Below are 121896 nucleotides of genomic sequence, written 5' to 3' on the forward strand. Positions count from 1 at the left end.
CCTCACCAAACACAAAAGCCGCGCCTCTTTATGGTGAGGAAAGGATATTTTTGTTTTATATTATATGTAATACCTACTCTGTGACATTTAAATAGTGTAAATTTATTGTAAGAAATACAAATATTAAATAATATAAACGTTAAATTTTGTATTTGTTATTTTTATTTAAAAATTGAAACACTAGCGCAAAAATCACCGGATATTAAAAAATAGAATTTTTAAGAGGAGGATTTATTCCGGAAGGTTTATACATAAACTATAAACATATTATATTTACAAAAAGTAGAAAAAAGTTGATGTTTTGTAATCGAGTTAAAAAAAATTTTTTGGGCGCTTACATGGCTAACGCTGGCTAAATCTTATGAGATACATCAAAATAATGTACAACGGAATTGTGTATCATAAAAAGGCCTACAGAAAAGCCCGTTGTTTTGTATGTCTATCTCCTAAAGATAACCCCCAGAAATTAGTTAACTAGTATTATAAATATATTAGCCGACATAGACCAGGCGTTGCTCGCTTTTCTCTAGTTTTTATAAATATTATATGCATGTATAATATATGTAAGCCTTTCGCAAGAAATTCTCTAAATGCTAGTGAAAACCATACCAAAATCGGTTGCGTAGTTTAGAAGAACTAAGCACTTTAAATTTTTTTAAAACGCCCGGATTTAACCGTTCGATCACGGAAATCGCCTAAGTAAGAACTTTTTCAATTTTAAAACATATTTAGAAATAACCGAGTACTGGCAACATTATGATCTGACAGATGACAGATCACAGATAAACCAGATGCCATAGTTTTAAGAAAGCAATATCACCTATCACCGATTTGGTTTTGACACAATATTTCACGGGGAAAACGATAATTGAAGTAGGCTGCAATATATTAAAGAAATATAAATTATTGACACATTCAATCATATATTGATGAAGAAATTTCACACTTCCGCAGTGAGCTTTCTCAAAATTACACGATTTTGTTTAAAATAAGGTCAGTTTTAATGTAAGATCTGTACTTATGTATTTCATTAATTTGATGTTTTATATTTATTATGGTATATTATAATATACAGAAAATGGTGGTTAAGTTGTCGAATCCCGCATAATGCAAATGCTCTAAAAAAATAACACTTGATTTCAATTTAAACATCTAATGGAGACAACTATTTAGGTCGGGGGTTTAATTAAACATTCACAAAACAGCTTTTTAGATTGCTAGTTTGGGTTATTTTAATAATTATTGCTCATTTCCTAACCTTTAGACTTAGATTTGATTGAGAAAAAATTGAACTTTAACCCTTAGGATACGACCAACTACAATAGCAGTTCAGGAAATCCTGACTACCTTCGGTAAATTTTGGATAGGGCCTGACACGCTTATTACGAATAATTTTTAGAAAAAAACTTTATATTCGCCTTAATTACAATAAAAGGAAACTTTTTGCATTTCGGGTGGCGGAAAATTATGCATTTTGATTTTCAATTGCGTAAAACCAAAATTCACTCCGCGAATCGATGTGGCGACATTAGGAACGCACTGTTATGTTGGTATCACTGATGCATTAACAAGAGCTAAATACGACCGTTGCTATCTTCGTGGGATACCTAGGTTTGTGTAACATGGTTTGTGATACAAAGGAAAGTGCCCCTTAATAACGCCTGCTCGCGTCAAGGCAAGAAAAACATCCCAGTTTTCAACTAGTTTACCGGCTACGCTAGGTTTGTGTAACATGGTTTGTGATACAAATCCATTTGTCTTCCACGAAGTTAGCCATAGTCGTATCTACGCAATGTATCAGGGATACCAACAATAACAGTGACGTACCTAATGGCAGCTGATTGCCGCCGCATCGATTCGCGAAGTGAATTTTGGTTAACGCAATTGAAAATTTAAATTCATAATTTTCCGCCGCCCGAAATGCAAAAAGTTTTCTTTTATAGTAATTAAGGCGAATATAAAGTTTTTTTCTAAAAAATATTCGTAATAAGCGTGTCAGGCCCTATCCAAAAATTACCCTACCTTCAGGTGCACTGCAATGTGCATTGTATAGAGCTAGGATTTAGAAGTTTTGAACGCTTTTCAATATTGTCCATGAAAATTCCTAAGTAAACGTTGATATTGTAGATGCCTATCAATTATTTCTAATATAATTGTCAATATTATATAGGGTTTTCCAATAAGAGGTGTTATTTTGATATTCAAAGAAAAATGCCTTTTTTTAATATAAATGATCGAATGTTTATTTCATTATAAAGAGGAAGGTAAGCCGTTAATAGTGAAAAATAACATCAGTCAAATGACCACCACGACCACGCCTACAGGACCATATCCTTTTCATGAAATTTTCCATAACCAAATCGCTGCTGTGGCTGCCTTATGTCCTCGATAGCCTCATGAATTCCATCTTTGAGGTCTTGAATCGACGCTGGGCTGTTGGCGTAGACCTTCTCTTTCACGTGGCCCCAAAGGAAGAAGTCGCAAGGTGTTAATCTCGGTGGCCAATTGTGATCACCTCTTCGTGAGATAACACGGTCCGGAAACTTTTCCCGTAAAAGATCAATGGTTTCGTTGCTTGTGTGGCACGTAGCGCTGTCTTGTTGAAAGTAAACGTTGTCCAGATCAATACCATCCAATTCCGGCCATAAAAAGTCATTTTATGGCCGGAATTAAATACACATAACACCTCTTATTGGAAAACCCTATATTTGGCTTTGAGATATTTACAAAATATAAGCCCTCTTCTAAGGGTAGATGAATTTTTTACCATCTCCCCCGATATAAATAGTTATTTTTTGTAGTAATTGAGTTGAAACCAAGTGTTATTTATAATTTATTGCGTATTACGCATGCAGCAAAATGCAACAAGTTTATTCCAACGTCATGTTTTGACAAAATAATGTTAACACACTTCTGTCCGGGAGGGTAGTTATACCCTTTACGCCAGTCCTACTTCAATGGCGGAAAAGGCGTTGTTGTCCGATAATTTTATATAAATATTTTATACCAATCTCTTTGTGCGGGTTCCAACTATATATATATGTATTTTATAAAGTTAACCAAATCTTTCCCATCTTTAAATTCTTGTCTTTTGTGGAGAAGAATATTTAATCAATATGAAACTATATTTAAACCAGTAGAACGGGTAATACATCCTTACACTTATTAATCACGTAGAATGGGTAATACAACCTTACACTTATTAAACACGTAGAATGGGTAATACAACCTTACACTTATTAAACACGTAGAACGGGTAATACAACCTTACACTTATTAAACCCGTAGAACGGGTAGTGCTAACATCACCAAATGGGTCAACACTGACCTCAACTTCAGTTGATGGAGTCGCATTACAAAACTAGGATTTAACTTATTTAATAGTTGGGGTGTGTAAAAATGTTCATTAAAATATATGTATTATTTTCAAAGATGTAGTAGCGATTTAAAACAAAAATTCTAACGGGACCCATGTTTTCGCCCACATGATATCCTATTTTAGAAACATAGGTTCATACTTTGGGTTAACCCTTTCAGCACTGCATTTTTATTTCCATATATAGACCACATTTTAAGCATGTTAAATCACTAATTTAGATTTTTTTCTTATTTGTAGTTTATTATTTTTAGATCTCAAAGGGTTATTTTGGATTAGTAATGAAAACAACCTATCACACAAACAATTGTTTTATTTAAAAAAAATTTAATCAGTATGCAATAATATATAGATAATATAAAAACATAAAAATAATAATGTATCCCAGTCCAAGCAAAACAGTCAAAACGAGATCTGTCGTTATATTTACAGTATTTGTTGCTGGAATAAACGTTTCAGCCTAGCATAAAAAAATACGCTATGAGGAATATCTTTCACAAGTGATACGCAAAAAATTTGGTACTGCGTATTTTTTCACAAAATCAAGATATATTATTTTTTTTGTTCATGTTCCTCGGGCGGAACTCCGGTATTGAAATGGTTAAATAAGTTGAAACCAAGTGTAATTTCTGTATTCTGTGCCTATTAAGTGCGTCAGGTAATATTTACCCAAAGCGCGTAGTGAACAAAGCGACGCTTAGATGGTTTGGGCATATATACAGAACGGTCGACGGCAACAGTAGGTAGGCGAGATCGTAAGTAAAACGGAGACACTCGCTCATTCTGGGTCCTACTGGAACTTTCGTTGGCGCTGCTATTATTTCTAGGCAACAGGCTAGAACCTTCTACTGAGTTGGCGTAATGTGCCAAACCAACTCGCAACGTATTGTCGTAGGTAGCTCTAGACGTCGCGAGTAGGTAGTTCACTAGCAAGTAGATAAGTAGGTCGTGTTGTTTACAATTAGCGAGACAATCTAGATTAATCTCTCGCCACAGAGGTAATATACAGGGTGCCGGGGAGGGGAGGGGGTAAAGTGCACTAAATTATTTTAAAATAATATGTTCTTCTTCCTTTTTAGGTTAAAAAGTCTCCAAAATGCGTACACGAAAGCAAGCCCGCCTCATCGCCAAAGTGGTGGCAGAGAGTTCAACACCCAACGGCATTCGAAAAACCGCCGCTTCCCGCCGAAACATAGATGAAATTGTCGATCTTACGTATCCAAAATCCATTCCTTGCGACGCCATGGTGAAAATTGAACCTGATGACGAAATTGGCAATACGGGCGAAAACGAAGTCACGATTCAGGAAGAGATTGAATATTCTGAGATTAATTTGAAAGAGGAGGTAATGACGCATTTGACTTCGGACAATTTGGAAGCTTTTGTCGTGGTTAAGAAGCAAACTATAAAGACACCAGAAAGGAAATCGTCAAATAAAGACAAATCTTATCCCAAGAATAAGAAGCAGAAATTTATCCTTTTCGTCGGGTCGGGAGATTTGGACGGCTTCATCGTTGTGGAGAAGGTGCCCGGAGTCAAAGATCGACCCAAAAGAAAGAAAACCAGAGGTGCAAAGACACGGAAGTGTAAAAATAATAAAGTTTATTACTTTGATCCTGATGTGATGTCCAAGTTGGAAAATAATGGCAATAGATCTGTGGAAGCTGGAGTTAGTAATGTGACGTCTAAGGATTGCAATAATACTAAAACAGCGTCTGTGGATTCAGGAGTTGGTCACACTGCGTCTGTAGCTTCCAATGTTACTAATACAGCATCTAAGAATTTAGTAATTGCTTATACGGCATCTACGGATTCAAATTTAACTAAAATGGATTGTATAGATTCAGAAGTTGCTAATGCGGAATATAAAGATCCAGGAGTTGCTCACATGGAATCGAAGGATCCAGGAGTTGCTCACACAGAATCAATTGATCCAATTGTTACTAATACGGAATCTAAAGATCGAGAAGATAATATGGAATATAAGGATCCAGCAGTTGGTCATACAGAATCAATTGATTCAGTCGTCAATAATACAAAATATAAAGATTCAGAAGTTGCAAATGCGAAATATAAGAATCCAGGAATTTCCAATCTGGAATCAGTAGGAACAACTGATACGGAATATAAAGATTCGTTAGTTGCTAATGCGGAATCTAAAGTTTCAGTAGTTGCCAGTACGGCGTGTGAAGATTTTGAATTTACTATTATAGCCCCCGAAGATATCAAGAGAATCGAAAAGAGGGGTCCTCCGAAATTAAAACGCAAACCGCATGAATGTTCGCAGTGCAGCTTCGTAACATCCATCCGAAAACTACTAAAAAAGCACGTACTGGTGAAGCACAAACTCTATAACTGCGATACTTGCGGATACGGTACCAATCTAGACTATCTCTTTAAGCATCATATGATCAAACACACTGGACTGAAGATAAAATGCGAAATTTGTTCCGCTACCTTTAAATCTCACGGTAAATTAAACCGGCATAGAATCATTCACATGGCGACAGAACAGTATACTTGCAATCAATGCGGCTTCACGACAATCCACGGCGGAAACATGAAACAACATCAGATGATCCACGACAACGAACGTCCGTTCAAATGCAACGTGTGTGACTTTACGACAAGGTACATAACTTCCTTGCGTTACCATAAAATGCGACACACGGGAAATAAACCTCTAAAATGTGACAAATGCGATTACTGCTCGCAATATCCGGCTGGTTTACGCGCACACAAAGCGTCACACTCAGAAGTAAGACCGTACGCATGCGATATATGCGGATACAGCGCAAAAATCAAACATAAACTATTGGAACATATACGTAGACACAACATCGCCATGTTATATAAGTGTTCTAAATGCGAATACACAACGAATGTCAAGAACGAACTTAATGCCCACGTTCGTACGCATTTCTCTTTTAATAAACCGTGTTCTTGCGGGGTTTGCGGATTCGTCGCGAGTTCGAAAGTGGATCTAGTGGCGCACGAAAAGATTCATAAACCGAATAGGATCAGATGCCTTACGAGCACGCCGTTATACGAGTGCGATGTGTGCGGATTTCGTTGCAAGATTATACAGATGTTATATATACATAAGTTGTCGCACACTAACGCGGACATCAAGACCAAAGTAGATATTGTTCAGAATAAGTTTATTTGCGGCATTTGTTCGGCCAGCTATAAATCGTGGGCGTTTTTCGCCAAACATAGATTGGCGCATAAAAATGATAAAGAATAAATAGTTTTAATTAATGGTAAACGTAACATACGTTATAATCCATGCGTTCGTAGATGGCGTTAATTTAATTCATTTATGAAAATACACTTCTTGCAAGTTATGCTTTAATACAGGGTGGGGCAAAAGTAATCACCCGATGTTCTTTTGCTGTAATTTTTTTTTTTTATGATAAACTTTGGTACTGCTTGTGAAATTTGTTTATTTAATCCATTAGAATTTATTCCATCAAGTCGAGAAAATGATATCGATAGCCAGAGTTGATAACTATTCGGGTCCGTTTTATGGCATTTTCCATCACTCTTGCCAGAACTTTGGGCGACAGGTTCTCGCATTCCTGGCGAATATTCTCCTTAAGGGCTTCAAGAGTCCGAGGCTTGTTGACGTAAACCCGCGACTTCAAAAAACTGGTGATCTGGCCGGCCAGTGCAAATCACCATAACGAGAGATTAAGCGAGACGGAAATGCTTCCTTCAGAATATCAGTTGTGGCTCGAGCACTGTGCGCCGTTGCACCGTCCTGTTGGAACTACATATTCTCCAGTCCCAATTCATCCAATTGAGGAAGAAAAAATTCGGTAATCATGGCTCTGTAGCGCGCGCCGTCCACAGTTGTTTTTTTAAATTTTAACGCCAATCGTGATGCTTAGATTATAATGTACGGTATGTTTAATCTTAAAAATCGAGGTTCGGGTGTTTCGTGGTAATGTTAATAATGGCCGATAGTGGAAAAATGAATAGTTAATCGCCGGTTCTCATTCGGCTTAGCTCCATACAGGAGGTTCTGAGTGGAATTATTTTCCTATTTTATCTTTGAGGATATTTGGAGGGTCTTTTAAGGAAGTGAAGTTGAACATGTTCAGGAATGACGGACGTGTGAAGCCATCCCTCACACTGCCGTGCAAGGATCGAGAGAATCCGGCTGGAGAGGTGAATGAGCCTCTCTCGATCAGCATCAAGACCTGGACAAACCTCACCGCGTCAACCGAGGCACCCCTGTTCAACAAGTCACCAAATGAATCAAACCACTTGAAGTGTTGGTTATCCATGTGGTAATATCGAACGCAAAAGCATAACCGTTGTGCTTGACAGCTGATTGCGACTTGATCAAAAGCTAAAACCATAAAATGCAAGCAATCTGAAAAAAGTGTTTACAAATCGTTACAGTGTATTTATTTTATTTATTCCTCGTGAGCATCACACTTTGATGTTTCACACAAACAGATTTTCTTCATAATATGCATAATTAAGGAAGTATTTCACTCTCAAGATAGCTTATCCACAGGATTATGTTATATTATATTTTCGATTTATTTATTTATAAAGTTCGAGTTTACTATTTTTTTTTTTTTTTAATGCGGAGACGGTTTACACGTAGTTCCCGTGAGCACTTAGGCTATAGGCCCATTGTCCTATCTCCCATTTTACCTCAATCCTTTAACAACAACCCAGTCCCTTTAATAAAGTTCCCCAGGGTTGTCATTGGGTATGTGGCTATGTCTTCTGGTTCTACTGTATGTCTCCCCAGGTATCTGAGCCTAGTTCCCACCAGGGCAGGGCATTGGCACCATCGGTGAATTGGAGTCTCTTCATCCTCTTCACATTTCCTGCATCTATTGGTGTTTTCCACTCCCAATATCTGCATGTGTCTCCTGAGATGGCAGTGTCCCGTTAGTAGTCCTACCAGTTCCCTCAGTGAGTTTCTGTCCATATCGAGTAGTTTCTTGGTTCATCTAGGGTCTGGTCCTTTTATGAGTACTCCCATTCTTTGCGGAGCTGGGATTTGACCCACTAATATTACAGTTCCATGCCTCACTTCCATACATCAGGGTAGGTACCAGCACTCCGTTGTGGACTGCTAACTTTGCTTCTTTGGACAATTTTTTGTTAGCGCCAACTGCGTTCAGTCCTCCATTAACGGAATTACCTGCATTATAAGTTATAATTTCATATTCATAGTACAAATTATAGAAAAAATTCTCTCACTTCCAGATATTTTCTTACCCAGCTTTTAACATTTATTTTATACGAGTTTTGGTTTTGGCACATCTTGATGGAACTCGGCAAGGAATTAAACAATTTTGGACCAATACACAGGGTTTTCCAATAAGAGGTGTTATTTTGAATAGCCCGCTATTTCGGTAGATGTTACTTTTGAAGCTGTCATTTTTTTACATTTGACAAGTAGAAACTACGCCATTTATAAAAATGGAACGATACACGCTTCAACAACGCATTGAAATTATTAAAATTCACTTGAGTGAATCAAATGCAAATCATCTTGAGTGATGAGGCCCATTTCCACCTCGGTGGCTTCGTCAACAAGCAAAATTGTCGCATCTGGGGCTCGGAAAACCCAAGAATTATTGTTGAAAAGCCTCTCTTTTCTCAACGTGTGACTGTTTGGTTCGGTTTATGGTCCGGCGGAGTCATTGGACCTTACTTTTTCGAAAATGAGGCTGGAGTATCAGTTACGTTGAATGGATTGCGCTATCGAGAGATGATTAATGATTTTTTTATGGCCAGAATTGGATGGTATTGATCTGGACAACGTTTACTTTCAACAAGACGGCGCTACGTGCCACACAAGCAACGAAACCATTGATCTTTTACGATTGAATATCAAAATAACACCTCTTATTGGAAAACCCTATAGTTAATGTGTCTTTTTGCTAGCCTAGTTTTGCGGTGAGGCATTGTGTACACGCATATGTTGTGTCTCTTGCTAGAACGATTTGGGTTTTTACAGAAATTATAAGTGGACGAGTGTATATAAATTTAAGACATTGGACACAGTAGATCCATTTACCGTTAACCGAGTTTTCTACCTATTGAAAGTATTTATTTGTTTACTAGCTGTACCTGGCCACTCGTTGCTGTGGCACAGTCTGTCTGTGCAGATAGAGAAACAAAAGCGCGTGTTGCTTTTACGTCCAACAGAAAGTGCTGTTTTTTTCAAAAAAGTAATCTATATAATATAGGGCAACGATGTGTCAAAATTTCAAAGCAATCTGTGAAGAACTTTTGTAGATTTAAAATTTTGAACAAACGAACTTTTACATTTTTATTTATATACATTTAATATACAATCCTATGGATGAGATATCAAGAACATTGTGAAATAACTCTGTGTTGTTATTTTCAACCAAAGATGGTGATAGGTTGTACTTTTATGTTAATAATGCTAATATCTGCAAAGTTGGGCGTGAAGTTAAAAAAATTATTTAAAAAAATATTACAAGTAGGTAATTTTTTATTTTTTTTTACATTTAATATCGATGTCCTGTGACTTTGTAGATCTTTAATGTAACTTTTTCACTATGGTTCTTGTTCTTTTATTATTATTATTAGAACCATATACGTCCAAATTAATAGACACGAACCAATCAGAGAAATGGGGAACAAACTAACTTTGTCAATTAACGAATCTGACGGCATACAGACTCACATTTTAATATTCCTAAATAAAATCTGCTTGCGAATTACTTGTCTTTTTTGCAATGGCGCCCAAATTGCTAGCTGCGTAAAAAGCTTAACTATAATTAACTTATAATTTACCCACCTCGCGTAATTTTTTAATGTGTGTTCTTCGGTGGTTAATGTACGACTGATGACGTAGTTTATTCAAAGCGTTCTCTAACCCTCGTGGTACCAAAAATATGGCCACGTGGTTTGCCTTCAGCTCGTCGAAACGATGCCCAGATTTCACATTAGGGCGAGTCTATTAATTTGAGTGTCTATGGTTAGAACAAATTTGTTGTTTATTTTGTAGTTGGGTAACACTGCAATTATTATTATTTACAAATTTAATGTATTATTTTTTAATGCCGTGTCTAATTGTGGATGCCGTTGACTAAATGGCTGCCGAAAATTGGGAATCTTATGCGGCACACATCACATTATATTTAGTGTTAAGTTTTTTTTGTAATTTTAATTTTTAAATTAAATTAATATATTGTGTGTTATTGTCTTAATATAATATATTATGAAGTACCTATATAAGATTTTTAATCCGTTCGGGCCCAGACAAAATAATATTCTATTGTCATAAAAATAATCCCCTTTGACATTCAATTTCAAATACATTTGCTATTTTTCAATGAATCCTAAAATGTTATACTGTTTTTGAAAGCAGATAAAATAATATTTTGATTTTGCAAATGGAAATACGCAAATAAAAATATTAAAATTTAAATATGCAAACATAGTTTTTAAAATTGCTTACCGATGGTTTTTTTTCAAATAAACCAAAAACAAATTTAATTAGATAAATGTACTATAAAGGATATTGTCACTTTCACTTTTTTCCGTTTTATGTAAAAACCAATATTTAAAAAAATCTGTTTTTTATCAATTTCAGACGAATGCATTGAATGAATGTGACCGGATAAATCATCATATCTTTAAAAAGTGATATAAAGTCATGGAAAATGATGTAGCAAAAACTTTATTAACTGGGTTAAGTAGGTTAGGTTAGGTTAAAAAAAATAATATTTTCATCGTTTATAATGACTTTATATCACTTTTTAAAAGTGTGTTGAATTGTCACTGTGTTGAGTTATCATGGAACCATGCATTTATGTCCTGTGTGTGTATGCGTGATTGCCACCAAAAGTTGATACAATGTATTGTCATCGACAACGAGTCTATCTATCGAGTTTCAGCTCGATCGGATGTCGGGAAGTGGCTTAATTTCCACTTCATTCAAGAAAACAAAAGTGAAATTCAAATACATGCATTGGAAAATTTCCAAAGCATCCATGGTAAACTTTTAAATGCAAAGACAAAGCTTGGCGTTTTCTCTTTCTAAATCTGTTTATATTATATGTCTACCATCTATGGCCCGATTGGTTAAAGTTATTGTGTGTTTGACATTTGGCTCTCTCTTTTTTCTATCGTTTCCGGGAAGCGTTAACGATACCCGCCTCCAGATTTGAAAAATTGTATCTATTATTTTCAATATTATATTTGGCTTTGAGATAACTGCCTTTGAGGGTAGTCTTGGCAAGCTGTACAACATAACCAACTATATAACGGTTAATTAGAAATACCCGCAACTATGCCAACGGCAGATCGGTTATTTGGTTATAATGTTATGACGTTTGTGATGAGGTATGGATATTTGATTACCTAATCGAACTAGACAACTACATAGCCGCTAAAGCGCTGCTACTCGCATCTCACGTCACTGATAAAACCATAACCTACGATAACTGCATAACCAATAATGGCCAATGCGCGAAGTTACTATACAGGGTGTATCGGCACGTACCCGACAAACTTTAACCAGCTATTCCTTAGCACATTTGGAGTAAAAAATGTTATGGGCACTTTGCTGTCCGGTAACATTTTTTTTTAATAAAAAATTTATTATTCATATTTTCACCACATGTCACCAATGTTTTATCCTTTGTCAAAGTTTGAAAACCCATCTGGCAATATTTTGTTCGAGTTTCGTTGAATAATATACGTATGTACCTACGTTGGCGCGCTTTTACAATCACAACGAAATGGCACGGCATCATTCATCTCATTTTTAACTATTATTATTTAGTGTGTACGAAAGAGCGAGGACACTTTTTGACACACTTGCTAATAACAGCTGTTGAACACGAGAAACAATTCCAATGACAGTGACGGAGTGTGGATTTTTTTATTTATTTTTTGTTTTTAATGGAAAAAAAATGTTACCGGACAGCAAAGTGCCCGTAACATTTTTTACTCCAAATGTGCTGAGGAATAGCTGGTTAAAGTTTGTCGGGTACTTGCCGATACACCCTGTATAGCGAAATAACTAAAATAACCATTATATAACTAATCATTTAGATACCAATTGGTTATGTTATTGAAATTATAGCCAGTTACCCAAGACTATAACTTTTTTCGAAATTTCAAAATTTTAAGGTAGTTTTCAGGTACAAAAGTTGAATTGTTTGTGTAGAGGAAATAATATTCTCCTGTGAAAAAAAAAATAAATTTCGAAAAAAGTTATTTTTTTTTTTACTTTTACCATTGTGTTGAATCAGCTCCCGAAGTTAGCGCACTTTACCCCTGGACAAAAAGAGAGCTTAGATATAACCAGTTAAAAGCGTTTGATCAAATTTGATGAGGTAAAAACTAGCATAAAATTACAAAGATGTTAAGTATGATAAATTGTGTTCTTAAATATTAATAAATTATTTTGGTGGAGAAAAAAACCTTTTATTTATTTTAACCCTTGATAACTAAACTGTTTTCATTGTTTCATTGTAACTACACTTTCGTCAAGTGTACTACGCAATAAAACACTAGAAATAAATCATTTAATTAAGATAGGAACTTGTTACATGGCACAAAAGTAAGGTTTATAATGAAAAAATTAATATCAGTCTACACAGTGACCACACATGTCAACATTATGTGGACCACAAATAGCATTTCTACATCTGGTGCAACGGTGTTTGGTCATCCTCTGGGCCTTGGATGGACACAGGGAGCTAATTTTATGCACGTTTGACGTAGATGGAACCAGAGCTTCTATTGTAGAAGATTCGCCAACATTAACAATAAATATAAGAATATATGACTGTACGTACCTTAACTCTTTGCACGCAGCCGTATCAACTGTTGATACGGAAACTTTGAATGCCGATATTCCAGCGGTCTTTCGACATAAATTTATTTCCCGCTCGCTTAAACATTCGTAGAACTATCACGATGCTGACATCTACAAGAATTTCTCGAAAATAAAATTGTATTTCATTAAAAAAACATCGATAATCAAGTGAGCCTCTTTGCGCCTTCGAGTGCTATAGTTTACAATTTTGTCAACGGATGGCGCTAGTCCAATTTTGTTATTATATTACGTGACATAAAATTTAAGTGTTCAGTTTTAGAAAAAGTTTTCATAACTAAAAATGATAAGTGCTCATGGTGACCCACTTGTGTCTATCACCTAAGTACACACACGCCGAGTGAATGGCCACATGTGACCACATTCAAAAGATACGGTACGTCTTTGTATGAAATTTTATGTTTTTGTTTTTATAAACATCTAAGAGTGTTGACACACGAGGATTTGTTTTCATATTGTGGAGAATAATCTGTTCTGTCTATATAGTCCAATAAATCATGCCAGAATGCTATAATTTGACATTTAATTGCGTGCATAGGTATTTGAAAATATGTACCGCGTACGGGTATAGATAAAAACGGAGCAAATTAACCTCTCAGACAAAGACATTTATATACTATGTGTTCCTTTGAGAACTGTCAAAACGTGATAATTTTTGTGTTATTTACGAGTTTTGCCAAAAGCATCATAACTCACGTCTTGGGAAACGTAGCCTCATTCTAAAAAATGTTTTGGAAAGATTATGAAATCCACTATCGCATTGTGTTGTTATAAGTAAATATTTGCGTTTCTAAATATATATTTTTTGAAAACGTCAAAAATATGTAAGAATCGATAACCATTATTTCAAAGCCGTGAAAAATGTACTTTTTTCTGAGTATCATAAAGAAATAACACTTTATATATTGAAGAAATATAATTAAAAACTATTAGTCACCTCAAAATATTAACCGTCCAAACTAAAATATTTTTAATAAATTATTTAGAAACGCAATAAATTATGAACGAACACGATGACAGATTCAATCGGCTTAGATAATGCAGTTCTACGTTCCATAGATATTGTTGAATACAGATGCGTAGCGTTATTCATTATCGACACTCTGTTTTTTAAATCATGGCAAATAAAGTTTCGTCCAGCGGATGACGAGATGGTCATAGGGCACGTCCTAGTATGCGTGTGGCCGCAATCGCGTCACGTGCTGCACTGTTTACTCAAATTAGGAAGGTAATGAAAGAGTCAAGGTCGGGGAGCGGGGGGAAGTAGGTGATTACGAATTTGGCCGAGTAGCCCGTCGTCGCCTCGACGAGCCATTAATATTAATTTAAGTAAAAAATACTCCCAGTGAAGGACCACCATCCAGAATTGAAAAGTTGTTCCAAATGGATATAACCGTGTTTGGTGACCAGATCTGAACCCAGCCTTAATCCTTGGTCTTCCTCTCCCGTGGGTGCCATAGTCTCACTGGCTCCAGGATGTTGGGGCCAGTCGGGACTCTTGTGCGGTATTCACAATTAAATAAAACGAATCAATAGCCACATTTAAATTATGTATGTATATTTTAATTGATTCATTTTCACTTACAAGAACAAAAAACATTCCTTATTAGCTAAAAATCACATTTTTCTAATTACTATTATTTTAAAATAAAGTTTTTCGTAGTTCAAAAACACCGATACAAAATAAAGTCTAAATTACATTATTTTTATGCCACAATAAAGTTATTGTGCCTCTGAGAAAAAAATTCGCAAAAAATATTTTGTATCCGTAATAGAACAAGTTTTTTTTTTTTTTTTTTAATTTAAAAATAATAATACAAAACAATATTGATACAAATACTACTAAATAATTTACAGCATAACTTTGTTTATCAGAACAAAAATTGATTTACAGTTTAAGCCACAAATAAGGTTTTTACGCTTAATTTTTTGATAGCCGTTGCAAAATTTTCACAGCGCTCCGCCAGCTGATTCTATTTTCGTAATAACTTACTTGTTTTTTGCAAAATGATGTTTTTGTAAACTGTACCGTATTACTGGATAATATGTTAATATATTTATAAAAACAGTATATAGTCTATCATTTGTATTTTCCCCAGAAAAGCCAGTTGTATTCAGAGAAATGATATTTTTATTAAAATTATATTTTTAAGGGCTGGCGAACAAGAGATTAAGTTTCACATTCAAGAAATTCAACTCACCTTTAAAAAGCGATATAAAGTTATTACAAGCGATGAAATAAAACTAACGTATTTAAACTAGTTTTTGTTTTATAGTGATTTATTTTGTTGGCATAATTGCCAAAGTTTGGGACACTGTAATAATGCTGTGTTGCGTTCACTCCTATCGCCAACGTTTCGGACAGCATTATAGTGACAGGACACATCTGGCCTGATGATGCTGTCCAAAACATTGGCTGAAGGAGGTAGCGCCAACATGGCCTAGAACCTCAAAAATAAACCACAATAAATTACTTTTGGCAGTAAAAATCTCACATCATATCTGGTTTTTGTTAAAACACTTTTTAACCCATAGGAACCGGCAAGAATATTCAATAAATAAAAATAAGTTCTCATCAAAGCCAACGTGTAGACCAGAGGTTCCCAAAGTGGTCTATATGGACCCCCAGGGGTCGATATCGGCTTGCTGGGGGTCTATTTCAGTCATGTTCATGTTCCGTAAATGACACAATAGACCTAACACAAATATAATAGACTGAGAAATTATTTATTTAATATTTGCATTTTTATATTTCGTAAAGTTGTTTATTGAGGTATATAAATAGAGTCTACGTTCCTTTTCTCGTCAGAATTAATATATTCAAGCAAAACATTGCACATTGGAAGCCGCGAATTTTCCTAGTTCCCCAACTTGTTTTTGAAAAACGTCCAGGGTAATAATGACGCTCAACATTTAAATGCACTTCACACAGACTTCAAAACTAAGTTTGAGGACATTTTGACTATGGAAATGGAACGTTGAAGAATCGGATATCACGTGACAAGAAGAACTGACTGGAATAAGCACTGACAAAGAACTTAAGGGGAATTTCAGCTACAGAAAGAAATTCCCGTTGCTTATCCTGCTTGATTTTCATTTGGTGTAATACCTCACAAGGGTGCCCCTGTCTGCACAATGTAAAGACAGAGCAACTATACCGCCATCCGGTTGTAGGGCAGGCAAGGGAAGGGAATCTTCTTACGAAAAAGAAAAATGATTATCACATGGGACGTTCATAGTTTTCGAAAAATTCAATATTCGGCAGGTAGTGGTCTACAGGGCAAAAAGTTTGGGAACCTCTGGTGTAGACAATATCATATTTGTGTTAAAGAAACCCAGCAGAAGTAATATCCAAAGGCAAAATGAAGTCTTATAAGGTCGACACTGCAATTGCAGTGTTTCGTTACGTGCGTCGGCACAATTCTTCAACACTGCAATTGCAGGACTCCGTTTCCTAAGGGTTAAACCAGTTTTTTTCAATCCATTGAAGACCGAATCAGAAAATATCTTGAAAAAAATTTATCACACATTTTGAGATTATTTTTCGGTAACTTTGATAAACTTTCAAATTATTTGCACTGCATTAAATAGTCCAAAGAATAGGTGCGAAGCCAGTTTTGTAAGATACATCAAAGGTATGTAAATTGCAGTATACCTTTATCACTAGAACTAGAGTGAAATGATTACAATTTTAGGTTGACTAAAAAATAAACAACCCAAAATTACATCAGATTCATTTTTTTTTTGTTAACTTAATCTTATACTTAATGAGATATCGAATATTGCATAATGTGCGGGTCGCTTGGTATTCCAAGCACAAATTAGAATGTAGCGTGATTTACCAGACGACCCGCACACGCAGATTGAATTGCACAATTTTAAATACATAATATTTATTACATTATTTGACTAATTAATATTATAGTTATATCACGTTGTATAATACGCGTCACACATACCGACTCAACGTGTTTCTCCAAAAGGGATAGGCAGAAAAGAACAAGCGCCACACGTTGCCGTCGCAAACAACTAATCTTTGCTTCATCTTCATTCATACATTTATCTCATTGTACAGCATTTGTAATAAGCCTAGATTTTTAAATTTTGCTTGTGTTGTGATGGAGGACTTAGCCAGACGACGAATTGAACACACTACTCCTGGGTGGGACCCAAACGCGATGTCAACTCGGCCACTGACCGGTCAAGAACCTTCTACTATAGAACCTTCCTCTTTTCCATCTCCTTCCCCACTCCAGTCAGCCTTTGCTTGAAATGGTTTTAGCCGTGTTTAGTGACCATATCTTCAAATTATCCGGAGAAAAATGACACAAAAACTTTGCAGGAGATTGCTGTCTTTGCTTCAATAGCCGTCAACACTGATTACAAGTGCGCTGTTGGCGTATCCTTATTCCCAAAGTAAGTCCAATCTTACCTCACTTCTACTGAAATCGGTCAAACATTTTCAATTATCGAAATTTTTTCTTTAAAAGAAAAACAATTAAATTAATTTGACAGGGTTCTATACGTCGAAGTCTTATGCACGAAAAATTTTATTATAAAATACATTTGGTGAAAGAATTATTAATTTTTTTTTCAAATAAGTGGTTTATGATGCGTTTGTTAAATGCGATAAAAATAATTTCGTCCTTAAATGTGCAGTGGAGAAAAAAAAAATTATTATATTTTGTGCAAATTAGAGATCATTAAAAAAATACATAAGTAATGATTTAATAAATATAGACACATTAATATTTAATATAGAAAAAAATGTTTAAAAAAAAAATTAAATATATATATTGGTAGGTACTGCAGAAATCATTGATGCAAACACAGTACTCAGACAGATGCATTGCTTGCGTACAGTATGTTACAAACTCGTTATTATTTGACTTAAGCCAATTTCAAAGAAAACCCACATTTATTTTGTAAATTTTTAAATATGTCATCCAATTGCGATTTGTGCGCGAGTGTGTGCGCATGAATGCCATCAAAAGTTGATAGAACGCATTGTCATAGCATAACGAGTCTATCTGCAGAGTTTCAGCTCAATCGGATGTCACAACTAATTAATTCCCGCTTACAAGATTCCATTTCAATTATTTATTTGTTTGATTGAATAATCAAGCAAACAAAATCAAAATTCAAAAAGATGTGTTTTAAAAAAACACTCTGTAAAAACTTTTCTAATATTCAAATTACGTCAACTCTTTGTTTTTTTTCCGCTGAAAATAAAGCTGATTCTCAGTGACTTTTCGCAAGGACATCGCTGCGAGAAGTATATACATATGCACCAATACACAATTGTTTGTTATTTGAGCCAAATCTGATTACCTATGTAGTTAAGCCATTAATTGCGTAACATATTTTCTGACGTTAACAAATGAACGAATTGCGCTGATTCTCGACGGTCCTATGACTAATCATTTTATGTTTTACAAGAGAATAAACCTTCGAATGTCAGTTATAGATAATGAGAAAAATAAATAAATTAATAATTTCGTTAAAAGGAACGGCTGCGCAGGATTCTTCATGCAAAACTTGAATTTCGATCTAAGGCCAAAATACTTGATTAACCTTTCCTTATCTGCGGTGTGTATTTACTACATTGCTTCTAATAACTTTAATAACTCTATAAATATAATAAATTCTGGGTTCAGATTTTAGGTATTCCTCTGTTATACATTTATGCACTGAATCAAAAAATAATATTTTACATAGTTTTCAAATTCAATTAAAAATCAGAGATTTTTGTTAAAAATCGGAGACAAATACACCAATACAATCAACCGTGTGACACTGCTACGCGAAGAGTGTGCGAGGAAATGACACGCTATTGATGTCCCGCTTTAGTTCGCTATGCGAGAACATGAGAAATCCACACTTCCGCAGTTGTATTTTGATTTAGATCATCGATACCTACGACCACATAGCTGTGTGTGAGCGGACCATCATTAGATGTGGACCCCTCGCATGTTTTTTTAGCATCTGCCGATGGTTTTTTCATGTTTTCAGCAATTAAATTACAATTATTATCACTTTTGATGTAAAATATAATAAAAATAAGCGATTAGCTATGAATATTCTTTTTTTTTTCATATGTGTATTGACTACACGGCACCGGAACGCGTGGATTTTTTTAGCACAGTAAGAGAAAGGTTAAACTAAATAACTATTTTTTTTATCTAAAAGTTTTAGAGGCAACTTTGTCAATTTTTTGCAAGTTAACGGTAATTATTAAAAAAATAATCTTTCCCAGCCTACTATGTAAATATAATGAAAAATAAATAAAAACATAAAACGTTGTAGAAAAAGCGTTTTTTTGTGTCAAAAATCAATTTTAAACCCATCAGAAGAGTTTTTTTTAATAATTAATATTTTTTTATTTTATAAATCAATAGCTGATGTGTACCCGGCGTTGCTGCGGGTTAACCTTATGTGATAGATCTACATAACCGCAAACTTTTCTGTAGGCCTTTTAAAGATATACAATTCCGTAGTACATTATTTTGATGTATCTCATAAGGTTTAGCCAGCATAAGTGCTCGAAAAAATATTTTTACGACTTGATTATAAAAAATCGACTTTTCTCTACTTTCTATAAATATAATATGCATGTATTATATATGTAAACCTTCCGGAAGAAATTCTCTAAATGATAGTGAAAACCCTATCAAAATCCGTTGAGTAGTTTAGAAGAACTAAGCGCACAAACAGACAGACGCGGATATCGACTTTATTTTATACTATCTAGAGATTATATTTGCATAGTAAAAAAGATGAGATTATTTTTTTAATAATCACCAAATTTGCATCTAAAATCATGAAAAAACGACTTTCATTTCATTTGCCCATATTTTATAATTTGGAACACAAATAAATTTTTGGTACACCCTTTGATTAAAAAAATTATTTTTCAGTTTTGTAGGGTATTTTGTTCAAATCCCAATTTAAGGCGATGCACTACGTAGTAATTTAAAATCATGTGTTTTTGGTTTGAAAATTTGGTCGCCTAGAAATGTTTCAGATGCTTTAATTAAATACTGCGAGTAGAATACATCTTGGCCTTTGAAATAATCGAGTATTTTTTTAGATAAGTCTTTTTATAAGCCCAGAAAAAAAATAATTTATAAGGCCTATGAAAACTGCTTTAAAGTTCAAAATCTCCTACTTACGAATCCATTTTCTGTTATGGTTTTATTGTATAATGTGGCAAATTAAGTTATTTATAAAATGAACGAAAAAAAATTAAATATTTATGGCTGAACATCCACAAAATAAAATAAATGGCACTTTTTGGCCATGTTTTTTTCTTGCATAAATCAAAACAGTTTGGTGTAAAGCGGGAATTTAAGCCTTATCGCCATCTAAGTAAGGGGTGTTATTGATAGCGGCTCGATTCAAAATATTACACGACGTAGTGCATCGCCTTGAGGTTAACTTTGAGATAATTTTGTTGTAATATTGTTTTTTTCCATAAATAAATACTATAATGTACAAACAAGTTGTTTTATAAAATAACACGCGTTTGAAAACTTCGTAAACAAAAGATGTATTTTGAGAGGGTTGACGAAATGTCAGTCAAATCGACAAATAATTAATCTTTACAAAACGCAAAGGGTTAAAAAAAATATGATCAAGTTTCTAAGGGTTAAAAAAAAATTCTAACCATTTGAGATAAATTCCACAAATATTTTAAAAGAAATAAACGCGTTTTTTTTAAAGGTTGCTTTTTATATAAAAGTTTGCCTTCCGGGAGATCACATGATTTGCAAATTATAAAAATTTTAGTCAATTTTTGAAAAAGTATTTTTTTTTGTTACCTTATCTATGTGGATTTATAGTATATGTAATTATTAGTGCTATTTGACATTAAAAGGACAACTATAAGAGTGAACTGTTGTCCAATCTCTCTTCTTAATCACCTGTTACTCGAGATTGACTAAAATTGCGCCATCCCAATCATGGCAGGATTTTCAATCAACCAGTTTACGTTTAGTTTTGCACAGAAATAGCCTCTTCGCCATTTGCACGGCTCTATGTTTTCGTAAATCCGTCACTCGGTGATAATTTGAATTTTCCGGTAAAGGTAGCGATGCCGCCGAGTACGACTGCGTCGGAAGCATTTGAGAAGTAACCGAAATGGAATGACGCACATTCGCTATAGAATGAGGCATATTCGCCATCGAATGGGAGAAATTCCCACCCGAATACTGCACATTTGCCACGCAATGAGGTAAATTTCCCATAGAATGAGGCATTTTCGCTGCGGAATGATGCAGATTCGAACCCGAATGAGGCATGTTCGCTATAGAATGCGAGATATTCGGTATAGATTGAGGTGTATTAACATGACCGTGCCTCGAATGAGACGGCAACGAAACAGCATAAGCATCATTCAAGTTATTTATGGCGAGTTGCATATTCGATTGATTAGGATAGGATATCGAATGCGGCGTGTACGAAATAGAATGCGGCATAACCGAGATGGAACGATTAGGTTTATTCTGCGACGACATCGAATTGGACCGCAATTGATGCGTATGTCCGGTATTTGGCACGATAACATAAGAACGCGGTACAGGCGTGCGAGTTTCGAGATTCAATCTCGCACCGAGATGCAAATTCGCATTGGCGTTGCGTTCTTGCGGCGCAAACAACGAATACGGACAAGTGGATAACGACGTCGGCGTGTTTGGCATCGATCTACAAAGATCGCGATTGTGCGAGGTGACGTTTGTAGCCACTTTCGGCACAATCGCGATTGGTTTAACGATCGCGGGATGCGATTGCGATGATAACGGAAGTGAAATGTTATTATTTTGATTGATTAGTTGCGGATTCGCCGGGGCGGAATGTGGACGATGCGTGAGATACGATGGCGGTGCCAAAAACACGTTACTAGTTCCAAATTGAACCGGAATAAAGTGGTGGCTGGACATGGAAGGTGTTGCAGAGGTTTGAGATTGATGCGAAAAAATCGGAGTACTTGGTGCTGATTTAGCGAGGTGAGTTGGCTTTCGTGACAAGACAGATAAGCAATCGGATGTTTTCGGGGTGGACGGAGCTGATTTTGATGGTTTAGCTGGTTTCGATGGATTGTGGTGTTTGGTTGATTTGGACTGGTTCAAGTGTGCGGTGTTGGCTGTTGATTGATTGGCAGTTCTGGAAGAGTTTGATGCGTTGGATTGATTGGATGGAATAGGGAGGGGGTGGGGAGGACGCGCCGGGAGGGGCGGGGGCCGGTCTCAAGCGGGCAGTTCCGTGATCTGTCCATCTTCAGGGCGGACTATCTGGTAAGTGAGGAGATACTCCGGATACGCCTGGAAAAGAAAAATAGTTTAGGCCTAATCAAATTTTTTCAAATAGGTACAAACTCGCTTAACTTGAAAAATTTGACTGAATTTGAAAAACGGCCCCATTTATCCCAAGGTTTTTTTTCTGGTCCCTTCTTAAAAGAGTTTCACTGTATCTTTCTAGAACAGAAGATTAACTATCCCGCTGGCCTGTCGAGGACATATGAGTTGACAGGTACTCTATAATGATGTAAACGTATGGTACTGCAGTGAAGTTGTGCTTCAGTATGAGTTACCTGTTCCCCCCTGTAGACAACGTACTCTGGGAAGGAGAGGCCGCCCTGCGAGGGTCGCCCCGCCACCGAGTGGTGCCCGGGGGGGGCGTGCGCCATCTTCATGGCGCTCAGCAGCACGAAGGAGCGGCCGAGGCATACGCGGCACAGCAGCAGCTGGCGATGGCACGCGTAGCAGCTGCGCTCCTTGTGCGCCGGGCATCCCGTCCCGCCCCCGATCCCGTACACGTACTGGTTGCTCTTGGACGAGTGCTCCGCAAAGTAGATGCCCGCGCCGAACATTCCGCCTGCAACAATTATACACATTACTAATGCTACCAGACATTAACACAAAGCACAAGATTCATATAAGAGGTAGAGATTGAGAGGACAAATTTGGAACAACGTTCAGAAAAGGGAAACGGTCATAATGGAACTAGATTGACAAAAGAGGACAGGAATGGTTAGAAAGGAACAAAATTGACTAAAGAGGAAGAAGATTGACATATTGGCCAGAAAGGAACAACATTGACAAAAGAGGACAGAATTGACAAATGAGGACAGAATTGGCTAAAAAGGAACAAGATTGACAAAAGGGGACAGGATTGACAAATGAGGACAGAATTGGCTAAAAAGGAACAAGATTTACAAAAGGGGACAGGATTGACAAATGAGGACAGAATTGGCTAAAAAGGAACAATATTGACAAAAGGGGACAGAATTGACAAAAGGGGACAGAATTGACAAATGAGGACAGAATTGGCTAAAAAAGAACAAGATTGACAAAAGGGGACAGAATTGATAAATGAGGACAGAATTGGCTAAAAAGGAACAAGATTGACAAAAGAGGGCACAAATGGTTAGAAAGGGACAAGTATACAACAAAGAAGGGCAAGATTCGCTATAAAGAATAACTCGCTCTCTCTACATATTCTAAGGATGCTGTGGCTTCATATAGAATATAGGAACGCATTTTAAAAACTAAAATTACATGCACTTTTACTTTATTTTAAGAAAATCATTGATGAAATTACTGAACCCTCTTTTATAATTATAAACAGAATTGCAATATTTTACATTAAAATTTTGAAAAATAAAAAACCACATTACTTTTACGAATATGTAAATATTAGTGTTTATCGTCTCTTGTAAAATTATTATTTTGTGGCTTGAAGGGTTTTACTAAACCACAGGTCGATACGATGAAGACAAATATGATAATTAATTTAATTGCTTTTATCAATTAAACCCGCGGTCCGGTAAGGAGTCGCAATAAACCGAGTGCTGTAAGACACCCTGCAAAGAAATGTCTACGGTTCATGTGGATTTCTCACTCTAACCGACCCATGGGTCAGAAAGGGCTTAGAAACGTAATGTCAACACAACAGTTATCACATTTCTCACCTAAATAAGCATGCCGTTCATCGAATCCCTTCTGCACAATGGCATTTATAAACGGCGAGCCGTGAAACAGCATGCGCTCGTGTGCGGCGGCCAGATCCTGCTGCCCGTTAGCGGCGGTCGCCCCGCCGCTACCGCTGATGGCGGACAGCGTGCCGCCGGGGCTGCCCGCGGCCCCAGGGCTGCCGCCCGAGGCGAGGGCCGACTCCTGGTGAGCGGAGGCGAGGGCCTCCTCGGCAATCTCGCGGCGCCGGTGGCGGTAGCGCTCCCACAGCCGCCGGTTTTGCACCTTTTGTATCTGAAAGGAGAATATTGAAATCAAATGAAGAATTTTAAATATTATGTATCTGAGAGGAAAAACGGTGATTCTCTGCTCTGGTGAAACTGTGTTTTTTTTTAAGTGAACTCTCTAATGACAATATTGCAACACAATTTTGTGAGGATTTTGCAGGATAAAAATTACCTAGCACTGAAATTATCCGGTCACCATAAAGCTATTTCTTATATCAACAGACTATGCAATAATTACTATAGCGTATTATCCGAGGTTGATATTTTCAGTTGCGAACTTACCAAATACAAGAGTTCCATAAAAGAATATTTCTCTGATGGTTTGTGAATAATGTTTATGTCTCTATTGTTTATATCTCTATTATGATTTGATTTATATCTACAACCTATTTCCATGGCTATAAATGTATTGTTTTGTAAATTTTTCGTTTTATATAATCTTTTGTTTTGTATAAATTTTTTAATTCATATTCAAACATATATATATTCAAACATAAATATATTACAAAAATATGTAAGAATCAAGATGACAGATTCAATCGGCTTAGATAATGCACTTCTACGTTCCATAGATATTGTTGAATACAGACGCGTAGCGTTATTCATTATCGATACTCTGTTTTTTAAATCATGGCAATCCGTATACTAGTGATGGAAATAAATCGATTTTTGTAAAATCTCGCGCGTTTACGTGAAAAGACGTTCTAATGTCTTGACCGCTATTATCATATTTACGTCTTTTGACGTTCTAATGTTCCGAGTGGTTAATTTTTAATAAATATTTTTATAAAATCATAACATATTCTTTCTGTAAAAAAAACCCCCATCCGTTCATCCTAACACATCCACAATCTCGGAAATATTGTTAGGATGAAGAAGTGGGAAAGAGAAGTAAATGGGAAAGAGAAGATTGTGGTTGATCAATAAAAAAAATGTAAATCTCACCCTTATAACGCTATAGTGCGAGAAGATTCCTCCGGCGTGCCCAGAATCACGGTGGTTCCGCACGGACGCCTGCATCTCCGCCTCGACGGCCACAAATTCCGGATCATCGCGGCTTAGTTCCGCCACCATCGTGCCAGCGTACCAATCTAGAACCAGAAAGCAGAATAAAATTAATATTGTTATGTCAGAAGTTCAGAGTGTTTCCGCTTTGCAATAAAATACATATAAACGGATTATTTCTGAACGTATCCGAAAACTGTTTTAGAAAGGTGAGGAAATACGCTTTCAAATTATATCATTAGAAATGGACGTATATTTTTTGAAACATTAAAATTTTAACGATTTTTGTAACTAAACATACTGGTAATGAAAAAAAAAAAGATAAAAACACACATATTTCATTCAACAAATGTATTATAAACGTTTTCACCTCACTTTTCATCAAAACCTCAACAGACTATGTTTTTAATTACATACATATATTCAAAAGATATTTTAATATATCAATGCAAGTTATGTTATTTTTTTCCACTATACATTTTTCTTGTATAATGTTATGTTTTTCTTCAATTATTTCGCTTGATAATTTACCTCTTGTATATTTTGAATGTTTACAAAAATTAACGTACTAAAAAAAATTGACCAAATTTACAATTTATAATTTACACAAATTACCATGTACAATGATGTGACCTTAGAACGGGGTACCCCAGTAAGGTCACATATTTTCAACAAATGTAAAAAATTATTAAAAAAAATAAATAATAAAAAATTCAAATAAGTTATAAAAAGTCTCATAAGTTTTTTACAAATTGAGGTTGGAACCTTTGGTTTCATAAAAGTGCATATTTTAATTCAACTGTGGTTATCTTCTAGATTTGCATACAAAGCTTTTTCTTTCTAACACCGTCTAAATCATATTTATCATCACAACAGTAAGTGAAGATTTCTGTGAGATCATATGAGTAAAGTTGTTCCCTAATAATGTCAATATAATGATAATAATATTTGTTCATTTCGGGTGAGTGCCATACTCTGTCTAAACATATTTAGCACTTGTACTACGGTGGTTTGATGGAAATTCTCCATCTATGGTGTAGGGGCGCGCCGTGCCACTGGGCGACAGCCTGGACGAGAGTGTTTCCCGATCTCCGGTAGCGCTGGCTCGTCCCGGCTACCGTTGTAGCGGTAGGAACTGTCTGCTTACACAGTATGACTTCTAGACACGCATTGTCAGTGGTTTACGGCTGTCACTCGGAGGACACAAAATTTGTTCTGCGCGTTGAGTTCCAGAGAAGTCGGGAGTTGGTTTTTGAGGCCGGTGGAGAGGACACGTGAGGACGAGCTGCTTGATTGTCGAGAGATTATTCACACACGTGAGACATTTTAATAATCCTTATGAAATAGACAAATAATTTATAGATATCACCATGTTATGAATTTGTTTAGAATAGATTCTAGACTGGCGCTCATTTGATGATGTCTTATTTTAACCTCTCAGACAAAGACTTTTATCTACTATGTGTTCCTTTGAGAACTGTCAAAACGTGATAATTTTTGTGTTATTTACGAGTTTTGCTAAAAGCTTCATAACTCACGTTTTGGGAAACGTAGCCTCATTCTAAAAAATGTTTTGGAAAGATTATGAAATCCACTATTGCATTGTGATGTTATAAGTAAATATTTGCGTTTCCAAATATATATTTTATGAAAACGTCAAAAATATGTAAGAATCGATAACCATTATTTCAAAGCCGTGAAAAATGTACTTTTTTCTGAGTATCATAAAGAAATAACACTTTATATATTGAAGAAATATAATTAAAAACTATTGGTCACCTCAAAATATTAACCGTCCAAACTAAAATATTTTTAATAAATTATTTAGAATCACAATAAATTATGAACGAACAAGATGACAGATCCAATCGGCTTAGATAATGCACCTCTACGTTCCATAGATATTCTCGAATACAGACGCGTAGCGTTATTCATTATCGATACTCTGTTTTTTAAATCATGGCAATCCGTATACTAGTGATGGAAATAAATCGATTTTTGTAAAATCTCGCGCGTTTACGTGAAAAGACGTTCTAATGTCTTGACCGCTATTATCATATTTACGTCTTTTGACGTTCTAATGTTCTGAGTGGTTAAGATGTTTTAGTTAATAAAATTTTACAAGTAAATGTCGTTGCCAAGTTCATATTACGTTTGTGCTTTCAAGTAGCCAACCACCTCTGTTTTACTAAATGTGAGTACTTGCTCTTGTATTTAAAGTTTTGAATTAAATATACAACATATTATTATATCTCAATTGATATTCCGAGTGTTCATTTCAATTCCCATGATTGCTGCAAGCTATGGTGGATCACTTCACCGGAATACGGTAAGATTAATACATGCGGTGACAATCCACGTTACACCGTGTGGCGCTTCAAGGCAGCAAACCTGAGCCTCGATGAGCAGGCAGCTTTCTGCAGATGCACTTATATCTGATTTCACAATAAGTTTAACCGCTCAGGCCTCTGGCATTTTCTGACAAAATTCCGCTTTGCAATAGGTAAAGTAAAAACTGATTTTGAAATACACTTAGATATGACTGTATCTTTTTCTGTTTTCATTTAGGAATCGCTAATATTGTATTCAATAATTAAATAAATTAACACTTGTGTTGGTAGTGAAGATTTGTTGTATGCCAGAGCACCCATAATGTGTCCGGATAAAATTTACAAAGTCACAATCAATCCCTATCTCTTCTTTCTTTTAACGTCGCTAATTTTAGGTTCTTGAGTCCTGGAGTCTATGTGTTAATAAGGTAAGGTAAGGTTAGGTTAGGTTAGGTTAGATTAGGTACCCGGGGTGTTGGAGCGCTGCTGCAGGCCCCGCAGTAGACGGTGACGGTGTCCGTAGGCCGCCACCCCCACCTGCTTCAGGTCCTCGTGGCTCATCTCCGACAGGATGTCCAGGGTGATCTGCTCGCGCTCCAGGAGTTCGCCCAGCAGCTCCAGCCCGAGACTGCAAAGAGAAGTTTCATCAGCGACATTGGTGGATTTAATCCAACAAATTTAATGAAACAATAGCGCGGGTTGCTTATACGTCCAACGTAAAAGTAACATCAACATAATATAGGTATACAAAAAAACATGCGTATTCGAATGCAACATTGCGTCAAAATTTTAAAGCAATCGGTGAAGAAGTTTGGGAGATTAAAGATTTTGAACAAACGTAAATTTACATTTTTATTTACATAGATAACTGAGCCCTTATGAAGAAAACATTGTTTATATGAGAAAGTGGGTTTGGTGTTAATCACTCCAGCGATTTTTGGCATATTATGGCAAGTTTGCAAAAGGGTCGGAAGATCGGGGAACAATAAGGGAGAGGACGATTCCGCGGTGTGCGTTGCGTTTTGCGAGACAAAATTAATATTGAAAATAATGAAAAAGATCACGCGGATACCATGAACCGATCCTTCGTAGTCTTTCCGTGTAAATTAACCAAACATAAAAGAGACGTTTTGACTCCTGCTCGAGATCAGCCGGTTCTTAGTTCGAGTGTGGTTGTTCGGTGAGATTGAAATGTTGAAGGATACAGACTTTCCGTGTAGACTAACCAAACATAAAACAAACGTTTTGACTCCTGTGTGAGATCGGCCTGTTCTTTGTTCGAGTGTTGTTGTTTGGTGAGATTAAAATATACAATCAGTTATTTGGATTAAAAAATGGTTTTATTTGTATTTTGTGTTTTGAAGTGTAATTCCTTGGAGACTACACTGGATTACCAAGCATGCTGTCGGGGTGACGCAAAGATGAAGCATCATTGTCCCGTTAAACGTTCAATGGATGCTGATTAATTGAGGATGGCCTCGCGCACTCCACCCCACGAATCTCTACCCGGCGCAACCTGCTCACCGCTGGCGGACTCTCAAAACACCTTCAGACATGACAACATGATAAAGGTTCCTCAATGCTTTCACACATTCTGCCTCCTTGCCTTAGCCCCATCATAGCCCTGGTGATTGACAAAGGTCCTTGCTCCCTCAGACGTGACAACGTATTGAGCGATCACTTGCCATAGTGTGCCAAATTTATAGAACCTAAAAATATGGGATAAAATGTGAAAAATAGGTGGATTCTTTGTCTTTAAACTTTCAAGTTCTAGGAAGGTAAAAGGTATGAGGGTTTGGTAGGAATCTAGGGATCAGTGTTGTAATCGCAAGGCGAATCAAGAATGAACTGTAAAATTAATTGTGAACTGGAAGTTGACACAACGATGGTTAGAGATGGTGAACAGGGAGTAAGGAAGGAATCCGACTTACCCCTTTGATGTTCGTCAACGATGTTGATGGTTGGTTTCACTCACAGGAGAAGATTTATTTCACACGCAACTTCCACAACATCTGGGTTGGGTAAGAAACACACTGATGGGAAACAAATATATTCACTGCACAGTAGGTATTCTACCCTGAGTTGATATCAATAAAAGCACTGATCATAAAGAGATGTTCCTCAAACCGGCTTCATCAATAAACTGATTTGACAGTTACGTTTATTGTTGTAAATGTCACACAAACGTGGGTACGGTCGGATAATGACAGGTAGGTAATAGGATGGGAAAATTTCAAGGACAATGTTAAAGGAAGATAGTTGCGTCAACAAGTGTGTTTAGGATTGACATATGAATATATCTTTCCCACTGCGGCGAGAGACTAGTTGGAGAAGTCAAAGGTTCTCCCCAAACCAACCTCTCCCGATCTGGCACGCCACGCAGATGGTGGACAGGCACATCCTGAACACACCTCACCGATGAACCCGGGCACCCCTGCTAAACCACCAAAAGTAGCGAACTATTTGGGGTGACCTATGACTGAGGTGTTGAAATGGTTCCCGGGGCGACAGAACCCAAACCCGCCTCCCAAATGAATACAATAAAAATAATTAATGCTATTAGAATATTTACCCTTGCAGGAATGGTCTGAGGCCGTCTTCGTCACTAGCGGAGGCTGCACCGGCCGCCTGACCGCATTCTGACCGCGGTCCCAGCGAATAGCAGACAGACGGTGTGCTGCCGTGGGAATTTGAGGACAGCTGGACGACATGTACAACAACAAACAATTATTAACAGATTCATTTGTTAAAAATACAATAGATATAGATAATACAATAAAGGTTTCTACTTAAGGCGATGCCATACGTAGTAATGCAAAATCATGTGTTTTTGGTTTAAAAATTTGGTCGCCCAGAAATGTTTCAGATGCTTTAATTAAATACTGCGAGTAGAATACATCTTGGCCTTTGAAATAATCGAGTATTTTTTAGATAAGTCTTTTTATAAGCCCAGAAAATAATAATGTATAAGGCCTATGAAAACTGCTTTAAAGTTCAAAATCTCCTACTAACAAACCCATTTTCGGTTATGATTTTATTGTATAATGTGGCAAATTAAATTATTGATAAAATGATCGAAAAAAAATTAAATATTTATGCCTGAACATCCACTAAATAAAATAAAAGCACTTTTTGGCCATGTTTTTTTCTTGCATAAATCAAAACAGGCGGATGGTGTTAAGCGGGAATTTTAACCTTATCGCCGTTTTAACCTTATCTACGTAAGGGCTGTTATTGATAGCGGCTCAATTTAAAATATTACACGACTTAGTGCATCGCCTCAAGACGTCTTAGAAGACGTGTATTACAGTTTATCCGGGTTACGAATAACCTCCCACTGCCGTCATTGCGTTGGGAAAATTTGCTGGTGCAATGATGGAAAACTTAGCTAGCAGAAGGATTGATCTCGTGATGCCGCAGTGGGAACCAAACGCATTTGACCACTCTGTTACTAACTGGTCAAGTTGTTTGTTTCATTAGTATTTTTACTCAACCCCTCAGGTCTCTGACATATTCTGTCAGACAGTCGGAATATTTCCGCTTTACAATAAAATCCAAATAAACGGAATATTTCTGAACGTATCCGCAAACTAAAAACTGTTTTCAAAAACATATTTGTTTAAAATTTCTAATTTTGATTGCAAACTAAAAAATATTGCTCAATTTTTTGTTAACTAAAATTACTACTGATAACGATAAAAAAATTTATAAAAACTCACTTATTTTATCAGACAAACGTGTATCAAACAATCGCTATTACAGTTATCTCAATTTTTCGTCATTGCATAATAAATATTAAAAAATATAGTTTCATAAATTATAGATTTAACAAGCGTTATTTCGTTGTGAGTACCTACGCGGGACAGTCGACTGAACGTCCTGTATAATGTTCCAAAATCTGCTAACAATTATTTCGTAAACTCGCCTATTCAAAGATTACGCGACTTGGTAATAAGTATAGTTCAATCGATGTTTACCGCTGCCAATCAGTGTCAAAATTCAAACTCAATTTAACCTTTCCTTTTCTGTGGTAATGTATGGTAATGTATTTACTACACATTGCTTCTAATAACTTTAATAACTCTATAAATATAATAAATTCTGGTTTCAGATTTTAGGTATTCCTCCGTTATACATTTATGCACTGAATTAAAAAATAATATTTTACATTGTTTTCAAACACAATTTAAAATTAGAGATTTTTGTTAAAAATCGGAAACAAATACACCAATACAATCAACCGTGTGGCACTGCTACGCGAAGAGTGTGCGAGGAAATGACACGCTATTGATGTCCCGCTTTAGTTCGCTATGCGGGAACATGAGAAATCCACATGTCCGCAGTTGTATTTTGATTTAGACCATCGATACTTACGACCGCATAGCTGTGTGTGTGCTAGCCGCCAGCCAGTCGGTCGCGGACCGTCGTTAGATGTGGACCCCTCGCACGTTTTTTTAGCATCTGCCGATGGTTTTTTCATGTTTTCAGCAATTAAATTACAATTATTATCACTTTTGATATAAAATATAATAAACATAAGCGATTAGCTATGAATATTCATATTGTTCCCATATTAAATTGCTTATTTTGAGATGTGTATTGACTACACAGCACTATAACAGTAAGGAAGACAACGATTTCTATGAGCTGTTCCGAAAAGAGAACAAATCAATTCTATAGATAGCAAATTAGCCTGACGGTTTATTTAATGAAGTTTAATTTAAAATCTAATCTTTTTAATTTCTATTCTTACCGGTAAGGAAAGTGTGATAGTGCTGCCGCTGGGCATCGTGACCGTCTCCTGCGGAGCCCGGACGCCCGCCGTCCCTGCCAGTGCTACCGCCGTGCCGGCCTGCGACCCCGCCGGCGGCCCGGTCACCGCCGCCACCGTGGCAGCCTGTACGCCCGGAGCCGACGTGGCGCCCCCCACCATGGCGTCCTTCAGCAGGCAGCGGACGTCCTCGGCCAGAGACAGGTCCAGGGCGGTCTGGCCCTCTTGGTTCTTTAGGAAGGGATCCGCACCGTGGGCCAGCTGAAAGTAAACAGTATGTTATATACAGTACTCCGTAACCCATTGATTGTGTCATTATAAGGGGGTATTTCACTATCTCTGATTATGTTCTGACTAAGCACTAATCCGCGGATTAGTCATTTTTTCGTTTTCACTATATCTGAATAACGCTAACGCTCGGTTAAAGTTAGATTTGACTAATCAGTGTTCGAACCTCACGTTAGGCGCTATTCCTCGAATCTAAGATGGCATCAAAACATTCCGAGTTTGACAGCTGAGAAGTGAGTCGAATTTTGTTGAATGAATTTGAATGCTTGTATGATCCATCCTGAATTATTTGACTGTGTTCAAAATAAGAAACAATGTATTAATTCGACACGAATCTATCTAAAATGACCTGATAATCAACATAACATAACCAAAAAAATGCACACTTCGCGGTGTGCGGACTGTGACGCATGACAGCCGTGGCAGTAGATGGAGTAACTGCAAACATTTTGCGATGTTGCCAGACTATTTTGAGTGTTATCTATCCGGAAGCTCGAAACAATGGTGAAACGGTAGCCGTTGAATAACGAAGTTATTCTGATCTTTAAAGCCAGCCAACGGATAGCTAGTCAGATATTTAGCCCGACATAGTGAAATACCCCCTAAGTATTGCGACACAGGACTTATAATGACACAATCATTTTTTTTTTAAATTCATGTGTTCATGTGGATCAAAGTGATTGAATCATGTGAGTTGTTCCCAAAAGCGAACAAATTAGTCTAAAATAACCTACCAACAGCGCGCACAGTTGTGTGCGGCCCTTCTGAGCCGCCTCGTGCAGCGGCGTGAAGCCCCACTTGTCGGTGGCGTTGACGCTGGTGCCGCAGCGAATGAGCAGGGCGGCCACGTCCGCGTGGCCGTAGGACGAGGCGTTGTGCAGCGGGATGAGGCCGCCCTTGTCACGCGCGTCCACCTCCGCGCCGCGTTCCACCAGCCACTCGGCCACCTCCAGGTTGTTGTAGCCCGCTGGAACCAAAACAGATTCAATGTAACCACTTATATACACCGTGTCCACAGCGAATACTAATTTTAATCTATGAAAAGTGATTTATTTTCTTTATCCAACATTTCTAAACATTGACACGTCCGAAACGTTGGCTAAATAAAGAAGGAGGTAGCGCAGCAAGGCATAATACCCTAAAACCATAAACGAGATGATAAAGAGCCCCGCGTGCGACAGAATAAAACATGTACAAAATATGTGATTGGAAAAAGAAAAGAGAGATATCCTAGAAAACAACTCACCGGCTAAATGCAGAGGAGTGCTGTTCCTGCCGTGTGCGTCCCTGCAGTTGATGTTGTGCGGGGTCAGGACTCGCCGCAGGCGGGGCAGGTCGCCGCGCTTGGCCGCCTCCAGCAGCGCCGCGTCGCCGCGCAGAAGATCAGCTGTCTCAGCGTCCCCCTCGCGCGTTAGCTGTAGCGCGGTCAAGCCGTCGCGGTTGCGGCGAGACGGATCCGCACCGTGCTATACACAAAGAAAATGTTTAAATTTTGTAAACTCATCGGCGACGTCAGTCCCACAGGGCGATTTGTTACCAGCCATGTCGTCGAGACTTTAAACAAGAAGTCACTTGAACAATGAATGTATTTTAGATCAATGCTAGGAACAACAGTCAACAAAGAATAACAGGACATAAAAATGACAGTTACGGCGCAACCATTTGGTTTTGAATTCGATTTGATTAATTTCGGGAATTCATCAGTAATTGGTGGCTATGCGGTTCTCGTGATGTCGACCGACTTGTACGGACGGTGTGCGACAAGTTATTTGCGACTTGAGTGCCCATGATGAAAATCGTACCACCGTGAATTATATTTGAATTTATTCCTGTTGGATTAAATTCAATTCAGGGATAGAAATATGAACGCATGGATAAGAAGCAAACCTTAAGTAGTTCATCTAACCATCCAACAAGTAATATCATCAGATAAAAAATGACGAAAGTACAGTCCATTCACTCCTGCCAGGTCATTATTTGATCTATCTTCTAGTACAAGAGTCGTGCATATTCCGATGTGCACAAAACTTTGTTTTACCATATGGGTACTGCGTAGGGCAGTATAGAGAGAGCTTGGCTCGTCGAAACCGTGACATGAGCGAGACAGATTACGCTCAATCACGTGTAGGAGCAGTTCAGATATACAACTCATCCCGTGCACTATTGACGCATGCGCAAAGCGCCTCGCAAGTAAATTTCGAATGCGTCCGGAATGGATTCTTTAAGGAATACTAATTTACAATGTTAGCACTACAACATTCACACGTTGGCACTTGGTGAATTTAAACAGTTTTGCGAGATTTTTAGCAATGAATTGCGTGACCTTCATTCTCAAAATGATTTTATTGCAAATGCTAATGGAACAACATTATTAATTCAATTATTTTACAAATGCAACTTACCAGTACCAACAAGAATTTATTTGCTCTACCTATATTTAGATACAGGTACATTTTAAAAGTGAAATAAATGCAAGGAGCCGCCCCTGTGTGTGGGCGCTCCAGTTGAAGCGTACATTGCCTCAGAAGGATGGGAAGAACCGAGATGGAGCCAGTGAGCATTTGTAAATAGTGACGACGGACCTTCAGCAGCAGGCGCACAATGTCCGCCTTCCCCTTGGCGGCGGCCTCGTGCAGCGGCGTGAACTTCCACAGGTCGGCCACGTTGACGGAGGCGCCCGCACGCACCAGCAGCTCCGTCACCTCGTAGTGGCCGTACGAACACGCGTTGTGCAGCGGCACCAGACCCCTGGATAACAAAACATCACAACTTACATACATTAACGCATTGGTTCTTCTTTTGTTGTGAATACGTCTTTAAATTTGCTTAATACATAAGTTTTCACTTCTCATGCTAATTTGTTCGCTTTTGAGAAGAGGTCAAATGATCTCATAGAAAACATTTTGTCTCCCTTACTGTCACAGTGAGAAATATGATCTAAGCGGTGTTAGAAAGAGAAAACACACACTTTATAATCAAATACAGAAGAAGTTTTCATTTTCAGTTCAGAAATTTTCCGTTTATTTATATATATGTAAAGAAAAATATAATTTTCTTTAATTCAAGGCAATGCCAAGCTTGTCTCGTCATTGTGGCTGTGTGTGTCGTGGACTGTCACTGGCTGGATGTGCGCCACAGTACCTACACAGTCGAATCGATATTTCGTAATCTATGGTTTAAGACATAGTAAAAATAATCTATGGGTTGTACAAGGCAGATTGATGGGAATAATTTCAATAATTGGTAATTGCTATCGTGATTGTGATTAATAACATTAAATGTCGTTTCTTTCCTTACAGGTAATGTTTTGTTACTGAATGCTTTTCTTTATGTAAATCTTGTGAGATTAACAAAATAAACCTCTTCTTTCCTTACAGAGAAACTCAATTGTGTTTTAATTGACTGTGTCGTTCAAATCACAAGGAAAATATCATTATATATATTTTATTTAGTTAAAAGTTTTAACATTTTATATCCAGTGTACATCTATTCTAAAACTACTATAAAATATTCCATTACGCACGTACTAACATTTGGACTTCACAACATTGAGAAATAACCCCCAAAAACTGCAAAGACTTTTGGCTTCCTTAACATTTAAATGAAGTTCATTGAACATTTTAAAACCTTTATAATAAATATTGTTTTGTGTTGTAGATAAATTTGTCTTAGGAAGCCTAAAATCGTTGCAGTTTCTCGTAGGATAGCCATGGACTGTACTATTAATACTAACAATTGTTGCAAAGCAGAAATACTTGACCTCTGACAGGGAAAGATTGCATTTTTACCTCCATATCCTTGTGCCAAATCTAACCCAATCTTCCTCTGCTCTTCTCCTTCCCTTTCCCACTTCGTTCAGCCTCACAACATATCCCAAATGATGGTCTCCGTGATCGAGGGGTAAGGCTCTCTACTAACAACCCGGAAGTTTTTTTTTTTTTTTTTAACACACAGGAGGCCCTGAAGAAAATAATTTCCCTCAGGGCCTATGTCATCTTTGGGGATGCTGTGTGGAGGGTCTTTTTGTGGAGAGGAAGGAGTGAACATGGGTCTTGAAGAGTCCCATGTTGTAGGAGGGAGGAAACACAGAGGCCGGCAGTTCGTTCCACAGCCGAGCTGTTGAACTTAAGAACGAATCGTAGAAGCGACCCATTCTCATGTGACAAGTGTCAACCGTGTACAAATGTTGGGCGCGCGTTTGGCGTGTATCCCGACTACGCACCGGTGCCGAAGGGATCAATGACGCTAGTTCCTCAGAGCATCTTCCATTGTAATACTGATAGAACAAGGACAGCATACCTACCTGACGCCTGTGCTCTAAAGATTGCAGTCCGTTTGTTAAGATTGGGGAATCTATCAAACGGACCGCCCGTTTCTGCACAGAGTCAAGGGTTTTTTTCAGGTATTTAGGGGCTCCGGACCAGAGATGGCTGCCAAATTCGACAGTAGAGCGCACTTGCGATTTGTACAGGGTCAGCAGTTGTGTACTATTAAAGTATCTGCGGGCCCTGTACAGTACGCCCAGCTTCTGAGAGGCCAACTTTACTCTGGCTTCGATGGAGCCCCCGTACCTGAGCTGGTCACTTATAGTTACACCAAGCATATTAATGGAAGGCCTGTTCGGAAAATTGCTTCCGTTGAAGGAGACAAGATTATCATTTGGATCCCTTTTAGACGTAATCAGACAGGATTGGGTCTTTGAAACATTAAATTCGACGAGAGTTACTGGTACAAATGATTAATTTTTGTTTTTAATTAAAAATAATATATCAGTATATTTGCGGCACGTTCCAGAGTGGACGATAGTCTCACTGACGCCCTGGTGCAAGACCACTATTCAGAATTGAAAATTTGCTTAAAATCTTCCTCTTTCCCCTCCAATGTACCTTCAGCCTAACAACATACCCGAATCGGGAATTCACCGGACTCAAACGGTTAGGGGAGTAATTGGGACTCTGTTGCGGTATTCAAATAAAAAGTGCACTCATTACCCCTTATCCTTAGCGTGAACATCAGCTCCGTGCTGCAATAGCGCCTCCACCAGTCTCAGGCGATTGTACCCGGCCGCAAAGTGTAGCGGCGTGCTGTGACGCCCGTCCAGGTCGCGGCAGTTGACGAGCGTGGGGCGAGCACGCAGCAGAGCACGGGCCGCCTCTGCGTCGCCGCACCGCGCTGCCTCCAGCAGGCGGCGCTCCAGGTCACCGTTGGGCGAGGACGGTGGGTCATCCGCGATGCGCTCTGGAAAGAAGGAAAAATACAAAATTCTGGTCATTATTATTATTATTTAATGAGCAGGCAGCATTCTGCTGATTAATATAAATCAATTTAATTGAAAAGAAGTTATTGATTAAATGGTTAATACATATCAACAAACAAGTACTGCTAAGCCAATTGAATTGGCTTGTCAACAGGTGCTTAAAGTTTAGTTACATATACATTTTTGTAAGTTATAATTTACATCTTATATCTACAGAATCAACAATTTTTTCATACAATTTTTCATACATATTAAAGTAAATATTTTTTTTCCGATAGCCAATTTTTCACCATATATTTAACCTTATTCATAGATTTACATTGCTTTATAGTGTCAGGTAATAAATTAAATATCTTCAGTATGTTGTATTCAAACGTTCTCTGTCCGTATTTATTATTGAATTTCGGAACTATTAACCCGTCATTGCGCGTGAATCTAGTACTGTATTTATGTTCTAATTTATATTTATGCTGCGGGGTAAATATATACTGAATTATGATTTTTTGCCATAGAATAGCCTTAACAGGTAAAATTTTGGCACTCTGAAACAGCAACGGTGTATTTTGTCTCTGTTTAAAAATATTAGGGACGACTAGTAATTTTACAATTGCGTTTTGTACAACTTGGACTTGTTTCAGATTGGTTATACTAGTATTTCCCCCTATGGTTAATCCATATCTTATAATAGATTCTGCCATTGACATATAAATTATTTTAAGTGTTTCAATTGATAGGAAAAAATTTAATGTGTACATTCTGCCAGCAATTGATCCGAGTCTTTTACAGGTTTTTTTAATATGTTTGTCCCATTTGAAAAAGCAATCTACTGTAACACCAAGATAGACATATTCCGTAACTAATTCTAAGCTTTCACATTTACAATTAGTCGGGATATTATTATGGATGCAATTAAATTTATGAGAAATAATATTAGGAATAAATTGAAATCTGGCATTGATTATATGCATAACTTTGTTTTTTTTTAGCATTTATTAATAGTCCTGCATCATGTGACCATTTACAAAAAGTCAATTTGCATGAGTTCAATTGCAATTTTTAGATCTTTATGTGATATGACCAATGCCGTATCATCTGCGAATACAAAATGTTTAACAAAAGAGAAAAGTTTTTTCATTATAGTTACATAAATTATATATAGTGTAGGTCCCAATATGGAACCTTGTGGAGTTAATTTGTTTATATTAGTAGAATCGATAACTTGTTGTGGAAGTTTGTTCCGAAATATTTTGCAAGTGTTTCCTAGGATTGGATGCTATTGGCGTTGAGTAAAACCTCAAATTGTAATATTTATTTATTGAAGACAATATCAGCAATTCCTAAACAATTATTTGAAACAGAAAAAGGTACGTTCACATTGTTACCGTGGGATTAAGTGGCAACAAATAAAAGTAAAGATGGGTTTATTATCTAGAAATAAAAAATATTTAAGAATACTAAAAATGTATTACCACAAAAAAGACATAATAAAAAAGAAATCAATTAGCATCCTACCATATAATCTGTCTGGCGCAGGGCTTGCATAGGTAAAATGAAGGTGTGATACCAGTTCGTTCTTGATGCGAAGTAGTAAATTCAGGTTCTTCAAAGCAACTCCCAGTTTATAATTTATCCAAAAAAATTATCTTGTAGTCCAATGCAAAACAGCCTCACGCTGCTGGACTCCAAAAGGGTCCCTCTTAACCAATGAGGTTCGGCAGATGCCATCCGATTCCATCAATCCAATGGTCAATGCTCCATATGCAAAGCTGATGCTCACAAAAATTGGCGAATGTGTTCTTCGAACCTCAGCCAAGAGGAATGCCCGCTGCTCTGGGCTGGTGATCAAAGAATGGTGACTGCTTCCAATGCAAATCACAGATCCTTGCTCCCTCAGGTTTGGCAACCCTCCAAGTCAGAATTCCCAGGGCTGTCAATTTGACCAATAGCAAAATGACAATGTGTAGGTAGTTAAAGGTCCCACACACCAAGACCATAGATGCGATGTAAGTAAAGTGATGCACACACACCTTGTTACAAATCTTATATGTAACAACATCTAAGACCACGAATTACGGGAAAGGAACGAATCAACTGCAAGCGGAGTTTCACGCCGTTTGTGGTTGCTTAATTTGTTAAAATAAATAAATTAAACTACTCGTCAAATTATTTAATTTAAAATATTAAGATTTGTTCACGCCACTGACTCACTAACCCAAAAACCTCGCGGCCTCACATTACCCAGCCTGAGGACGATATTGTTCCCTACACAATAGTCTAGTAAAAAGCCTACACTATACAGACAGGGGCGCTTTTGCGAGGTGTCACAAAAAAAATAATTTAAAAACCTTAGCACATAATAATCACGGTATACCATTCAGTACTGCCATGGAGGATCCGTCCCCACTGCCGTAGCCCTGCTGGGCGGGATCAGCGCGGTGAGCGAGGAGCAAGCGGCAGGCGGCGGCAGCGTCCCGTCTGCCGCAGCGATGCAGCGCCGTCTGACCCAGACCATCCAGCACGTTCACTTTGGCGCCTGGACATAACACATCATCACTGTTAATCTAACCTCACATTGTACATACAGAACTCAATTCATTACTTATTATTTTAAAAACATTGCTAAACAAATAAGAAAATAAAGTGACAAGTCGAATCAAGTCAAGACTACGCCGTGGGTCAGGACCACGGGACACTTATAATATTCCGTCACTTGTTTAACGACCGGCAAAAATCATTCAGACTTATCCCAAAAAAGTGAAGGTTTTGACTTGAGTTGACCAGTCTACACATTCTGGACAATGGTGAATAATATCCATAATTTGTAGAATGATGGTTGAGGAAGAGCAGTTCATTATTTCTGAGTCTGTGCGAGGGGATATTGAAGGGAATGAGTTGCAGTAGAGTAGGTGAATCAATAATACCATGTATAATTTTGAAGAAGCAAATGAGGTAATTTCTTTCTCGACGGACTTCCAAAGGAGAGAGGTTTAGAGTTAGGTCAATTTCATCATATGAGTATGTATTTGCCTTTTTCTAATCCTAGCCTCCTAGCAATCCCTCTTAAGAACCGATGTTGAACAGATTCAATGCGTCGAATGTGGACAGCATAAAAAGGAGACCAAATAAAATTGATTAAATTGTGTTATTTCACAAATTACTCATTTAAAATAATATACCTTTAACGAGCACGAGGGGACTGAATAAATTTGCTCTTTATAGCCGCTAATAGTTACATCCAAATAGGTTTTTTAAAAGTCGTAAATTTATAATAAATATTTATTTATTTATTTATTTATTTATTTATTTTAGGAACATATTGTTGTAAAGATTTCGCTTTCATGCTTCTGAAAATTTCCCCCGCAAAACAATCAACGCATTATAACTCTCATCACCAAGTTCAAGGCTTCCAAGAAAAATATCACTTAATTTGTCTATCTTATTATCACTAGCTTGTGCGTATCGTACCGCTTGTAAAATCTCCACTCGTCATAAATAACTAGTTTGCCGGATTGTTATGCATTTCGGCTGTAAAATTTTTCTTGTCACAGTGCCGCACAACCCGCAGCCCAATTCTTGCGGTCTGCTTTTCAAATGTATTCTTGGCTATAGCAATAGAGAAAATACAAAATGTTCGGGGTAATTCTTGAAAACCCCGGCTGAGTTTTGGCTAAATTACGCTGCATTTCTTAAATGGAACTAAATTTGAAGAACCGGTTTACAAAACGTGAAATTCAAAAAAAAATCAACAGAAATTTTAATCCTCCCCCTCAACGAAAACAAAAATATCCACTTGAAGATCGCCGGCTGTTGAAAAATAGACAAAGCGACCCCTCTGCTGAAAAATTTGTGTATCACTGTTGTAAATTTACACTGTGCAGGTCCACAACAGAGTGCTGGTACCAACCCTGATGTATGGAAGTGAGGCATGGAACTGGTAAAGAAAGGATGAAAGTAGATTGAATGCTGTTGAAATGAGATCCCTGAGGCGTATGTGTGGTAAAACCATGTATGATCGTGTGAGGAATGTGGAGATACGCAAAGAGTGCAAGGCTGATGTAAGCGTAATGAGTAAGATTTAGAAAGGGACGCTTAGATGGTTTGGGCATGTAGAGCGAATGAGCGAAGATAGGAGTGTAAGGAGGATGGATGATGCAAATGTGAATGGTAGCAGAAGTCGGGGACGCCCGAGGAAGACATGGCACGATCAAGTGAATCAGATACTCAAGTCGGGCCATGTCAAGAGTCAGAACAATAGAAGAGTATGTATGAGACGATGTATGAATGTGAATGAGGCAAGAAGTGTGTGCCAAGACCAAGTTGTTTGGCGGTCCGCCCTCTCTGCCTACCCCTGCAGGGAAACGGCGTTATGGTTAGTTAGTTAGTTAGTTAGTTAAAACAAAATCGACGATGAGTTGTAATACAAAAGAAGACGTAGAAAGGGAACAAATTTGCCAAGTTCAAATTTCGCACGACTTTATGACAATTTTACATAGTGCCCGATGGATAGTAATGTTTCACATAGCCGAAAATCCTACACAGGTAGTGCCATAAACATGTGAATCCGTCCCTAACGAAATGGGAAATTCCCGCCAGCCGTATTCGTGCGCCCTTTATTTACTTCCCATTTAACCAAAAAATTATTTGCACGGTATATCAGTAAATCGACCTAGTTATTACATGAAGAAGCCTGAACTAAAATATCGTTATGTAATTGCTCTTTATAGACGTGAACTCGCTATTGCCGTGATCGTTATAACCAAGTTCAATACACCAATAGTTCGGTACTTTTCCCCATCTTTCTCTTCCCCTCCCCTACCTTTAGTCTCACCCAATTGGGGATGCCATAGTCTCACTGGCTCCAGACGGTTGGGAGCAGTTTGGAATCTCGTGCGGTATATAAAAACGAAGGAAATGAACAGGTAAGATGGTTTACCATTTCTGAGCAGCAGATCCATGACGTCGAGATGGGAGTGATCTGCAGCAACGTGTAGCGGTGTTAAAAAGTCCTTATTCTTCTCATTCAGACGGGCGCCCTTCCTTATGAGTATCTCCATCACCTAAAATAGAACCAAGTATTAAATTTCCTCCAAGCAAATAGAAGGTATCGTTGTGTTTGTGACAAGTTACAACAGTTCCTTCTCAAAACTTTACACTCAACGTTACATTGTGAACGGTGGCCAATGGAGTTGTTCGGGTTGCTTTTAGACCTGAATTAAAACTTTTGATGCTTGATAACAGTTAGTAATTATTTAAAAAAAATTGTTTATTCATTCGATTCAATTCATGAATTTTTTTTCATTTATTCATGGATTCGATAATTCATTAATATTTTCATTCAAAATCGTTAATTCATTCATTTATTTATTAATACATTTATTCATAAATGAATGAATTATAGAAAGTTTGAACGAAAGAATTAACTAATGAATTAATTAATGAATTCATGACTTCGTTAATTCATGAATTCTTCCAGTCGTTAATTTGTTAATTTATTCATTAATTTGTTAATACATTCATTCATTTTTTAATTAATTCATTCATTTTTTAATACATTCATTAATGAATGAATTGACAAATGAATTCATTTATGAATGAATTAACGAATTAATTAATGAATTAACGAATGAGTAAATTAATTCACAAATGTATGAATTAACATATGAATGAATGAATAAATTAACGAATGAATTCATAAATGAATCAATTAGTGAATGAATTCATCAATGAATCAATTAACGAATGAATTCATAAATGAATCAATTAACGAATATATTCATAAATGAATCAACTAACGAATGAATTCATAAATGAATCAATTAACTAATGGATTCATAAATGAACCAATTAACGAATGAATTCATTAATGTATCAATTAACGAATCAATTCATAAATTAATCAATTAACAAATGAATTCGTGAATGAATCAATTAACGAATGAATGAATTAACGTATGAATGAATAAAGTATTTTCGCATACCTGTTTCCTCTTGGCATGCTGACTGGCCGCCACGCAATGCAGCGGCGTCTCACCGCTGTACGGGTGCTTAAAATTGACCACCGCCGAGGAGGCCCCTCCCGCCACTCCCCCCGCCGCACCAGCCCCCGCCCCCTGATTGGTCAACGGCTGTACCAGTAGAGACGCAGATGACGAGGAGGACGAAGTATTCTGCTGCTGGTGGTGCAGAGACAACTGGGACTGGGACAATTGCTGCTGAGACAGTTGCTGGGATTGTGACTGCGATTGCTGGGATTGTTGTTGTTGTGAACCATTGTTGCTGTTGTTGAGGTTGGCGTGTGGGGGCGGTGAGGGGGGAGGGGGGGACGGACCGCCACCAGCCGGAGAGCCCGGACGCACTTCCGATGACTGAAAATAGAAATAATTGTTTTTTAATGTGAAACCGCACAAGACTCCCAACCGTCTGGGCTAGGATCAGCACTCCATTAGTAATTATAAGCAATCATTCATATCTGTTTAGAGGTTGATATTTAAGTTACCTGAGGAGGAGCGGGAGTAAGCAGCATTCCACACGAATGTCCAGACAGCAATTTTTTGACCCGTGCAACATCTGACGTCCGACACGCCTCCAACAAGCAGTGCCCTCTATACTCCACTGCAACAAACATTATAATTACACTTTAAAAGAGACGAAAATTCCTGTTCATTTAAAAGTAAAAAATAAATAAAACAAAGCACAATATTGTTTGTTCCTTAACCACTCAAGTGATTTTTGGCGTAATATGACAAGTTTGCAAAAACATTTTGAGCGATTGTTTGGCATAATGTGAGAAATATAGGGTTTTCCAATAAGAGGTGTTATTTTGAATAGCCCGCTATTTCGGCAGATGTTACTTTTGAAGCTGTCATTTTTTGACATTTGTCAAGTAGAAACTACGCCATTAATAAAAATGGAACGATACACGCTTCTACAACGCATTGAAATTATTAAAATTCACTTTGAGTGAATCAAATGCAAATCATCTTGAGTGATGAGGCCCATTTCATGTCAACAAGCAAAATTGTCGCATCTGGGGCTCGGAAAACCCAAGAGTTATTGTTGAAAAGCCTCTCTATCCCCAACGTGTGACTGTTTTGTGCGGTTTATGGTCTGGCAGAGTCATTGGACCTTACTTTTTAGAAAATGAGGCTGGAGCAACAGTTACGGTGAACGGATTGCACTATCGAGAGATGATTAATGATTTTTTATGGCCGGAATTGGATGGTATTGATCTGGACAACGTTTACTTTCAACATGAGGCGCTACGTGCCACACAAGCAACGAAACCATTGATCTTTTACGGGAAAAGTTTCTTTGAATATCAAAATAACACCTCTTATTGGAAAACCCTGTACATAGAACCTAAAAATATGAGATAAGCAGTTCATATATTTCCATTTAAATTAATAATATACATCAAATTTAATAACTGAAATCAAATAAATTAAAACATAACTAAGACGGAATATTCTAGCATCATTATTTCTACCTGGATAATGTTGTTTCCATCATGAGCAAAGGATCTTAAAATATCCATTTAACAAAGAAAGGCAAATTAAAGCACTCCGGAGATGATGTCAATTAATTAATTTACTGGACAATTTGTATAGCGCCGCTTTTGTGAGATATCACCTCAGGGGCGCTTTACAGTTGATGCAGGTATTACAAAAAATATAAATATTACAAAAATGTCAATTGTTAATTTATGTCTTTGATAAGATTGCTAAATTGATAAATGATCGTTTACAGAGGCAATTGAAGTGATTGACAATAAGGAATTCATGTTATATATATATATTTTTTTAATTTTAAAAATTCACCTTCTAACAATTGAAATCTAACTGGGTATTTGTGACGTCATAAGTACCTCGGTTTTGTCAGTTAACAGTAAGATCAATCCATTAACTATTTTAAAGAATGTCTCGTGTCATTAAATTAAATTAACTGCTCTTTTATTCCATTCTAATTCTATTTTGTAAAAAATTGTGAAAAAAAATTTTTTCAAGTGATATCAATAAATATATATCTGAAAGAGTAGTATTAAATGTTTTCATTGTAAATTTTAAGCCTTATTATGTACTTATATGTACTTTTTCCTTAAATAAATAAATAAAAGTATATGGATATTTTGTCTCTAAATACTCTCACACACCACAAATAATTCATGAAATTATTTGTTTAATTCAGGAAATTAAACACAATATCAAATGAATTAAGCGTATTTGTTTCGTACGGGTTCGTTTTAAATTTTATATTAGCGTGTATAATTTCTAATGAATAATAAAACAACCGTAAATACCATTGAGATAGAATAAAAAGAATTGACTTTAAATTTCCGGGTTACAAATAATCATGTCTGAAATAGATCTTATCTACAAATAATCATGTCTGAAATAGATCTTATCTACAAATAATCATGTCTGAAATAGATCTTATCTACAAATAATCATGTCTGAAGTAGATCTTATCTACAAATAATCATGTCTGAAATAGATCTCATCTACAAATAATCATGTCTGAAATAGATCTTATCTACAAATAATCATGTCTGAAATAGATCTTATCTACAAAAAATCATGTCTGAAGTAGATCTTATCTACAAATAATCATGACTGAAATAGATCTTATCTACAAATAATCATGTCTGAAATAGATCTTATCTACAAATAATCATGTCTGAAATAGATCTTATCTACAAATAATCATGTCTGAAATAGATCTTATCTACAAATAATCATGTCTGAAATAGTTCTTATCTACAAATAATCATGTCTGAAATAGATCTTATCTACAAAAAAATCATGTCTGAAGTAGATCTTATCTACAAATAATCATGACTGAAATAGATCTTATCTACAAATAATCATGTCTGAAATAGATCTTATCTACAAATAATCATGTCTGAAATAGATCTTATCTACAAATAATCATGTCTGAAATAGATCTTATCTACAAATAATCATGTCTGAAATAGATCTTATCTACAAATAATCATGTCTGAAATAGATCTTATCTACAAATAATCATGTCTGAAATAGATCTTATCTACAAATAATCATGTCTGAAATAGATCTTATCTACAAATAATCATGTCTGAAATAGATCTTATCTACAAATAATCATGTCTGAAATAGATCTTATCTACAAATAATCATGTCTGAAATAGATCTTATCTACAAATAATCATGTCTGAAATAGATCTGTTCTACAAATAATCATATCTGAAATAGATCTTATCTAAAAATAATCATATATGAAATAGATCTTATCTACAAATAATCATGTCAGATATTCAGAATTGAAACATTACTTCAAATGGCTTTAGCTGTGTTTGACAACCAAATTTTAACAGCCACATTTTACAAGAAGGTACAATCTAGTGCATTGTAATGCTGTCAAATTATAATTACATAAAAGATGGCTTACTCCTTCCATAAATTATACATTCAACAGATTTGCAATTGAACAAGGCTATAGTTAAAGTTTTCTTATTATAAGGAAATTAAGAGGAAAGGTACCTATTTATAATTTTTATTCTGTTTTATGTAATTCTGAACTGAAACTGGCAGAGGAAGGATGACAATAGACTGAATGTAGATGAAATGAGATCCCTGAGGCGTGTGTGTGGTAAAACCATGTTTGAATGTGTTTTAAATATACAGATCCGGAAAGAATGCAATGCTGATGAACGAATGGTGACTAAGATAAAGAAAAGGAATCTTAGATGATTTAGTAAAACAAAATTTTCAACCACAATTTGAGAAAATTTTATTTAACTTTGTGAATTTTTAATTAATTATTTTTATATTAGTCTAATAAAATGTGTTGATAAAATTGCATTATCATCAACAACCAGCCTATCTGCAGAGTTTCAGCTCCATCGGATGTCGGGAAGTAAAAAATTAATTTGTGTAGATTTTTCGCATAACAAATTTTGAAAGTATATTCGCACCTAGATCAAGGTTTTGGACCATCGCTGATTAAATTTTTGGGCATGCAGAGCTGATAAAAGGAAGAGATTAAATTCTAAATGAATCAAATTCTAAAAATAATCATAATATGTAAAACAAAAGTGAATGAGGCAAAACACATCATAGAGAGATCTGTGCATAACTTTTATGAAGATTTAATAATTAGTATTAGGCAATTGAAAAATTAATAAAATAAACTTGTTTGTCTTGTGTCCATTCTGTAATAATTCTAGTTTCTCTCCAACCCACGACAATGCGTTCTGTAATTGCACTTTTGGGTATTATTCTGCTGGTGCAGTATTCCGAACAAAGACATTGCGTCAAAGACAATGTAGCGGATTCGTGCAGTCTCGCTGATGGGAAACCGCAAAACTACCATGTTCCAGAAAACAATCAGAATGAAAAGGGGAATACGCTGGAATACTTTATTACAGGAAACAATCAGAATCATGGGAATATGCCGGAATATGTTCCAGGGAACAATCAAAAGGGAAATACCCTGGAATACTTTGTTACAGGAAACAATCAGAAAGGGAATATGCCGGAAAATGTTCCAGGGAACAATCAAAAGGGAAATACGCTGGAATACTTTGTTACAGGAAACAATCAGAAAGGGAATATGCCAGAAAATGTTCCAGGGAACAATCAGAATGAGAATATGCCGGAATACTATATTCCAGGAAACAATAAAGGAAAGATCGACGAAAACGGGAAAAATTGCTGCGAAGGCAGTAAAATTAATTAAGGAAAGACGGATTTTTTTAAAACAATTCTTTTAGTTTTCCAATAATAATCAATAGAGTTTGGTTTAGCAATATAATTATATTCCAGAAAACAATCGGAAAAGAAAAATGTGGGAATAGTATGGTTCCAGAAAAGAAATATATGGGAAAACTGGAAAAATGGAAAAAATTAATTGCATAATTTAAATACTATTTAAGATGGAGAATTTTTTTGGTGTTTCTATTTATAATTAAGTGTGCTTTCATAATGTAATTATTGTATTTTTGAAAACTGGATATAATAAATTAAAATTATTGATTATTTTGAGAATATTTACTAAAGTGTTTTAACACTGATAGAAGTGCGCTGAGGGCATGCCAGTGTGTGAAATTGATTCAACATTTCATGAGAACATTTTAGGAGAACTGCAGTCGACAACTCTACCATTCAAGTCAAATCCCAATTGAATAATACTGACATTTATTATTATTTTTATTACTGCTATAATGTCAGAGAAATGCATTTATGTCTGGCGTACGTGTGCGTGATTTCCACCAAAAGTTGATAGAATACATTGTCATCGACAACGAGTGTGTCTGCCGAGTTTCAGCTCGATCGGATGTCGGGAAGTGGCTTAATTTCCACTTACAAGATTTGCATTCATTCACGAAAAAAAGAGAAAGAAATTAGAAACCTTCATTCAGAATTGAAATAGCTTTAGCTATGTATAGTAACAATTTTTTTTCCTTTACTGTCCCAATTGCTCTGAGAGGTTATGAGACTGGATATTTTCAATCAAAAGTGCAGAAATTTTAGTAAAATATTACGTTTTTAAACTTTTGAAAATGAATCATCTTTTATTAACAATTGGTTAAATAAGTTTTGTTTGGTTTTGAATAAATTGTAAATTGTTGGATTTTCACCGACTTGCTATTTATATATAAAGTCCTAAATGATGCATTTGATAGTTCAGAATAGCTTGCATTGATTCCACTACGTATTAGTGCACAAATTCTGGGACTAACTACCAAATTATGTATTTCTCATTGGCCAGAATATTAAGTGGACGTGTTCAATTTATCACTAAATAAATACAAGAGATTCTTACCGAGGGCGGTTCAACGATGAATAAAAAGAAAGAAAAGAAACTGTACAATTTAACTGTTTCTATGTAAAAGCCACTAAAAAGTGCGTTAATAATTAAATAAATATATTAATAAATCAAAAAAAAATACTTGATTTCCTTTACGTAATTTTTAAATTTATATGATCTTTTTTAAAATTTATATGACTGTTCAAACTTCAACAATTCAACAACATTTCTGGTGTATATATTTTTTTTTACTTTGCATGGTAGGTATTATGCGGCGTCCCCTGCGACAGTTTCCACAAACATTACCACAAACATTAGTGCAAACAATGGAGGCGTTCCCGTCCACATTTTTGTTCGAAAATGCAATGTTTGTGTTTTCCACGGCCGATGGAAAACATTCTACGCACGGGTGAAACGGGGAAGGAGGGATTATACAACCACCGCGCATGTAATTATTTACTTTTGGACTTTTATATTGGACTTTTTGAGGTTATGTGCACCGACCAAGCTAAATAAATAATATTGTAATAGATGATTGATTTTATGATGAACCCACCATTAAATAAAGTCCTTTGGTCTATTAATACGGTTTTGAGGGTTGGTTTTATTTCACAAAAGGTGTTACACAAGGCTGCATAATGTCACCTTGATTATTCAATCTATACATGGATAATTGTATGCAAGAATTGTAAGAGGTGGGATTGGGCACGAATTTGAGTAATCTGAAAGTATGTTGCCTGTTGTATGCTGATGATGCGGTGCTGATTGCTAATAGTATAGATGATCTACAGTCTCTCGTGTCTAGGATGAACCAAGTATGCATGAAGAATAAGTTAATGATGAATGTAAGTAAGTCTAAAGTCATGGTGTTTGAAAGAGAGAGTACGATAACAGTGTACAATATAGCTGTGAATGAGGAATACTTGGAGCAGGTGGATGAGTTTTTGTATTTAGGAAGTATGTTCTAGAGAGATGGGAAGGCTGATAAGAGATATTGAAAGAAGGGTAAATGCAGGTAACTCCATTAATGGAGGACTGAACGCAGTTGGCGCTAACAAAAAATTGTCCAAAGAAGCAAAGCTAGCAGTCCACAATGGAGTGTTGATACCTACCCTGATGTATGGAAGTGAGGCATGGAACTGGCAGAGAAAGGATGAAAGTAGACTGAATGCTGTAGAAATGAGATCCCTGAGGCGTATGTGTGGTGTGAGAAATGTGGAGATCGTGTGAGAAACGTTAAGTGTGCTGTGCGTAGATACGTCTTTACCACAGAACGATAAATAAAATGAATGGGGATAAAACAAATGCTTGCGCTAATGTTTGGATGTTGTGGAAACGGTATATTACTGTAGTATAAGTATTGTTGCATTTTTGAAAAAATGATTTTTTTTCAATACTGAATGCCTTGGAAATTTTTTTTGAAAAAAACATTCAAGTAGCTCTTTCATGTAAAAATGGGCTACCTGACGACGTATTGTTCTACATTTAATTCCATGTGTATTTTATTCCACTAAATCCAGTTTTCACAATCTTATCACAAAATTACAAAAACATTTATTTTTGTTTAAATCTAACCAATTAAAAAAATAAACATATAATAACATGAATAATTAACAATAGTGGAACAAATCAATTGGATAATAATTGGCAGTAACCATACAAAAGATACAGAATAACAAAATAATAGTCAGAGAATTGCAGCAAAGCAGTTAGTTGCTCCTGCCAAAACAATTTTAAAATTCTTAAGACGAAATAATGCTGAGGAAAGCAGTAATAATTGTCACTTTCATACAAATATGTCTGATATTATCAATAAAATGTCTTGAAGAAAGTAACGTATTGATCGAAAGTAATACAAGATTAAAAGAAAATGATGAAATTCAGACCCCCAATATTCTAGCCAGCGGTACCGTGTTAAAGAAACCAAGCTTTGGTTTAAATTATTTAAACAAACATATTCAGGAACTTGAGAAAGATCACGGAAATGATGAAGGACCTCTGCAGCAAAATAATGGTAAAAAGACACAAAGTATTTGGATGCAAACTAAGGAGCAAAAGATTGATACATCTCATAAGAATATGGGAGGAACTTCCAAAGAAATCTTCAGTTTGGGAAAGATATTGGACAAAATTTTCAAAGGTATAAAGAAAACCAACAGATTTAATGAGAATAATATGGATGGAACTTCCAAAATTATCATCAGCCTGAAAAAGTTTATGAATAAAATTTGGAGAGATAGAGGGAACATTTTTGAGAAGGACGAGTGGGGCTTTCAGGTGAATAAGGAGATTGACGATTGCGATGAAAATGAATTTGCACACGTTCAAGATAATAGAGAATTGAACTCTGATGAGCAAGATGCATCGAATTCTGATGATGATATTGGAGATGAATTATCAGAAACTGAACAGGAAGATAATTTGAACTCTAACGAAGAAGAAGAATTAATCTTCGGTGTGAAAGGCACATTCAACCTGGAAGACGAATTGAACTCTGAAGAGGAAGATGAATTGAACCATGATGATGAAGATGAATTGGAATCTAATGTGGAAGATGAATTGGAAACTGATGTAGAAGATGAATTGGAAACTGATGTGGAAGATGAATTGGAAACTAATGTAGAAGATGAATTGGAAACTGATGTGGAAGATAACTTGGAAACTGATCTAGAAGATGAATTGAACCATAATGAGGAAAATGAATTGGAAACAGATCCAGAAAATGTATTGAAATCTGACTATCTGCAAGATGAATTGGATTTGAAGCCGGAAAGGGAATCGGACACACATGAGGAAAAAGATTTAGGATGGCAGATTAATCAAGAAATTGATAATTGCGACAAAAGTGAATTTGAACACATTCATGATCTGAAAGGTGAATCGGACACCGATCCGGAAGAAAAACTGAATTTGAAGCTGGAAAGGGAGTCGGACGTACCAGAGGAAAAATATTTAGGATGGCAGGTTAATAAAGAAATTGATAATTGTGACGAGAGTGAATTTGAACACTTTCATGAAACAAAGACAATGAAAGATCCGACAGATAAATTGAAATCTGATCTGGAAGGCAAATCGGGCACTGATGTAGAAGATGAATTGGAATCTGATCTGGAAGGCAAATTGGGCACTGATGTAGAAGATGAATTGAAATCTGATTTGGAAGGCAAATTGGGCACTGATGTAGAAGATGAATTGGAATCTGATCTGGAAGGCAAATTGGGCACTGATGTAGAAGATGAATTGGAATCTGATCTGGAAGGCAAATTGGGCACTGATGTAGAAGATGAATTGGAATCTGATCTGGAAGGCAAATTGGGCACTGATGTAGAAGATGAATTGGAATCTGATCTGGAAGGCAAATTGGGCACTGATGTAGAAGATGAATTGGAATCTGATCTGGAAGGCAAATTAGGCCCTGATAAAGAAGATAAATTGGAATCTGATCTAGGAGACAAACTGAAACTTGAACAAGAAAATAAAATAAACACCAAACTAGTTGATAACTTGTTCAAAATTATGTTTGGGAGAGAAAAAGTGAACCAGCATAAAGAAAATAATGGACAATTCAATAACCTTTATGAGTCAGAAAAAGAATATTGCAATAAGATAGAGATGAACTTGTCTATGATTGTGAATAAGAATTAGGTTGAGGCATAGAATAAAGAGGAACACAAGAAATGCCTTTTGGACGTGTTTCGAGATCCAAATATTATATCATATGGGATAGAGATTTACAATTTCAGGCGATTTGGGCTAAATGGAACATTTGTTGCCATTCAAATTTGTACTGAAGGCACTTCTAGTTTTCTTCTTTAAGGTATTTTAAATTCAATAACATTATTTATAACCATAAAATCAAAGAACTTTACAGTTTTTTTTATTTTTGTGATTGCCCGTAAAAACCCAGTATAATATATTTAAAATAATATAAAGGATAGTGCCTGAACCTTGTTGCGGGGGTCGTGTGGCAGACAAAAATCACAGTTTTATTTCCAGGACTGATTAAAGTGTGCAAAACATGCCGCAGGATGCATAGATTGTGTTGTATAGGTCAGCATTGTAAAAGTTAACCTTATCTATGCAGATTTTGCACACACGATCCAAGGAGCTTCACTAACGTGCCGTGTTATGGCATAGATTTTAAAGGGTCGTAAACCTTGATAGATTCGCAGCGACAGCACACCAAGAAAAAATACATAAACAATGAAACTCACTGGCAAGTCTGTCCTGAAGTTCCCGGGTGGGGGCGACATCTATGGCCGACTTCCCGTGGCAATTCAGTTGGGTGGGATCAGCTCCCTCGCTCAGCAGAAGACAGCAAACCTAGGCAAGGATTTATATATCGTTGAACAATCTGACAAACGCCCGAGCTTATAATAAAACATCAAAGTAAAATCACGGTCAGTATTAAAGCATGCGAGGCCATGACCATGTATAACTATAACTGGCAGAGGAAAGATGAAAGTAAACTGAAAGCTAAAATCAAGTATGATTTGTGCTGCTGCCCTTGACTCTGTGAAGAAACGGAGAGTCCGTTCGATAGATTCTTCGATATCTTAAGATGCTCCGAGGAACTGGCGTCATTGACTCCTTCGGCACTAATGCGCAGTCGGGAAACAAGCCAATGCGCGCCCAACATTTATACACAGTTGACACTTGTCACGTGAGAACGGATCGTTTTTAAGACTCGTTCTCGAGTTCAACAGCTCAGCTGTGGAATAATTTTCCGTCCTCTGTGTTTCCTGCCTCGTAGAACATGGTTTACTCCTCCTTTCCTCAAAAATTCCTTTCACACAGCATTCCCAAAGATGACGCAGGCCTTAGGGAAATTATTTTTATGAGGGCATCCTTTGTCAGTTGATGACAGGGCAACCCACTCTATCGAGAAAGGAATATCTTTGGGACATCCTGTCAACATCGCCACGAAATTGCACGGTATTGTACAGTAATGAAGCAAGCAAGAATTCTTGGGATGCAATTGTTATTCAATACATATATTTTTTTAATTATCTCCAGGAGACAGGAGAATTATGTAAGACCTAATTGTGTTACACAGAGTCATTAACAACTTAATTGACAGCCCTGCTACCATCGCCACTATTAAATTCCATGTGCCGACTAGGAACACAAGACAAAATGTAACATTCTTCTGCAATATATACACAACCAACTATCAAACACACTCACTAACCAATTAGGATGCATGATCTGGGCAACAAGTTTGGTGGTACTATTCACATATTTACTGACTCCATTTATAGAATTAAGCGTAATCTATACCAGCACTTTGTTGAATCCTACAAATTATAGTAGCGTAATGTAGTTTTAGTGATTTGTCTTATGTGTAGTATTGTTCTAGTATCTAATTTATTTTATGTTACTGTTACATGTTTTACTAACATTGTTTCATATTCATTTTATCAGTTTAACATTATTTCATGCATTAAAAACTATTCGATAGCTCACAAGGTATATCAGGCACATTGTGCGACCGTGTTTGCGAAGCCAATGAGGCAAGTAGAGTGTCCAGCGAGACATATTGTGTGGTCTGTCTACAGTCAAACGGACTAACCGCGTGATGGTTATTTAGTTGGTTGATCCTAACCTCGATGCGAGACTTGCTGGCGGCCTCGTGCAGCGGCGTGAAGGCCCAGAGGTCGTTGGCGTTCACGTTGGCGCCGTGCTTGATGAGAAGCTCCGTCACCTCCAAATGGCCGTAGGAGCAGGCGTTGTGCAGAGGAACCAAGCCCCTGGAATACACATTAATAGGATTCAAATTACCATGTCACAATTATTCACATATATGCCACTATGCACATTGACAAGAAAGTGAGATTCACATGCGAGGTGTTGCTTGACTTAGAATTTGATAGTGGACATTCACAAACACCTCTTGCAGGATTGGGGAATCTTAGGAAACACTTCTTTGCAAATACATAGAGTAAAGGAAGCATGGAACAAACTTCCACAACATGTCCATCCATCATACCTTATTTTTAAATTTAAAGCGTCCGTACATTACGAAATTATTCTTATCTTTTCTTCCATAATGCGGAGTTATGTGATTTGATCGCAGTTAGATAGAGAAATAATTGTTCTTTTTAGTTTGTCTCAAATATTTATACTAGATTCCAAGGAAAAAATCCTAAAAAATTACGATTAAAAATTGGCAGAATCATTCCGTTGACCGTTAAAAGTGTCAGCTTTGAATCGTATCTTTGATCATTATTTCTACAAAATGGCAATGTGATCTATTGTTTTATTATAATTCAATATATTGACGACTTATGTGTGTTCTTTTAGTTATATTCGATGAAATAATAGTATGTTAAAAGTGAATTAAAAGTTAGTGTTTTCATATTGGAATTTGCGGTTTTTGATTTATATATTTGTGAACATCCTGAAAGTATAAAATATTTTTTTGCCGTTTCCTTGATATCAAATAATTATCAGAAGTTTACAATTTTTTATTTATTTATTTAGTTTGCTGTTTTTAGGGGCTTTTACAAATGAATAGTGAAAAACATATATTAACACACTTCGGGCGGGAAAGGTAGTTCTACCCGTTTGGTCGATTGATGCTTAACGCCGGGAAGGGTGGTTCTACCTTTTGCGCCGGCCTCATTTCAATGGCAGAAAAGATGGAATTATTCTACGTTTTTATATGAATATATATACTAGGGTGTCCCAGGACATAAAGAAGAATTTTTTTTTCATGAATTTAAATATGCATACCCTCTTCTTTTATTCCATTTGATCCCAATAACTCATATAATAAATATTATTTTGATTGAACACCGGCAACCCGAGCCGACTTGATACCAAACATATGGTACAGAGTTAATATGGAAGGATTTTCAACTTTCATTTTTGTCGGATAAATAAAATTTAAAAATGCACAAATGTTCAATTATGTAGTATTTTATATTTAAAAATGGTTTATTGATTAAATTTTTTCTTCATAGTTTGTTTTTTACAGTCAGGATAAATCCGGTGTTATCTCCTCCTAAAACTATCACACAGAGCTCTTTAAACTCTCAATAGTCATCGCCAAGTATTTTTGTTGTCAGTGCAGTACGGTAAAAGTCAAGCAAATCATCGATTTCGGAAGCGGTTAGGTGCAATGTGAGATTTTCCCTGTAGCACTGAATTTTATCGGGATCAACATTTTTACCGTTATCTCGAAACTTTTTGAAGAGTGGTATGTCAGGGTTTGTGGTCACTTGACTGATTTTTACTTCAAACACAGCTTTTAATACCAACCTTGGCTATATTTGGTATATATACAGTTAAATTCACTTTCCGGATATTGTAGAACAAAACTTCAAGAACTTGTCCATTAGATGGCAGTTTAGAACCCGATATTTGGTGTTTTAAGACTCCTATTAAAAATATACTCTTTTTAGAAGTGCGTAAATCTAACAAAATCTTGCCTGAAGGAGTGATTTTCGTTTACTAACAAAATAGCAAACACGTTTGCTCGCTGGCGTCTTAATGTACAAGTACTGACATCTTTCGATGCAAGTCGGCACGGGTTGCAGTTGTCTAAAATAAACGAAATTTTTTTTATAAGTGTTTTGTCATTATTAAAACAAAATTAGAGGGTATGCGTTCAAAAATAACAACTTTAATTTTTTTGGGACACCCTAATATATACCAATCTCTTTGTAAAGGTTCCAACTATATGTACATAATTATCATATCGTAATGCAAGTTATCTTTTTATATTTATCTTCGTGTCTTTCGTTTACATCGGCATTTCGACAAAAGGATAGTATATTATTTGTTATTGTAATAATTCAATTCCTGGAATGAGGGTTTTTATGACTGTGAAACCCGATTCGAATCTCTTTCTCCGTTCCGCCCCACTCAACACCTATGTGCAAGCGAGCGAGAGATGTCGGGCGTATTTAAAGAAAGCAGGTATGCGCAAATACCGATAGGCGGACTGTAATAAACATATTATAAGGTTAATTGAGTTGCATTTCAAATAATATTCGATTATTAGTACTTTTATAACTTGGGTACACTGAGTTACTACGTAGAAATTTATTAAACATAGTTATATAGTTAACTGCATGATAAATTAAAGATTTCCACCGACGGTATAAGTATTCTGGGCAATGAGGAATACATATGGTAGTTAGTACCAGAATTTCTGCACTGAAATAAATCTCAACTTCTATTGCACTATTACGTAGTAGAATCCAAAAGATAACAAATTATTATAAGCAATAATTAGTTGCTTGAAATATCCATACAAATTGTAAATATCTCCCGAGTGAAAATAAATGCCGCCGACGGGAATTGAACCCGCACCTTCTGATGTCCGGTCAGGTGCTCTGTATCCGCTGAGCTATGTCGGCTTATTCCAACCCGCCAAATGATTCAATATGTACCTCAATCAACAATTACTGCTTATTGTATTTTTTCCACCTGTAAACAACCAAATTTATTTTGTAGGAAAGGCTTTGTAAGTGCTAAATTTCTCACTAGATGGCGTCGAGACATATTATATCTACATTTGTTGGTGAAATATTTCAATTTGTCAAATATTATTATTTTTTAAGGCGATGCCATACGTAGTAATGCAAAATCATGTGTTTTTGGTTTGAAAATTTGGTCGCCTAGAAATGTTTCAGATGCTTTAATTAAATACTGCGAGTAGAATACATCTTGGCCTTTGAAATAATCGAGTATTTTTTACAGAAGTCTTTTTATAAGCCCAGAAAAAAAATAATGTAAAGGCCTATGAAAACTGCTTTAAAGTTCAAAACCTCCTACTTACGAACCCATTTTCGGTTAAAATTTTATTGTATAATGTGGAAAATTAAGTTATTCATATAATGATCGAAAAAAAATTAAATATTTAAGCCTGAACATCCACAAAATAAAATAAAAGGCACTTGTAGACGGTACCTACCAGCGACCTACTAGCGAACAACACAAAATAATTTTTAAGTTAATTTCCCTATTATGGCAACATTCTGTGTTCAACACAACGGTACGTCAGTCTGCCGACTGAACCATTCTTGATTTCCCTTTGGTCCCGACTGGTTGTGCCTTTTAGATTACCGTCTACATCCTAGAATCGTCCATATAAAATTTATTGTCGCGTATAACAATGTGTTCAAATAAACTCAGTGAATTTCAATATTCTTTTATTAAAAACAACCTTCTGATATTGAGAGTCCTTTAGGATCTGTTTTACCCACAAACACGTAAGTAATCCTAAATTGGTGACCCGACGTTTCACACGTATTAACATTATTGTCATTCTAAATTACGCGTATTTATCATTATTGTCATCTGCCATCCAGTCGAGACAGCGTGAAATCAAGGATCCTGAGATAGCATACCCCTCCGTAAGTAACTTTAACTATTATTTTCTCTTGTTTAAATCGAAAATAAATGTTCTCAGTACCCTTAAATTAAGCGCATCGCGCGACCTGCTATTAATAGCAGCCCAAAACCATGGTGTTTGCAAGCATTAATATGCAGTACGAGTTGTCAATTTAACGAAATACCTACAAATGATTAAAGTCTTTCAACTTTTTTAATAAAATGTCCCAACTAATCATACAATATACTTGTTTCTTCGAGCATTAAGTGCGTTTTAAACTTAATTCCAGGAAAGATCGACCAGCTACATCCAGTGGAAGACGGACTGCGTCAGCACGACGAAACACGACATCACGATACATTTCATCAGCGGGGCGAGATTTCGCCACATTACATCGGTCTACATGCAGAAAGACGATTTGCTTGGCGAATTCCAGTTTTCCTGAGTCATCCTGGGATTGCAAGTTCCAGAAAGAAAGAAGAAATCATATTCACGTCACGTAAATGTTTAAACAGTTTTTACATACTATTAAATATACATATTAAAGTTAATATGTTGCATTGATTTGACGTAAATAATAATGCATTTCAAATAATATGTTGCATTGATTTGACGTAAATAATAATGAATTTTAAATAATATGTTGCAAATCAGCACATGTTTGAATAAAAAAATCTTCTAGAACTTTTGGAATATTGTAACTACAATATTAGAGTCATACCTACAGTTGATTAACATGAAACTACATAATAATATAAAAGATTTTAACAATTTTATGCAGTTCCAAAAAATATTTTATGATTAACGTTGATTGTTTTTTAAAATAAATTCATATCTTGCAAATATTCCTAATGATTTTACAATTCTTGCAATTTTAACAAACCTTAAATAAATTTTAAAATAATGTGCATGAATCTGAAATTAATTAGCAAATTTTAAATAATGTGCATGAATCTGAAAAACATCTTAACAAAAACATGTATGATTCTTGAATTTCATTATATTATTAATTATTTGACATTATTGATTTAACATTATTATTCGAAATCTTTGAAAACTAATTGGTGTGGACTAACTACATTTAAATTTTTGGTTTGCGTCTTTGATTATCCACGCAGTATTTACAAATATTTTCAACATAAATACATAGATGGTTCTAAACATATGTATTAAAGTTTTTCTGATTTTTTTTTACTTGATAGTGAATGGTTAAAGATAATCTTATGTTAACTAATTACATTTTGCTTAAATACGTATTTTAATCTTAAGCCTTACATGCATTAAACTTGTCCATTTAAATACTACGAAAATGTCAGAATGATATCGGATGAAGAAATTCCCAACTTGAAGAAAACATTTGAATCAACTACGAATAAACTGGATACAAAGAAAACCGAAAACATGGAATCATCAAGCGCAACTAATCCCGATTCAAATATCAATTATGTAACAGTCAGGTTACCACCATGCTGGAGAGAAAGTATATCGCTTTGGCTAGTACAGGCGGAAGCGCAATTTGCTAATTCACGTGTTAAGGACGACTTTACTAAATATAACATAATTATTGCAGCGCTAGATTCTCAAACTCTACAATGCGTTAGCGATATTGTCACAAAACCACCCGCAACTGACAAATATTTAAGCCTCAAAGCGGCACTTATTGACAGACTGCAAGATTCGTCTGAGAAGCGACTCACCCGACTACTTACTGGAATCCAGCTGGAAGATCGGAAACCAACCGGACTCCTCCGACACATGATGGAACTTGCCGGACCAGCTTTAGCGGACAGTGCTATAGTGAGAACACTCTGGTTGCAGCGTTTACCGCAACACGTCCAAGCAATCCTGTCAGCTTTAACCGACAATGACACGAATCAGCTCGCGTTGGCGGCTGATAAAATAATAGACGTCTACCAGTCATCCGAATGCAGTGCTGTAGACCATCAAAATAAACCGGGTACCTCAAGAAAGGAAAATACGGAAAATTCTATATTATTACAACTTCAACAGCAAATTTCCGACCTTACACATGAAGTGTCACGTTTAAAAATGTCTCAAAATAACAACTTTACAAACTTCCGTGGACGACAAAACCAGAGCCCACGTCGAAATTACTCTTACAACAATTCATCACAACAGAATCCCGCTGGAAGGCCGAGGTCCAGGTCTCGCGGTAGATCACCCAAGAGGAATCCTGATGGATTATGTCATTTCCACAGACGTTATGGCGGAAAATCCTTCAGATGTTACCAACCATGTAATTTCAAAAACAAAAATTCGGGAAACGACAACGGAACCTCTCAGTAGGGACGTGCGAGATTCCGAGTAACACATGTCGTCTCTTTGTTTATGATCTACAAACTAGACAAAAATTCCTAGTGGACACTGGGGCGGACGTTTCTGTCATTCCTAGAAACCCGTCATACAACAAAAATAACATCACTTCTGACAACTGTCCAGCTACACTATATGGTGCAAATGGAAATCCCATCAAGACATACGGCACAAGAACTGTAGAACTCGATTTTGGCCTACGCCGAGCACTAAAATGGCGATTTATTGTAGCTGATGTATCAAGACCAATCCTAGGTGCAGACTTTCTTCATCATTTCAACCTAACGGTGAATTTAAAAAAGTCAACAATCGCAGACCAGTCAACAGGATTAGTCATAAAAGGAATAACTCATAAGGGACCTACATCCGGTATTTCCACAATTTCTTCATCGCAAAAATACCGTGATATTCTAAACAAATTCCCAAACTTAACAAGACCTATCATGAAGACATCAGATGCCAAAAAACACTCAGTGACCCACTGCATCGAAACTCGAGGACCACCCGTTACCGAACGAGCCCGCAGGCTAGCACCAGCCCTACTGGAAGCGGCGAAGAAAGAATTCAAATATCTGATGGAACAAGGGATCTGCAGGCCTTCTAAAAGTAATTGGGCCAGCCCGTTACATATGGTAAAAAAACCCAACGGCGAGTGGCGTCCTTGCGGCGATTATCGTCGTCTTAATGCTAAAACGATCCCGGATAAATTTCCAATACCTCAACTTCATGATTTTGCACACAAACTTGCAGATGCAACCATATTCAGCACAATTGACTTGACCAGGGCTTATCATCAAATACCAGTGGAACCTGAAGACATTCCGAAGACTGCCATCATCACACCATTTGGATTATTCGAATTCACATCCATGCAATTTGGTTTATCAAACGCAACGCAAAGCTTTCAACGTTTTATGTATGCTGTGACAAGAGATTTGGACTTTTGTTTCGTATACCTTGATGACATCCTGATTGCTTCTAAAAATGAAGAAGAACATAGAAAACACTTGGAAATATTACTCAAACGCCTTGCTGAATATGATCTAGTAATCAACATTAATAAATGCCAATTTGGCGTACCTACAGTCAACTTCCTGGGTCACACAATAACACAAAAAGGAATGTCGCCTATCAAAGAAAAGGTGAATGCCGTCATAAATTTTCCATTACCTAAAACAGCAAAAGACTTGCGACGTTTTTTAGGCATGTTGAACTATTATAGAAGATTCCTCCCTAAGGCTATCACTCAAACTAAATTATTTGATTGCATTGCCGGTTATAAGAAAAATGACAAGAGGGAAATAACTTGGAATCAAGAACTGACGGACGCATTCAACGAATGCAAACAACTCTTAGCTGACGCAGCATTACTCGCACACCCAAATACCAACGCTAAAATAGCTATAATGGTTGATGCTAGCGACATAGCTATGGGTGCGTCATTACAACAGTCAAATGGCGATTCTTGGGAACCTTTAGCATTCTTTTCCAAGAAATTTTCACCAGCACAGCGAAAATACAGTACCTTCGATCGAGAACTTACTGGTGTTTTCGAAGCGGTAAAATATTTTATAAGTCACATTGAAGGTCGAAATTTCACCATCTATACAGATCACAAGCCAATCACCTTTGCTTTTTGCAAGAAGCGAGCCTCTAGCTCTCCACGTCAAGAGAGACAGTTGGATTACATTGCCCAATTTTCAACGGACATCAGGCATATCTCTGGAGAACAAAATATAGTAGCGGACGCACTATCTCGAATCGAAGAGATTAACAGCCCTACTTCTATTGACTACAGGCAGATGGAGAAAGCGCAGTGTCAAGATGACGGACTTATTAAGGCAAAAGATGACACCGCCCTCGCCTTACGTCAAATGGTGATTCCTGGCTCTGAAGCTTCAATATGGTGTGACGTATCAACGGGCCACATCAGACCATTCATACCCGCTTGCATGCGAATTCAGGTAATCGAAAGTGTACACAATGTTTGCCATCCTGGCATCCTGGGAACGACAAAGACAATAAAACAAAGATTTGTTTGGCCTAACATGGCGACAGACATAAAAAACTTTGTCAAACAGTGCATAGCTTGCCAAAAAGCTAAGGTCTCTCGACATACGGCTTCACCATTAGCAACGTATTTACTACCAGAGGATCGATTCCGTAATATTCATATCGACCTGGTTGGACCTCTCCCAGCGTGTAACGAGTACCAGTATATACTCACTATGATTGACAGGTACACACGATGGCCCGAAGCAATCCCTCTGAAAGATATGACTGTAGAAACCGTCGCTACTGCACTGACGACACATTGGATTGCCCGTCACGGAACCCCAGATACCATCAGTTCGGATCAGGGCAGACAATTTGAGTCCTGCCTCTTCAAAAAACTAACCGAAAAATTTGGAATAAAACATTCAAGGACCACCGCGTACCACCCACAAGCTAACGGTATGATCGAGAGATGGCACCGTACTTTAAAAACCTCTCTCATGGCTTGTGGCGATCGAAATTGGGTCGAAAGCCTCCCACTAGTTCTACTTGGTTTAAGAGCAACGGTACGTGAAGATCTGAAGTGTTCACCAGCTGAATTAACCTACGGTAGAACCCTTAAGTTACCTTGTGATTTCTTCACAGCAACACCACGCGAGGAACCAGACACATATATTGGACGGCTACAAAATACGTTCGAAGCCATTAAACCAACCCCTGCCAGTGTTCATGGTACAGGAAAGTTTTTTGTCCACAAAGACCTACCTAGCGCGACACATGTGTTCCTCAGAACTGACGGTGGAAGAAGACCACTGCAGAATCCGTACGAAGGCCCGTACAAGGTGGAAGAACGGAATGAAAAAACATTCCTAATTACTGTAAAAGGAAAACCTAAGCGTGTCACAATAGACCGCCTAAAACCTGCTTTTTTTCCTGCAGAAGAAAATGTATCTGTTCCTACATCTGTTCCAGTATTACCAGAAATAATCAGAACCACAAAATCTGGTCGAAGAGTTCATTTCCCAGACAGATTAGGACAGTTTAAAGCATAAAAAGGCATTTCTTTTTCTAAAAAGTAAATACATGATTTAACCTATGTACTTAGATATGTATAAGCAAATCTTATATACCTATACTTATAAATTGCACACTACGCTAATGTCCTAAATATATAATAGCTTAATAATATGTCTTATATTGTTCATACAAAACAATGTATCACATATTACCATTAAGTATATAACTGTACAAACATGTTTTTTAAAATTTAAAAAATATTCCGCAAGCGATAATAGTTTTTAAGTTTTTTATAATTTTAAAAATATTCCGCAAATAGCGATGACATTGCAACTTGCATTGAAAATAATTACGCTTTACGCGTTGAATCCTTGTATAATTTTAGGCTATAATTTTAAGCATTTTTAGACTATATTTTTTAATATCAAATTCACATGATAAAATTTTTTAATGTAGTAATATAATATAACATGTGATAATTTATGTGATAATTCTATCCTAATGTTTATGTAAACATGTAAATGTTATTTGGCATTTCATAGGTAATAACAATAGTTTACAATGGAAATAAAAATGGAATATGCCAGACTGGATGACAACACTGCCCAGTCTCATTTTTGTTTAATATTACTATCTCCATTAGTATGTAGAGATAATAAATAACACATTTCGATAAACAGTTGAAAATAATTTTAAAATACTTTGAAAAAATAATAATTCCTGTTATATTAAATTTAAAAATGTACAATTTTGTGTTAAAATCACTTAAAAGTTCTCAACTTTATATTTTTTTCTTTTTAAGCATGTATACTACTATATGTTTCTTATTTTATATATCGTTTAACAACTGGGGGCGAAGTATGTAGACGGTACCTACCAGCGACCTACTAGCGAACAACACAAAATAATTTTTAAGTTAATTTCCCTATTATGGCAACATTCTGTGTTCAACACAACGGTACGTCAGTCTGCCGACTGAACCATTCTTGATTTCCCTTTGGTCCCGACTGGTTGTGCCTTTTAGATTACCGTCTACATCCTAGAATCGTCCATATAAAATTTATTGTCGCGTATAACAATGTGTTCAAATAAACTCAGTGAATTTCAATATTCTTTTATTAAAAACAACCTTCTGATATTGAGAGTCCTTTAGGATCTGTTTTACCCACAAACACGTAAGTAATCCTAAACACTTTTTGGCCATGTTTTTTTCTTGCATAAATCAAAACAGGCGGATGGTGTTAAGCGGGAATTTAAACCTTATCGCCATCTACGTAAGGGTTGTTATTGATAGCGGCTCAATTTAAAATATTACACGACGTAGTGCATCGCCTTAATGATAATCTAATGTTTATAAAACAAGGTTTTTTATGCATAGCACATAGGATAACAAATCATTATAAGCAATAATTAGTCGCTTAATAAGCGACTAATCGACTATCAAACGCATCATTTAGAATTTTATGTAGAAATACTAAGTCAGTGAAAATTCTTCCATCCGACAATTAAAAATTTAAAAGTGTGTTGTAGTTTTAAAACGTAAGAATTTGTTTTGTATTCTTTCAAAAAGCTTGTACATGAATATTGTAACGTAGGTTCCAGACGGGAGTCACGTAGTCAGAAACTGCAATGGATTTTGACATAACTGTTGTCTTATTAAAGGTCACCATCTTACCCCTTGTCTTTGGCGTGCACGTCCGCGCCCCGCTGCAACAGAAGCCGCACGGCGCGCAGGCGGTTGTACCCGGCGGCCAGGTGCAGCGGGGTGCTCCGCCGCCCGTCCGCCGCGTGGCAGTTGACCGCCAGTGGCGTCAGAAGGGCGGCCAGGCGCTCCTCGCAGCCGGCGCGCGCTGCTTCCAAAACCTCCTCCTTGCGATACTCTCCTGGTAACGAAAGGTTATTGTTAAGTTAAATAACTATTACAACAGTAAACCTTGTATTCCAAAGAAATGCCACCATCTCAATGACAATTCGTTTATCAAACATTCTTCAGGCCGGTAGGTACTGTAATATTGATCATTCCGATTTGACGGCTCATAGTAGGAACCACAATCATGCCAACTCTGGCACAATAAAAAGGTAGTATCCAGTATTGAACCAGAACGGGAAAGTGACAAACAAATTAACAGACAGATGAAATGCTAAATGGTCGAGTTAAAACAGGACTTAGCTACCCTAGATTAGAAATTAGATATTTTTTATCTTTGTGAGTCAGTACTTTGACAAAAAAGTAACTGCATGGTTGTTGAGTTATTACAGTAGAACCCCGTTAATTCGAACCCCGATAATTCGAAAAAACGCGTAATTCGAAATTTTCGCCAAAAAAATTTCCGCAGAAAAATTTTTTCATACAAATTTTTTTTAAATTCGAAATTCGTTAATTCGTAATTCGAAATTTATTTTTGTCCGCGCGCGAAAATTTGTTCATGTAATTCGAAAAAATTTGATTTTTGCGAAAATAAATCATAATATTTCGTAAATCTGAATCTAAAAGTCAGCCGTGGCGGTAAAACACCGAAAAATGTATTTGTACGTGTCGTCCTAATTAGTATTATTATTTTGTAAATCTGAATATATTTACACTGGAATGTTGTACTTTTTCAAATTTATTCCGAATATCCGAGTTTGAAGGGCCGATAACGATAAAATATGATTTACGCGGATATATGTCGTAGTTTTACGAGTTTACACCAAATATCTGAATTTAAAGGGTCGACCGCGACGAAACTCGGCCGCGAAATTTCGATTTACGCATAAATGTATCATATATTTACGAATTTATTTCGAATATTTGAATTTAAATGGCCCGCTGTGACGGAAATCGGCTGCGAAATCTCGATTTACGCGTAAATATATCGTATTTTTACGAATTTATTTCGAATATCTGAATTTTAAAGGGCCCGCCGGGACGGAAATCGGACGCGATATTTCAATTTACGCAGAAATATATCGTATCTTTACTAACTTTACTTCGAATATCCGAGTTAAAAAATACGGCGCGGCGGAAATCGGCCGAAAAATTTCGATTCACGCCGAAATATGACATATTTTTACAAATTTACTTCAAATATCTGAACTTAAAAGGCCGGCCGCGACGAAAAACTGCTGATAAAATTTGATTCACGCGAAAATATATCATATTTTTACGAATTTACATCAAATATCTGAATTTAAAGGGTCGGCCGCGACGGAAATCGGCCGCGCATTCTCGATTTACACGGAAATATATCGTATTTTTGCGAATTTATTTCGAATATCTGAATTTAAAGAGCCGGCCGCGACAGAATACGGCCGTGAATTCTCGTTTTACGCGGAAATATATCGTATTTTTACGAATTTAAATTCAGATATTTGAAATAAAGGGCCGGCCGCGACGGAAAATTACTGCGAAATCTCGATTTACGCGGAAATATATCGTATATTTACGAATATCTCAATTTAAAGGGTAGGGCGCGACCAAAATCGGCAGCGAAATCTCGATTTACGCGTAAATATATAGCATTTTTACGAATTTATTGCGAATATCTGAATTTAAAGCGCCCGCCGCTACGGTAATCGACCGCGAAAATAAAGAAATAATTGGTATTAATACGAATTTACAACTAAAATACCATCCGGATTTGAAGAGCCGGCCGAGAAAATCGATTTTCGGCGTTTTTTTTTTTTTTTTTTCATAAAATTTCGAATTACGTGGGAATTCGTTAATTCGAAATTTGATTTTTGATGTCCCGTGGATTTCGAATTAACGAGGTTCTACTGTATTATAAAAGATTATTGAGTAATTGTACGAGATTATCGAGTAATTGTGCAAGATTATCGCTTAATTGTACAATATTATTGACTGAACAAGACTGTAGACTGTACAATTATTGAATAACTGTACAATTATTGAGTATCTGCTTACGAGATTATAGAGACATTGTACGAGATTATCGAGTAATTGTATGAGATTATCAAGAAATTGTACAATAATCGAATAATTATACATACAATTATTGAGTAATTGTACGAGATTATCGAACAATAATTGTACAATTATTGAGAAACTGTATAATTATTGAATAATTGTACAATTATTGAGTGACTGTACAATTATTGAGTAAATGTACAATTATTGAGTAACTGCTTACGAGATTATAGAGACATTGTACGAGATTATCGAGTAATTGTATGAGATTATCGAGAAATTGTACAATAATCGAATAATTATATATACAATTATTGAGTAATTGTACGAGATTATCGAACAATAACTGTACAATTATTGAGAAACTGTATAATTATTGAATAATTGTACAATTATTGAGTAACTGTACAATTATTGAGTAACTGCGTATGAGATTATAGACATTGTACGAGATTATTTAGTAATTGTACAATTATCGAATAATATTACAATTATTCAGTAATTGTACGAGATTATCGAACAATGATTGTACAATTATCGAGTAATCGTTAAATTAATAAACTAATACTGAGATTTAACGTTATGTCTATGTTTATTGAGTATACCTGTGAGAACTGGCTTAGTGATGGGGTCCGCTATGTCAAGAGCCGTTTTTCCTTCCGTGTTTCTAATATTGGGATCAGCCCCATGTTGTAGAAGAACTGCAACAAAACATCAATTAGCTAAGCCTGGTGTGATATCAACGCCGACCAATATACAAATAATAACCAACATTTCATTTTGGCCGAAAATCTGTCGACTGGTAATGAAACAATGTAACTTTGTTTCATTTATAATTTAATCTGATTTTTAAAAAAACCCACCTATACAAACGTCCAGCTTCCCCTTGGCGGCCGCCTCGTGCAAGGGGGTGTAGCTCCAGTTGTCCCGGGCGGAAGCGGGCGCTCCGGCGCCGAGAAGCAGGCGTACCACGTCCGCGTGCCCAAACGAACACGCGTTGTGCAAGGGGTGCAGGCCGCCGTCGTCGCGGGAGTTTATCGACGCGCCGGACGACAGGAGGAATTCTACGACTTCGCGTCTGCCGTAACCTGGAAAGGTTAAATGAAAATATTTTGTAATCATTCCATTTTTATATGGACAATTGGGTTCCGTGACAAAAATAACAATGAATGAAAAAAACTTATTATTTGATCATGTTCTGTTTTGTTACTTTTTATCCGGTTACCTGCAAAGTATACCCCACAAGAGTCCCAACTGCTCCCAACCGTTTGGAGCCAGTGAGGCTATGGCATCCCCAATTGGGGTAAGTTGCAGTGGCGGCCAGCTGATATGTGCTCCCGAACGCCGAACAACCAACAAAATTTCGGACATGTCTCGGTTTGGTTATAATCTCATACAAAAGGTACCTACTTATTAAGCGCGCTTAACTTGCAGATTGACTGTGCCTTGTGCTTATGTTCGTAGCAGTTCATTTTCGATTGCGATCTGTATTGTCTGTATGAATGTGTGTAAGTGCAAGCGAGATAGCATGCTTCCAAGATGCTATAAAAGGTGATGCATACTAGGATCGTGTCTCTTTTGTTACAAGCAGCTCCCCAATAAATACCAGTACAAGATCACCTAAGAGTATCATTATTGTGTACGACCTTCACCTGCTACAATACTCCATACATCACACGATCCATAATTTTACTGCTTTGTTGGCATATTCTGTGGAGCATTCGAAAGCGTGGGTACATACTATTCTTTGCAAATATTACCATATCGAGGACGGCGTCTGGATGTTTACCACCACATCAGAAGGAACGATTTGTTCAGTAAAAGTTAAACTAAAACGCGTATGTGTGATATTATTGTCGATATTGTGTCTTCAATTTACCATCTGCTCTTTTTCAGCGAATGTTCCGCTTACAGCTTTCTTCGATACAAGCATACAAGACAAAACATGTCATTAAGAGATGAGTGATGTTCAGATTAGTTATTGTCAGTTCAGCCAGTTGTCAGGCATTGTCTGTTGAATTTAAAACCTTCCTTGCTCTGCGAAAGTTTTATTTATTTATTAATTAATTAATTAACGGACTTACGTCCAATATATTACAAAGCGACACGAGATTTGGGACAATGTAAAATGCAAGAGTAAAGGATGGTATATAAAAGCAGAGACAAACAGGGAAAACATAAGAAAATAGAAATGAAATAGAAGTATCAAGTCAAGACCTTGCTAAAACTAAAGTGATACAAAATATCCTCAATTGCATAGTGAGCGACAAAAAACATTCTGACTCATACCAAAAAAATCAAGGTCTTGACGTAAGTTGACCATTCTACATATTCTGGACAATGGTGAAATATAAGCATAATTAGTTGAGTTTTGAAGTTTAATTGCAGGTTATATCGATCATACATATATAAACTATTAACCTCTCAGACAAAGACATTTATTTACTATGTGTTCCTTTGAGAACTGTCAAAACGTGATAATTTTTGTGTCATTTACGAGTTTTGCTAAAAGCTTCATAACTCACGTTTTGGGAAACGTAGCCTCATTCTAAAAATGTTTTGGAAAGATTATGAAATCCACTATCGCATTGTATTGTTATACGTAAATATTTGCGTTTCTAAATATACATTTTATGAAAACGTCAAAAATATGTAAGAATCGCTTACCATTATTTCAAAGCCGTGAAAAATGTACTTTTTTCTGAGTATCATAAAGAAATAACACTTTATATATTGAAGAAATATAATTAAAAACTATTAGTCACCTCAAAATATTAACCGTCCAAACTAAAATATTTTTAATAAATTATTTAGAAACGCAATAAATTATGAACGAACAAGATGACAGATTCAATCGGCTTAGATAATGCAACTCTACGTTCCATAGATATTCTCGAATACAGACGCGTAGCGTTATTCATTATCGATACTCTGTTTTTTAAATCATGGCAATCCGTATACTAGTGATGGAAATAAATCGATTTTTGTAAAATTCACGCGTTTACGTGAAAAGACGTTCTAATGTCTTGACCGCTATTATCATATTTACGTCTTTTGACGTTCTAATGTTCTGAGTGGTTAATTAGGTATATCAATTGCAAATTATACCAACTTATAATTGCTTTTGTGTTTGTTCATTGTATAAATTAAAAATGAGTTTGAATGAGTGGAAATATATTAAGAACAATAAGTCGAGTTTTGAAAACAAAATTCCCTCAGTTTCTCAGACGAGGTGGAATTTTAATGTAAGTACAATTAAAACCGTTGGAATAGTCGCAAATCCATAATTGAGTACATGAAGACGATTTTGGAATCCGACAATGACAGCAATACCATCAAACAAGCTGATATGCTCTTACGCTGCTACCTCAAAGATGAAACATTTATTTATTAGTTGAATTTTCTTCAAAAAATTATGCCGCACTGTGATATTTTATTCCGACGATTGCAGTTAAAAAGCTTAGATCTCGTTGTAATCCGAAGTAACCTCAATGAGTTTGAAAAATCTGTACAAAATGTACGCAATTCCGCAGACAACTTTCCAGAGCAACCTACTGAACGAATAAAAACCAACAAATCAATTATTTGTAAAGAGATTTGCGATACAATGTCCGAAATGAAACAATTCTTTTAATTAAGTGCGCCCTACTGTCGAATTTGGCAGCCATCTCTGGTCCGGAGCCCCTAAATACCTGAAAAAAACCCTTGACTCTGTGCAAAAACGGGCGGTCCGTTTGATAGATTCCTTAATCTTAACAAACGGACTGCAATCTTTAGAGCACAGGCGTCAGGTAGGTATGCTGTCCTTGTTCTATCGGTATTACAATGGAAGATGCTCTGAGGAACTAGCGTCATTGATCCCTTCGGCACCGGTGCGTAGTCGGGATACACGCCAAACGCGCGCCCAACATTTGTACACGGTTGACATTTGTCACATGAGAACGGGTCGCTTCTACGATTCGTTCTTAAGTTCAACAGCTCGGCTGTGGAACGAACTGCCGGCCTCTGTGTTTCCTCCCTCCTACAACATGGGACTCTTCAAGACCCATGTTCACTCCTTCCTCTCCACAAAAAGACCCTCCACACAGCATCCCCAAAGATGACATAGGCCCTGAGGGAAATTATTTTCTTCAGGGCCTCCTGTGTGGAGTTAATATAAAAAATAAAAAAATAAAAAATAAATTAAGTAAACATCTTTCTGCAGCAGCATTACTAGATTGCAAAAATTTCAATGTGACGCTTTAACAGCTCAAGTCACTAACCAAATTACAATTACCCAAAGTAATTATTATTTGTTAAACCATTGCAAAATGGCCTCTCACATCGAAGGTTGCATACATTTGTATAATCATTTCTAAATTAACAATAACCTTGTCTTAATGATCTTTATCAAAGAAAACATCCGTTACCTTGCATCTCTACAGGGGCAGGCAGAGAGAATAGACCACCACACAACTCTGTCTCGACACACTCCTTGTCTCATTCACATTCATACATTGTCTCAAACACTATTCTGATTCCAAGACATTATCGGGCATCCCCGACTTGTACGATAAACTTTAACAATTGGTATTTTCCTAACAGCTTCACTTTTATATTTTACGTGTTATTATGAAGAAACCTTTCAGATATTGGAGTGACGCTCTCTTAAAGGAATTTAATGTACTAGATGTCCGACAGTGCTATATAAAAAAATTGTAATCCATGTTCATAAAAATAAAAATAAAATGAAAACAGCCGAACACAAACATCAAACCAGAAGTAAGGGAAGGAATGACCTTTCCGTTCCAACAAGCAACAGAGCGGCTTAACAAAAAATATTCTCATATCTCGGTCCTAAAATATATAATAAAATCCCCTCTCAGCTGAAACTGTGTGAATTGTCATCCTTCGGTCCAAGAGTAACAAAATGGTTGTTGGATCTAGGCAGGAATAATTCCGAAATGATACTAAAAAATGTAATTTGAAATCACGAACACCTCTATGTATCTTTATGTATCTTTTTTATGTATCTTCGTTTTAACATACTTATTTTAGCTAGTCTTAAATCCTGTATTCGTCTAGGATAACTCGAAACCTGTAAATTTGACTGTCCTGAAACGGGAATCCTTCCTAGTTGGACAGTCAAAATCATAAAATGTAATCAATATTATATTATAAAAAAAAATAAAATAAAATAAATACACACAGATTATGGAAATTACACCTTGTTTCAACAATTATGACAAGAATTTACATGAACAAAATAGATTATTAGGTTCTTGGTTTGGGTTAATTAAATGTTTTAATCAAATTTAGATTGAAACAAAAACTTTCGCAAACATCAATCCATACTAAAAAAAGTGATCAATGGAGGCAAAAAGGAAATTTTTACTTTGAATAAAAAATGTAATTTTAACGCAGTTTAACCATTTGATATTTGCTTGCGTTGACAAGCTTTCGGATTCCACTACGTATTCCCACAAATCGGGATTTATTTCAGTGCAAAAATTCTGGGACTAGCTACCACATGTATTCCTCGTCGCCAGAGATGTGCAAAATGGGTACCCAAAACCATTTGAAATGCAAAATGGAAATGGGTCAAAATTTTTCCATTTGAAAATGCAAAATGGTTTTTAGAAAAAAATTTCAAATGCAAAATACCTATTTTCAAAATGCATTGAAAATGCAAAATGGTTTCTCAGGTCAAACAATAAAATAATTATAGAATTTTTAAACAATTTAATAATGGATATCAATCTAGAACAAACATATTAGACGATGGTAAATCCAAAAACACCACGACTACAGATTATGAAACCACAAAAAATTTGCGCGGGACTAATGTTGCCAACGGAAAAACATAGAAACTGCTATCTAACATTTAATATTACAGCGTCATGGCCCCATGTTCAGTATTTTTTGTAATGGTATCACTCAATTGTCAGGGCTCCTACCAGGGAGCAACTTGACAAATGTAAATTATCTCTCATAGCGAGGTTGAGGACCGACTGATATTTGGGGCTTATGAAAAAAAAATGAGTGGAGATAGTAGGAAGAATGTTGCAAAAAAGCATTTAAAATGGAAAATGCATTGAGTAAAGCATTTAAAATGCAAAATGGTTTTTAGAAAAGCATTTAAAATGCAAAATGGAAAATACCCATTTTGCATTTCTCAAATTAGAGAGAACGCTGCCTGTGACAGCTAAAAACATGCTATTTTTAAAAAACAGCGTCAGTTAGATGTAAAAGCAAAATGCGCTATTGTTTCTCTATCTGCACAGATAAGGGTCCCACCTAGGTTCGCTAATGTTCAACATTTATATAAATGACGTTGGATCATATTTTCAAAATTCCAAATATGAACTTTATGTTGATGACATGAAAATATTCAAAGTTATTCGTTCTCTTTATGAATGCGAAGAGTTACAGAGTGACCTAGATAGGCATTGCAAGTATTGTAAAGTAGATATAAACGTTTCTAAATGTCACACTATGACATTCACCAGAAATAAACACGTAATTAAGTACTCATATTCAATCAACAATGAACCTGTCATCTCTAAAACGGAATGTAAGCTAAGAAATAGAAAGCAAAAGAAAGAATAAAAATGTATAATCTTTACTATTCCTATGTAGAAGCCATTAAAAACATTCCTGGATTACGAATAAGGCGGGAAAACGTTGCTTGTGCTATGATGGAGGATCGATATGATGGAGCAACACGAACACTACAAAATAACAGCATAATAAATTGTACACTATTACAGTGACCAAAAGTGGTAAGAAAAGCATTGGTCGTGAGGATTTAAACATTTTCAATCTCCTTACAGATAGCCTGAAAACGGAGAATCGATTAATTAAATTTAAGAAAAAACTGTATTAAAATAAACAAACAATATGTAGAGTGATTGTTAAGATGAGATGTTAAGTACTATTGTTATGTGTGTTAATATAAAATAGCTTATATTTAGTTAGAAAGGAAAATACTTGTATTTCTTTAACTATGATGTGGGTAAACTTGTGGATTTCAACTGTAAAATGTATGGAGACAACTATTTAAGTCGCATATGGGATATTTTAATAATCTATGCGTATTTCCTAACCTTCAAACATAACTTTGATTGAGAAAAAATGGAACTTTAATGCATCTTTTACCATCTCGCACGACATAAATAGTTATTTGCTGTAGAATTAAGTATAAAACAAGTGCTATTCATATTGTTTGCATATTTGCGTGACAAGTAGTAATACGACAACTTTATCATAAAATGTAAACAATCCACAAACGTCAATTTCATTTTGATCCAATCTGCAACCATCCACGGCAAACGAAAAAAAACACACAAAAATCCGACAATTCACATAATATCCGCAATGAACACTTTACAATTTAATATCTGAAATGAAATTTGAAGAATATATTATTTATTAGTCAATGAATTGTATGTTTACCAGCGGCAAAATGTAACGGAGTCGATTTTCTCCCAGCAGTATCTCTGGCATTGACTGTTTGCGGGTTTAGCAGCTTCTTGACGCGGCCTATGTCCCCAGTTTTGCAAGCCTCGAATAACTCCCTGAGGGGATCCGCAGGGGAATTGGGCAGGGGATCCATGGTTGAGGCCAGGATGGATCTACGGCTCGACATTTTAGCTTTCTTGGACGTATTTATCGCATCATATGTTCAACATGTCCATGTCAGAAATCAGAAATACAATCACTGTAGCGGTGTTGACAGGGCGAAAAATAAATAATATTTTCAGGGTTGCCAGTGCGTATATTCTAAAATACCCAAATAAATGTTTAACCTTCCAGCGGGCGCGTTGAGAAATTTCCCTTGAGCGCCCGCTCAGCGCTTGTCGTAAATTTTACGTCGCGTCATCAAGTTTTCTCCGTGTAAGTGGTGTTTTCTTTATACAAATGTTAGGGAATTTTTTTAAGGAAATGAAAAATGATAATAGGCAGCACCTACTTAAAAAAAATGACTTTCTTAAAAAAAACGAAGCAACCCTGTAAACATTTTAATATTTCAAAACAAAATTTGTTATCGACCTATTTAGTCAGAATCAATATTCCCATCCTTACAATTGTTACTAACCACCTCAACTGAAGAATGGTTCTTGCATGTAAAGGACTGGCAACGGCAACACTTCATTGATGCTGAGGATCTTTTCTTATCCAGTGCACATAACCGACAAACACCGCGTTTTGGAAAGCTTATGTTTTCTTCTTCTGTCATCGGTTCAACTGCCCTACCGTAACTCACTTTGAGAAAATCATTTATATCTTGCGGTAAATGTTTGACATTTGATTTGACTCTAGCATAGCTCGAAGCTCGATGCTTTCAACTAAGTGGAAAGAGTGGGGGAAGCGATAAGGCGCCTCTGTCGTAAATTTTACGACAGCGCGCCCGCTGGAAGGTTAAAATGCCAAACGGCTACTTACATGGAAGAAAAAAATTGGTTCTAGTTAAGATTCTGAGATATTCACGAAGTAGTCTGAGATATTTAATAAAACGCATTAATAAAACACACATATTTGACTACGTCGTGTAATATTTTAAATTGAGCCGCTATCAATAATAACCCTTACGTAGATGGCGATAAGGTTTCGATTCCGGCTTAACACCATCCGCCTGTTTTGATTTATGCAAGAAAAAAACATGGCCAAAAAGTGCCTTTTATTTTATTTTGTGGATTTTTTTTCGATCATTTTATAAATAACTTAATTTGCCACATTATACAATAAAATCATAACCGAAAATGGGTTGGTAAGTAGGAGATTTCGAACCTTAAAGCAGTTTTCATAGGCCTTATATATTATTTTTTTCTGGGCTTATAAAAAGACTTATCTAAAAAATACTCGATTATTTCAAAGGCCAAGATGTATTCTACTCGCAGTATTTAATTAAAGCATCTGAAACATTTCTAGGCGACCAAATTTTCAAACCAACACATGATTTTGCATTACTACTTACTTATGGCATCGCTTTAATGATAGTAAACAACAACTTTTTGCATTCACGACCATATAAAATAGTGCAACTTTAATAGCTATTTCCTTCAATTCAAATAGGAATATTTCACGGCTAATTTTATACTAATGGCAGCCAAATGTTATGTTGATAGAACTATAATCTTTAATGGTTAAAGTTATGAAAAGTGATTAAACAAAAACTAGGTTAAACAGGTTACATATGTAACTGTTTTAACCTAGATTTTTTTTCACATCTTTACATGGCTTTATATCACCATTTAAAGGTGTGTTTAATTGTCATTTTAAGGAGTTTTCATGGAACCATTCTATATCAAAATGCATATTATAAAAGTCCGGCTGGGCGTAAAACCTAATAAAATAAAATAAAAAAATCCTCGATTTTTTAATTAGAAATACTGTTGTTCAATAAAAGTTGATCAACTAAAATTGAAATGTCTGAACCCGGTACCACGGAATATTATTGTAGAGGCAAGTAATATATTAAAATCTTTTGTAATAAGTAATATGTTAAAATAGAAATCGTCATTATTCCAACATTATTTAGTGCTAGTTAAACATACAGAGCTTTAAGAGACGTATTGACTTTGAGAGGAAGCTACAAGCCGAAAATGTGTATATACCATAGACATATGAACCTATGTCTGTGGTATATACCTTATATTGTAGGTGATAGGCATTAAAATCGCTTGACAAACGGAGTCTAGAAACGTTCGATTTCAAGCACAAAACTGGTTTTTATTTATTTTGTAAATAAATTTATAACAAAGCAAAAAAGTTAATCAAGTGAAACTGTCACAAATAATCTTAGCTATAATACTGTATTTTTAAAAAGTTGTTTCCTTTACGCGTTCATACATTTCTATTGAAAAAAAAATTTTTTTTAGTGGTACACATTTATATTTTTTATTGAGTAATTTATTTGTATTCTACTCAAACGAAACGATAGTAAAACCTTCAATTTATCTAAAGCATATTTTTTGGTATTCATAATGTACACCAATTCGTTATAAAGATTAATCAAAATAGTGATTTAGCATTAAGCTTCGCCTAAACCAGTGATTCCTGACATTATTTGGAGTAAAAAATGTAACTGACATTTATTTGTAGTTTTATTTTAAATTTGTTCACCTGGACCCTAACTTTCCAATACCTAATAAGTTTTTAATGTTTTTAGTTTAAAAAAATATATATTGTCATGCTAAAAGAGTTGACCCAAACAATACAATCTAGGGATTGTATGGAATGATGCATAGTATGTGTACACAATGATGCCCTTTCCAAATGTCACTGAGAAACAGCCTTTTGTCTAGTTAACAAGGACTTATTGTTTTAAACGAGAAATGGGCAAGGATTGGACCTAAGCGTTCGACAAAATAATATTTTTAAAATGAAACTTTAGATTTGTGTTCCTTAAGATTTCCAGTATGTCCTTTAATAATATTAAAATTATTAATTATTTACATTTTTTTCTAATTTGAATGGAATTTTCTTGTATAACGTCGAATATCAAATGGGAATCGTGGGTTCGATCCTATGATAGATATTCCTTCAGTCCTCCATCACTGCACAAGCAACATCTTCTGCATAAGCGATAGTGATGGATGTAGAGCCAGTTGTGTTCACAGAATTTGAAAAATTCACGAAATATCAAGGAAAATCTATTTATGTTCTGTTATTATATCACTACGGGCCAATATCACGGCTTCACAGAACTAAAATAATAACAGAACTTTCCTAGAACTTGAAAATTAACTTCGAAATTTGATTAATTTATCAAATTCTCAGTATATTTCGCTAATAAACAATTAGATGTCAAAATAATGAACTGCTCTTCCTCAACCATCATTCGACAAATTATGGATATTATTCACCATTGTCCAGAATGTGTAGACTGGTCAACTCAAGTCAAAACCTTCACTTTTTTGGGATAAGCTGAATGATTTTTGCCGGTCGTTAAACAAGTGACGGAATATTATAAGTGTCCCGTGGTCCTGACCCACGGCGTATTCTTGACTTGATTCGACTTGTCACTTTATTTTCTTATATTATATCTGCCTTATGTCTTTGCTTTCATGTACCTTTGTCTACTCCTGTATTTTTCATTTTACTATATTTGTGTTATTATTTTGTAATTTGGACGATGTCCGGTAATAAATAAATAAGTGTTAATCTCAAGTGACCTACAATACTTAAAAATATTTTGAGTCCCAACTGTTCGAAGCCAGTTTTGAGACTGATGGAAATAGGGAACGGAAGGAGAAAGGGAAGAGGAGGGTTGGGAAGAAGTATCTGTTCATTTTTCAATACTGAATGGTGGTTTTGCCTGAGTGACTAACTAAAGTAACTTTTCTAACATGCCACAAATATATCATAAGTTCTAGACATTGACGGGGGCTATTTGTTTAAATTCCAAACTTATGTAAAACGTACCATCGTAAATCTGCAGATGTATCATCACACATTCTCCAAACTCCATCACCCTGCGATTATGATCTATAAGCTATTTTACATATTATTTATTATAAAAATAAAAAAATTATTAAAAAATTTGCTTATTTTATTTATTTATGAACGTAAGTTAAAAAGAAAAAAAATACATTACTAGTTGATGCCGTTAATCGTACTTTCTGTTACTAATGGCCGTTGTTCCCAACTTTTCGAACAATCAATCTCAGTCTCCGATCAGCCAAGTGATTTGTTCAGTAACGTTCGATTCGCCTGTTTCCAAACATGTTTAGCGTTGATCATCTTAAGTCGCCCCGCCCACTTTCATAGACAATAAAATGAAGTAAGTATAAAATGAACATAAGTTAGTATTAGTACAAAGTTATTATAAGAAATAAAGAACCTTTTATGGAGTGATAGCATTAATACAAGCTCTGCTAAGATGTTTAACAATTATAGGTTTATATTTCCATAGAGGCATATTCAAAACATCAGCTAACATAGCATGTGAGTTACCAGTGTTGTGTAATCTATTTATAACAGAATTGTAGCCTGAAACCGTAGTATGATTGTTACAATAATACACACTTGATATAATGGTAGGAATATAAACCAGCTGATAATTTACAATTTGATATAAAAAATATAAGATATTTATATAATGCGATAGTGAATGGTATAATCAAATACTTGAGTTGTGTCTTATTGAGAGCAAGAATAGCAGAAAAATATGTATGAATTTGGATGAAGCAAGGAGTGTGTGCCAAGACAGAATTATTTGGCAGTCCATCCTCTCTATCAACCATTACAGTGATGCAGCGTGATGGACCGCAAGTTAATCTTCCTCGAGCAGATAAACAATTGCGTCAACCTATCTGCGTTATATTCATGTTACAATTGCACATCTATGGAATATGGCGCCAGCTTCTACAGGTTATCGAAACCAAGTATGATATTTTCCATAAGGTGCCCATTCTTCCCCGAGTCGGCGGCCCCTTGCAGAGCCAGGTTCTTGGTCTCGGATACGCGCAGGTGGAAGTGTAGGTTGCGCTCCGTGTCCAGCATGTATAGGACCTGCTCCAACGGAAGCAGCACATTCTGGCTGCTGTCCAGGATGTCCAGATCGTCTCCGTTCTTGCAGGATTGCCTGGAATCAAATACATAGAAATGATACTGCGTTGTCCGCGTTAATCCTCTTAATAATTACTTTATTAAATGGTTTTCAGTTATAAGCCAGAGAGTATCTTCCATTTTCGTATATAAAGAGTACAAAATGATTTGAGTTTTTCACGGTCAAAAGCAGTATCGTGATTATTTTTTTGGTTATTATGCCATGTTACGCTTCCTCCCTCTTTAGCCAACGTTTCATACAGGGTCGCAACGACCATCATCAGGGCAGATTTTGACACATGCAGATGGTGGACACTGTGACGCTATCTGAAATGTTGGCTAAACGATGAGGAAACGTAACACAGCATAACAACTCAAAAATGAATCCCTCGTTTAATGAGTATATTTGTTTACCTGAAGCATATCCTTCTGGTGAGGTCATGAGGGTTGTGGATCTCCAGGTCAAAGTAGAACTGCCCCGGCTCGTCAATCGTTTCTCCGGTCATCACCACCGACCACATCATCTTGCCTGTAACATAATGTGTATACAAAGCAATCAATTGAGCCCTTATGCGGGAAAAACAGCGTTACTGATGTGAACTCGTCCTCACAGTAGTGAACATCTCTAATTGTCAATAACAAGATTTATAAAGCTGGAATGGTTCGCTGGACAGGAAATTTAGCGTGCCTCACGCGCCTCCGATGGGGGCGCAGGGACATGCACAGGGCGGCGCGGGCGCGGGCAACCTTGTAGTTAAGGAGTTAATTATTATACTAATAAGAAATTATCCTGTAGCTGGGTAGATAGGCACTGTGTATGTACCTATTACTTCGTTGTAAACAGCTACTCAAGCGGTTTGTTCTGGCGGTTTGCTCGTGCATGTACCCATTATTTCACAATTTATCCCAAAATAGCAGAGAAAGCACTTCAATTGTATTTACCACTTTCCAGTACTTATTTGTGCGAAACGGCATCATGGCTATAAAAACGATCTACCGAAATTAGCATAATATTGCTAGCGATTTACGCTGTACGATTTTTATTTTTTATTGAATAAATAGTTAATACATATCAACGAACAAGTCCTGCTAAGCCAATTGAATTGGCTTGTCAACAGGTGCTTAAAGTTTAGTTACATATACATTTTTATAAGTTATAATTTACATCTTATATCTACAGAATCAACATTTTTTCATACATTTAAAGTAAATATTTTTTTTCCGATAGCCAATTTTTCACCATATATTTAACCTTATTCATAGATTTACATTGCTTTATAGTGTCAGGTAATAAATTAAATATCTTCGGTATGTTGTATTCAAACGTTCTCTGTCCGTATTTATTATTAAATTTCGGAACTATTAACCCGTCATTGTGCGTGAATCTAGTACTGTATTTATGTTCTAATTTTTCTTTATGCTGCGGGGTAAATATATGCTGAATTATGATTTTTTGCCATAGAATAGCCTTAACAGGTAAAATTTTGGCACTCTGAAACAACAACGGTGTATTATGTCTCTGTTTAAAAATATTAGGGACGACTAGTAATTTTATTAATGCTAAGCCAAGAATTGGAAACCTCGTGGAAACCATGCAAGCAGATATTACATAACTGAGTAGTTTTTTGTGTTACTTTAATAGGCAGTAAATAAAACTTTAATATTATTGAACAGTTGAGAATTAGTGAGTACTAGCTTACGTGTACCTGGCGTTGCTAGACTTTTCTCTACGTTCTTTTAATTTAAAATACATTTATTAAATATATATAAAACTTCCAGAAGAAATTCTTAAAATAATAGTGAAACCTTGTCAAAATCCGTTACGTAGTTTAGAAGAACTAAACGCACAAACAGACAGACGCAGACAGCGACTTTATTATATAATACTAGCTAACGTGTACCTGGCGTTGCTAGGGGTTATCCTTAGGAGATAGACATATATATAGGGTTTTCCAATAAGAGGTGTTATGTGTATTTAATTCCGGCCATAAAATGATTATTTATGGCCGGAATTGGATGGTATTGATCTGGACAACGTTTACTTTCAACAAGACGGCGCTACGTACCACACAAGCAACGAAACCATTGATCTTTTACGGGAAAAGTTTCCGGACCGTGTTATCTCTCGAAGAGGTGATCACAATTGGCCACCGAGATCTTGTGATTTAACACCTTGCGACTTCTTCCTTTGGGGCCACGTGAAAGAGGAGGTCTACGCCAACAGCCCAGCGTCGATTCAAGACCTCAAAGATGGAATTCGTGAGGCTATCGAGGACATAAGGCAGCCACAGTAGCGATTTGGTTATGGAAAATTTCATGAAAAGGATATGGTCCTGTAGGCGTGGTCGTGGTGGTCATTTGACTGATGTTATTTTTCACTATTAACGGCATACCTTCCTCTTTATAATAAAATAAACATTCGATCATTTATATTAAAAAATAGCATTTTTCTTTGAATATCAAAATAACACCTCTTATTGGAAAACCCTATACTATGGTCTTTTTGTGAGCATTTTTAAGATATACAATTCCGTAATACATTATTCTGATGTATCTCCTCAGGTTTAGACAGCGTTGGCAATGTAAGCGCCCGAAAATATTTTTATACGATTGATTTAAAAAAACAGACTTTTTTCTACTTTCTATAAATTTAATACCCGTGTATTATATATATAAACATTCCGGAAGAAATTTCCTAAATGATAGTGAAAACCATATCGAAATCCGTTGCGTAGTTAAGAAGAACTAAGCGTACAAACAGACAGATGCGGAAAGAAAATTTATTTTATACTATTTAGATATAGGGATTAGAATTATAGGAACCTTAGTGATGCCGTGAAAAGGACTATTGATGGAAGGACTAAACAATTATTCACAATAATTATTTTCATGCACTTTATTTTGCCCTCTTATCGGCATAATTGATTATTTGCTAGTATTAATATGTGAATGTTTGTTACCTGACTTGGCATCATAGATCTGGTAGATGTTGAAGACGCGGTCGAAGCACTTGAGCAGGTGGTATCGCATGACGGGGCTGCGCGCGCGGGGGCTCCAGGGGCCGCTGAAGGCCACGAAGGGCAGCTCCGTGACGTGCTCGGGGTGCTCCGTCCCGCAGTGCTCCAGCCAGTCGGCCGCCTGCCCCACCCAGGGACAGCCTTCTGCTGGAAGAAGGAATTACTTGATGTTGTTCTGTTTGAACATAACTGATTGGCTAAGCCAGGCAAAACAATCATATAAACATTCTATCAGGACTATTAAAGTGGGTCACCATCCTCAGCAATGAGCAAAAACTAATTAAGAAGATCTATCTGATTAGGCTATAGGCTAACTCAACTATTGAAGAAAGTACATTTAAATCATTTTAAAATGTAGATTAAAAAGACAATAAGTTGATTTACATAGTGTTACAGCCATTGTTCCCAACTTTTCGAACGATCAATCTCAGGCTCCGATCAGCCAAGTGTTTTGTTTAGTAATGTTCGATTCGCCTGTTTCCAAACATCTTTACCATTGATTATCTTAAGTGGCCCCTCCTACTTTCACAAACAATAAAATGACATCAGCTTTCAATGTTAAATTAATATTGACGAATTTATTATCATATTTATTTATTATTATTTATGCACATTTAAATTTTAAATACAGTAATACATAAACCGATATTTTATATTTTAAAAAGAAAACATACCTATGTAATATGTTGAAAATAAAATGTTAGCCCTACTTCAATGCAACCTTGTCTTGGCTTAGCGAATATTTTTCACTCTGTCGACACTTTTTATAACTAGTCATTTACTGAGGCAATCTAAATCCAGTAGTTTGGCTTCCTTAAATTGGTTGATCGCTCAGTCGTCATCTTTGCGTTGGAAAGAGCGTAGTTATGAGTTTGAGCAGTGTTGAGCCAAAATTTCGGCTCAACAGTTGATTAGTAGGATTGGGAACAACGGCTGTTAGAGTGAGACGACAATAGATGAGCCTTTATATAGAGTAGCTCGATCTCACTCAGCCTCAGAATCACCGGTACAATATCGTGTTTGTAAGCCTTTTTGAAAGAATTCAGTGTTACGGACAAAACTGTTTTTTCATATTCATATTGCGTTTGTACAGGGGTGTACGCGAATAAATAATTCCTCTTAATATCGTAAAGCATATCTGGCAAAAGGTTCTTTTTAATAAATCTATTAAATTAACGCTATCTATGAACATGTAGATTATAACGAACGTCGCATTTAACCTTAAAAAATGATCAATTTTGTAATGATTTCAGATTTGCAAGGTATTATAATGGTATATTTTTGGGGTATTATGCCGTGTTGCGCTACCTCCTTCTTTAGCCAACGTTTCGGACAGTATTACACTGTCCATCATCAGGGCAGTGATGATGTCCTGAAACACACAAATTTTTACACATCCGCCCTGATGAAGGAAACTAATGCAGTAATAATAAAATGATACCAAAAAAATAAACCACCGTAATTTTGAAATGTTTTTAAAATTAATAAATTGAATTGAATTGATTGAAGCAAGGTTTGTGTGCCAAGACAGAGTATTTTGGCTATCTGTCCTCTCTGCCTGCCTCTTCGGAGAAACGACATGACGGTTAGTTAGTAAGTTAGTTAAGATAAGAACAGAAGAGTGTTAAGTTACCTATCTCTCACATCAAAATACTAAGTGTGGTGAATGTATGAAAGAGACAGGCATATCTGAGTGAGACAGCATGACCGAGACGTATAAAAAGGCATTCTGTTGTAACTCATCCTCTTTTCAATATCAAGCTCTTCTATTGTTGACTTGTACCAATACTTTTAGCTACCTGAATAAAAACGCAGTGTAACGGAGTACCCACATTCTTTAGGATAAGAAGAAATCTGGTTGATCCGTACGGAAGATCACCACACTAAGTAATAAAGGTAATACCATAGACTTTGGCCATAAAGCAGGTAGTGGGGCGCATGTTGCAGTCCTTGGAGTGGTCGTCCAGCTCCTTGAGAGGGCTGCGTACGGTGCAGCCCTCGTGGGGGCACGGGAACTGCAGCTTGTCCACCAGAGCTTCCAGAGCCACGCTGCGGGTGTCCGTGAACACCTCCTGCAATCACAAAACATATGAGAATGTACGGAAACATAAAAATAACCTAAAAACCAGACGTTCTGCAAATCTTGCAATACTTAGTGAACATAGAAGGCTATGACTAGAGACACCCATTAAATAAATGGTGTTGATGACAGTAAATTCCTGGAAGGTAACAGCTATTTTCAAAGACAGCTTATAGAGCAAGTGAGGGATGTAGAGTCACTGTAGACATAATTCAGCTACTCTTAGCTGTAAAGCTCTGTTGTTCAAAGAGAATTTTCTGAGGCAGCTCTGATGACTGTGGGCCCCTGTGAATAGTGTTGCTATAATCATGTATTGACAGATCGTAGAACGAACATGACACACTATACTGTAGAAACACGTGCCATGTTGAGATTCAATCAATAATACGATAAACGTGTTTCAAGTGATTTTGCTAATTTAATTGTTTTTCCCCTCTTGCCGAGTCCCATTCCTTGACGTTATCCTATTTAGCTATTTTTATTTTCAACAATTAATGCTACATTTCTTAAAAATTCAAGCTATGAATGGGTGTCTATAGCTATGACTTATAAGTCTTGTACTGTAAATAGATAAATTTCTTCCTCAATCTGAAGATGGAATAGCAACGTTTTGTCAATGTTCAGGAGACAAGTTTTACATTAGCTCCACACGAGAGGCCCTGTGGAAAATGGTGACCGGATAAATCATCACAACGATAATTCATCACATCTTTAAAAAGTTATATAAAGTCATGGAAAGTGATTAAACAAAAACTTTATTAACTGGGTTAAGTACGTTAGGTTAGGTTAAGTTAGGTTAGGTTAAAAAAAAAAATCATCCTTTCTAATGACTTTATATCACTTTTTAAAAGTGTGTTGAATTGTCACTGTGTTGAGTTATCATGGAACCGTGGAAAATAATGCCCCTCAGGGCCTATGTCATCTTTGGGGACGCTGTGTGGAGGGTATTATTAGGAAAGGAAGGAGAGGAAGTTCTGGGAAGGAAAAAGGTATGAGGGGCGTGTAGAAATCTGGGGGTCAGGGAGTGACAGATGTATGAATCCATCCCACTGCGGAGCAAGGCGATGGGTCGGGAGAGAGTGCGGCTGGAGAGGTCAAACGGTCTCCAAGAAAGATGTCAAAAACCTAGAGAAAACCTCACCCCATGAACCCGGGGACCCCTGCTAAGTGACCAAACGTAGCAAACCACTTGGGGTGACCTATGGCAGTGACTATTCACTTCCATGGTGTTGGTTATCTAATATATGGTTCCTGGGGCGGCGGTAGAATGGACCATTCAAAAATTTTTATTGAATTTCTGTCAGATCTCGCTTAGTTTGATTACCTGGCAGGTGGGGCACCTCTGGGCGGAGCGCCGACAGCGCTTGCAGGCCCCGTGCCCCTTGGCGCACAGCCTGATGGGGGGATGCAAGTAGCCCCCGCAAGCGCACTTCAGCTCGTGGGTCAGACTCGTGTAGTGCTCAGATATCAGCAGCCCGTCAAGGCCGGCTGAAACAATAAATCACAATTACTTAATTTGCAAATGTATCCTTATCTGTTGAAATTCAATTCAACAATACTTACAGTCACTCATGTTGGTTCGTTTGGAGCCTGGTATCCCTTCTTCAAAAGAGGCCTGCAACAAAATATATTTATTTATTAACCGCTTGTGATCGCAATAGGCGAATCAAGAGTGGACTGTAAAAATTAATTGTGAAGTTTGGAGTTGACACAACTATGGTTGGAGATGGTGAACATTGGGATGAGTAAGGAAGGAATCCGACTCACCCCTTTGATGTTCTTCAAAGATGTTGATGGTTGGTTTCACTCACAGGAGATATGATTTATTTAACACACAAGCTTCCATAACATCCAGGTTGGATAAGAAACACACTGAGGGAACCGAATATGTTCACTGCACAGCTTTCTACCCTGAGTTGAAATCAATAAAAGCACTGATCACAAAGAGATGTTAATCAAACACGCTCCATCAATAAACTGCTTTGACATTTACTTTTATTGCTGTAAAATGTCACACAAAAACGTGGGTACAGTCGAATAATGACAGGTACTTGTAGGTAAAATAGGATGGGGAAAATTGCGATGATAATGTTAATGGAAGATTAATAGTTGCGTCAACACCGCTGATATTTAAAACAAATACTGGTCCAGCTATCATTCCACCCATATGTCTCGGCGGAACAATTTTCATGTCTTCACTGATGACTTAAATGATAAAAATGACACAGCACGTCAAAGAAGAGTTATGTGCGTGCGAGCCAGCGTGCTCGCCAGGAGATTCAACAGCTGCAGTCCTCTGGTGAAGAAGCAACTATTCCAGACCATACTTCATGAGCTTTTACACTAGCGGACTATGGGACAAGATACACACAAGGCATCATGAAGACACTCCGAGCACAGTATAGTCACATATACAGGGCGCTGTTTGGCCTCCCTTGGCGATGCAGCACCTAGGGATGGGTGCATGGGTTCGCTGCCTCAGAGTAGCCGGGATGAGTCAGCGCTACCCGAGATCGGAAAACACTCTTGTCCAGGCTGTCGCCCAGTGGCAGGGCAAACCACCGCAGTACAAGTGCTAAATATGTTTACCATTTTATTATCATGTAATTTATTTAGATGTATGCTTTTAAATGGCAAACAGAGCATTGCAGTGTCGTGGGTTCAATTCTCTGCTAGCTAAATCCTCCATCATTGCACAAGAAACACTTTCTCACCATAATGACGGAAGTAGGAGTAATTCAAATAATGTAAAAGTCTTTCTTTAAAGATTAAAATAAAATAATTCCTTTATTATTAATAATCATTGCAGTAATTTGGTACTAACTCGTTGAAACGTGTACCACCATTACCATGCAAGAAGCAATGCGTAGTTTCCGGCTGTTAGTCATTGGAGCGTTGGAGGTCAAAAGGAGGAGAATAATTGGTAATCTAAATAATATAATGCATCAATATTAGGATAGTCTAAATTCTCCACAAATCAGTTCCAATTTTGATAATGACTGTTAAAACTATAGTATTATAGGTAGATTCTTTATCGCTTGTTTGAATTCTCCAGTCGAACACTTCTAATTTTGAAAATGACAGTTATAACTATAATATTATAGGTATATTCTTTATTGCTTGTTTGAATTCTCCAGACGAACACTTCTAATTTTGAGAGTCGCAACCGAAATTTGTATTTTTAATAAAGAATATAAATTTATATGAGTATCTTAAAACAAAACTGTTGTAGCAATTACATATTCATCAAATTTCGAAAAGTTATGTATCTTTTTTACTTCTAAAATCACATAGAATCTCCCCCCGAAGTTAGCGCACTTTACCCCTGACACCCTGTATATTCACTCAAGTGATTTTTGGTATATTAGGGCTAATTTGCAAAAACGTTTTGAGCAATTGCTTGCATAATATAGCAAATTTATAGAACCTAAAAATCTAGGTGGATTCGTTGGGTTTAAACCGCAAGAAGCAGTTCATATGGTTCCATATCCATTTATTCGCACCGTAAGGCATGTAAGACGTGTAAACATTGTTACAGGTAAGTTGTTCGGGAGTACAATAATGAAGTGCATAGTACATAACATAACTGAGTATAAACTATATAAGCAGGTACAATACAAGTTATCCTAGAGAGTTCTGTTGTACAAAGGAGTTCAATAATCAATCAATATATATTATAAAAGTAAGTGTACAATGTACATGCTGTTAAATGTCAGAAACGAGTCCCGGTACGATGAAGGGAGTTATATGGTGTGGTAGCCCTCTATCCCACATCCATGAAGAAGGTTCCCGTTTTTACCTGAAAGGCATGCTTTTGAAGATATAAGGGCTGGAAGTTTCGCGCTCTACACATTTCTAGAACAGTCCATAACATTCCACAACATTACAGAACATTCTGGAGTGTTGTGGAATGTTTGGGAATAGTCTGGAACGTTCGTGAACATCCCAGATCATAATGAACTAAAAACGGGATTACAGGCCGTTTTCTGATAAATATATTTATATCTCTAAATAGTATAAAACAATGTCACTATCCGCGTCTGTCTGTTTGTGCGCTTAGTTCTTCTAAACTATGCAACGGAGTTCGATAGGATTTTCACTATCATTCAGAGAATTTTATCCGGAAGGTTTATATATCTCCCAGGCCAACAAAATGCTTGGATTTGTTCTTCGTAATGCGAGATCATTTACTAATGGAATTGCAATACGGAGAACATATGAAGCACTTGTCCGCAGTATCCTGGAATACAGCTCCATTATTTGGGCCCCTTCTGAACAAAACCATATCTTAGAAATAGAAAAAGTACAAAAAAGGTTTATGCGTTACCTGTATATGAGGGAATATACATACTATCCATTCCTGTATCCATCCTTGTTCTTAACAGGAATGCTCGATTTCAATACATTAGAAGCCCGCAGAAAAATATTTTTAGGCAAACACTTTTTGAAGTTATCTCTGGTACAATACACAATCCGCCTATGTTGAAAGAGGTTAACTAACAATTATACTCGAGGGAGATCCCATGCACTCTTATATGCTCCGAAAGCGAGGACTTCTGCCTATCAGAACGCGCCAATAAACAGAGCGACTCAACTGCTTAACGATTCTGCATTAGCCATCGACATTTTCAATGTCACCTACAGACAATTCAGTAACTATCTTTTAACACATGTCACAAAATAGTAAAACTGCCTCTGTAAACTTTTTAATTTGTAATCTTCTCCATGATATATTGGTGTATAACCGTTTTATGGAGAACTTGAAAAAATAAATAAATATATAATACATGGATATTATATTTATTGAAAGCAGAGAAAAGTCTAACAACGCCTGGTACATGTCAAGTAATACTTTGAGGAATGATATTAATCAAATAATATGGTAAATTTATATAATTATATATATACAACCAATCGCTCAAGTGATAACCCTTGTTTTATTTGCTAAAGAGTTTAGTATGTCAATTAGCCTTGTGAAAATTTATAGATAACTCATTCTATACTAAGCTATGCGCAAGTAATCACAATTATATTCTAGTTCTGATTCACAGAAGAGATTTGTTTGGAAGATAAAAATCAATTGAAAAAACTTTTGATTGAACATGAGATTACCAAGAAAAACAGTTGTATAATGCAAAGTTAACTAAGAATTTGTGGCATTCCATCATCTGTCATGTAACTACCCCAACGGAGAAACAGCGCGGTTAACTAGTTATCACACATACGAAAGACATACATAATTTCAATTCCAATAAAGCTGACATTTTTTATATCAGTCAGTGCAAATGTTTGATTTAATTAAGTGAATTAGACAATACTTACAGCAGTGGAGCACTTGATAATGAGGGGAAAATAGTTAGTACGTCGCTAGCTGTACAATGCTATCAGTGCGACTAATCTTATCTATTGACGCACGAACCAAATTATTGAAATCATACTTAATCTGATTGGGAGGGTCATTTAATCAGTTTATCATAGTTTTTTTAATGTGATTGAATACCGCACAAAACAGTAGTGGCAGTAACAAACTGTAGAAGTAATTAAAGAGCGACGAGTAGAAAAAATCAGAGACTTTGGAGTAAACTGTAAATTACTAGTTAAAGATTATATTGAGTCAAATTTCAACGTTCATTTTCGGGTTTGGTGAATGTCCTATTCAAGTTCTGTTATTTTATCATTATAGGCCAGTTATTTGACACAGCTGAAATAATAACAGAACTATCAGAGAACTAGAAAACTAACTTTGAAATTTGAAGAATTTTTCAAATTCAAAGGGACACTTTGATGGTTTGGGCACGTAGAGCGAACGGGCTAAGAAAGGAGTGTAAGGAGAATATGAAGCAAATGGGAATGATAGCAGAAGTCGGGAACGCCCGAGGAAGATGTGGCCTGATCAAGTGAATCAGATACTTGAGTTGGGCCATGTCAAGAGTCAGAATAATAGAAGAGTATGTATGAATGTGAATGAGGCAAGAAGTGTGCGCCAAGACCGAGTTGTTTGGCAGTCCGTCCTCTCTGATTGCGTGGAAACGGAGTGATGGTTAAGTTAGTTTAAAATCAAAGTGGGTTTTTCTACGAAGTTACGAGTTTTACTCTTACACGCCAGACTAATTTTTGCACCAAATGGCGTTAAAATCTTATTTTCGAGATAAACGGAGCTACGCAGTCTACGAATTAACCCGACGACACGTTAGATCTCATCTCGAATTAACATCTGTCATTTTAAAATCTTAATACCAACTTATAAGTGTAATTTTATCTGTAAGCGAGTCCTCAGTTTAATTAGCATTACACTCAACATTTCTTATTACAGATTTAATTTCGAATTTATAAAATAATAAGAAATTAAAAAGGGATGTTGGCCTATTTATTTGTGTCTAAACTGCTTTCTAGTAAGGAAGGTGACCCTAGACGAACAAGAAACTACTCGATATGGACAGAAACTCACTGAGGGAACTGGTAGGACTACTAACGGGACACTGCCATCTCGGGAGACACATGCAGATATTGGGAGTGGAAAACACCAATAGACGCAGGAAATGTGAAGAGGATGAAGAGACTCCAATTCGCCTATGGTGCCAATGTCCTGCCCTGGTGGGAACTAGGCGCAGATACCTGGGGAGACATACAGTAGAACCAGAAGACATAGCCACATACCCAATGACAACCCTGGGGAACTTTATTAAAGGGACTGGGTTGTTGTTAAAGGATTGAGGTAAAAAGGGAGATAGCACAATGGGCCTATGGACTAAGTGCTCACGGGAACTATGTGTAAACCATCTCCGCCCTTTAAAAAAAATTTAAAAAACTAACGAAGGTGCATACGCATGCTTTCGTGCCGCACCAACAAGCTTTTCAAGCTGCAGGTTCTCTGCTCCTGCAGTAGGGAGTAGGAAAGGGAAGGAGAATAACAAAGTACCTCCCTATTCAGATCTGGTTACCAAACACACTGTCTAAAGCCATTTAAATTCTGAATGGTGGTCTTCACCTGGACGATACTGAGAGAATTGCATTCGTTGTCTTTAGTAACCAGATCTGAATAGCAGGGTACTTACCAACCCTCCCCTTCCGACTTTGGTCAATCTCACAACAAACCTCAACCGTGGATGCTATAGTCCCGGGTAAGTGAAACGTGAAAATCGGAGGATAACCGGTCGGTTGCTGAGTCGACATCCCGTTTGTAGTAAGAGATTTTAAAATATTGTCAGGTTATTCGTAACCCGGGAATGTTTGTCTTTCTTTTAAAATTTTTAAACTCCAGATATACCAAGATGAAAACTTTATAGAAATTTTATGTCTAGAGAATCAACCGAATCAAACATACTAATGTTGGTCGTCTGTCTGTGACTAACTCATGTGAGTTTCATAGAATTTTAACAATTCTTTAAATTTCAATATTAAAGGTACTGTGATACTAGGCAGAGAGAACTGACCGCCAAACAACTGGGCCTTGGCACACACTCATTGCCTCATACACAATTATACATTTATTTATTTATTGGATAATTTGTATAGCGCCGCTTTTGTGAGATATCACCTCAGGTGCGCTTTACAGTTGATGCAGGTATTACAAAATATAAATATTACAAAAATAAGTGAAATTAAGTTAAATAAAATGAAGTACATGAACAGGTGATGAAGTACAGGAACAGGTGATACGAAGATAGAAGATGGAGACCCTGCAGCAAGAATCCTAGGTGGTGAGGAAACTGGACCAGCTGCTGCAGCGAGAGAGACTACCGCGTCCACCAACAGTGCCAGCACGAGGTTCGTCATCCGTTCAGGTATGTGTCTGCTGCTAATAGAGCGCTGGCACAATACCCTCTCATAGATAACAGACCTTGGCAGCACCACTGTGACGTTCAGCAAGGCCATCATTCATCTCCATGTAATCTTGTTCCTGGTGATTGTGTTAGTAGTGCATTGTGACCGCAATAAAAGACGACGGGCGGGATAATGAATTACCCTGGACTTAAATAAACATTTCTTAGGGCCATCAGAGTTTTCAAGAATTCCATTGAAAACATCTGGAGTACCCACAGTTACCGATCCTCGTCCCAAGTTCAACTTCATCGAATAGAATATTTTTAGCAGAATTTTCGATTATTTATTTTTAACACACTGCACTCTAATCACATTACTATAAAGTTCGGATTACTAATATTTAAGTGAATTTAAAACGTTGATTGACTGATTTACAAAATAATTTCAAAGGTATGTTGCCTCATTTCCCTTGAAAATACTAAAAATAACACAAAGCGGCTGCCACGAAGGGCGCTACAAATCATACATACACTTATACATATTATTGATCGCTTGTCTCATACATACACTTATATTATTCTGACATAATACACGTATATGGGTTCTTTATTCCTTGTCTGGATTTGAAAACATTCTTTCAATTTAGAAAATGTTACACATGTACACATGTGTAGGTAAATTCTATTGTTTAATAATAAAACTTTTAGAAGAATCCTCACCTTTATGAAGTTATTTATATCAAAAAGGGAATTGACATGTATTAACAGTTTACTAAACATAATATTTATTCAGCGTAATCCGAATTATACAATGTAATTAGGTACACATCGACATGCTTATCTCCACTCCCAATTTGGCCTGATGAAATAGGATCCAACATTCCTCGCAGTTCTGCGCAACATTGGATAACCAAGAATACCGACGTTGCCTGTGATGCTTGATCACTCCAGCGCTTTGGTGAGTTTCTTCTGCTTCTCCTGTCAGTCAAGCACTGCCAGCGACCGTCAGTTTCACCAGGTTTAAGTTATCAGTTTGGCGAACAACGTGTCTACAGGCAATCAGTAGTTGATGGTCTAATATTGGATGCCTGGCTTCGACTCCTAATGTCAGGCGAATTAAATTACCCATCTTGACATTTTGCAGAAAGGAAGACAGTCAGACCCCTTCGCGCTCCGTCTCCGTGGTACAGCACAAGAGTCCCAACTCCCCAGAGCCAGTGGGACTATGGCATCTCCAATTGGAAAGAGTTGGGGAAAAAGAAGGTGGAGAAGTAAATACACTTGAAAAAGGAGCAGAAAACACTGAAGACTAACATATTAAAATTGTGTATCTATATAAATGAAAATGTAAATTAAATATTTATGTTGAGGGATCAGTAGGATTTATAGGCCCTGTTAGGAGTTCTACCGAGCCGAACCCTCTGATATGAAAATATCTGGAGTCGGTGAATTATTTTCCCATTTGATCTCTGGTGAGTTGACGTGTTGTTCTTGTATTGTTTTGTATTTATTTTGCTTATATAATGCACTTGCATAATGTTGATTGACTAGATGATCATTTGTGGAAAAGTGTGTGGAAGGGTTTAGTTTTTCCTATGGGGAAGATTTAACCCGGACATAAAAACGGAAGTTAAAAAATAAAGTGATTTGTTTTTGGGGTATTATGTCATGTTGCGCTACCTCCTTCTTTAACCAAAGTTTCAGACAGCATTGCAGTGTCCATCATCAGGGCAGACGTATAATACTTTTGGCCGTGAAAATCTCGAATCATACAAAAATTTAAATGTTTGTTCAAAATCTTAAATCTCCAAAAGTTCACCAATTGCTTTGAAATTTTGACACGTTACATTCAAATACGCATGTGTTTTTATACACGGTGTCCGGAAACTCGTAGTACAAGCGGGAAACTGGAGAATCTACACCACATGGGGAACCCAAAAAAACATAAATTGAAAAAAAGACATTGTCTTATCTCTGAATTATTGATTTTATTTTCCATTTAAAATTTTAAAAATACTAAAAAATAAAATAATAATATTTTGAAGACATAAAAAAATATTTTTTTAAATTAGCTAAAAACACAAATATAATTTATTTTTTCTAAATAAATGTTACAATGAATTCAAATCATTCAGATGTTACGTCTTATGCAAACATATTAAAAGACAGTTTTTTGATTTGAGCATTTTCAAAAAAAAAAAAAAAAAAACCAAAAAAAAATATTTTTCGGCTATTTTAGGGTTAAAGTTTTTTCTGGTGTTTAGGGTTGAATAACAGATGTTTTAACCCTGCAGAGCAGAAATATTTTATGATTACACCGGGTTAAATGAAGGGTGATTTCAAAATAATGCTTCAAATCCGAGTTTCTTCATTTGTTTTACTTTCAAATAGTTTTAATTAGTTGGGTACTTTGATCTTCAGTAATAATTTATAAGAATTTGATTAAAAAAAAAAAAAAAAAAATCAACTTCAAACTCGATTTACTCGATAACGAAAGCTCAAATAAAAAAAAATATACTACAAAATCGACTCCAAATGTGATGTAGATTCACCAGTTTCCCGCTTGTACTACGAGTTTCCGGACACCCTGTATATCTCTATTATACAGGGTGTATCGGCACGTACCCGACAAACTTTAACCAGCTATTCCTTAGCACATTTGGAGTAAAAAATGTTATGGGCACTTTGCTGTCCGGTAATATTTTTTTTTAATAAAAAATTTATCATTCATATTTTCACCACATGTCACCACTGTTTTATCCTTTGTCACAGTTTAAAAACCCATCTGGCAATATTTTATTCGAGTTTCGTTGAATAATATACATACGTACCTACATTGGCGCGCTTTTACAATCACAACGAAATGGCACGGCACCATTCGTCTCATTTTTAACTATTATTATTTAGTGTGTATGAAAGAGCGAACACGCTTTTTGACACACTCGCTAATAAGAGCTGTTGAACACGAGAAACAATGCCAATGACAGTGACGGAGTGTGGATTTTTTTATAATTTTTTGTTTTTAATTGAAAAAAAATGTTACCGGACAGCAAAGTGCCCATAACATTTTTTACTCCAAATGTGCTAATAGCTGGTTAAAGTTTGTCGGGTACGTGCCGATACACCCTGTATACATGTAACTAACCTGTGACAGGTAAAAACATGTTTTTTAAAAAAAAACAGCTATTGATTCTCTATCTGCACAGACAGACTGCAGCAACGTGTGGCGGGGTACAGGTAGTCAAAAAATAAAAACATATAAATATTCGAATTTTTAATTTATTACATTTTATAAACGATGGCTTCACAAAACCCATTGAACGTATCTTTTAATTCATCTTCTATATTATAATACAATGTTATATAATTAATTTTACATTAATTAATTTAATTCTTAATATTAATACATAATAATATGCACTTCCATCTCTCTTGTTATTATCTTTAAAAAAAAACACACACACACACATATTCTTAACAGTCCCCTTCGTCACTAACAGCAAAAATAATTTAAAAATTTTACGCAATATATAATTATTTTTTTTATGTGAATACCCACACTAGAGCCAGTGGGATTGTGGCACCCCCAATTGGGGTATGTTTTGAGACAGAGGAGGATTGTTGGGAAGCATCTGGTTATTCAGATAATAATCAGGAATAATGTCGATTGTTTTAAAATAAAAATGTAAATAGTCCCAGATACTTCGGGCTCTCCGGAGACGGTGGCACTATGGCCTCCCCGATAATAGGGGTATATTGCGAGAGATGCTAAAGAGGAAGGTTGGAATGTTGTACCAGGCTATTCAGATTTGATCACCCAACGCAACGACCAAAGCTGTTTTAATCAACGTATTGATCGTAAACGGAATCCCGTCTTTCACCAGGGCCTCGATTCTCGACCAAGTCATTCCACCCAAACAACGATTGCTTCGACCGACTCGTTGTTCGAGTGGATTGACTTTTGCATATGTAAATATATAACTTCAACGATAAGAACGTCGACCAATGTATATTCTCTCGAAGGCGATTTCGAGCGAGAATGCGAGAACCCAGAACATTGGGAATATCGACCACTATTTCTTAATGGTGTTGCAATAATTTTCTTCGACAATTAAAAGCTTTAATTCTCAAATAACTGAAATAATCCATTTTTAATTTTTGTGATTTATATTGTAGACCTATCAACCAATTTGTTAAACATTTCAAAAAAGACTTCATTTTCAAAAACTCGCAAGACATTGTCTTATCTCTGAATTATTGATTTTATTTTCCATTTAAAATTTTAAAAATACTAAAAAATAAAATAATAATATTTTGAAGACATAAAAAAATATTTTTTAAATTAGCTAAAAACACAAATATAATTTTTTTTTTACATAAATGTTACAATGAATTCAAATCATTCAGATGTTACGTCTTATGCAAACATATTAAAAGACAGTTTTCATATCTCAGCGGTAAATGTGCTTTGACTTTCAGATTGATTAAAAATTACATTTATAAACATACAGTCGATTCTGTTTTTTTACATGATTTAGAATTTTTTAACTAACACGGTCAAAGCAGTTACACTGCGTTATTTGTTCTCATTCAGTAATAATAAATATAGAGTAGGAATGTACAATAATTTACATCCTAAAGTGATTTTCATACCTAATAATCATTCTCTCAAAATTCGAACGAATTCAAAGAACGTAGCTTTTTTTCTATATTCCCGCGTCCATTGTTGTCTTGCATTTATTTGAACAAGGCCCTTTAAAAGCGATAGATGTGGAATGCGTCCTCGTGTAAAAATACAGAACTAAGTGTATATAGGTTTTTTTTAATGCATTTTTAACCTGGTTGATTTTAAAAAGACTTCACACCTTAAGTAGTAACAGACAGACAGCATGTAATCAAATTTGTCAAGGTTTGGTTATTTTTGCAATATCTTGTCACATTTGATGTTTATCATATCGACATTTTTGAATTTCGACATTAGAACAGTCCCCGTTAACGGACACCAATTCTCGACCCGTTTACTTGGTTTTATAAAATGTGACGAAATGTGGTCACATTTGATGATCATTGTATCGACAATCAGCGCCATTAGCACAGTCAACCTGATTACTTGATTTTACAAAATGTGGTCACATTTGATGATCATCGTATCGACAATCAGCGCCATTAGCACAGTCAACCTGATTACTTGATTTTATCAAATGTGGTCACATTTGATGATCATCGTATCGACAATCAGCGCCATTAGCACAGTCAACCTGATTACTTGATTTTATCAAATGTGGTCACATTTGATGATCATCGTATCGACAATCAGCGCCATTAGCACAGTCAACCTGATTACTTTGTTTTATCAAATGTGACGAAATGTGGTCACATTTGATGATCATTGTATCGACAATCAGCGCCATTAGCACAGTCAACCTGATTACTTGATTTTATCAAATGTGGTCACATTTGATGATCATGGTATCGACAATCAGCGCCATTTTTGAATTTCAACATTAGAACAGTCCCCGTTAACAGACACCGATTTTCAACCCGTTTTATTTTTTAAACAAATTCATCAAATGTGACGAAATGTGGTCACGTTTGTTGACCATCATATCCTACAATCAGCGCCATTTTTTAAATAGGACATCTAAACGGTCCCCGTTAGCGGACGCCAATTCTCGACCAAGTTTATGATCAAATTCATCAAATGTGACCAAAAGTTTGAAAAAATCAACCCAAAGTGCTGTACGAAAAATGATGACATCAAGACCTGAGATTATAATGTGCCGATAGATATATTATCTGGGAGATAAATTTCTCATATCGTTAAGGAAAATAAATACAGATCAACTTAGCAAGAGCAGAAACTATGAAACAATCACAATACCTCACTTAGAACATAGTATGACTGCAAAATTAAGTGTGCCAATCTCTATTAAGTTATCTTATAATTTATTTATTTACCAAATTAGTTATCGGCGTGTTTTAATGCAGCAGATAACGGTATCAGGTAGATTTTAACTATCTTCAACTCATCATAAACTCAGGCCTTGGCGTTTTCTCGATAAGTTTAAAATGGAGTAATCACAAAAATACAGACGATAGGTCAATTGTAACCTCTCCTTCTTTCTCAAAATCAACGCTTCTTTTAAGGCGAATACCGCACAAGAGTAACAACTGCCCAAAGCCCCCGAAAGGAGCGGGTAGCGAAATGATGTTTGATGATCAGATCAGATGAATAGCGGTATATCAACAGGGCGATACTGAGAGTATCTACCTACCATTATGAAAAGCAGAGAGGTTACAACGGAGCTATCAGGAGCCGAGCTTAAATATATTACATAAAATACATAAGTATGTCATTTGAATAACCATTAGTTGTAATAGGTCACAGTAACTCTCACAGGAAATGCAATCTATGACTTCTACGTAAGACCTTTCGACTCCCAGGCCCCAGACGGGATAACGGAACTGATAATCTGTTCAAGAAATAATTTATATATCTGAAACCTTGATCAATTTAATTAGAAGCGAGATAAAAGCGCACTTGGTTCGGTCGCACAAACACGCCCAAACTACAATTGATTTAAAATAGTAGACAAATAGAAATATATCCTGTAACACATAATTTAAATTTATTATAACTTAAGAAAAAGTCTTAAATCTCTTCACATAGATAGGTAAGTAAAATCATAATTCTAATTGCAATACAAATCACTTCATGACCTGGTATTGACCGGATCCTCTCTGACCCGTGCTCTTTCCTAACTTATGGAATATAACGTACACAAATCGTGAACTCATGAAAAGTACACACTAATTACTTATTACCATAAAACACTCATTTACCAAATGCCGTGGAATTCTTACGCAACAGAGTTGCCTCGTGATGAAATTTAAAAATGTTTACATTAATTTAGAGAAATTTCGAATAGTGCTAGTTCATCGGAGCGTCTTCCATTGAAATACCGGTGGAACCACAAACGTCGGCTCAAGAAACATAAGAAAGAGCAACACAGCTCAAAAGTCAAATCATGTAAAAAAAAAAGGCAAAAATGTTAAAAACATAGTAGTTAAAAACATGTTTTAGGTAGATTGGAATATTTGTTTTAAATACACCACAAATGACAATCGGATGTAAGGGGCTGTATGAATGTGAATCAAACAAAGTGAATTATATACAAAACATACAAGATAAAACACAATATCGAATAAATAGATCAATTGCATGGAAAGCCTCACTTTGAACTGTCGCATTTTTTATGTTCCACGCATGAAACACTAATTCGAGTTCTTCATTTCACCATTTCACGCACGAAATACTAATTCAAGTTCTTTTATTACTATTTCACGCACGAAATACTAATTCAAGTTCTACCTTTTACCATTTCACGAATGAAATCCTTATTTGAGTTCTTTCCATTAACTATTCTAGGGCCACTGCTGTGGATTAGAGTTGTTGGGCGGCCCTCGTTCGCCGGGTGAATGCGAAGTAGACTGACTTCCGTTGGTTCGCTGAACGTACTGCTGGAACCAGCGCGCCTCGTTCGGGAGATCAAAATCAACAACCTGCTGCATCTGATTACGCATCTGTGCGTACTGCGTGGTGTACTGCTGGTTGTATTCAGCTTTGGTGAAGCTGTTAACCCAGTCCGTCACGCTCTGCGCGTCCGTACGATGTTCGTTCGCCGGCATGGACGAAATAACTGGCTGATTAACTGCCTGGGAGTAGTACGCGGGGTCCACTTGGTTCAAGCGGTAATCGGATGGGATGTACTGCTTGTGGAAGTAGTCGAGAGAGTGTGGGGGGAGTGTGGAATACATCGGCTCTCTTATACCTTGTGGGGTCGCCAACGGAAACTGGATCCTGCTGTCACTCAACCTGAGCGGCGCCGTATTGTGAACGGGTTCCACGACAACTTTGGCATCGTTGTTATGAGGCAACGAAGGTAGCTTCTTTGGGGTTCGAGCTTTTCTCTGCGATTTCAGCTTCGGAGAGCTCGGCTCTACTACGCTGCTTTCATTGGGAATTGCCGGCTTCTGCTTCATGAACTTGAAGAACTCATCTTGATATGCCGACTTTGTCACCGTCTCTGCCAGCTTCTTGATGTCTTCTTTATCGACGGGTTCGATGGGCACATCAACAATGACTTTACTGGGCTTCAGATTCATGTTTTCCGGTGGATATTTGATGGCCCGAATCGGCTTAAAATTAGGTGGCGGTTCTGTCTTGATGACGGCTGAGTATTTCTGTTCCTTTTTAACAATGGTTTCAGGTTTGACGCATTGTCTTTTAATGATTATATCACTTATTTCAGGTACACTTTCTGTCTTGACTATGACACTATTCAACGCTTGGATCGCTGCTTCCTGCTTCCTCTTCTTCTTACTGCATATCTTCTTCTTGATGGTGACGCCTTCAGTAGCCAAGCCTTGGATGGTTTTAACGGCTTCTTTTACTAGATTATCGTCTGCGGCTTGTTTTTGAGGTGTTTTTTTTTTTGGGGTCTTTTGTGCCGCTGAATCGGTCTGTAATTTACGTTTCTTCTTGCATTTAACTTTGGCTCCTACCAACTCATTCGGATCGACCTCTCCTTCTTCTAGCTTCAGCGGTTTAGGCGTCTCGCGGTCCGAGTTATCGGAGAGTTTGGGCAAATCGTCCCAGGCGTTTAAGACTTCGTCGATCTCTTTGATCTGCGAAGCGCTCAGTTTTTTGCATTTTGCTTTTCCTTTATTTTCGACTGGTTTTTTAGGTTTGGCTTCTTTCTTTACCTTCTTCTTGCGTATTTTACGTTCGTAATCAGAATCGTCCAACTGGCCGGCATCTTTGTGGAGCATGTCCTCAGGTCCGATCTCTCCGCCTTTCAGCCAAATGTCTTCCAGGGCTTCCATTTGATCTACGTCATCGCCGTAGTCCTCCGTCATGCCCTTTAAAGAGGTCGGCACCCTCGGTTTGCTGCCCAGCAAGTCCAGATCGCCTTCCTTCATGGCGAGCTCGTCTTGAATGTCTTCGTTGCCGAGATGTACGCCGATAGCGCCGCTCGCCATTCCTCGCGCCATTGCTCTCTTCACGTGTAGAGGATGCCTCTTCTTTTCTTTGATTCTTTGCTCCGCGTCAACGAAAGACTGCGGGAGTTCGGGATTGTTTTTATTGCATAAGATGTCTTGTCCGGTGGGATGCGGAGCAGCCGCAACCTTCTCCGGCTGTTCCGGATGGCAACCCATGTCCTGACCTTTCAACCATAGATCGTAGCGCTCCGGTTGGAAGCGTTTAACGAATGTATCCATAGAGATCTTCACCATATCTGTACTGCAGGTACATTGCACAGCTCGCTTGCCATATTCTATCCACCGTGGGGCAGCGAAGTTTGTGGATTCGGCGCAGTTGAATCCGTGATTGAAACCGGCGTGATAGCCAAATGGGAATGTCACGATTATCTGTCCGGCAGTCTGTGTCATCTTGCTGAACGGCACCGAGTACTGACGCAGGATCTGCGGACTTATCAAAGTCATCTTGTGACGGAGGAACGCTTGGCACGTGTTCGCCGACGTGGGGAAGAATCCTGATGCGATTCTTTCGAAGCGTTTCCCGTGCTCCGGCGGGATTGCATACCACGTTTTAGGTTCGCCAAAATGAAGATAATTGATGGAGTAAAGATCCATATCTTCCGTGTGCCAAGCGAAGGTTGTCTTCCACATGCCGAAGTATAAATAAGCAGTGTTGACTCCGTCAATTTCGATGCCGTAGTCTTGATTAACATAATCTAAGATTGTACCGAGACGATTGATGTTCCACTCGTTGACGTCGGGGTCTGTGATGCTTCCGTTGACATCTGCACCGTAAATAGGGGCCACATAGGTCACATTCTTCCAGTATTTTCGTTCCAGATCGTCCCAGCTGGTGTGTTTAGGAGTGCAGTACTTGGCCGAGTTAGCCATAGTGGCGAACTGTTTGACAGTCATGGCTTTCTTCTGGATGTTTATCTGATGATACAGTCCTTGTTTTCCCGTTACAACTTGGCAGATCGGGGACGGGATGGTTATGTCCAGCTCGTCCAGGTTGTATCCTGACTTTCTAGTGACCCATTCTGGAGGAGGGATGATCTTTGCGAGGCCCGCTTTGTGTGCGCCCTGCGACTCCATGTACTGGATGTATTTGTTGAAGTCTTTGAATTCATCCCAGGTGGGGCGGAATGTTTGGATTTTGTGACCTGGGCCGCTGTGGCTGGACTCCCCGTCGATAATTTCACGAGACATGATTATTTAGGCGTGTTATTTACGCGCAAATGTCAAAATATTACATCACTGGCACAACAAACTTCAGCGAACTGCAGCGGATGTCCGCGCGATGAAAACATACAAATCTAACGTGTAATCGCTGTGCTGCGGACCCAGCGTTGAATTTTAAATGTCATTTGACCACAAAATCACAGTAATGTTGACAATTCGTTTAGAAAACTGCACGCGCAACCCGAAATATTGGATTTTTAATAAAATACGTAATGGCCGCCGACTTCTCACTTCTCACGTACGCCAGAACAAGTCACAATGCTGTTTTTAGCGGCTTGCCACATACAAAATATTTTCTGTTTCCCTTGCTCCCATACTAAATCCATTAGATAGAGAGACACGATACTTTTTTCAACGATCAAAGCTCTAATGTGTTCTCACGATTCGTAGTAGAAAACGCATAGCCATTCCTCACTTCCTCAAAGGGTTTGTTTTTTTTTTTTTTTTGCAAAGGTAGTTAAAGTTACTTAAAAAATATTAATATAAATAATCATAATTAAGTTATATTTGAATCGATTAATTCCTTAGTCGTAATAATTACGACTTTAATACAAGACCGAACATTTTCCTTGTAATAAAAATCGATAAAAATTATGTAAACAAACAATGATGAAGAATAATAATAATGAATAGGGTTGTTAGTTAGTTAGGGCAAAATACGTACAGGGGTAAAATTGGGTCAAATTTTATGCATTTCAAAATATTATTGTAAATGTGAATTTAGTTAACGTAATAATCTATTTATTGATTTATTTACTTTACTTTACTGAATCCAATTATTACAAGAGTTGGGTCACGTAAAGAATCAAAATGCAAGAGTATTTAAGAGACGAGGTATTTATTCATGTGAATGAAGTGTCTGTCAAGATAGAATTTTGTGGCTGTCTATCCTCTCTGTAATCAATTAGTATGTCGTATGACGAACAATAAATTAATAATAATAGAGTTAGTTGGAATGTATAAGGAGAAAATATATGCCGAAAGATATGAAATGGGGTCAAAGTAACATTTGTCTTTTTTTTAACAATTCAGTATTGTTATAATGTACATTTTGTGGCATTATCTGTTAAGTATTATAAAAAATTTGCAAAATATTGTTTTTGACCCACTTTTTACGGAGGAATTTATCGGGAACACTTTATGGTTTGACGACATAATAGGAAATATTTTAATGACATCACTAAATTACTTTGAAAAAACCCTAACCGGTTTCGTTTATACCAAAGCTTCCGCTTCCTACGCGGGTCTGGTTTTAATTGAAAATATTAAACAATTAAATTTGAGGTTAATTTATTTTACAATAATAAATTAATGACAACATGTCTGCAGTGAAAGTGTATTTATATTTCAAATTGCATATAAATTATATGATTTTATTGAATACTGGGTCAAATAACGGTAAATATTATGAATTGTTTTGACATTTGACAGAACCAAAACATAACCTAACCTACATTTTCAAGATGGCGGCGCTGCATCAGCTGTTTACAAACACAAATGTTGTTATTATTTGAAAAGTAATAAAAATATTATAAATACACAATGAAACAAGTTTTTATATTTATTTATGAAATAAAAGAAGGTATGTTTAATTCTTAAGGTTGTATAATTTTCTTGTTTTTAGTTATATTTCGTCATTTTTATTCGGCGCGGGAGGAATAGCATTCGTGTCAAAACATCTTCAGATAAGTACACACTTATCTGAGTACTTATCTGAAGTATCTGTTTTTTTTTTGACTAAATATATTTCTTTCGTTTTATATAAGTGACAGCGATCTTTGTTATGGGGAAACAATTATAGGATATTATGTAATAATGCGGCATTGTTCTGTCGCTCCGTTATACATTTATAACCTCTCTTTTTGTTTATTATTATCCTGCGTATAACTTCATGTTTATTTACTTAAATTATCGCACCCCGTATGCCCGTTTAATTTCGCCAACTCATTCTTGTTTATTTTGTACATGAATCAATCGATTATTAGAATATAATATAATAGACAGAAAACGATGATAAAAGTAGCATTACGTATTCGTTCTCAGATAGGCAAAATTATTATGTAATATTAGGTAGGTATAGAAATTAATGTATCCCAACGAAAAGCTCCATTTTTTTCCGATGGAATATGCATTAGTATCTGGCTGAATTATCAATTTAATTCGAATTTTTCAAAATATCGTAGTAGAAAATGTTTTATTTTTGTAGGAATATAAAGATAATATGTTTTATTTTACTCGGAGAAGCAATATTAGGTAAGTATTATAACACTTTAAAAAAAATTATTGGATAAATTATAGGAATGGTATTCCCTGACGATTTCCAGAACTGGAGCATTGTTCCGTATAGAATCAAGCACTGGAAAACTGTTTTCTTTTTCAATGTTTATGATGTGTCATTGATTAAGGCATACTAAAACGTGTTAATTACAAACATACACTAATTTTAGTAAAAAAATAGTCTGATTTCGGTTAGTAATATTCTCTTAGCTGGCATGCGCACCGGGCGAGCCGTCAACGAATAGGGATTTTTTAATAGATAAAATTTAAATAATAGATTGCTTGAATTTCAATATTTTTGTGAATTCGTTGAGCATACTTACTGATTAATTTACTTGCATTTACAAGCCCTGGTAACGCCGGGGACTTCAGTTAGTATTAACTGTATAAGACAGTCCAATTAACAGTTAGTACAGTATGAACGAGGTGATGTAAGAATGTGAATGAAACAACGACCAATCCCTGCAGGGAACTGAGGGAACAGCTTGATGGTCACTTACTAACTTTAGTAAGTTGTAGTAAATTATTGAATTTGGGGTATATTATGGGTATGCTAATCACGAGGAGTCGAGAACTAAAATTAGTATGAAAAAATAAAGATTCATAGTAATGTTTACTTACGTTATCAGTAATAATAATTTAAAAAAATATTTACTGTTAAAAAAGATTCTACGGTCCACCCTAATATACGTAAGTACATAAATAATCAAGGATTAAAATTATGTACTTACGTATTTCGATAGCTCGCATTCGTATCAGAACATTATGAAATAATTTATGCAAGTCGTACAGAGCAAATTATGCAATAATCATTTATACATTTTAATAATCTAAATTAACATTTTTTATTTCAATAGAAAAAATGCTAGTGTTTTGAGAGATCGCGAGCTTTATTAACAAATAAACCTAGCGAAGCGAAGTAACATAAATAACTGTTTTACGCAAAAGTTAAATTTAACCGCTCTGTCTTTGAAGAATTTTATAGTTATAATCCATGTCGTCAGGAGTGCTAATTTATTATGGCTTCAAATTTAGACGGTAGCTATTTTTACTTCATGAAGAAAATGTTGCGATATTGCTAAATTCCGTGTTTGAAAAAAAATGACGAATTTACACCACAGCGGTTTGAGCTTTGTAGAAAATGATGTTTTTATGTTACTCGTATAAAAAATGATGCCGAAGAATAATTTAACCATTTCGAATCATTGAAAATTACGGTTCAAAGCTTTATATGTGTAAATATCGCAAAAGAGTACAAACTTTCCCAAGCTAGTGGGAAAATGGCATTTACAATAAACTGGTGAGTTGGGAGTGGAAAAGGCAAATAGATGGGAAAGAGAAAGGTTAGAAAGTTCTCTAGCACACATGGTTAAAGCCATTTTAAGTAACTTTTCGATTCTGAATTTTAGTTCACCAGTTGATACTGAAACTAAGTATTCAATTGTTTGTTCGATATAAAATATAACCTCTTGCAGTTTTTAGAGAAAGAGAACCGGTTCCTCATAAAAGAATAATTGAATGTTGACATTCTTTATTTTTGAACAGTTTAAATTATTTAAGACATAAATAATTGGCTGATATACGCATTATTAACAAGAAAGGTTAAAAATGTGCACTAAAATACAAAAACTTTATTGAAAACAGTACTTAAATATGAAAAGTTTCTATTACAATGGCAGCACTGAAAACGTTCGCTTGGATTTTGAAATCTGAACTGACTTCTGACAGCGTCTGACAGGCTGACAGGTTTTAAAACTCTTGACGATTTCTGCAAAAACTATTTATCAAATACATCGTAATATTTATTGATAACATATAACTATGGAAATCGGTAAGTTCTACTTGCAATTTTAAATGCATTTATTTATTTCCCTGTAAGTTTGATATCATGTCCGGTGTTAGATCAAGGAAGACTTTCCCTATTAATATGTTATTGAATTTGTATATAAGATACACTGATTTACGCATAGCTATGCTAACTTTGATAAATATTTTCATAAATGCCGCACTTTTCATAGGCACAGCCTGGGCATTGACTTTGTAGATCGTGCTAATATTTTAGTTTTAAATCTAGACACATTCAAAACCAAATTAGTTCAGCACTTTAAATCTGGATACATTCAAAGCCGGTAAATTTTGGATAGGGCCTGACACGCTTATTACGAATAATTTTTAGGAAAAAACTTTATATTCGCCTTAATTACAATAAAAGAAAACTTTTTGCATTTCGGGCGGCGGAAAATTATGCATTTTGATTTTCAATTGCGTAAAACCAAAATTCACTCCGCGAATCGATGTGGCGACATTAGGAACGCACTGTTATGTTGGTATCACTGATGCATTAACAAGAGCTAAATACGACCGTTGCTATCTTCGTGGGATACCTAGGTTTGTGTAACATGGTTTGTGATACAAAGGAAAGTGCCCCTTAATAACGCCTGCTCGCGTCAAGGCAAGAAAAACATCCCAGTTTTCAACTAGTTTACCGGCTACGCTAGGTTTGTGTAACATGGTTTGTGATACAAATCCATTTGTCTTCCACGAAGTTGGCCATAGTCGTATCTACGCAATGTATCAGGGATACCAACATAACAGTGACGTACCTAATGGCAGCTGATTGCCGCCGCATCGATTCGCGAAGTGAATTTTGGTTAACGCAATTGAAAATTTAAATTCATAATTTTCCGCCGCCCGAAATGCAAAAAGTTTTCTTTTATAGTAATTAAGGCGAATATAAAGTTTTTTTCTAAAAAATATTCGTAATAAGCGTGTCAGGCCCTATCCAAAAATTACCTCAAAGCCATATTAGTTCAGCACTTTAAATCTAGACACATTCAAAACCAAATTAGTTCAGCACTTTAAATCTAGACACATTCAAAACCAAATTAGTTCAGAACTTTAAATCTAGACACAATCAAATCCAAATTAGTTCAGCACTTTAAATCTAGACAAATTCAAAGCCAAATTAGTTCAGCACTTTAAATCTAGACACATTCAAAACCAAATTAGTTCAGCACTTTAAATCTGGATACATTCAAAACCAAATTAGTTCAGCACTTTAAATCTAGACACATTCAAAGCCAAATTAGTTCAGCACATTAAATCTAGACACATTGAAAGCCAAATAAATTAGTTCAGCACTTTTTAGTTCAAGTAAATAATAATGTGTTTTATTATCTTTTTGTTGTTGTAACAAACAGAAATGATGATATCCTCACTGGGATCTCCCATACTGAGGATTTCATTTACATATTATTAAAATTTAGTAGTATGGATAATATAAAGTAATTATAAGTATATTGAATAGTGTTTTTTCTTTAATAATTATAAATATATTACAAGGTGTTTTTTTTTGTTCAATTGAGTGGTTTCAGTTTCAGTCTGTATTTGGTGTCAGTTTATTATCTATTTCTGATCTCCCTATGTTGTGTATCCAGCTTTTCATTTGAGATTTAAATGTTAAAATATTGTTGTGAGTTTTGAATGAGAGTGGGATTTTGCTGTAGAGTTTAGTACCATAATAGAGGAAGCCTTTTTGCCCAAATGTTGTATGTTGTAGTTGCTTATTGGATATGTTTTTGACCTTGAGATCTAGTGTTTCTAAAATACGTGTTAGTTGTTATTTTTTTTTTTTCAGTCAAAGTTCAAAATTTTCCCATATGAAATGATCCCTTTGCCGCCATTTTGGATTTTTTTATTATAGATTGTCGTTTGCAATAGTTTTGTTTCGATAGCTCTAATAATACCCGGATATATTTCCGGCTGCGAGTTTCTTCCTAAAATATATAATATCGAAAGGGGAATGAAAAGGATCTATGAGAGGATGTCACCAGAATAATGAAAGTCCTACCTTGGTCCTGGTGTCCTTTATGCTCCCTCTTTCTGCCAGCACGTAAAAAAACTCCACGGCGTATTGCACTGAACTCGGAGCGCAACCTAACAGAGGCGGTGCAGAAACTGTACTGGTGTACTTTCCCTCTCCTGGTGATAACTTTACAAGGACCAGAAGGTACAGAATAATTATTGAAAATAACCATCGGTTATATGCCCCAACAGATTTAAATACGCACAATTACTTAAGGCGATGCACTACGTAGTAATGCAAAATTATGTGTTTTTGGTTTGAAAATTTGGTCGCCTACAAATGTTTCAGATGCTTTAATTTAATACTGCGAGTAGAATACATCTTGGTCTTTGAAATAATCGAGTATTTTTTAGATAAGTCTTTTTATAAGCCCAGAAAAAAAGAATGTATAAGGCCTATGAAAACTGCTTTGAAGTTCAAAATCTCCTACTTACGAACCCATTTTCGGATATGATTTTATTGTATAATGTGGCAAATTAAGTTATTTATAAAATGATTGAAAAAAAATTAAATATTTATGGCTGAACATCCACAAAATAAAATAAAAGGCACTTTTTGGCCATGTTTTTTTCTTGCATAAATCAAAACAGGCGGATGGTGTTAAGCGGGAATTTAAACCTTATCGCCATCTACGTAAGGGTTGTTATTGATAGCGGCTCAATTTAAAATATTACACGACGTAGTGCATTACCTTAAATGCTTGTTTCGTGTAGTAATTGTTGAAACAAAGTCGACGGTGATGATAATATATTTCTCCAATCAAATAGAAAAGGGTCAATGCAAAATATCAAACAACACTACATTCGTTGATCTCAAAAACAGTAAAATTGCAGAAACAAAAAATTAAACAGCTCTACTGCAAAACTACAAATTTGCACATCCAACATTGTTCTTCGGGACCATCGATGTATAATCTGTGCCTAAAAGTGCTGGAGTTTTCTCTCAATACTTAGCCGTCAATTCAATATGATAAATCTCCATAAATTTATTTTTATATTCTAATTTCAGACGATGACATTCTACGCATCGAGCTGGAGAAGACCCTGCGTCGTTTTACCCTGCCGCATCTGCGCGAGCACGCCTCTCGCGAGCTGGGACCGTACGCGTTGAGGCGGGCGGAGCGTCTGCTGGAGGCATCGGGGCGCCGTGTCTCCGCCACCGCGCTGGCCGAGGCTCTGGCCGCCGTCACGCAGGGCCCACGCATGGGGCAGCTACATAACCTGCGACTCAAAGGTGATTTTGTTGGATTTTTATTTATGTATCCATAGTGTTTTAGTTGTCGGCTGAACTAATTAAGCCAGCAGGAAAAGGAACCACAGATGCCCTGTTTAAAATGATACAAACCATGTATAAGACTGGAGAGATACCAGAGGATTTTGAGAAATGCCTAATTGTCGCATTACCAAAGAAGGTAGGCACGACGAAATGTGAACAACACAGAACTCTTAGCCTAATATCCCATACCTCAAAAATATTGACTAATATCATTCTAAAAAGAATCGAACCAAAAGTAGAGAACATCCTTTCCGGAGACCAGTATGGCTTTAGAAGAGGTGTAGGAACCAGAGAAGCAATATTGTCGCTACGAATACTACTAGAAAAAATAATAAAAAGAAACCAAAACACATTCATCGCATTCATAGACCTGGAGAAGGCTTTCGACAAAGTAGAATGGAAAAGACTCTTCGAGATTCTGAGGAGAATTGATATAAAATATAGAGATAGACGAATAATCCAGGCGCTATACAAGAATGAGGCCGCTATAATTAGATGTGACAATGAAACAAAAGAAGCCAGTATAAGACAAGGGGTGAGACAGGGATGCTCTCTGTCACCTGTTCTTTTTAATGCTTATATACAGAGTGCGATTGATGACTTGAGAGAGAGAATGAGTCACAGAAAAGGTGTAAAGATACACGGGCAAAAGGTGGATATGATAAGGTTTGCTGACGATATTTTTTTTATTTTTATTTTTTTTTATTTTTTATTATTGTACGACAGACAGGTAAGTCCAATTATGGTACAATTTTATTAAAACTAACAATACATGTACATATATTTTTTTAAAACATGGTATAGTGATATTAAACACATCTATATCCGCTGGTAGGGCATTTAGTAAGGTCATACCTCTTGTCATGCTATGTCGGGCAATGACATCTGTCCGACCCTGCGGTATACAGAATAGGTCGTGGCTACGATTTCGACAGTATTTATCAGGAACGAATAATCCACAGCATGACAGGAGATATGGGCAATCGATAAGGTTTTTTAGTAACTTTAATTCAAATACCATGAGTCCGGCATTACGCCTAGTCTCCAGGCTTTGGTAATTTGTCTCCTTTAGCAGTTCCACGTGATGCATGAATTTCGGATATATTCCGTATGATCGCATGTAAACATACCTTAGGAATTTTTTTTGAATTTGTTCAATCATATTTATGTATTTAAGTTGATAAGGTATCCAGACAGTACTGGCGTACTCCAGCTTGCTTCTGACCACTCCGTTGAACATGGAGGTCATTGCTTCTTTGTTATTGAATTGTTTGCAAGTTCTAATTACAAAACCAAGAGTTTTGGAGCAAGCCGAGGTAAGCTGGACTATGTGGTTTGAAAATGTCAGCTTGGGATCAAAGATCACCCCAAGGTCCTTGATGATGTTTACGCGTGTAAGTACTTCACCATTCATTCTATACTGGCAGAATACCGGATTTTGTGAACGACTATAAGTCATAACAACGCATTTTTTAATATTGAAGTTAAGTTTATTTTCTACCGACCATATCATGATTGAATCGAGGTCGGCCTGCAGTTTCGAATAATCATAATCTAATTCGATTTCCTTCATCAGTTTCATGTCATCTGCGAATAGTAGACATGAGCTGTGACGTATGCAATCCTGAATGTCATCAATCAGAATGAGGAATAACATGGGACCGAGATTCGATCCTTGAGGAATTCCTGACAGAGCTGCGAACTTATGGGAGTCGTATCCATTTATATTTACATACTGACTTCTATCTTTTAAATATGACGCAAAAAATGTCAGTAAGGGTTGATTAAAACCTATTTTATGCATCTTTTTTATTAGAATATCGTGATCTACTCGGTCAAATGCCTTTGCGAAGTCCGTGTAAATCACGTCCGTCTGATGCCTACAGTCTAGGCCTTGTGCTACCCGTCGAGAGAAAGAGAGTAAGTTGGTTACCGTTGATTTCTTCGGTAAGAAGCCATGTTGATTACCTCTTAAGAAAGGCGTGATTTGTGGACTGATTTTATCACAGATAATCATTTCAAAAATTTTTGGAATTGTTGACAGTACTGCAACTGGTCTATAATTTCGGACGTCAGTCTTTTCATCGGCTTTGTGAATGGGGCTGACCCTCGTTAGTTTCCAACACTGTGGAAATGTGGAAGACATGATGCAGAGATTAAATATGTACGCAAGGGGAACACAGATATTTGGAGAGATTTTTATAATTATTGAAGGAGGAATACCATCCGGACCAGTAGCCTTATCAGGTCGGAGATTCCGGATACAAGTTTCTATTTCCTGGATGTTGGTCAATCCGAGTGAGATATCTCCAACGTTCCAGGGTGATGCTGTTGGGAAATTGGTTTCAAGTTTAGGGGTTACTTGACTATAGACGGAATGAAAATAGTCAGCAAACTTATTTACAATTGTGTTAGGGTTAGTAAAAGTTACGCCTTCCTCAATCAAGCATGTTGGTGAGGTTGGGTTAACTTTTTGTGACCTAATATAGTTCCAGAAAAACTTTATGTCGTCTTTGATCCCATTCTGAACATTTTCCATGTATTGTTTTTTAGCAAATTTTATTTCAGATTTTAGCTCGGATCTACTCGCTGAAAATATCAGATAATCGGATTGCTTTTTGTGCAATAGATATCTTTTTCTGAGCGATTCCTTTCTTTTCAGTTTATCTATAATGCTCTTATTGAACCATATCGGATATACATCGTTTGTGATGTTGGGTTTGTTATTTGGTATACATAATTCAAAAATACTAAACAGTACATTGTTTAAATATTTCACTGCTTCGTCTACAGATTTTATGGTGTACAAAAATGTCCAATCAAAATGCGAAAGAATATTTTTGCACAGTTCTATGTTTGCTCGCTTATAATTAAATTGGTGGAAATTATAATTGTGGAGCGAAGGCGGGGGCCCGCGGGGGGCGCGGCGATCGTTTTGGCGGGGTCTTCGTCTGCACCGAACCGCTCTTGATAGGCGCGCGGAAATGTCCAGCGTCGGGTGATGCTGGTCTTCATTCACCAGTGGTTCCTCGCTTCTCATCACGTCACACACATTTATATTACTAAGGATAAGATCGAGAATGTTATCGCTACTGTTCTTCACTTTATTGTACTGCGTCAGTCCATTCGAGTTTGTGAAATACGAAAAATCAGTTAAGACGTCTTCGGGTTTATTATTTAAGTTAAAATCACCCAAAATTATTATGTTCTTATTTAATAATATATTGGCTTTATTGTCTAAATGTTCATAGAAAATACGTCTATTTTCGCTGTCATCTGTGCAGTAGAAGTAGTATTGCTTTGGTTGCTGAAAGCGAAGAAGAACTGCAAGAGGCCTTAACAACCATGCAAAGCATTCTTAAAAACAACTACAACATGAAGATAAATAAAGACAAAACAAAGCTGCTGACTGTAGGTCGAACGCAACATCAGATGAGAGTAGAGATGGCAGGAGTTCCACTAAAGAACACCAAGGAGTTTGTCTACCTCGGGAGCAAAATAACATGGGACGGTCGGTCTAAGAGCGAGGTTGACAGCCGTATACATCAGGCTAGGCTTGCATTCAATAAAAGGTCGAAAATAATAGAATCGTATAATATAGACCTAAAACTGAGAATACTCCTCATCAAGACCTATGTATGGAGTATCTTGATGTACGGCTGCGAAACATGGTGCCTATCCGAAAGAGATAAACGGAGACTAGAGGCTTTTGAGATGTGGTCCTATAGAAGACATTTCCTGGAGAGACCATATTACAAATGAGGAGGTTCTCCAAAGAATCGAAGGAGGAAGGCACCTGCTCAGGACCTTGTCCGAAAGGCGTGCAAGATGGATCGGCCATGTTATACGACAAGAAGGCCTCTTGCATGTCATAATGGAGGGTATGACCGAGGGGACCAACTCTAGGGGACGCCCACGCCGAGAGTACCTGGAGGACCTGCTGGTGGACGTGCGCTGCTCATCATATGCAGAAGTCAAAAGAGCCGCACAAGACAGGGAAGAATGGAAGAGGAGATTACATGAAATTGCTGCAAACCAATCCCAGGATTGAAACCAGAGAGAGAGTGTTTTAGGGCTACGAACGGCTGCTATTGTTGGCAATACATAATAGGGGGCTCCCTAATGTTGGGATTTATTTGTATTATTGTTATTTCTTTTTATTGTTAATGTTTGTGTTCGTGTCAATGTCATTCTATTCGACAGTACTTTTGGATCTGTAACTGCACACGAATTATGGTTTCAGATGCATTTGAAAATGGATGTAAATACGCAAAATAATGGTGTTTGATGGAATTTGGTGATTGTATATGTAGGATAACAAGGTATGGGAAGGAAAAATATGACTAATCACTAACCACTTTGCGAAGGAGCACATGACCTTGTGTTAATCCAAACGAATGGATATGAAACACGATATTTGTACAAAAACAGTACAAAAGACCTGCTTCCATAATGGTTAAATTCCTTCTTCTTACTTAAAAACGAGATTATATAAACAAACAACACCAACAACTTACTTTCGTGTTGGTTAAATTCCTTCTTCTTACTTAAAAACTAGATTATATAAACACACAACATAACAAAATTTACTTTCATTATAGTTAAATTCCTTCTTCTTACTTAAAAACGAGATTATATAAACAAACAACACCAAAAACATACTTTCATAATAGTTAAATTCCTTATTCTTACTTAAAAATGAGATTATATACACAAACAACACCAACAACTTGCTTCCATGATAGTTAAATTCCTTCTTCTTACCTAAGGGGATTATGTAAGTTTTTTCATTATGGTTAAATTCCTTCTTACTTAAAAACGAGATTAAATACACAAACAACTTGCTTCCATGACAGTCAAATACCTTCTTTTGTTTTCTAGAACTTATTCTATTTTCTTGCAATTGTTCCAAATTTCGAACAGTTTTCCAGTAAGGTGATGGTTGGGGAAAAGTAGGAACTGGATAAAATGACGTTTCAAAAGGAACCGAGTATAATCTCATTTCAAGACCAAACGGTACCAATCTGCGCTCTAATGTTGATAGCTTTCCAGAAGTATTGACAAATTTCTGACAATTTTGATAAATGATTGTCTGTTTATTTCCTGATCTTCCTCCAATCATAACAATCTGTTTCCAGCGCTGGGTTTCTCCCCGTCCGCCCGCTGGCACGTGTACCTGCTCGTCGACCCCGCTGCCCCCGACTCCAACCCCTCCATAAAGGAGCTGGGCGACACCATCGGCGCGCGCCTCAGCGCCCAGTGCCGTGTCACCCGGGGGCCGCTTGGAGGCGCGTTGCTGGGACTGGGCGGGGGACGCCGCCCGTACGTGGCGCTGCTCTACCTGCCGCACGCCTGCCTCATGGTCGGGGCTAAGAAACCACACTACGTGGAGGGCATGGCCACAGGTACATAATATTGTATTATAATAACTGGGCTTGGGTGCGAAAATGAGCAATCTGACGGTATGCTGATGATGTGCCACTGATTTCTGGCAGTATGGAAGATCTACCTTTCGTGTTTAGGATGATAATAATGTTAGATTGTGTCGTATTAAAAGTCAAAAGTGCAAAATTATTTTGTTTTATAATAATAATAATTATTATAATTATGTGCAGAGCAGGCAGCATTCTGCTGATGCGCTCATATCTGATTTGACAACAAGTTTGCCAGTAATTGAGTTGTTTTAAGTTTGAACTAAGTCCTTTCTTCTCTCCAAATGTGAATCCAATAGAGCTTTGATCGATGACATGTTGTGGGAGTTTGTTCCAAGCATCCACTACTCTATTTGCAAGGAAGTGTTTTCTAGGATTAGATGCAAAAGGCGTTTTGGTAATAGTGTCCACGGAGATTTATATTTTTATTAGTAGTGAAGATTTGTTGGATGCTAGGGCAACTGTAATGTCCAGATAAAAGTCTCGATCAAGTCACCCCTTTCTCTTCTTTCTTGTAAGGTTGGTAATCTTAGTTCCTTGAGTCTATCTTCGTATCGTAGATCTTTCAGAGCTCTTGGTATTTTTTTTTTTTTTTTTTTTTTTTAGTTTTTTTTATTAGTAAAAAAAAGATACACGAATTACATAATATAACAATTACATAATATAATTACACAATATAGTAGGTTATTAATTACATAATATAAGTATTCGATGTACCCCCATAAATAAGCAGGGCTTGTGTGTATGGGGGTGTTGTTATATTTGTTTATATTTGGTACGATTCAGTTCAACTGTTCGGAATACTTTTTAAGGTGGCTTTTGAATTCGTTTATATTTGCATTCATGTTTCTAATTTTTTCTGGTAATGAGTTAAAAAATTTAACTCCGCGATATTCATGGTTGAACTGTCCTATTGTTTTTTTACATTTAGGAGTAGGAAGTATTGACGTTTGTCTAAGATTTCTGTTATTTTTAAAGGGTGCAATTTTATTTTGAATATAGTTTTTATAAATTTGTAATGTTGCATGGTAGAAGTATAATGCACTTAATTTTCTGACCTTAAATTGTTTGAATAAAAGTTCGGACGAATATGAATAGGGTTTTTTTAATATGGTTTTTATTATTAGTTTTTGTGATATGTAAATTGTTTGAGTTTGATTTTTATATGTACCGCCCCAGCCTATAATGCCGTATTGTATAATTGATTGACAGAAAGCGAAGTATGTGGTTCTAAGTAATTTTTCGTTTAAAATATCTCTTAACATCTAAATATATATGTTAGTTTCCTTATTCTGTTGTTCAGAATATTTATATGTGGGGACCATTTTAAACGCTGGTCTATTGTTATGCCTAGGTACTTAATATCGGTCTTGCTTTCTATGTTTGTGCATAACATATTGCATTTGTGGTTTTCTGTATTTTTCACAGAGTGGATAATTATGTTTATTTCTTTAGGTGTTTCTTGTTTTTTAATGAAAAATGTTAAATTTTGTCTCTGTACTCTCTCTAACAGATTTATATCCTTTGCGAAGTAAGGACTCCGTATTTGGAAAGCATATTCCAGGAGAGGTCGATATATCCTTAACCCTTAGAGTGCCAAGAAATCCGCCGTGGATTTCTGACGTTTGTACCCGCAGTGTGTCGATGAATCGTAGTTAACCATACTTTCCCAGGTTTAATTATATTTTGTAACATAATCGTTTACTAAAATATTTTTATTCGCCGGGCAAGGAAATAAAGTACACTCAAACTTGGTTATGACGAGCACGGTGGGACTGACTAAATTTGCTCCTAATAACCATTACTCTTCATATTCAAAATAGGTTTTTTAAAAGTCGTGCAGGGATGTGTACTCGTAACTAATGTACCTCCTTAAATTTTTTTTTACTACAAATTTGATGACGTTTTGTAATACAGAAGAAGAGGTAAAACGGAACAAATTTCTCATGACTTTCGCAGATTTTATAACAATTTTACATAGTGCCCGATGAACAGCGATGTTTCACATAGCCGAAAATCATAGACAGAAAGTGACATACAAATATGAGTCTATCGCTAACAGGATAGGAAATTCCCGCCAGTCTATGCCGCCACTTTGTTACTACTTAATTTGAGAATAATTCACCCATTCATGTATTCAGAAATTGTGTTGACAAAATAATTTGCCTGGTATATCAGTGAATCGACCTCGTTATAACAGCCAACAAATATGAATATTTTGTTGCACTATTTAGTTAAGACACTTTTGTGTTGTAATTTACCCACCTCACTCATTTTTAGTGTCGCTATGCTAGGTGGCATAAAACGAACATTCAGATTGTGCGTAGAAAAACTTCACAATGTGCTGCACTGCAAACCTTTGCCTTACTTTAACAAACTTTACTTTTCTGCGCTGGATTTGGTTATTTCACATAATGTTTGCTCTTCGGCGGTCAATGTACGACTGATGTCGTAGTTTATTCAAAGCTCTCTCATATCATATGTATGATGAATGAAGCAAGATGCAAAGACGTGATGTTTAAGTAGTTGTCATCATCTTCCAGCCCTGGGCTTCAGCCAAGTGAAGGATTGCCACCTGTCTGGGCGTCACATCCCCTCCCTGCTGCGCATGCTCGAGTCGCGTTCGGGGGCGCGCTCCAACGCGGCGGCCGTGCGCGACGGTGCCGAGGCAGCCGCCCCCGACAGTCCACCCACACACCCACACCGCACGCGCATGGGCCTCGACTTCTCCAAGTGCCACAGGGAGGAAGAGAAAGTGGCCAAGAGACTCGGAGAAGAACCCCCGACACTGCAGGTTGGTTATTCCCGTCGTAGATGCTCTCAACAGACCATAAAAACATTGATTGAAATAGCCTTACCGACGGTTGAATTTTAGTTCTAATTTGTTTACTGACACACTCATACATCAACTCTAGTTATGTAGCGTTTTACAAATTCGGCCCACCTATAAGTAATTTTAAAACGAAACTCCCCATCAAATTTCGTACTTGCAGACCAATAAAAGGCAAAAGCAATGCACTTTCTTTTTAACCTCTCAGAAAAGGACTTTTATTTACTGTGTGTTCCTTTGCGAACTGTCAAAACGCGAAAATTTTTGTGTTATTCACGAGTTTTGTTAAAAGCTTCATAACTCACTTTTTGGGAAACGTAGCCTCATTCTAAAAAATGTTTTGGAAAGATTATGAAATTCACTATCGTATTCTTTTGTTATACGTAAATATTTTCGTGTCTAAATATACATTTTCTGAAAACGTCAAAAATATGTAAAAATCGCTGACCATTATTTCAAAGCTGTGAAAAATGTACTTTTTTCTGAGTATCATAAAGAAATAACACTTTATATATTGAAGAAATATAATTAAAAACTATTAGTCACCTCAAAATATTAACCGTCCAAACTAAAATATTTTTAATAAATTATTTAAAAACGCAATAAATTATGAACGAACAAGATGACAGATTCAATCGACTCAGATAATGCAGCTCTACATTCCATAGATATTCTTGAATGCAGACGCGTGGCGTTATTCATTATCGATACTCTGTTTTTTAAATCATGGCAATCCGTATACTAGTGATGGAAATAAATCGATTTTTGTAAAATCTCGCGCGTTTACGTGAAAAGACGTACTAATGTCTTGACCGCTATTATCATATTTACGTCTTTTGACGTTCTAATGTTCCGAGTGGTTAATAAATGTTTTTGTTACACAATTTTTGTTTTTGGTGTGATTTTTAACATCACACGCCCGACTTTGTTGGTCGATGCACCCTGTAACTTTTGTTCATCCGTTCTGTCTCCAGTCTCTGACGTGCACGGCCGAGGTGCCGCGGCCGCGGGACGAAACCTCGCGCGACCGGCCGCGCATGCTGCGCACCACGTGCACGCTTCGCTCGGCGGACGTGGCCAGCTCGCTGCGCGACATGGCGGCGCACGGACTTGTTGCCGACTCGAGCGTATTCCTCACCATGCTGGAACGCGGCCGGAACGAGATGACCATCAAGTATAGAAATTAGAAACGCCATCTGAAATCTCGTAGTACATGCGGAAAACTTGTGGATCTACATCACATTTATTTGGAGTCAATTTTGTTTTGTAACTTTTATTGATTTAAGCTTTCGTTTTCGAGTAAATCGAGTCTGAAATCAGATTTTTTTTTTTGATCGGTTGTTAGGGGGTTCATATCAGCTGTTTAATACATTTTAAACAGCGTCAAAGCATTTATATATTCGGCTCCTCAAGTTTTTTAACCCTTTAGTTGCAGAAAAAAATCAAAATGTTTGTTCGATTTACCAGTTTGTACTACGAGTTTCTGGACACTGTGTATATATATTTGTTGATTTTGTAATTAATCTAATGTTTATAATAATAATTCTGTAATTAAATTAATATAAAATATGATAAATTGTAACTTGTATTAAAAAATGGCCACCTTTTTGATAAATTTGGTTTTTTATTTTTATTTCATTATGTAAAAGGGGACCACAATAATTATTTTGGTTAAGCCTACGGTCTGCATATCTGACCCCCGATCCCCGACAGTAGCCCTGGATGTCTAGCACGGACGATTGATAAAGCCCTACGTCAATACGATATTGACGAAATATGTCATCTATGGTCAGTTAGCGATATTTGCAAGCACGGTCAGGTTCTTCCACAGTCGGTTGACAGAAGCCGTTACTTTTAGTGCAGCCTCCAAGGTGTCGGACAAGCTTTGTTTCGTTATGACGTTTGTCATTTTTTTGGCATTATTAGCTTTGTTCTGCTTCCACCAACCACAGAGCAGGAATTAAAACTCCTCGCTTGATCTTGTACATGATAGGCCCGCACTGAGAAAATAACGGAGAGAAA

At 36.5% G+C, this 121896-nt stretch overlaps 4 protein-coding genes across 4 annotated transcripts; 1 reads left to right on the top strand and 3 right to left on the bottom strand.

Moving 5' to 3' along the window:
* Positions 1 to 20950: 20950 nt before the first annotated feature.
* Tnks (tankyrase) lies at positions 20951 to 76203 on the bottom strand. Its single transcript, XM_089644277.1, has 21 exons — positions 75955 to 76203; positions 69384 to 69608; positions 69126 to 69221; positions 66289 to 66496; positions 55530 to 55674; positions 54139 to 54247; positions 44637 to 44752; positions 44119 to 44505; positions 43074 to 43197; positions 40512 to 40673; positions 37875 to 38121; positions 35466 to 35631; positions 34130 to 34349; positions 33618 to 33850; positions 32578 to 32856; positions 30397 to 30524; positions 28292 to 28452; positions 25435 to 25580; positions 24202 to 24496; positions 22822 to 23105; positions 20951 to 22552 (listed from the first exon to the last, which is right to left on the bottom strand). Exons 1-21 carry the CDS (start codon positions 76145 to 76147, stop codon positions 22478 to 22480), a joined length of 3999 nt encoding a protein of 1332 aa, XP_089500403.1. The 5' UTR covers positions 76148 to 76203; the 3' UTR covers positions 20951 to 22477.
* A 4331-nt stretch (positions 76204 to 80534) lies between these two features.
* LOC149414235 (uncharacterized) lies at positions 80535 to 107285 on the bottom strand. Its single transcript, XM_089644276.1, has 7 exons — positions 107204 to 107285; positions 87712 to 87763; positions 87473 to 87636; positions 85972 to 86140; positions 84012 to 84215; positions 81466 to 81580; positions 80535 to 81088 (listed from the first exon to the last, which is right to left on the bottom strand). The coding sequence occupies exons 2-7, from the start codon at positions 87719 to 87721 to the stop codon at positions 80869 to 80871; spliced, it is 882 nt and encodes a 293-aa protein (XP_089500402.1). The 5' UTR covers positions 87722 to 87763; positions 107204 to 107285; the 3' UTR covers positions 80535 to 80868.
* On the bottom strand, positions 97173 to 104427 carry LOC149414236 (uncharacterized). The gene has a single exon (XM_089643659.1). It carries the CDS (start codon positions 104160 to 104162, stop codon positions 101337 to 101339), a length of 2826 nt encoding a protein of 941 aa, XP_089499785.1. The 5' UTR covers positions 104163 to 104427; the 3' UTR covers positions 97173 to 101336.
* Positions 107286 to 108203: 918 nt separating the features above from the next.
* Positions 108204 to 121362, top strand: LOC149414237 (uncharacterized). Its single transcript, XM_089644064.1, has 5 exons — positions 108204 to 108303; positions 111346 to 111570; positions 116751 to 117017; positions 119588 to 119838; positions 120849 to 121362. The coding sequence occupies exons 1-5, from the start codon at positions 108294 to 108296 to the stop codon at positions 121059 to 121061; spliced, it is 966 nt and encodes a 321-aa protein (XP_089500190.1). The 5' UTR covers positions 108204 to 108293; the 3' UTR covers positions 121062 to 121362.
* Positions 121363 to 121896: the final 534 nt, after the last annotated feature.

Source organism: Hesperophylax consimilis, chromosome 20, assembly GCF_061612785.1.
Source record: "Hesperophylax consimilis isolate HC1 chromosome 20, BYU_Hcon_1.0, whole genome shotgun sequence".
NCBI classification, from domain to species: domain Eukaryota; kingdom Metazoa; phylum Arthropoda; class Insecta; order Trichoptera; family Limnephilidae; genus Hesperophylax; species Hesperophylax consimilis.

Bases quoted from the DNA above. Each gene is read 5' to 3' on its own strand.
- Tnks (XM_089644277.1), bottom strand. From the start codon at position 76,147: ATGTCGAGCCGTAGATCCATCCTGGCCTCAACCATGGATCCCCTGCCC. The intron at 54,248-55,529 runs GTTAGGATCAAC...ATCCTTGCCTAG, and splicing joins CCAGCAAGTCTCGCATCGAG to GTTTGCTGTCTTCTGCTGAG. The intron at 34,350-35,465 runs GTCCGTCGTCAC...CTTTGTGTATAG, and splicing joins TTGTGCGCCTGCTGCTGAAG to CACGGTGCGGATCCGTCTCG.
- LOC149414236 (XM_089643659.1), bottom strand. From the start codon at position 104,162: ATGTCTCGTGAAATTATCGACGGGGAGTCCAGCCACAGCGGCCCAGGT.
- LOC149414235 (XM_089644276.1), bottom strand. The intron at 84,216-85,971 runs GTATTACCTTTA...TCCTTCTTCCAG, and splicing joins CTTTATGGCCAAAGTCTATG to CAGAAGGCTGTCCCTGGGTG. The intron at 81,581-84,011 runs GTAACAAACATT...ATTATGTTACAG, and splicing joins GATCTATGATGCCAAGTCAG to GCAAGATGATGTGGTCGGTG.
- LOC149414237 (XM_089644064.1), top strand. The intron at 117,018-119,587 runs GTACATAATATT...ATCATCTTCCAG, and splicing joins CGTGGAGGGCATGGCCACAG to CCCTGGGCTTCAGCCAAGTG. The intron at 119,839-120,848 runs GTTGGTTATTCC...TTCTGTCTCCAG, and splicing joins AAGAACCCCCGACACTGCAG to TCTCTGACGTGCACGGCCGA.